Source organism: Octopus bimaculoides, chromosome 1 (genome assembly GCF_046866305.1).
Source record: "Octopus bimaculoides isolate indiv1 chromosome 1, ASM4686630v1, whole genome shotgun sequence".
Lineage (NCBI taxonomy): Eukaryota > Metazoa > Mollusca > Cephalopoda > Octopoda > Octopodidae > Octopus > Octopus bimaculoides.
In genome coordinates, this window is record NC_142928.1 from 21,317,388 (window position 1) to 21,461,566 (window position 144,179).

The window sequence follows — 144,179 nt, forward strand, 5'->3', positions numbered from 1 at the left end:
GAAACTGTTCAGAGACATACAACCATGGCAGTTTTGCTTTGCCTGGTGGCTGTGGCAAAAGAGGTTGTTTGGTGGACAAGGCTGAAAGGCACAAGGACAGATATTTCCTCTTTGGTAGAGCTCTCACTGACTTTTTCAAGTGAAACTTGAAAAGAAAATTGAGAGTGGAGAGGTGCCATCCTTAAGTGAATTTATCGAAAGGTGGGTGAATGTTGTGGAAAAGGCAAGAGTATAGACCTGTGAGTCAGAGAGAAGGAATTGGAGAGGGTACTTGCTCACAGAATTTCAGGGAAATCTCCGACAGTGGGGTTCCTTAATTATCCCTAGAGGCGTTCCTGTATCAGGAGGGTCACATCTCTATTATCCTCCCCACCTTTTTTTTTTAAGCTTTGTATGCAATGCATGGCTTTTCCAGTGTTTACCGTGTATACTTAAAAAAAAAATTTGTATCCTTTTATTACTATATGTAAGCCCCCACATTTTATGTCTATCTCTGTATTGTCCCCCATTAATCTTCGCGCTTGTGGAAAATAAATGAAATCATTATTATAACGTCCTGGCTATCAGACCAATAAGAAATTCAGTGGAGGGGAGATAACAAATTGTACACCATGAATAATTACTACTTTTTCCCGGTGTAGAAAAATCACGTTTCCTCAGATTCTACTTCAGTAATCATTATTTAATTTCCATTTATTTTTAGTTGTTACCAATAGAAACCGTATATATATATATATGTATATATGTAAGTGTATGTGTGTGTCTTTGTCTCTGTGTTTCTCCCTTATCACTGCTTTACAACTGCTATTCTTTTATTTACATCCCCATAACTGACTGGTTTCACAAGAAGCAACTGATAGAATAAGTACCAGGCTTATCAAAATAAAAAAAAAGCACTAGGCAGTGTCTCATATTTTTCTTTGCCCACTCAGTTGTATCTATCAATCTATCTTTTTGTGCGTGCCCCTGGACTGGCTCTTGTGCGGGTGGCACATAAAATACACCATTTTGAGCGTGGCCGTTGCCAGTACCTCCTGACTGGCCTTCGTGCGGGTGACATGTAAAAGCACCCACTACACTCTCTGAGTGGTTGGCGTTAGGAAGGGCATCCAGCTGTAGAAACTCTGCCAAATCAGATTGGAGGCTGGTGTTGCCATCCGGTTTCACCAGTCTTCAGTCAAATCGTCCAACCCATTCTAGCATGGAAAGCGGACGTTAAACGATGATGATATATATATATATATATATATATATATATATATGGTCCCGGGTTCAGTCCCACTGCGCGGCGTCTTGGGAAAGTGTCTTCTACTATAGCCTCGGGCCGACCAAAGCCTTGTGAGTGGATTTGGTAGACGGAAACTGGAAGAAGCCCGTCGTATATATGTATATATATATATATATATATATATATATATATGTATGTGTGTGTGTATGTTTGTATGTGTGTGTTTGTTCCCCCAACATCGCTTGACAACCGATGCTGGTGTGTTTATGTCCCCGTAACTTAGCGGTTCGGCAAAAGAGATTGATAGAATAAGTACTAGGCTTCTAAAGAATAAGTCCTGGGGTTGATTTGCTCGACTAAAAGGCGGTGCTCCAGCATGGCCACAGTCAAAAGACTGAAACAAGAAAAAGAGTAAAAGAGTATATCATCATCGTTTAACGTCCGTTTTCCATGCTAGCATGGGTTGGACGATTTGACTGAGGACTGGCAAACCAGATGGCTGCACCAGGCTCCAATCTGATCTGGCAGTTCTTGAGATGTCCACGGTCAAACAAACAAACATGACTGAAAACAATACCTCTGCCTTCACTAAGGTGGAGGTAATGAGCATTACCTCTGACAGAATGTGAATGCTAAAGGGTTAAGTAGGAAAGGTATGTCTTACATTTTTGTGTTTATGTAATTTTTAAATGATTTTCAAGAAAGTCAGAGTTTATGTTAACATACTTGCTGCATGTACTAGTTGTTATTAGGATGTGTGATATGGTCTGACTGTCACTAATTTCTTTGTATAGGCTTTTATAACTGTTGTAGCCCATGTTAGCTAGTTTTTTTTTGTTTTTTTTTTCTTTTTCATGATAAGTTTCTCTAGTGTGTGGTATTGGTGAGTTGGGAATTTGGGGTTTTGCCTTGTTTTTATCAATTTGGCTACTTCAGTTCTGTAGTATCTCACCTTTTGAGATATGTTTTTGAAAGTACATAGAATTATTTTCTTGAATATATCACCACAGTCATGGCTGTGTAGTTAAGAAGTTCACATTTCACAACCACATGGTTATGGGTTTGATCCCACGACATGGCACCTTAGACAAATTTCTATTGTAGCCTCAAGAAGGAAATATTTGGCAGTCAGAAACTGTACAGAAGCCTTTCATATTTGTGTATGTGTGTCTGTATGCATGCACATGCTGTGTAAATACTTTGTGATGATTACAACCTGAAGGAAACAGACAAATTTCATCATCGTCGTTTAACGTCTGCTTTCCATGCTAGCATGGGTTGGATGATTTGACTGAGGACTGGTGAAACCAGATGGCTACACCAGGCTCCAATCTGATTTGGCAGAGTTTCTACAGCTGGATGCCCTTGCTAACGCCAACCACTCCGAGAGTGTAGTGGGTGCTTTTACGTGCCACCGGCATAAAGGCCAGTCAGGCGGTACTGGTGACGGCCACGCTCAAAATGGTGTATTTTACGTGCCACCCGCACCAGAGCCAGTCCAGCGGCACTGGTAACGATCTCGCTCGAAAGTCATAAATCGAGTCCCAAGCTAAGAATTGAAGTCAATGTAATTAATAAAATCCATTGAAGGTGCTGCAGATTAATGACTGAAGGTAGAAATGTTGAATTCTGTAAACTGTAAGTCTGACCCTAAATGGAAGTGGTTTCAGTGGGGTTTTTTTTCTTGAAATTTCATCTTTGTTCCTTGTTTAACACCAGGCCAGTACTGTTTAAGTACTTATGAGCAGAGTATTTCCACTGTGACCATCTGGTCTTCTTCGTGCCAAGATAATGTGATTATTGTAGCCAAGTGTGCTGAAAAGAAAGTTGTCTAGGAAGGAGTTGTAGTTGACTATATGGTGTTAGTGCAGGTTGTTTAAGATGTAAGAGGTCTGATCAAAAATGTATCATGACTATTGCTATGCTAATGGAGCTAAAGCACACAAGAGTGAAGTTGTTTGGCACAGACCGACTCTGAACTCCGGCATGCATGCACACTAAGTTATGTTCTCACTCACATCTGTTTATAGAAGTGTGTAGAGTGCGAACATCTCGAAAATACCAGATTTCAGCTGTACAGGATCTCCTTGATTGTGTGAAGGAAGATGAAAACTTTATTGAAATCAGCAGTCTGTGGTTATGACCCCAAAACCCAGTAAAAAAAAAAAAAAAAATCAAGCCTCACTTGAAAGGAACAAAATTTTAAGATGTCGAGGAAATCCAAGAAAATGCGATGAGGTAGCTGCTTGTTACCCACTCAAAAAGGAAAAGAAAAAAAAAGTTCCGAACATGCTTCCATTAATGGAAACAATACTAGATAAAAGTGGGTTGTTTTAGAAGGGGGACTACTTTGAAGGAGATTAAATGCTGAATTGATGATTTCTTTTCATAATACAAGTCCCGATACTTTTAGATCAGACCTCGTATTGGGACATCAGTTGTGATAGTATTGTTTTACTATGAGCACATTGGGAATGCATTGCGGGTGTGCATAGTATACATGGTGGTACAGCATACATAGATTTGTGTAAACACTGGAGCAAGAAATGGTCTTCTAATTCTTTGAATCCATCCAACCCATGTCAGCATAGAAAGTGGATACAAGATGGTATAGTTTACATATAAACATGTTTCATGTTTTTATTTTGAATGCTTACATTTTCAGTGTTTGATGGTCATTCTTAATGTCTGTTCAGTTGGCGAGCTGGCAGAATCGTTAGTACATGGGACAAAATGATTAGCAGTATTTTTTCTGGCTTCACATTCTGCTGAGGTTAACTGCCTTCTCATCCCTTTTGGGATCAATAAAATAAGTATCAGGCAAGCAGGGCCAATGTAATCAACTAGCTCTGATCTCCACAAAAACTGGCCTCGTGTCAAAACATGAAGTCATTTTTAATGCCTGTTACTGAAGATAAAACCTTTAGTGATTTGACTTATCCTGCCTTATGGTGTAATTAAAGATCTGAGGGGTCTTGTAGCATTGTCTCTCATATTATTCCTTTGTAAATGTTGTGCTGATATATTGCTTTTTTTCTTTTTTTCCAGTTCATCATATCATCATCATTTAACGTCTGCTTTCCATGCTAGTATGGGTTAGACGATTTGACTGAGGACTGGTGAACCAGATGGCTACACCAGTCTCCAATCTGATTTGGCAGAGTTTCTACAGCTGGATGCCCTTCCTAACACCAACCAAAGTTGTTTATCTACTGTATATAGAGTGTAGTGAGTGCTTTTATGTGCCACCGGCACAAAGGCCAATCAGGCGGTACTCATCATCATCATCATCGTTTAACGTCCGCTTTCCATGCTAGCATGGGTTGGACGATTTGACTGAGGACTGGTGAAACCGGATGGCAACACCAGGCTCCAGTCTGATTTGGCAGGAGCCTGGTGTTGCCATCCGGTTTCACCAGTCCTCAGTCAAATCGTCCAACCCATGCTAGCATGGAAAGCGGACGTTAAACGATGATGATGATGATGAGTACCGCCTGATTGGCCTTTGTGCCGGTGGCACATAAAAGCACTCACTACACTCTCCATAACATATTTAGGCTATTAGTGTTCTATTATGTTTAGATGTTTTGTGTTAGTCTTATGAGTGTAAAATGTTAGGATTTTAATTATATTGGTTGATTCCTTTGGTGTCTTAGTATCACATTCGACAAAACTCAACTTGGAATTAAGGATTTTAAAAATGAAAACATCTTCAGATTTTGCATTGTATTTGTTTAGATGGAGTGTTTTTACCCCATGTTATGTGTACTGGAATGTACCTTTTTAACATTCATATTGCCTGTTTTGTGTAAGGTTAATTTCACAGTTAATTTGTTTTTATTTTTCATTGACCTAACATATCAGATTTTTTTTTTTTTGCAAAATGCATCAAAGACTGCATTATCCAGTCATTTTTAAATTTCTAGGGTGTGGTTTGATAATTTGATGCTGTTTCTAGCAAGTGGTTCTCTTGTTAACTTTAAAAAAAAATCCTTTGTTACTAACAAAAGAGAAAGATCCTTGAAGTTCTATCATAACCAATATAACTCCAGAACAAAAGCTAATATCTAAATCATCAACTTTTCTTCTTCATTTAATGTCCGTTTTCCAGGTTGGATGATTTGACCAGAGCTGGGAAGCCGGCAGGCTGCACTAGGTTCCAGTCTGGTTTGCAATGGTTTCTACAGCTGGATGCCCTTCCTAACACCAACCACTTTACAGTGTTTGTTGAGTGCTTTTAACATGGCACCACACGAGCACTTTTACACGGTACTCATATCAAAGACAGATTTAGCATTCAATGGCTAATCTGACAAATAATTCACTTAGATAAAATGTAAATAAATACTATACCAACTTGATATTATTAAAGAATATTTTCTCATTGTTTTCAACTAGAAATTTAATAGCAAACATGTGCAATTTAGAGTAGAAAAGCCTATGTAAATTTACACACAAATAATTTTCAAATTTTCTTTTATTGAAGCTAGAAACACAATTACCTTTTAATTAAATATTAATGAAAATTAGAAATTAAGATAATGAGACTTATTAACAATCAATATTTCTTGCAAAGTTTTAACAAGAACAGTAATGACATCACGAAACAAAGAATGTACTTTAAACAGAAAAGAGGCTCTTTAAAAGATTTTAAATCAGGTAAGCAACATGCTTCTGCAAGAATACAAAAATTAGAAGAATGTACAATAACCCAATCAAATTAAACACCTGTTTATTTCCAGTTAATAAATAACTTTCAAATGGTGTAAAGTCACTAAATATCTTGTGAAGTTTGCCTAAGATGCCATGTAATTAATTTTTCCAACGTTCATTCTCATAATCATATTGAGAAGAAACACCTTCAACAGGGTTAACTCTTTGAGCTATCATTTTCTCCAACATAGCATCCTGCCACTCTTGAGTGAGACTGTGTGGAACTGGTGGATACACTGTAAGAGAACAGAAAAATTAAGTCAAAATAATAATAATAATAATAATAATAATAATAGCAATAATTTCAAAACTTCAAAGTGAAAAAGGAAACAGTAACTTTAGTACAAATAAAAGGGAAGATTGTTGTGGGGTAGGAACAAAAAACATTCTTGCAAAATAAGAATGAAACTAATAGAACTGAAAATGCAAAAGTGTCACAAATGAAAAGTAGAAATATCCCAATAGATATTTGTGACTTAAAAAAAAAAATCTTTGTATTATGTGACATTTAATTAATAGTATTATTTTTAAGGCAAGTAAACATTTAAATTAAATGTATCTTTTGTAAAATTGTAAACTTTTTAATCTTTTCAAATTCAGAATTATCACTAGATCAAATTAAAACAGAATTGGAGAATGTCCTACATTCCATTTATCTACGCAGCGACACTTTACCTATAAGAAGTACATTAGAAGATATTAAAAAAAAGTGCCAAAACATACCATACAGCTTCATCCATATTATAATCCAACCAGTTAAACTGCAGCTCATTAGAAATAAAGACAAGATTCTTTTCCAGTCTCCTGTTGGAGCATGCATTTCAGCATAAGTTTGACAGAAGCTGATGCGATATACTGAAACAGATTTATATCTTCTTTAGCATACATGTTAATATACACACAACTTCATAAATCACAGAAAGCAATGAATTTCATAATTAGAAATATTCAATTAAAGACTGGTATAAACCTTTAAATCTGTTTCATGCAAGAAAACTGACCAGAAAAATATTTAAACTGGCTAAAAGTAGCATTGTTCATATGGCAATGATCAATTTGGTAGCTCTTTAGTTCCAGCTAACTTCCTATCAGTGTAATACATCATCATCATCATCGTTTAACGTCCGCTTTCCATGCTGGCATGGGTTGGACGATTTGACTGAGGACTGGTGAACCAGATGGCTACACCAAGCTCCAATCTGATTTGGCAGAGTTTCTACAGCTGGATGCCCTTCCTAACACCAACCACTCAGAGAGTGTAGTGGGTGCTTTTACGTATCACCTACACGAAGACCAGTCTGGCGGTACTGGCAACGGCCACGCTCAAAATGGTGCATTTTATGTGCCACCCACACAAGAGCCAGTCCAGGGGCACTGGCAACAATCTCGCTCGAATATACAATAGTCAATATTTCAACAGCAACTTTGCCAACACTGCAGTAATTACTCTCCATTAAAATATCACTGCCCCATTTTTTATATTTTTCATTTCCAGATTTCTGTTTCCAGTTCTACCATCAGTAGTCAAGTATTTTATAACTCAAGAACTGAAGTCCTATTAGGCAGCAGCTTGGTATTGTAACCAGAGTATTAAAAGAAATTTTTGTTTAAATCCTTTCTTAGAGCTAGAGATAACTAGAACCTCTCTATCCCAGGCTTTCAAATCACACAACTTCCAATGAAAGGTTTTTTTTTTTACAGACAGTCATTTAAACTGAATATGGACATTCAACAATGAACAATCATTATGTCTTCTCTGTCTACAGTAAGTAAACACAGATATACTCTTTCAACCATAGTCTTCAATAGCTTGACAATTCAGACTGAAAACTCTTCAATAACATAAAAACCAGTTAGTTATTAAAAAATATATAGCTAGGAGTGTGAGAAAAGAGCAAGAAAAAAACCTGTATTTATTTTGAGATGCTCTATGTTTCTTTCAATTACTTTAAGTATAACAAAGAATTTAGTAAAATAACTTAGTTATCATTCAGCTAGTGTTAGGAACATAAATTGTGACTAAGGTTTGGTGGAAGATTTTAATTCTAAACTTATGAAAACAAGACATTTGTATTCAGAGTCAGAGCCAGTTTCAGCCAGGTTGGTAACAAAAGGATTAAAACTGGTCTAAAATTTTGACTTAGTTTTAACATATAATCTAACATGATTGTTACAGCTAACAGAATAGAAAATAATTTTATTTCAAAAAGAAGGTTTTTGATAAATCAACAATTCTCAATTAGTATTTACAGTTTAAATGCATGAATAAGACCCAGACATTTGGAATGGTGGAGAGATGATCTGATTCTAAGTAACTAATATCTCATAAAATTCACTTACACTCTTTCTTTTCTTGAAGGGTGAGGGTTTTCCAATCTGCCGTCTGTTTGTTCAGGAGAGCCAAATTTTCACCGGTGCTTTCTTTAAACCGAATTGCAGGGAAAGGAATTTCCGGGATATCGAAGTAGCTTGCACTGCCATTAATGCCAAAACCAACAATCTCTCTGTTGCCTGAAATCAAAACACCAGTATCAATACATTAATGTATTGACAAAACAACTCCAAATAACAATTTTACTATAGGTTCACCAAATCACAACATACATATTCCAGTGTGTGTGTATGTGAATATGTACACACACACATATATAAAACCAGTGAGTACAACTATCACTGACCTTTCCCTATACAGTAGATAAACAACTTTGTTGAAGTTATTACTGGTTATTACTCCCATTGTCACAAAGAGACCAACTGAAGATTTAAAGTGAGCCACTTGATTGTATAGAAAATTCAAAGTTATGTTTAGCAGATTAGCATCCTGTCCTCTACAACAAATGATTTGTGAAAAGATTAACAGAAATATTGAACCAAGAAACAAAGAAACACAAATTTGAACTAATGATCAATGAGTTAATTGCTTTACCCATACTGACATAAAACCCATTCAGCTAAACAGCATAAGTTTCAGACAACAGATATACTGCCTTGTGTCTGCTTTTTCTATCAAAGTTAAAGTGGCCTCTGTTTCTCACAAACAGCTGATTCCATGCCATCTCTACTCAAGCACACCCTCTATTCCTCTCATCACTCATTATTCCTTACCACTAAGACTTGCATTAACTACTATAACCATCCATCCAAAGAAAACCACCAGACCTCTAAAATTCCATCTGTGCACATGCTTACTACAGCTTTCATCTGCTCAAAATAAATTTAACCATGTTATTTCAGTTTCAGATGGCCTGTGAAGGACATAAAATACAATAAAATTTTTTAAAATTAAAAATAAATCTAAAATGCTACAAATTGTCAATACAGTGATTTATACAGATAATATATGTACCAATTCTGGGATGGATCTTATCTCGAGCCTCTTGACTAAGAACTGCACTCTGGTTTCCCAAAACAGCCGATGTAGAAATTTGACAACGAGAGAGACGGGCAGTCAGATTGCCAATTGACTTGACAAGCTGTCGGTTCATTGTTCACACACTGCAAAATAGAGGAAAGATATTAGCACAATTTAAAAAGAATGAGTTGAAAGACATTTCTATTAACAAACAATGATATATGTTGCATGTGTGTGTGTGAATAGTTCTAGAGATATTAAAATGCATTATTAGTTATAGAAAAAATATACTTCACACAGGAATCCCAGGAATCCAATGAAACAAGTCAATGTTAATAAACAAAACTTCTTTTCTTTTTAATAGCTTAGAGAAGGAAAAGATAAAATTTTCCTCAGATTGGCGGCCTGGCTTGAATGTTTGCAAAAGAGTGGACACTGGTAAAGCACAACTACCTATCAAGAGACAGGTGGTGGCGCTACACCATCAACAATTTAACATTAACATTGCTTAAATTATAGAATTGCATTTTTATTTTTTAGTTTGTCAAACATGAAATCAGTTATGTAACATTATATAAATTATACAGTATTCCCTTTTTTGTTTCAGTTTGTTTGCTGGTTTCCCTCTTTCTGTCACATAGATGTATAATGTTAGTATGCATAAGTGGTACAGATAAGCTGAGAGAAAAACTAAGTGTAAGAGAAATTGAACGTAGCATATAAAAGACAATTGATATGGACATGTGTATAGATGACTATTCTATCAGGAGATTTCAAGTAGAAGAAATTATGGTAGAAGGCCAAGGAAGAAAAGGACAGAAGTAGTGAAAATTGATCTCAAGATGCAGATCCTCAGCCAGAATATGAGAAAGGAACGCAACAAGTGGTGCGAAACTGTGTTAAAGAGGGCCCAGCCAACATTGCAAGCATGAAAAACAGAAACAAAAATGATGCTGATTGTGAGGTGAGAGACAGATTTGGATAGAAAGAGAGAAGTAGCCAGCAGGCAGCAGACAGACTGTGAAATATAAGAAATGGCAGAAAAGTGACACAGAGAGCACAAGAGAGGAGAGGTAAAAAAAAGGAGTTCCACAATAGAAAAGGAGAATTAGAGAGATAAAATAAAATACCAGAGGTATAGAGAGGGTTAGAAAAATGAGTATGAGACAACTGTGTGTGCATGTGGGTGGGGTTGGAAAATGAAGAAAGTGGCAATAGATTTAGATTGGGTGGGGAGTAAGAAAATAAGAGAGGAAATGAAGAAACAATGTAGTCAGTAATAATAATGAAAAATAAGGGAGTTAAAGTTAAGGAAGTGAAGAGATGACTCCTTAAATAGACAACAGGTAACATGCAAGTCAAACAGATGAAGACATTCTCAGTCATAAAGAAACTACATGACTATCACAAGATGATGTTCTACAGGCATTGGATTTGAACTACTGCAAAATGGTAACATGAAACGAGAGAAAACAAAAGATTCAAGATAAAAAAAAAGAATAGAAAGGAAAAAATGAAATAAGATGAAAACAGAACAAGGCTTGAGACAGCAAAATGAAATAAATCATTTTTAGTAGGCACTGTGATAATGTATACATACACACACACATTGTAGCATAGTTAGGGTAAGAGGCATTTTTCCCCACTTTGGAGATACTTCCAGATTAGTGAATTTAAAACAAGTGAAGCCCAGCATGAACATCTACAGGAAGAGAATCGAGAAAAGGGTTTAGTCTGAATGCTAGCAGAGTTAACACTGCTGTAGGCCCCAAAAGCCAGGTAGGTCCATCGTCACCATCCTTGCTTTTTTCTATGATTGCACGGGTCAGACAGAATTCATTGAAGTAGATTTTCTATAGTCAGTTGCCCTTCCTGTTTCAAAACAATGTAATATTTCCACATGGTTGGTTATATTTTCAAGCAAAACTAAAAGGCTTGTATGACAGTGACACTTATTTACAACTATTGTATGATATCCACATAAGGACATTGACACACAAGGCTGGGCTTCTTTCAGTTTCTGCCTACTAAATCCACTCACTAAGTTTTGGTTAGCTCAGAATTATAATAGACAGTTGACAAAAGTGCCAAGCAAACTTTTTAGCCACTCAGCCAATCCCGTACTTAATTATATGTACAGAGCATTTTTGTACATAGACCATTGAATAGATGTAATTAGTTTATAAACTGCTAGATGAGTGTATATGCACACCTATGAGAAGACATATGTGTGTGTGTGTGTGTGTGTGTGTGTGTGTGTGTGTGTGTGTGTGTGTGTATGTGTATATATATATATATATATATATATATAAAGTCTATATATCTTTAGGATTTTGCTTTGCAACCAAATATCTCTGGATTTGATGCTTAATGAATGACTTCCTTTGTCACTCAACATGAGAAACAATAAAACTGATTGGTTCATTAGTAACATTATTGATAATAATGTTATTCACAAATTGCAATATAAAATAAGTAAAATATGGATAATTAAGGCAAACTTCGTTTTTTAACTGACTAAAACTTTTGGACAAATGAAAAGAAATGGCTGTTAGCACTTCTGCAGAAGTCTTGCTGTACAAGGTTAAAAGACACCTCACCATAGAACACTGTCCCTCCTGACTCAGACTGCTACACTAATATAAACAAGTTAATCACTTCAATTATACACTGTTCCTATCATCTACCTTCAGTCTGTGCCACACTAACTTCTGTTCACCCATTTCCTTCGAGACTATTTCATCTGAACCTAGTTTGTCATCAATTTCCTGCTTCTCAGGATAATCTACAGTGCTATATACCGTTATTGATCCCACATTTAATTACAATGAAAAATTACACAAATCCATATCAAAAGGTCTCTGTTATTTGTCACTAAATGCATGCATGAACTCGCATACACACACAGCCTCTACGGTCAAACAGTATCCTCTTCTTGAGGATACATTACCAAGTAGTAGGCTAAAAATAAGCTATTTTTAGCTTACTACTACTGTGTGGCTTAACTGTATCAGTGGGTAACAGTGTAATTAGATAATGAAGTCCTACATAAAACAACTATGTGCTGATTGTATCTGTAATGCTGAGGGTGCTACACAAAAAAACATTCAAGACCACATCCAAAAGTCATCTTGCTGGTTGGCACTCACCAGCACACTCCAACCTCTAGCCTAAGGACACTGTTTCATTACTCAGCTTTAATTGCTACCACTCCAATAAACTTGGTCCCTCAAAATGAGCTAATTGCATATAAAGTCCACTTGGTACACCAGTTTCTCCTCCTAGGCTCAGTACTGATCACTATAACCAATCCTTCCTTCCAGAATGTCAACCTCTGAAGAAGACTCAGCCAATTACAGTTCCAATGGTAGACACCATATATGCAAGGATCAGAGATTAATTCACAATCCAAATCAGCCATACATAATCCACATTTCAGCAGTCTAGCTTAGCAGTTATACTGAAAACATAGATTGGTACACTTTTCATTTGCATACCCTCATGTATAGGTTAAAGAATATTTTCTTCTAACATTGAACATTACAAGGAGAATTAATGACTGTTCTGGTCAAAATTGTAGCCTAACTTTGCATCAAATTTAATACACTAAGTAAATCTCCTTTCCATTTCAACAAGCTCACCATCAAATGCCAAAGCACCTTTGGTCACATCAGACCAAAACCATTGCCCCTTCCATTATCCTTAATGTACTGTAGCGTTAGGCTCTATCCTTTGGAAACACACAAGTGTGTTTCCATTTGCAAAGAAGAGAAAACTCTGATCTTGCCAATTTATCATTCCATTGCACTCACTGCCAACATCTCGAAAAATGATGAAGATAGCCATTAACCTCTAAATCCCTTTCTCTTTCCTTGACAACCACCTGTATAGCTTTTGTAAAGTCAGATCTACTGGAGATATGTTCTCTTAAGACCCTTTAAAAATTGTGAAAATAGTGTCATTAAATTTGACTCAGCTAACTGTGGTATGTGAATCTCCTAGAAAAACATTCACACATGTGCTCCGTCCTTCTCTTGTCTCAATGGTTTCCTGTCAGTACCAATAAAGTGTGTTAGTGAAATTTTAACTCATTATCAACTCTGCCGAGTTCAGTTTTGACCCTCGCACTACTTATTATCACCAACCATAGCCACTCCTACCCAGGTGGTACCAAACTTCGTGCACCCAATCACCTACTTGCAATCTTGACATCACACTAAACCTGCACTGACCCCAACAGCGAAAAGAATCACTACATATATCAAAGAAACAATATTGTAGCCTTCTACAAAACATAACTAGTATGCAACTAGAACCCTCAAGGTTGCTACTAATGTTACACCTCGTCATCACTAAGGATCTCTTTGCAACTTAGCCAAGACAGGCTTTCTTTTCAGGGCCTGAAAATATTTTCAGACCATAAAAACTAACACTACAAATAGTTAAAGCAAGATTCACAGTAGATCCCACATCTGAGACATCCAAAAACAGGCTACCTGACTCATTGGTAGGTTCAGTTGTGAAATCACCTATCTACCTTCTCTACCACTACTTCAAGGGCCCTAACCCCTCAGAGATGGCTAGACTGAAGTACTTTCAATTCAATTCAGCAACAAAAATCTTGTCCAAACCACTGTCAAATCCTGCCTCTGGGATTCCCTCCCAGCCAATATTTTTCTTTCAGCTGTCAAGTTGCAGCACATCATCTTCCTCCAGTCTAGATTAAAAAAAAAACCCAGCAATGCTAAGCTTAAAAAAATATTGTATCTTGCAGTGAACAAACTGTCTGAATAAATGTGGAAAAGGATCAAGAGTTAAATAATATTCTAGCTACACAAATAATTGGACAGTGGAGTGAGTTCCTGTCCAGATAATAACACTATACCACATACAATAATCATTGCATGTCAAAGTGTGCAGTTTAATCCTCAACTAGTCAGAGGCATAGTATAATTGGAACAACAAAAAAGATCATATCTAGTCATTTGGCCATCTGCCTAGATACTGACCTGATACTATACAACACCACCTACCCTGCAAAGATTAAATTGCTTGAGTAACAGAGCTAATCTACAGTTAAATAGTGTTATCTACCTGTTAGTCTGCCTAAAACTGTATATGTACCAAAGCTATTTCTCTAACATTGTATAGCTCTGGAAGTTTCTGCAATGATAAGGTTATACTACCATAGGTATGCCCTTAATATGGTAACCAACAATAAATACAATCACTGGCATGTAAGTGAGACAAAGAAGAAAATATAGAAGGCTTAAATGGCCTGTATTTAGCTCTAGTTTCATACATTAAGCATTGAAAAATAAATTGCCCTCTGAATGGGTTGACAGTTTATTGCAGGTAATATTGCTCAGATGTTCAAAACAACTACATGAAATGAGGATACAATATTCTGCCCTGCAATACAATAAAATGCTTTCAGTAGAGTTGAATCACACATACAACCAAGTAAGCCTTTACAGTATCCATTCAGCCACCATACTCCTACTACATTTATAAGAAAAGATATTTCTGCTGATAATGCCTTCCAAAAGGTCATTTATGATAGTAGTGAAAGTTTTGGAAAGAATTTATCACTACACTATATTAATGTGATTTTTGTAAAAGTTTCTCACCAAGAATTTATTATAGAAAACATAACAGGAATTCTAAAAACACAGAATACCCATTATCATTATTTAATTTTAAAAAGGCAAAATAACTGAAAAACTTATAGGTGGGTAAAAATATACAGAAAAACTAACTCCAAAGAGCAAAGGTGACCTACACTTTCTTTTCAAAGAAAACAAACAGCAAGTAAATGGATACAAACAGATGTTAGATAAGAAAAGACTAAAGAAACAAAACTAGTTGGAAATATTTACAGTGAAAGAAAGGAGCTAGGCAACTTGAAAACTATTTCCTCGGTGTTGTTTAACCCCAAGTTACTTCCAGCTGAGCAGACCTATGATCAAAGATGCTCTAGCCTTGAGTATTGCTTTTGTTTCTTTCCTTTAAGACTGTGAAGTGAGATTTGGCTACTATTTCTAGTGGTTTGAGTGGCTACACTGAGGCTCCTTTAATGGATAAAAAACAGAAATGTTGACCCTTGGATATTCATTCACTATCTTAAATGTTGACTATCCCCCTCAGTTGAATGATAAAATAAATAAATTTAAAAAGTCCAAGATGAATGACTCACTCAGTTGGTGCCATAACTAGATTTGTGTTAAGAATTGTCAATGTTACTGAAGTGTGAGTTTTCACTAGAATCACTCTACAACAGGAAGTCATTAAGAATAACGAAGGACAGCCTTTTGTGATCGCTGAATTGTTAGAAATAGCAGCCAAATCTCCCTCACGCTACCTTTTTTTAATAAACGACACTGAATACTCTTGTTCTGGATGCATTCTGTGAGAAAAAGAGGTGAGATGACCAGGGTTGACATGGGTTCGAATAACAACGTCAGCATACCGAATTTTCCTTTTAAAAGGAAACTAGGAATGCAGATTTTGTCCAAAAGGTTGCATCATTATTCCAGTACTGGATCTGATTCACTGACATTCATAACAAATATCATATCCTTGAATTCAAAGAAATTTGTTTTTGCGTTTTTTTTTCCTTCTAAGACAAGGTTAAGTGTAAAAGACATTTTCAGAATTATAAATAGTAATTGTGTATAATCGTCTACAATTTGAACCTGTGCACATCAGTTTCGAAACATACTGAAATGTGCGAGTTGTGAGGAAAGTAATAGAGCACTTGAATGCACACGCACAAACATCTGGTTTAGAAAGACATTGTCAGACCACAAGTGTTTCTCATCTTCAAGGTGATACTGCACAAAATACATGGTCAATCCTTCCTCCCCAGAACTAATTCAATCTGAAAATTCCATCTCGCAGGCATTTTTTCTTCCGGCAGTTATCAAGTTGAAGAGTAACGGTATCAATCTTGGCAGTTTACAATATCCTGCGAAGGTCATTGTCTGCTACCTGCTCTTTTCACAAACACATACAACTGTCTGGCCTATTGTTTTTACCTGACTTTTTTTTTATTTTTGGTAAACTCCCACGCTATATGTAACTTGTTTTTGTAATATTCCTTTCATCCGACGTCCTTGTGACAAATAAAAGAAATTATTATTAAACTATATACAAGAGGAAGAGTCCTGCTATCAGTTTAAAAACAAAACAAAAAAAAATTCATTCAAATTTAAACTAACGCCGTGTATGAACGGTAAGTTGTTAATTACAAAAGAAAAAAATGAGATATCGTAGACGAAGCGGCGGAAGTAAAGGATACGTACACCACCCGTTATCGGCGTTACAAAAACCCTAACACTAAACACCAGGTGTATGTATTCTTTACTTTCGCCAACGAAGAAGATGCTGAGGTCAAATATTGTTGACAATGTAGAAAGCCACAATTATGTAATATTAACAGGAAGAATAAATGTAATAGTAACCCGTGTGTATTGACTACAACTGACTGTAGGACAAGAACGTATAAAGGTCAATTATAGACGGATATATCACGTAAGCCAATTGTAACAAACAGGTTTTTTGTGGGGGGTCACACCTACACCTGTGCAGCTGGACCCACAACAGGTGACATTTATCAGTCAATGATAATTAATATATTAACAGTGGTTGAAGAAAAGGGGCCTACTGTTAGATATGTTGGTTTTGTAGCATAATACTCGAACAAAATAATTCAACATTGAAATCATCCAGAATTTTACGGTCTCATTTTTGAAAATCTGAAATGCTAATTTAAATTTTTAAGGATTAAAAAAATGCATTTTTCAAGGAGAGGTGCGGAACTGCATTAGATCCCAAAATTTAATTATTATGAATGAAAACAATATAATTTATTGATTCAAGCAGGAGCTATATCAGTTCGATGCTCTACAGAGCGAGTTAACACATTGAGAGAGAGAAGAAGGAAGCGAGAAGACAAAGGAGTAAAATAATTAAATAAACATTTAGTTGGATTTACAAAACGGGAGATATTATTAGAGAATGAGAACATAACTATTAATATATTGAATAAATATCTATCAGTAAAACGGTAGAAGAATACAATGATTAAGATGACTTAAAACGGTTCGATGTGTAAATGGAGGAGGACGTTTGAGTCAGAATGACAGAAAATTTACAAAGAAAGAGTTAATTTTGGTATATTTTTCCTTCAAAAATGATTTCATACAAAAAGAAGTGTAGAAGTTGTGGCCGTTGCTATATTTCTTGAATAAAGATAAAAGCGACCTTACGTTAACCTTGAGGACACAACAACCTTCCCACATGTCCACTTTTTATAATGGACATTAAAATCCTTTAGTGGTAAAAATAAACCACAGGATGATGCGAAATAAATAGTTACCAAAACACAAGCATAAATAAATAAATACTAACCTGGTAACTAATGGACCGATGTAAAGGAGAAAAGATATTCAGAGAAATGTGCTTCTCCAGAGAGTTAGGTGGTGGACGAGACTTGACGAAGCCGACGAGACTTAATGAGATCAAGAAACTTAACTCTTTCCAAACTATGCGCTAAGGACGAGGTGGGAGGTTATGGTAGAGAACGGTTCTATCACTGCCGTCATTAGACTTTTTTTTTTTAATTAAAAAAAAATACAAAAGTATTTTCGAAATAATGAGTGGATAAAATGAGAAGGGAAATTTTTGAAAGTTTTGATTCTAACACATTCTTAGAGCAAATGTTCACTGCAGTGCATCATCATTATAACTCCTATACATCTAATATTTAATGACTAATTCATCTGCCTTTTCATTTTAAAGCGGTGAGCTGGCAGAATCGTTAGCACGCTTCCAAGAATCGTTGCATTTCGTTTGTCTTTATGTTTTGAGTTCAAATTCTGTTGTGGTTAGCTTTGTCTTTCATCCTTTTGAGGTTGATAAAATAAGTACGAGTTGAATACTGGGATTGATGTAATCGACTTATCCCTTCTCCTGAAATTGCTGGCCTTGTGCCAACATTTGGAAGCAATATTTAATGACAAATTTTCAAATCTTATGTTGGTAATAAATTTGATCGTAAATTGACTATGATAAAGTCACCAATACCCACAGGGATATGAACTAACTCTAGATACTATTTCAATTTACTACAGATAGCAGTCAAACATTCTTCAAATTACATTTTACAGTTTCAAATAACACCTGGACACGTTAGATAATGCAATTCTACCAAGCGTAACTTTGAAAAAAATGAAGTGATCTTTGATCTTATGCTTGCTTAATTAAGAATGAACATTGAAGCTAAGCAACAATAACAATATTTTTTAAAAAATACATCTCTGAGAAAGATTTAAGGTTCTAGATTAATGATTCTCAATCATTTTGACTTAGTTGCACACTGAAAGTCATATATAAAATTACTGATGCACTTTGGTACAGTATGTAAAACAACACTGGCACACTCTACATGGAAAGTTAAGAAAACTCTACTTATAATGGAAGGTTTTTTATGATACTTTTGGGGTATCTTCTTCTTCCATTATAATTATTCTGTTGATTCAAGGAGCTGGAAATACGAAGAATGAGGTTCTCAGGCAGAGTGAATTCAATAACCACTTATTCATAGGTGCTTTGTACAAGGGGGTTGCTTTCAGTAACCATCTTCACAGCAGTGCATAGTTAGCCTTCTCTCTCATACATGTGAGGTTCAATAACCTCTGGAGATAATGCATGTGGTATCACAGTGGGACAAAAGTTTGCTGTGAGTTCCTGGCTGTGAAGTCTTGCTCGGCATCAGCGTGAAAAGAATGAGAGGGAAAATGCTGTTGTCTTTTCCTTAAAAAATAGTTGCAGGTGAGATCTCATTTTTGTCTCATGTATGGCAATGGTTACAGGCAAGATCTCACTGTTTCAAAATGGCACTGGCTTCTTTGTGCCTTGCTACAGGGGCTCCCCCCCTGAGAATGCCAGTGTGAAAATAGAGAATAACTGGAGCAGGCACAAGAAAAGAGCAAAGATGGTAACCGATTGCAAACAACAAGATATGGTACAAAAATGTGACGAGTCAAAAAGAAAAATAATTGCAAGAAATATAAATTGGCATGCACAAAATGTACAATGGCAGAGTATTGGAATTGTTCAGTAACACAGGGGCCAATGCACAGTATGGCTTGTCCTGGTGACATGAGGTTTGTTTGTGTTAGGTTGTGGTGATGAAGGTGGAGGTGTAGGTGATGGTGTGGTCAAAGGTGCATGTGTGAGTGGATGTGTAGGTGGTTGTAAAGGATTAAAAGTGGGTGTGGCTAGAGTGTCATCGAAGGGTGTGGAAACCTCAAAATATGCTTTTTTAAGTCTCTCGACTAACATGGTCTCTGCCCGACCATTGATGTCGAGACTAAAAGTTTTGGGTGTGCGCAATAGCACATGAAACAGTCCTTTATAGGGAGAAACAAGTGATCCTCTGAGAAACAAGTGGTCATCCTGAACAAAAGCATGAGTCCACTTGTCAATGTCTGGTGGGACATGAGAGGGAATAGATTGGTCACGCTGATACATTGGTGAAAGACTTGAGAAATTCAAGCGAAGTCTGGTGACATACGACGTTGGATCAGGATGTGATGAACTGGCTGGTGCTAACATTGTACCAGGAAGTGCCAAGGTGGTACCGTAAAGGAGTTCAGCAGAAGAGAAACCTAAGTCTGTCTTAACGGCAGTGCGACAACCAAGAAGAACGATAGACAGGAATTCTGTCCAAGATTGCAGATCAGGAGTGGCACGTAGTGTGTCCATGTGACATGTTAATGCATCGACTCTCTCCAAAATGTTGTCATGTGACGAAGTAAGGTAATATTTTTCATAGCCACATGTTTTCATGGAAGATTGTGACAGAAGAACACCACTTGCATGACTCTAACACTTGCTTATAACCAATACACAATGTTAACACAAGGAGATAGTAACACACACACATGTACATACACACACACACACACACACATCTCATTATCATCATCATTTAACATCTGTCTTCTATGCTGGCATACGTTGGACAATATGTATTTGTGTGTGTGTGTGTGTGTTCATTTCTTAAGTGATAATACTTTTCTTAAATAAGCTGTCATTGATTTAACTTTCTCTACAAAGGTAACTGACTTTACCTTTTCACTTCAAAAACTGATATGGTCAGCCATTTGACATTGGTATATCATATATGATTAATATTTTGGGATTGAATTGATTCAATCAATTACGTTCCTTTATCTGCAAAACTGACATGATACTAACTCAAGTTCTGTCAAGAGCAACCTTACTTTTCATTTTTCCTGGATTAATAAATTACCAGCTGATTACTGCATTATTTAATCAACTTCATCACTTTTTAAAAAAATTATGACTGCAAGGCTTGTAAGAAACCCTGATCAATAAATAAGCAAAACATCAGAAAATTAGATAGAAACTAAATATTTGCAAGATAATAGTTCAAAGATAACTAAGTTATATATATATATAAACAATCAATTTAAAATAGAAAATGAAAAGAGAGCCACTGATATAACTCAAGCCTTCTTTTCAAATTAGGTACTAAGTTTCTGTTATTTTGTCTTCACAAGGATAATTTGCCAGGCACAAGTAATAACAGGTTCAAGTTCTGTCATTGGGTCCCTTGCTGTTTAATGTTTCTAATTTGTGTATATAAGGAAAATTCTCAGCCATCAACCAGGGATTCTCCCTGTGACCAGAGTTTGGTTTGCCAAGACCCTCCAGCTCCTTCTATATTGTGCTACATGCATTCAATCAGCCATGCTCTTGTTTCCAGTCCATGCTTTCATGTCATCAATTCATAGATGTCATTGATGCCCTCTTGCTCTCATCTCCTCTACACTGCCAGTCAAGATGGTCTTGGGTAATGGCTCATAGTGCATTGTATGTTCAAAATATGATAGATTTGTGGACTTTTTAGTTCTGCAGCATTTGTTACCCCATCTTTTCAGTTTATTCTGCCAAATCTGCAAAAGATCCACATCTCAAAGGCATCTGGCAGTCAAACATAAGTCAGTCAGTCAGTCCTAAGAAGTGGGTGAAAGCTTTTACGAAAGGTGCAGATTTTATCATTGAACAAAAATGATCATTAAAATATTAGTAGTTAATTAAAAACTCAACATTATTTTACATCTTTAATTACCTGTTATGGATTCTCTTCTAACAAGTGGTATTAATCTATGCCTCTTTATATACTGAGTTCAAATCCTGCTGAGTCAACTTTGCCTTCTGGGATCTATAAAATAAATATAGCAGTCAAGGACTGAGTTGATATAACCAACAACACTAATTTTCAAATATGATGACTTGTCTCTATGTTAGAAATCAATATATTACTGGTGCAATTTTACTAATGCCAGAAATTAGAAAAACAAATTTGACCAATGAATATTACTCAGAATGTTGGAGTATGAAATTAGACATTGGTAACCATTTCTGACAACTCACTTCCTTCATAAATGGTAAATACTGATAAATGATCCCTAAATAGACTGACTATCTCTTTTTGATCAATACATTATTGTTTGACTTCCCTCTTAGTATCTCTGTCATTCTCTCTCTCTATCTCTCTCTCTCTCTCTCTCTCTCTCTCCCTCCCTCTCTCTCTCTCTCTCTCTCTCTCTCTCTCTCTCTCTCTCACACACACACACACACACATCACATTCACCAGAGATGTTTTGTATGCAACTGAAGCTGTTCATCAAGGATTTGCGTACATAATCATCAAAAGACCCACAAAGATGATGATCATCAAATTTAATAATAAACAACCATAAGCAGGTGAGCAAGATTGTTCCTGTAAGTTCTGGAAATTAAATCACTTTGACAGGTTTTACCCCTCTCAGACCTGTGTCTCTGTGTCTAACTTTATCCTCCACCTGGACTTCTGAGCAAAAAGATAAATAAACAGTTGAATATAAAGCTCAAGAGTAATGATTGCAGGTAAACTAATGAACATAACTGACTGCATTTTTTTTTCTACTTATGTTTATCATTGCTGATTTACCAGGAATCCAGTGGAGATGACATTTAATCTATCACTACTAAAGCAGGAATACTGCGTGGCAGGGTTAATCTTTTATTGACATTCTATTCAAGGAAAGGTTCAGATCACTTTATTCAAAAGATAGGATAAATCTCAATGAATGCTTGAGTGGTTTCTTTGAATGACAATAACAGGAATACAATAACAACGACAGGTGAAGGTTGAGAGTAATGGATTTAAATTATTTATTGTCTTTTTAAGAGCTCAATTGCTTAGGGATTTTCTGAATTTAGATTTAACATTATCAGTAATGCTTCTACAACTTATAATTTTGAGAAGTTTAAATTTATGTTAGGGTAGGCTACAGTCTTTATTTCAATCATATAAGAATCAGAAAGAATATTTATTTGGTTAGATGATAATGAATTGATAGTTTGAACTCCTTTGCACAGACAAAAATTTAAACTAATCAGCTAATGAACCATAACTATTTTTAAACTGGTACTCTTAGCTAGGGTGTTGAACTATTTGATTTAAATATATAGTCCATCAGCTACTTTTATTAGTTAATATCCTCCACTACTTGTATCCTTGACCAGAACTCCAAGCACTCTTGATCTCTTTCTCATTCATAAACCCAACCATTACTGTGTCATTACTGACTCTTTCTCATTACTTAATAAAGTTGATTTCAAAACTGCCAATCATACAAGTCCTTTCTCCACAAATACCCAGGTACTTCAAGTTGGTTAACTATTTGGACCTCCACCAGTTTTATGTTAGCTGCTTATGACAGTGAATATACTTCACTTGTAATTCATTTGAAATGATTTAGTCCATGACAAATATTATCCTCCAAGGCATGTCACACAAACTTTGACAAAATCAGTGTTGTTACTCTTGACATCAGCAAAGGCTTTTGACCATGTCAAGCATGAAAACCATCTAAGATGCTCACCCATAGGTTTCATCCCTCTTTCAGCTTAGATAAGAGGTTTTCTGTTGGATGGTACAAACAGGGCTCTTCTTTTCCTACATTTTTCCTTCAGAAATTCAAACTGAGCATCAACCATGCTAAAGTCACTGGTCAGTGAAACCAAGACCTAGAATCAAGCCATAAATTCTCAGTAGCCAGGTTCATACCATACATAGATCATGCTCATATCACACAGTCTGTCCTGATTAGCAACCTATCAGCTCACAGTGATATCATGCCATATCATGAACATCATCTGCAATGTTCTCAAGGTTCCTGTGCTTTTCTTAGTATAAGGCAAAAACCTGTCAAGAACAACTCCTGAGGTTTGAGTGCCACCAGGGAACACACATCCTCACCTCTCACCACAAGCAATCAGAGAGCCGCTTAGTATACCAGAAACAACATCAAATTTTCCTTTGCTGAATCCAGCTAGAAATGAAAGGAATTCCTCTTCATAAATGTAAACCAACTCTTTCCTGCTTCTTGAGCCTTACTAATCATTACCAGGGGAGGACCCAAGGCACCCCTCAAAAAAAGAAGTGTGCCCTTCTAAATAATGTTATTACGCCCTTTTCTCATGGAATTGTATTCCTTTCTGACCTTGTGCCCACCCTTCTAAAAATCCCTGAGACCACGCCTGATTACTATGTATATTTGTTATACTGAAGCTCATTTCTAATCGCCTATGTCTCTACCAGTAGTCATTAGAAACTTATGTAATTATATACAATAAATCATCATCATCATCATCATCATCGTTTAACGTCCGCTTTCCATGCTAGCATGGGTTGGACGATTTGACTGAGGACTGGTGAAACCGGATGGCAACACCAGGCTCCAGTCTGATTTGGCAGAGTTTCTACAGCTGGATGCCCTTCCTAACGCCAACCACTCAGAGAGTGTAGTGGGTGCTTTTACGTGTCACCCGCACGAAAACGGCCACGCTCGAAATGGTGTCTTTTATGTGCCACCCGCACAAGCCAGTCCAGGGGCACTGGCAACGATCTCGCTCGAAAATCCTACAGGAGCCAGTCAGGCGGTACTGGCAACGGCCACGCTCAAAATGGTGCATCTCATGTGCCACCCGCACAAGAACCAGTCCAGGGGCACTGGCAACGATCTTACTTGGCTTGCCGGGTCTTCTCACGCACAGCCCATTTCCAAAGGTCTCGGTCCGTAGTCATCGCCTCGGTGAGGCCCAATGTACGAAGGTCTTGCCTCACCACCTCAGCCCAGGTCTTCCTGGGCCTACCTCTTCCACGGGTTCCCTCAACTGTTAGGGTGTGGCACTTTTTCACGCAGCTATCCTCCTCCATTCTCACCACATGTCCATACCAGCGCAATCGTCTCTCTTGCACGCCACAACTGATGCTTCTAATGTTCAGCTTTTCTCTCAAGATACTTACACTCTGACGGGTATTCACATTGACATTACACATCCAACGGAGCATACTGGCTTCATTCCTTGCGAGCTTACGTATGTCCTCAGCAGTTACAGCCCATGTTTCACTGCCATGTAGCATGGTTGTTCGTACGCATGCGTCATACAGTCTGCCTTTTACTCTGAGTGAGAGTCCCTTTGTCGCCAGCAGGGGTAAGAGCTCTCTAAACTTTGCCCAGGCTATTCTTATTCTAGCAGCTACACTTTCAGCGCACCCACCCCCACTACTAACTTGGTCGCCCAGATAGCGGAAGCTATCGACTACCTCTAGTTTTTCACCCTGGAATGAGATAGAAGTTGTTTCCTGTTTGTTTGCAGTCTTTATTGCACCTGAACATCTGCCACAAACAAAAACTAACTTGCTAGTTAACCTGCCTTTGATGTTGCTGCACCTCTTATGTGTCCATAGCTTGCACCGGGTACATCTTATAGAGTTACTACCTACTCCTTTTCTACATACTGAGCAGGGCCATCTACCTGAAGGGGTTTGTGTTTTATCTACCTTCCTACTTATTAGGATTTTGGTTTTAGCTAGGTTGACTCTAAGGCCCTTCAATTCTAGACCTTGCTTCCACACCTGAAACTTCTCCTCTAGTTCTGATAGTGACTCCGCAATTAGGGCAAGGTCATCAGCATAGAGGAGCTCCCAGGGGGGGGGGGGGGGATGAATATATTGTGTTATGTTCATATTGTTCATGTATGCATAACACACAGCCCAGTTTACACTAAGCAAATAACATACCAACGAAACATCCCACTGTGACACCTGTAAAGGTCATGGACTCAACCTTCCCCAAAAAGAAAGAATGTGTTGAGTAAGTTATTCATATTTTATAGGCATAGGTGTAGAGAAGCTTGCTTCCCAACTATGTGATCTTGGGCTCAGTTCCACTACATGGCATCGTGGGCAAGTGTCTACAGCTATGAGAAAATATTACTTTGCTTGGTAACAGGTAAAAGCAGGTGACATGAAGGGCATTCAGCCGTAGAAAATCTGCCTCAAGAAATTCTGTCTGACCCATGCAAGTTAAAAAATATGAACGGTAAATAATGATGTCAATGATGATATATGGTAAAAATCACTATACGCTAATTAGTCACAGTTACCTCACTGAATACAACCGTCGCAACTCTTTTAATGTAGACTTTTTTTTTCACGAAAAAATAAAGGGGTAGGTGGTATCTATCTCTGTAAATTTATTTATAGATAACAGCTAAATTACCACATATACCAAAAAAAAAATTTTTAGATGGAAGTGTAAATATACTACTATCAAGACTCAAACGTAGAGTATATCCACAACCTCTGCAGAATTAATGACGTTTATTTAAGTACTTATAATGAGTCCCTGAAAGATAATAAAAGCTTGCTGGTTAGTGTTTCGTGGTCTCTTAACATAGCTTCCGAGTTCCTTCGTAGACACAGGTACGTAAGCTATATACGATACAAAATGCCTATCAAATCGAAACTGCTGTCACTTCACATGCGATTGATGCAAAGCAATGTCATTAAAGAAAGTAATATAAATTTTGACGTGCGTATATACACAAGCAAACATTGAGGAATCCATCTACACATACGTACACACGTTCACGTGCACGTACCCCCCTCTCACATACATATACACACAGAGGAATGAGTGATCGGTTTCCGTCAGAGCACCCTGTATATATTGTGTTATGTTAACATACGGCAAGATCGAGAAATCATACATAATCGATAGAACAGGCTTTATGATGTCAGTAAAGTCAAGGTCCCGTCTTTTTTTGTCTTCGACTTCTCTAAGCCAGCAAGTACCCATTTACATCATTAATATAAATGGCTGTAGCATTAGAAAACTTCCTTTGGCTGCCACCGGGAGACTGAATTGATGGTAAGTTTCACTATTTCAACATGAATTCAGAACAAAAGCCTTTTAATTTCTGGTCAGTATGTCTTATACCTGTTATTTTAGTGCATCTTTATATTATCACTCTTCCCAAACTAAACACTTTTCTGAGTGATGTTTATATTTCTTTTTTTTTACATGTAAACAAGCTGCAGGAGTGTTATATATATATATATATATATATATATATATATATATATATATATATATATATATATATATATATATATATATATATATATATATATATATATATAAACAGTGACACCTGTTTAAGATATTACATGTGTTTGTTTATTAATCTCCTCGCATGTGTGTATATATATATCACTTATTTATAAACGTAATTTGACTCGTTCTCATCTGTCGTATTTTTCTCAGTCAAACTCTACTATTTTTCCACCTACGTATAGTAATGTTCAGAGTTGTGAATACTTTTTACAGTATTACAATATCGTAACGATCATTCATGTGTAAAGAAACTCAGTGTGCTGTAATACTCTTTCGGTTATTCTTCCTAGACAAGATATGTATATCGGATGGAGCACTATTATCCTTGTTAATTACATATTTTATGATTACAGAAAAAAAAAATTAAAATGCTGGGTAACTTAATTGTTGAAGCGTTATTATTTGTGTTAGAACAGTAATTGACGTTCGTCTTCGTGTTTCGGTTTCAGTATGTATTTTATTCAGTCGACCGTAAAGGTTCGCCCTCCTCATTAATTATAGATAATGAAAGTAGTCCAAAATCCAGCAGTCCTTTAATACAGTCGTTAGACAATGAACGGCAGCGCATATGACTCTTTTTCTGGACCTACGAGATTAGTTGTTAAAGAGGAAGATGTTTGTTTCAGGCCGGAGGCTTAGCGCGATTGAGTGAACTCTGCTAACGAGATCTGTGGGCCAATTGGTGATGTTAGACCTTAGGAAGTGTTGCCTAGCCTTTAGTCATCCTTGAATGAGCAGACCCCTGATTAAAAGAATTCCAGTCATGAACATGCATAGTTTTATTTCAGATATCGTAAATGGAGAGCTCCATTATCGAATGTGTCTTTTCCTTCTTTAAAACAACATGAAAACGATTTGAGGAATATTTATTTTGTCTGCTACATTACGTTTTGGTAGAGTTAAAGATGGCAGTTAAAATGTCCACTAATAATTTGGCTTCATACTTTTATTGTTGTGAACAATCAAAGATAACTCCGATTGTTTCTTTAAACCATCATTACTTTGATACTACCTACAAATAGCAGTTGTGTAGCACCAGGTAATCCTAGATGGAACAGTTCTATCATACGCAGATGGCCGAACGGCAAGGTGCGACATACAGGCCCATCTATCCAACTAGATCAGTGTTCCGCAACCTTTTTTCACTTGCTGTACACTTATATTCATTTCAAAATTCGGCGGCACGCCTGATCTAAAATTATAACTAAAAGCATATGGAAAAATTATATTCCGGTTACACTGCGGCACACCGAGCATCGTCTCGTGGCACACCAGTGTTACGCGGCATACCGGTTGCGGAGCACTGGACTAGATGATGGCCATAGAAGTACTGCTTCTATACTTTATTTATCAGCACAAAGGATGAAAGGTAGAATTAACCACTGTTGGGTTGAATATAGAGTGCAGAGTATTTGAGCAAATATTGCTAGATTAACCTACCCAAACCAGCTAATTCGTCTGTGTGTGTGTCTTATTTCAGTCATTAGACTGCGGCCTTGCTGAGGCACCACCTTGAATATGTATGTATAATATATATATATACGTTATACGTGTGTGTGTGTTGTATATCATCATTATTTAACATCTGTTTTCAATGCTGACTTTGGTTGAACAAGATTGTTTTGATCTGTATCAGCTTTTATTTGGAGTTAATGATCTCCTAGACGGATTGGAGGACCAAACTCACTCATACATTTCAATTTTGTCTTGGCTTTCTATGGCTAGATGTCCTTCCTGTCTCCACCACTTCACAAGATGTACTGGCTGCATTTTATGTTGCATCAACAATAGTGATGTTGCTTTGCATTCCATAAAACAAGAGTTTTTACTACTCTATGATGTGTTTATTCATTTAAAATAACCTGTCTGAAAAAGTAAGTAAAAGAGTGAGTGAAGATAAAAGAATCAAGATGGAGTTGGAGTGAAGGTTGTAAGATTATGAGGTAAAAATAGAGTGATTGTGGGAGAGTGGCAAAAGCAGAGAGAGTAATGGTTAGTAATAGAGGTGGACAATGGTAAGAATGAGTGATAGATACCAATAGCAAGTGGCTTGGGGGAAGAGGAGTAATGACTGGCAGTACAGAAAGGATGAACAGCTATTGTCTTTCTTAGTTGCACAGGCAGAATAAGACGGTAAATAGAAGAGAGGGCATGCTAATATTATACCTGCTTCATTTCTTTCTGCATTCAAAACCAAAGTCTATCATGCATTGCATTCGTATAAACACTATTCATGTTCCTTCACTATGAGGGAGAAGTATTTTGTTGCTAGGAGAAGTAGAAGCTTCTAGAACATTCTCCAACTCATTCTTAGTCTAGTTTCTGTGTTTGTGCTACATAAAAAGCACTAAGTCCACTCTGCTGAGCGGTTGATGTTAGGAAGGGCATTGAGCTGTAAAAATCCTGCCAAAACAGTCATAGAAGTCTGGTGCAGGCTTCGGCTTGGCTAAATCTTGTCAAACCATCCCACCCATGCTAGCATGGAATATGGACATTAAATGATGATGATTTGTTTCATTAGAAAGATGGCATCAACAGTACCTCTTCCTTGTACAAAACCAGACTGCATCTTACCTAGGTTATGTTATCAATTAAACTACAATTCTGGATCTTTCATTTTCTGGCTTAACAGTCTGACACCTCTGCAGTTTTCTACATCACTCCTTGTATATGACACCTGTGCTACCTGATTTGCTATGCAGATGAGTAGTCTATAACCTACTTCACTAGAAATTTTAAGCATCTTAGCATTGCTGTCAACTTAAATGGTTGATCTACCTTATTGGTTCATCTTAGGGAGACTGTCTTTCTCCCATGCATTTTCCTCATTCAACAAACTTGAAATAGCACTTCCTTGCCTCTTTCTTTTCTGTGTCAATACAAACAAGTGTACACACTTTTCTTCAGCACATCTCACTTTTCTTTCACACATTGCTCTGCACTCCAGAATATGTCTTATCTTACAATACTGGTGATCTTTTCACTTTCAGCTTCTCCTCTTGCTAGTGACTCTTCTTACCATTTGATATTACTCTTTGCTGCTCCCTTTCTTCCAATCTTTCCAAGCCTATCTCTTTATGGCTCTATCTTGAGAATTATCTCACTGCCATGTTACCCTTCTTTTGCTAGGACTTTGCACCGTCCACAAATCTGGTTTGTTGCCTCAGTCTTGTATGAATTCTTTGGTGTAATTTTCTATCTCCTCTTTCTGTCTTGTTATATATGTAAATATGTTTCTAAACTTCTGATTTACTATGTGGATAACTAGCCAGGAATTTTAAGCACCTCGGAGATAATTCCTATAGAATCAGGTGTCTTCGCTGCCCTCATATCCTTTCGTCATAAATTCTCCTTCTCCTGAATAACTTTTGATTTGTCTAACTCTTACTCCGAAATCACTAACCACTAGTCTATATTGAGTTGTACATTCCTCATTGGGAAGGACACACATAGCTGTTGATCTCTTGTCCTGGTGAGTTAGTAGTATATTTTAGCTTTTATGCTGTTTTTTTTTCTTGGTTCATTTGTTTCCTGTCATTCGTTCATATTTTGTACATTCAGCAGAGCATGTTCACTTAATTTTTTTTTCTAGTCTTTGCAAATCCTCTGTGTTTAAGGCCCATATCTCGATACCATGTAGCCTTGTGCATCATATACAGGCTTCATACAATCTGCTTTTCCTCTATTGTTGGCCAGCCAAGGTAATAGTTCTGTAAACTTTTTTCAATCTGTTCTAACTTTGGCAAGTATGCTTTAGAGCATTTACCCCACTGTGAATTAGGTCACCTTGATAACAGAAGCTATCAACTATGAGAGAGTCTATTTTGCATGTGCTTTTAGTACTTATTGACATTGTGCACCTACTATATGCAGAGTCTACTTCTTTGTTAACTTGCCTGTGATTCTACTTCACCTCTTGTGCATCAGTTTACACTGAATATGCCACTTAGGATTCCTACTTACTCCTTTTCTACACACCAAGCATGGCCCCTTCTTTCATGATTCAGAGTCCTGTCTTTTCTACTACTCACTAAAACTTTAATCTTTGTTCAGGTTATATTGAGGCACCTTGATTCTGGGTTTTGCTTTCATGCTTGGAATTTCATTTTTAATTGTGCTATCGATTCAGCTGGCTTGGAGAACAATAATGAACAGAAGGGAACTGAGCCCTGATACCCTTACCTTCTACTGTAGCTCTGGGTCGATCAAAGCCTTGTGAATGGTGTTAGACTGAAAGAAAACGTGTGTGTGTGTGTGTGTGTGTGTGTGTGTGTTTATATTTCGCTCATGGTAATGTGGTTGGTGTTAAAAAGAGCATCTACTCATAGAAACCAAGCTGATAGCGAAATTTAGGAGTAAGATGTGCACCAAATAGGAAAGTAGAAATGACCCATCTTACCCCTGCCAGAATGGAATGGAAAGTGGGTACATACACAGACTCAATGTCCCGTGTAATTCAAGAATATTGATATTAAGATCTTTATCTATTTTTTTGAGGTTTTTCGAGTGAACCAACATTCTCCGAGACTGATTTAAAGCAGAATGGCTATGCTTCATTAAATTACACTCAAATGAAATTTTTTTACACAGCACATAATAAAGCAGCTGTAAATTCTATGAGCCCTTCCCTTCACAATTTCGATACATAGTATTTTTGGCATTAGTCATGTAGTATTCTTGGCTGTAAGAATTGCCTTATTCTATCTTAGGTCATTATTGATTCTCGATATGCGCTTTATTATTGATTTTGTTCCCTTTTATCATCGATGTTGTTAATATAAGACACATCGTGTGCTTTGGCAACTACCTCGGTTTTTAGTAACTGATATTGTTGACATATCTTTTAATGTTGTGTGTATATATATATATATATATATATATATATATACTCTTTTACTTGTTTCAGTCATTTTGACAGCGGCCATGCTGGAGCACCGCCTTTAGTCGAGCAAATCGATCCCAGGACTTATTCTTTGTAAGTCTAGTACTTATTCTGTCGGTCCTTCAATGTAGACAATTTATAATCTGTGTAAATAACGCTAACAGCAGACTATTTACCATATAAGTATCAGTATTTAAAATTTCAATAAATGGTTAAATATCACAGTATTTTCCCTATCGTTATGGGAAGCAATTATATATTCAAAACAGTCCTAATTTCAATAGATTTCTCACTAAAACAACGGCAACGCCGTGGCCTGAAAAATAACGACACTAGCACTCCTCTTTCTCCCTTACACACACACCCATCTTCGATTTAATCATATCGGTTAATGTTTACATTAACTATCATAGCAGCGCCCTTATACATGTTTCCCATAAAAAAAAGAGTGGGTGGTAAAACAGAATAATGCAGAGTTAGAGAAAATTTTTTAAAAAGCACGAAAAAGTGAGTAGCCCTTAGCTATCTTCATCCTAAGTTTGCTCAATCAGAATTGGGTGGAGCTAAATGACAATATTTCTTCGAGAAATGTCAGGTAAAACATCATTTAATGACAGCATTATCCACACTTTGTTGTTGCGAATACTCGACCATCACTAGACTCTTAAGTGTAATTTACAGCAAATGAAAAATAGCTGGAAAAGTAACAGGTTTACTTCGTCCTTGACACACCGAATGCTAAGTATTGGCTGGCAAATATCAGAAAAAAAGTGAGAGCAAATAAATTACAGATAGAAGGTGCCCAGAGAGAGAGTATAACTAAAGATTGAAAAAATCAGTATGTTATACTGCGAGATCGTCAAATGATCTGATGCAAATGTATTTCTCTCCTTTATTCTTTCAAACATATATTTATATAAATACATATCATTTCAACGTTGTATCTGGCTCGAAACTTGGAAAAAAACTCCCCTGTAATTCCTAGTAAATATATCATCTATTGAGCACTTTCTTATGCATTTTAAAACTATAATAAACACATAAATATTCAGGTATTCGACAATAAAATCTTAAGTCTATTTGATAACAGTCACGTGTAAACATGACCAGAAAAATCGAGTAACTTCCGGCTGACTATCTACGGATGTCAATAAAGGTCATAACATTGAATACTAATACTGTAGGTGTCAGTAATAAGGCGACTCCCTCGACGTTTTCCGTTGTTAATTTAAAGTAGAAAGTTTATATATATCTTTCTTGTCTTTCGTCCTTTTCATATAGTTTACAGAATAAGATTTTAGATTGGATGCTTCCTGTTATATTGCCCCATTAGTGTGTATCAGTGTGTCTGTCTCTGAATGGAGCTCTTAATTCAGGTGTATCCCAGGGTTCAGATATGTCTTTCATATCCTTCCATATATGAATGACTTTATTGCAATACACGCCGCTTTACAAATTATTAAATACCCGGTGTTCTTCCTTAATCTTCAGACAGTATTCACATATAACTTAAACACCAGGCTAAACATTCACTACATCAATGTAACTTTGAGAATATCCTTCAGTAACGCCAAGACCACCTAATTTCTTCCAACAGCACAAACGTACAATCACTGACGTATAAAGCAACAATCTTGAATCTTGCCTTCTCTACTCATGAACTATATATAACTGAAACTCTGAAAGTCACTATAAATATAAATATAGGCTTCACAATCTCTGACAGTCTTTCATGGCAACCCCACATTACTAAAATTTCATCACAGAGACAAAACTTCTTCAAAGCCAGGAAATACTTCAGTCTTGATCAGTTTCCTAGCTCTTTGCAAAGTACATTGGAGTACTACTACACTTACAAACATTGTAAAACACAACCAAAAGAGAACCAATTGACTGATTGGTAGAAAGCCAGCTACCAAAATATTATAATCTCTAGCTCAGATCTACTCTATTTCTGACCACTACCATATTTATTGCAACCATTTTCTCTGCTCTTCTGGACTAGCTAGTTATACCCAAACCTACTCAACTTACCAGTCTCTCCTCTTCTGATCATGCTTACTGTGTCATGCCTCTCAAATCCCACACTAAAAACTTCATCCAATCTCTTTCATGAACATCAAGATGGTGGAACATCTTCCCTTCCCATTTTTTACTTGCAAACATTAACCTTCAGATGTTTGATATGGGCATCAGCTACACTAGTATCATCAGTCTGAGACGATCTACAAAGGGCATGAGCACTGCCCTACTATGTTTAACTAATAAAAATAGTGTACTTACAATTTTGTTACATAGCATTTGCTGGAGTTAGATGGGTCCAACGTGGCAATAAATGTTGCACTGATCTTGGTGTAGATGTAGTTTATATTTGTTTGGATCAGGTGAGAAATATAATTTTTTTTCTGTTGCTGTGTTGTAGTTTTGTAGTGTGTGTCTAGGTGTTCATAGGTTATTAAACAAGTGTTGTATGGGCTTGAGCAAACTTTAGTCATGAACTATGCTTATCAGTTGTCACTTCCTAAACAACTGATACCACAATCTAAATATTTAGTGACTTTTTATTATCTATTAAGTGTCCATATCCCTTCCAGCTTGGAGTTAGTAGAGGGAAGAGAGAGGAGATGCAGTTGTAGAGATGAATGAGAGAAAGAGAGAGGGCTGCAGTTATGGAGATGAAGATTTGAGCAAAGTATAGAATTCACAAGGTAACATAGTAGTGGAGGTAGTGGTGCATAGCTTAATAGTTCAGTAGAACTGGGACTGGATGTTTAGTTTCGGACTTTAGTTGTGTGAGGGATGTAGAGGGTAAAACATGTTAAAGGATAATTTCTCTCAGTTAGCTGTCTTGGTTGGATTGGGGATGGTCAGCATATAATTAACATTGTTGCATCATTTGAACTGATTTGAAGGGCATGAAGTTGTGTCATAAAGTCATATGTGAATTGCCTTGATAACATATCTACTTTTTCCATGAAAATGAGAAATTAATTTATGTGCATCAGTTTTAGCCATTTTTTAAAACTTCATTTTGGTGTTAGGAAAAGCATCCAGCTGTAGAAACTCTGCCAGATCAGCTTGGAGCCTGGTGCAGCCATCTGGTTCACCAGTCCCCAATCAAACCGTCCAACCCATGCCAGCATGGAAAGCAGACGTTAAACGATGATGATGATTTCTTTTCATGTAGAAAAATGTTCAGTTGTACATCTAAGAAAAAAATATATACTTGAGCCATGTATCCAATTTCTTGATTTTATTTTTTTCTATTTTCAGGAAGAAGAAAATATTCTATTGTTGCTCAAAGGAACAGTTTATTTAAACATCACTTAGCTATCTGAAGTGATATAAAGTAGTTTCTGTGAAAATGCCGTCTCTCCATTATATTTCACATGCTGTTGCTCTTGCATTGATTGCAATGCTGATCAGAAAATACATAGAACTGAAGATTTACCATGATGATGTCATGTCTTCATGTTACCTTTCTGAAACAAACCATGAAAATTCAGAAGTAGAAAATGAAATTGAACATGAAACACCTCCAAAAGCTCCTGTGCCAACTTCTGATGACCCTAGATTTCTAACACCAGAGTATTTGAATCAGAAACTATTTTCTGATGGCTCATCGGTAACCTGTAATCCTACAGACCATGCTGCTCAACGGACTTGCCATTTTGTCAACCTGTGTTATTTTGCTGAAAGAGACAGTTACTTGTTTTTTCACAGTGATAAAAGTATACTTGAAAATATTCCTGTTAATCGATACTCTCCAACTTTAGTTGAATTATCTTCAGTTACAAACCATACTTACAACCATTTTAATTATATTGACATGCCTGTAAGTGCTTCTAGATTGTTCCATATAAAATGGGTGACAACTTCCAGTTTGATTATAAGAAGATTTAAGCCTGACAATCTTATGCATGTCATTCATGATGATATTCTACCTCTCTTTCAGACTCTCAGACATTTTAATCTTGCTGCCAATACTTCAGACCGCTTTCATTATAGATTAATATTTGATGATGAGTGGGGAGAAGGTCCTTTCTTAAAACTCTATGATATTCTCTCAGTGTATCAACCGATTTTTAAGTCTATGCTTCGTGAAGCCCCAGGATTAACTTGTTTTCATCAAGCCTATGTTGGTTTAGTAAAATCTACTGCATGGTATGATTATGGCTTTTATAAGCCACAAGGTCCTCTTCCTGAAAGAAAGGTGAGCAGTGTTGAAATTAACAGCTTATTGGAGTATACACGGAGAGAATTAGGTCTAAGCATCAATACTGATAATTCAGATTATTTAGTTCTCATATCAAGGAAATCAACAAGGCTGATCTTGAATGAAATTGAATTAAGCTTAGCTTTGTCACGTGAGGTCCGTATTAAAGTGATTCATTTAAGTCAAGAACAGTATACAATTGAACAGATGATTGAAGTTGTGTCTAATTCTATAGGAATAATTGGAATGCATGGATCATTATTAACACTTGCTATGTACTTACCTGCTGGTAGTATTTTAATAGAGCTGTTCCCATATGCTGTAAATCCTGATCATTATACTCCATATAAAACACTGGTTTCTTTGCCTGGAATGAACATTCTGTACAGAGCATGGCGTAATATGGAACAAAAGAAATCATTTGGTCATTTAACTATGGGAAATATTGAATATCTTCCTCATGATGTACAACAAAGAATTATTTCTCAAATGGAAGTTCCAAGACATATTTGTTGTGATGATCCATCATGGCTTTACCATATTTACCAAGACACACAAGTTGATATTGAAACTATAATCTCCTTGACACAAGAAGCTATTTTGGCCACAAAAACTGAAAACAATCGGGCCTTGGATAAAATAGCTACAAACTTTGTCATACCTGATAAAGTTACACATGATAGTTGCAAAACTATGGTTGATGGCTCCAAGCAGATAATTATTTATTGGGAAATTCCTTGGAACTTACAGTTTTTCAACTATGAAACAGTTGAATATGAAGTGTTGTTGCAATACACCAAAAGTCCTGAAAAATCTACAATTTTTAGAGTTTCAGCCAACTCCATAACACTAGAACCATCAGACAGTTTTTACATTGTGTGGGTTCGCTGTAGCTTGGATGAGATTCATGTGGGACCATTTAAGCAAATTGCTTGTGTTGAATGATTTGTTATGCTTGGCAATAATTGATAATATTCAAATTATGCTGGGGTCAACTTTGCCTCTCATCCTTCCAGGGTAGATCAAAATATATCAGTCAAGTTCTGGTGTTGATATAATTGACTAAATCCTCCCCAAAATTTGAGGCCTTGTGCCTGTATAAGTAAAAAAAAAAAATCAGTGATTGATATTTGATGAAGTCAGTTCTCTATTTATTTTAGAAGAGTTATTTTCTTGAACTTAACTCTTATTCCAAAGTATTCATGTTGTAAATAATTTGTCAGACAAATAAATTCCAGTTTACAGTCATTATCTAAGTATAAAAGCCTCTTTCCCTCTGAAAAGAGGAACATACCACTTAAATACTTTTTTTGTTTCTAGTCTGAAAAATGTATTTTCTTGTATCAGCCAATATTTTAATGATTCATCCACTTCTCTCTCATTTCTGCCCCTCAATCACACACACACACACACACACACACACACACACACACACACACACACACACTATACATGCACATACATACATACTTATGACAGACAGATATGAACCAGAAGTCACTCAGTTAAATGACTCAAGACTGGATTGGACTTCAAGAATAATATTGTATATGTCATTAAATTAAAATGATTCATTACAGTTGGCCATATGTTTCACACTTTTATTTTCTAAGAAATGAAGCATTTAGTGAAGTTGATGAAATTTATACTCAAAATTGGGATTATTTGTTTGTAGGGATATTCTAAATATAGATGGAGAAACTCAAATTGAATAGAAGAGAGTATAAAGGTTAGAGGGAGTGTAGTGATGTAGATGAGGGTGGATAATGACAAATGTACTGGTAGATCTTCGAATTGGTACAGAGAGAAAAAAAATGTTAAATAGGGAAATATTTAAGAAAGTATATTAATGGAGGGGAATGAGTAGGAGAGTAACATAAGGATGTGGTGGTGGGGAAGTGAATAATAACTTACCTGTAAATAGTGAAAATATATAAAATATATAAACTTTACTTGTAAGGAATGAAGAAAGAATATGAATTTAAGATTGTATTTAGTATATATAGTAAAGAGTATTTAAATTGAGCAAAATATAACCATAATCAAAGTTTTTTTTAAAGTATGATAACAAAACAAGCTAAGAAGAATGTCTATATTTCTAGCTGTTGTAGATGTTTGAAGGAGGAGATATGATGAAGACAAACGAGATTAAGGGGGGGGGGGATAAAGAGATGAAGAAGAAAAAACTATAACCAATCCCACTGCATGTGTCTTTTACTGTAGTCCGTGGTTCAGTTGCCTTTTGAGTGAAACTGTGAGTGCCCATGTGTAAATAAAACTCGGTATATGCAATTGAAGCAGCATTAAATGAAAATTGCCATCTGTGTATCATAGTAAATGTATACACACTGTGAGAAGGCATGAAACTGGATTTGTTCAAGCTAAAATCTCTTCATAGACTTATCATCATTGTTTAACATCCACTTTCCATGCTAGTATGAGTTGGACAGTTTGACTGAAAACTGGTAAGCCAGGGAGCTGTACCAGGTTCCAATCTGTTTTGGCACGGTTTCTACAGCTGGATGCCCTTCCTAATGCCAACCACTCCAAGAGTGTAGTGGGTGCTTTTACGTGCCTTTGACGTGACACTGGCATTGGCCATGACTATGATCTCACTTGGCTTGACAGGTCTGCACAAGCACAGTGTACCACCAAAGGTCTCAGTCACTTGTCACTGCTTCCATGAGGTCCAACATTCGAACGGTGCTTTTTATGTGCCACCAACATGGGTGCCAGCCAGATGACACTAAATATATATTGGAGCGAGACAAACATTGTTGCTGCAGAGACTCATGAGAATGCAATGCCAGTGAATATTTTATTCACTGTTTCCTATATATATATACATATATATATCTATCAAAGAATGAATTTTGTTTAAGTTGGTAACAATCAAGTACTTAGCATTGACAAAGGCAAAATATGTTGTGAGTTACTATAGCAACAAAATTTGTTTCACTTGGATATATATACAGTAATACCTCGACTATCCTAGGTGTTATGTTTCAAAACCCCACCACAATAGGTGAAAATCTACTTAGTAGAAACAGTACTGTACTGTATATTTTTATAATTTATGATAATGAAATCATTGTATACAGTGCTCAGGTGCACTACAACTTGTCAAAAGTGCGTATAAAGCATATGCAGTATTGTACAGATGTCTGGAAAGTGAACAGTGTTTGAGTCAGATAGATGCTTGCATGTGTATGGAGGGGAGAAAATCAGGTGTAGTGTTGGCGAATCTCAGGAAGCATGGAAGTTTTGATGGATGTAGTGCTCTGACAACTAACAACTGATGCTGGCAGTTTGTTCCATACTTCAGCAACTTTGTATGTATTTATTTTATTACAAATGCAAACCAACACCATGGAGGAATCGACGTAAGCTTAAATAATAAACCACGATATGGCAAGGGATTACTATAGTTTTTTTCTTTTTAACACAAGTGTATGATCTCCAACAAAAACCGCTTCTTGCCTTATAACTGTGTATATATTTAGTGTGAAACACAGATGACAGTATATGTATGTATGTATGCATGTTTGCTTGCATATTTACATATATATGTATGTATGTATGTATGTATGTGCACATGTGAGTATATATATGTATATACACGTATTTATAGGTGTGTATATGTATTTGTAATTGCATTTGAATGTTAACCCTGGAGTTTACTCTATAAAGCTCATCCATGGGTCCAGGCTATCAGACAGATGGTAATCTGGAGATTGATTGTTATATCAAATACATACCTGAAAATCCACAAGAACCTGCAATATCTCTATAATTATAACCAGAGAATGGAGTGAACAAGTTCTATTTCATTAATTTACAATTGTTTCCTGGAAAATCCATCTTGTGAGCATTACTGTATTATGCAATAATATTGAAGGTCAGAATCATACAAGAAAGTTATTTGCTGTGAAAAATTGAGTTAAGGATAATTTATACCTCTATTGAGTAAGGCATGCTTAAATGATTACATTTACATATTACACGCCAAACAAAACAAACCCTGGTTTGAGTTGACTGGTCAAGGATGAATCAGAAAAAAAAAAAGCATAAAAGCTTTTAGTTTATGGCTGACTGCTATAAGGAGGCAGACAAAAAGACTACAGAGTACCTTTAAGATGGAAACTGTTGACAAGATTATAATTCATTATGTGATGTCTAAAAGCAAAATTTTTTCTTGTATGTATTTATTCTTTTTTTTTTTTTTGCTTTTCAATTCATCCTTCTTGACCAATCAAAGGTTTGTTTTGTTTGGTTTGTAATATATAAATGTAACCATTTAAACATGTCCAACTCGATATAGGTATAAATTATTGTTAGCTCAAGTTTCTTCAGCAAATAACTTTTATACATGATTTTGAAGGATCCATTCCACAGACATACATCTTCTTAGTAAGCACTGCCTACAAAGACTAGAACTTCATATATAAATTATTAAATATAAAACGTAAATTGTCAATTAATTATAAAAATGCTTTATTTGATGCATAAAATTCAATGTATAAATCAGTAACTGGCCAATATTTTTATGTGAAACAGGCACAATATTCATATGCTTTTCAACCTCACTATATATACATGTTTGATGTTAACAAGCTGCAAGTTCAGCTATGGAATACATTAAATGTCGTGCATTAAAGGCAGAAAAAATTTTCCTTTTGCTCATACTGATCATTATATAAAATAGCAATAATGTATGTATGTATATATGTGTGAATACAATGGTATGAAAAATTCTGTGTATCTACAGTGTTTACATGTAAATGAAGTTAGAGTTTACTCCCCCTCCCTTCACTGTATATCTACATCATTATAATTTTGGGGTTGGACAGATCACCAAGCATTTTATCTGCTGTTTCAGCTCTGAAATGTTATGCACACTACAGAAAATATTTTTTTTATAGTTGGAGGTCTTTCTTCTACACTAACCACTCTACAACTTGGAGTGGATGCATTTTATTGTGCCACTGGCACTAGAGAGGTTGTCTATTGTAGATTTAAAGAACACCTTTTACCAGTTCTTATTTGCAGATACTATTTTCCTAAACAGGTTACTTGCAGTGCAGACCAGCTACATTACAGCCTGAGTTAGATGCATTTTATCATGCCACTGACTAAAGTATATATCTTTAATGTATCTTTAGAGATTACTGATCTCTAGTGATAACTCAGCTACAATCACTTTTTTTCCTGGCAAAACATTTTGATCAATCATATTAGCAATAGTTTTACAAGGTAATTTTTTAAAAATATAGTTATCTTTATTCTCCAGTGAATTGACTATAGAAAGAACACATCTTAGTCCATCATTGATATTAATTCAATAGAAAAAATATAGCTGACAAATTACAATTCATAAGATACTATAGTAAAATAACTACTTTAGATTACGAGCTAATTGGTGTAAAAACTGCCCAGTCCAGTTTGTAAATCTTGTTTGAGCATGAATTTCTTGTCTGGATACAAAGCAACTTTTGTAATAGTTAAATAAATATTAATATATTTGAAGTAGTGACCATAAAAAAATCTAATTAGAAATACAAATGTGATGAAAGAATCACTAAGTAGATGTATAATAGATTGTTCACAAGCAGATGTGAAAATGACTGATTGAATTGTGTGTTACTAATGCTTCTTTTACAGGACACAAATGAATAAACTAGAAGATAGAGCATTTAATAGGCAACTACTTTTTTCTCTCCCTTAACTGCTGCAGGCATGGTCATGCTGTTAAGGCGTTTACTTTGCAACCATGTAGTTTCAAGTTAAGTCAACTTCAGAGTTTTCTACTATAGCCCTGAGCCAATCAATGCCATGTGAAGGGAATTTGATGGACAGAGACTGTAAGAAGCTTGTCATATATATGCATGAGTGTTTGTATACACTTACATTCCACACAATCCCCATTTTATCAAAGTGGTGCTCATGTTCACATTGATTGGTCACTCAAGGCTTTTGAAGTCTTGTGGAATAATTAAATCCCTTACTTGAAAAACAGGTAAGGTGTAAAAAGGGTTGGTGACAGGAACATTCGGCCCTTAAAATCCTTTTTCAATTCTCCATCCAAACCCATGCTAGCCTGGAAAAACAAATGTAAAATAAAAAAATAACTTTGTGCTAATTGATATTCACTAAGAAATTGTATGTGAAACAAAGGTTATAAATTCTATCCATAAATATAAGCAAGAAAATTATTTGTTAACAACAAATAAATAGGGCTTCAGTAGCTCCTAAGAGATATATTTGATCATGCACAGTATATATGAATATATTTTACAACTGGTTTGACTGTTTACTTTTGTATATCTGCAACATATGATGTGGGCTTCCTTTTCTGCCAGCTTATCATACAAAATTCCTATTAACTTATCAGTAATGTCCCATTTATCATGCTGGCATGGACTGGACAGGTTGACAGAGGACTGCACCAAGCCCCAATGCCTGTTTTGGCATGGTTTCTAAGGATGGATGCCCTTCCTACTGCTATTCATTTTATAGAGTATATTGGGTGCTTTTCATGTGACACCATCACTACTGAAGTCACCAAGTAACTTGCAAAACAAGACCCCCTCGACTGAAGGGGTTTAGTATTAAGACAGGTGCCTATTGAGACAAAGCATAAAGAATTTACAATAAAATTTTTTCCTTAAGTAATCAAGGTTAATATCAATTTCAATACATTATGGTGTTATTGTATCACCACCATTTATGGAAATAGCCACCCAATAGAGTTTTGTTTACATAATGATAAATCACGCATGAAAGTAGGGAACCTCTATAAAAAATACTGCCTTATGACATTACATGACCATTTGTTTGGTTACCAAAATATGAAGGGCAACCATAAAATAATGATCTAATCATTCACATAAAACATTTCACTTCCAAATTTAAATTTCTGTAGCTTAACCCTTTCATTACTAACCTGGCTCTGACTGAGTACAAATATCTTGTTTTCGTAACTTTTGAATTAAAATCTTCCACGAAACCTTAGTCACAATTTAGATTCCTAACACTAGCTGAACGATAACTGAGTTATTTTACTAAATTCTTTGTTATATTTAAATTGAAAGAAATATAGAGCATCTCAAAATAAATATAGTAACGAAAGGGTTAATTATATTTTATTAAATTTGAAAAAAAAACCCCCAATGTTTACTTGTAGTAACTCGCCAAAATATCAGATTAAATTGTGCAAACTAATCCAGTTTGTCTAGACAGGCAGATTACCAGCCTATCACAGATACACTTTCTTCAAAGATGTATCTAGTACTCTAAGATGCATTTTTCTAACTGATTTAACATTCTTTTTGTAACAATCATATGATTTATGTGAAAAGTCAAGTTAACAAACAAGCAATTTACATTATGAAAATATAGACAGGAAAACATCAATTCTGAGTGTATGCAATATTAGTTAAATATTAAAATTTATGTTTAAAGAATAGAACATAATCAAGGATAAGCCTTCATATAAGCTAAAAGAGAGATGCTTTTTGTACAGAAACAGCAAAAGACACTTTAAAGCCTACTGGCTAGCCTGTTTATTTACACATAGAAGTATGTGTGTGTACAACATATATGAGCACCAGTCTGTGAGAGCAGTGGCCCTCAATAAGAAAGACACAAACCATGACAATCTATCTAACCCATGCCAGCAAAGGAAGAGGATGTAAAATGATTACATATATACACATGTATACATACACACTCAGATGAGAAAACCTCTACATGGCTGCTTGACCTTGTAGAAATATTAACCAAATCAGGTTTAAGACAGTAGTGCAACATGTATAAGCAAATAAAATGGTGAAGACCTTCGGTCCGAAATGACCATGGGATTACACCTAAAAAGTTCCCCTCTGAAGCACAAGTCCAGGCAAGGTTGTTTATGGAAGACTAACAGTTGCCCATGTATACCAGCCTCCCCTCTTATAATGTATATATTTGTTGTTTATATAAGAAGAGAATTAGCTTGGACAAAATGCAGTCTTGATTTTTGTCAAAGTGAGGCAAAAATACAAAAGAATGTCTTCGATAAGAGCAATCAGCTCAGGGAAGAATTTAGAGTATAGGTAGGTATCTATGAAGGTTTGGTTCTCAGCCCTCTTGTAGTATTATAGTAACCAAAGTTATCACAGAAGAGTTTGAGACAGGCTGTCCATAGGAACTCTTATGCTGATGATTTAGTTCTCATAGTTGAATCCATCAAAGAATTAGAGAAGAAATTACAAATGGGGAAGCAAAGTGTCTAGATTAATAATAGTTTTATTTTACTTGTTTGTCATTTGACTGTGGATATACTGGGGCATTGTCTAGAAGGGTTTTAGTCAAAGAAATTGACCCCAGATCTTCTTTCTTTTTTAAGCCTAGTACTTATTCTATCTATGTCTTCTGCTGAACCGCTAAGTTACAGGGATGTAAATACACCAACACCAGTTGTCAAGTAGTATATATATATATATGATGGGCTTCTTTCAGTTTCTGTCTACCAAATCCACTTACAAGGCTTTGGTTGACCTGAGGCTATAGTAAAAGATAGCCTCAAGGTGCCATGCAGTGGGACTGAACATGGAATCATGTGGTTGGGAAGCAAGCCTTATCACACAGCCATGTCTGTTTCTAACTTAAGCACAAGGGCAGTAATTTTGAGGGGATGATGTTAATTGATTGCATCCCAATACTAGACAGGAACTATATTTTATCAACCCCAAAACAAAGCTGATCTCAGTAGCATTTGAAACCAGAATGCAAAGAGCTAGAAGAAATAATAATAATGTTTTCTTACATAAGTACAGGGCTATACCGTTTCATGAATGAGCAGTTTTGAGTGATTTAATTCAAGGATAGAGGGCTAGTGATGGTTGTCATCTTACAGATGTAGGGATAGGTATAGCAAATGTTGTCAGTGCATTTGAAGGTACTTGGTTGGGTGTGGCTTGGAAATTTCTACCTAAAAGGCTGCAGAGATTGAGTTGATCTCTGGTCAGTGAGTGGTGCCAATGCAGTTATCAATACAGAAACTGTCAAGCTCTGGGGTTCATCCAGTGAACTGTGCAAAACTCCTGGCCTTGACACAGTTGGCGTAAGAGATCAGTGTCAGTGCCTACTGTTGACCCGCTGATAAAATTCATCAGAGAAGAAACAATTCAAAGAGAGAATGTGTTTGACCAAAGGAGGAGGCTGGTATTGCTGGGTTTAAATAGGAGTTAACAGTCAAGAAAGAGTTTAAAGGTGAAAAATTATTGCTGCCAGGGAAGACTGTGTAGAATGATTTTTACATCCATGTGTGGCTGTGGGGTAGCAAGAAGTTTGCTTCCAAACCACATGGTTCCGAGTTCAGTTCCACTGTGTGGCACCTTGGGCAAGTGTCTTCTACTATAGCCTCAGGCTGACCAAAGCCTTGTGAGTGGATTTGGTGGACAGAAACTGAAAGAAGCCTGACGTGTATATATGTGTGTAATTGTCCCCCATCACCACTTGACTTGACTGGTGTTGGTGTGTTTACGATTTGGCAAAAGAGACTGATAGATTAAAGTAGAAGGCTTAAAAGAAAAGTCCTGAGGTCAATTTCTTTGACTAAAACCCTTCAAAGTGGTGTCCCACAATCAAATGGCTCAAACAAGTAAAAGATAAAATAAAAGATGTGTGTATTTCTTTGTCTTGACAGAGTATGCCAGTTGTAAACAAGCATCACTGTCATACAAAGGTGTCCTTTGCTTCCAATCTTTGATGAAAACATGTCCAACCAAGGAGAATGTTACTTTGCTTGGAAACAAAAGGCATCTAGCCATAGAAAATCTGCTTCAACAAATTCTCTGATGCATAAAGCATGGAAAAGTGGATGTTAAAACAACGACGATAATGATGGCAAAGGGAAGTTTGAAGGCTGAAAGTGAATGAGATCAACTTGAAGAGCTTTAGAGCATGATTGGTGTTCAAAATATGTGATGGTAAGATAGAGACGAGTGACAGTAGTTTGTTGAGGTACTCAGAGAAGAGTTTGGTGGAACAATTACAGGTGGAGATGATAGTGTGGCTGAGACTTGGAAACAATTGGTGGAAATTCAGAGTGCAGTTATGATAAGGTTAGTGACAGCTGGGAGAAGTAAACTGAGAGCTTGTGCATAGTTGCAGAGATTTATTTCTGGTTGTAGCTCATAGAATCCTTAGGCAATTGTTGTAGAAGTGAAAACTGTTGAGTTGAATGTGCTTCTTATTTGTAGAAGTCAGTTTTCTTGACTACCATGGCACCATCACATTGGTTGGCTTAACGATATCCTCAATGCCTTGGAGTTTCTAGAAAACATCAAATTCTGACAAGAAATATTTAACCACTTGTGCTGTTTCCTAAAATCAAAGATATTTAAATCATGCACTTCTTGACAAATATGTTGAACAAGCTGTGTAGACCCACCTTAAAAGACATTTAGAGGAATTCTGTTTTAGTTGGTGAAGTCATCCTCAGTTGGCAGGTTCCATCCCTCTATTAAAGAATGAAGTCTTTAGTTGCATATATATTGTATATATTATGTATGTTTGTGTTTGTAAATAAATATATGAGTGTATATGAGAGAGAGATACAGACAAAAGTTCTTTCCAAAGTCATTATTACTAGTTGATGTGGCAATATTCTTGTAGCTTGGTTGAATTCAAACTGATATTGATATTTACTGTACACAAAAGTTCTGGAAATTTAAAGCAATAAGGAAATGATAAACAACATCAAATAAAAATATATTGTGTAAGTTCAAGGTTGACTAACAATATCAAAATACTGCCATTTTTTGAACTAAAACATTTGTTTCAACAGACAAATAAAGATGTGCAGTGTTCTTATAAAATGTAGTCCTGAAATGTATTCCACCATAAAAGTGGTTTGGTCTCTGTCTTCAATAGTAATTTTTTTTTATTTTACTTGTAGAGGATATGAAGACTTCATGCAAAGAGGAAGCAACAATTGGAGAATAGCTTGAAACATTTAGCATATAACTGTGTTCTCTGTTTCAGCAGTGTAGATCATAAAAGTGTCTGAGATGCTTCCTTGAAATTAAATAAAATTCAATTCTTCCATTCTGTTGATGACTAAAAACTCGAAGGTTTCAATACAGAAATTATTTAATAAAATTTTGAAAGTAGTTGGATGAGTAAGAAACAAAACTAAATAGTGAAGTTGATATTTTAATAACTAAATATTTGGTGGAGAAATAAAAGAAAAAAAAAAAATGAAAAGATATGATTTTTGGTTAGTTTATTTCTATGAAAGCTGTTCAGTCAACATATGAATGTCATGATTCTATCCATGTGCACAGCTGCTGCTTTGTAAGAATTACAGACCAATTGTATAGGACCGTCCCTTTGGGTTATGGATTGGAAGAATCTGAGGTTCGCGAATACACCATTCATACCAAACTTTACGATCTGTAACAACTCGCCAGAAATCAACAACAACACGGCTGTCTTTCTTTAAGAATATTGGTTCCTGGAAGAAATAAAAAAACAAAACTAATTTATTTATTAGGTTTTAATTGAAAGAAACGGCAATATAAGCAAATGACTTAGAAGCTTAAGTTTTAAACAGAATTAATATATACCCAGGTATTGCAATCTGAATAACTTTATATATATATATATATATATATATATATATATATATATGTATAATCATCGTTTAATGTCTGCTTTCCATGCTAGCATGGGTTGGACGATTTGACTGAGGACTGGTGAAACCAGATGGCTACACCAGGCTCCAATCTGATTTGGTAGAGTTTCTACAGCTGGATGCCCTTCCTACCGCCAACCACTCAGAGAGTGTAGTGGGTGCTTTTATGTGTCACCCGCACGAAGGTCAGTCAGGCGGTACTGGCAACGGCCACGCTCAAAATGGTGTATTTTATGTGCCACCTGCTCAAGAGCCAGTCCAGGGGCACTGGCAACGATCTCGCTCAAAAATCCTTACACATGTCCGAAAATCCTTACGTATATATATATATATATATATATACACAGACATACACACACACACACCATTGATATTTGCATTTTTATGAAAATTGTTCCCACTATTTTACTGTATTTATTGCACAAGTCCAGTTGTTTCTTTATTAAATCTATATTTCACAATATAACAATGTAACTGGTAAGCACATTGCTAAAATAACTTCCATCACCAAATGAATTAGCTCAGTACAAATGATCTAATTGATAAAGTAAAAATTATATGATGTAGAAGTTTCCTAAAACTAATTGAAACTTTCTAGCATTATATAAAAAAGTGAATCAGCAATACCTTTATGGGGAAGAGTATAGGAAACCAACTAAACATTCCTGCAGAATGTGTTGAGGGGAGAATACCTGTGGAAAGAGAAGAGAGAGTGTGAGAATAAAATAGAGTTGCAAGTAAAAACTGGATAAATACAATTTCAAAACTAATTTTTAAGCAATATCAGATAAAATGTTAAATATTTAGGGAATATAGTGATTTGGAGAGGAAGATAACTTAGTAGAAAATGAATGTATGGAGTGTAATTGTTCTGATGAAACATGGAAATATATTTGAACATTGGATGGTAAATTAACTGACACAGTATTCCAGATACACTCAAGACTAGAGTCACCTAGCTCAGTGTATCACTGGTGCATATTTTAATAACTCTCAGAAAGACAATGATAAGATTTTGACCTAGAATGTGACTAAGCTGGATAATTATCATGTCTAATTTTAAATTCTATCATTAAGACTTGGAATAAGTTGTACTAACACTCCAGGGACTAAAGTTTGTTTAGGGGGAAAAATTAAGTGAAACATGAAGACATTCTTATATGACAAACAGGTGAGAAGTGTTCAGAAAAGGTGAAAATGTTTACAAGAGTATAGAGGCAGGTACAAGTTATAGAAGAGTAATTAATACAATCATTAGAAGGGAAGAGACATTAAAGAAAGAGAAATACATTTTAAAGTGGTGAAGACAAAAGTAAATTTGAGAGAAACATAGAAAGCTAATTGGATTGAGTAAAAGTTAAATGAAGTAAATAGTAAAGCGAAATCAAGAAACTTACTTAAAGTTACATTGCCATAAAGTACAGAATCAAAATATCCAGCAAAACCATGTAAGACGGCATCAGACTTAATATGAAACTGTATGCTCACATAACGAGAATTATCAATCACTTCACCTAGAAAACAGAATTCATGTCATCAAAGAATTTCACATGGATATTAAACAAATGTAGCTACACTACACCTTTCTATTATAGGCACAAGGTCTGAAATTTTAGGGGAGGGGGACCTGTCAATACATCAACCTCAGTACTTTCACAGTGCTGATTTAATTTTTGCAAACTAACATGCAGATACTGAATTAATTTCTTAAAATTGGTTGAAATTGATAAGTTATGTACACAAGCAATACTATGCCATATGAAATGTGGAGAATTCCAGAAAGTAAACTTGGTTCTAACACAGTTAAGGTTAAGCTTTGTTTATCACATCAATCTTGAGACAAGCTAGAAGTGAGATCACAAGGTTTGCTACATGATGAAGATAATGTTGCAAATTTAAGGAGGTCTAGTTTGCAAACTCTTTTAGTGGTTCCTCAGAAAAAGTTTCCTGTGTATTTTATACTGAATCAGTCTTCTTACTACAATCTTGGTCTTCATGGTTGTTGGGAAGATAGAGTATATATATATATATATATATATATGTGTGTGTGTGTGTGTGTGTGTGTATGTGTTTTTAAAATACATTCTTTGCAGAGAACAGTTATCATTTAGAGAAACTGAATATATGTCTAGTTCACGCTAGGTATGAAACCAATGGTATTTCTCTAAAACTGTTACTTATATATATATATATATCAATAACTCACAGATAGAGCAGCATCATTAGTAATATTATAATGACATTAATATGCTAATAAAATCATTTAATAGCAAATACCTCAATTTATTAATATTACATGTTATTTTCTTTACTTAATGTTAATATAAGTTAGATTTTAGTTGTTGTGCAGCTCCAGACCAGCCTTGGTTCAGCAGATATATGATCAAAGAAATTCTAGCAGTGACTATTCTTTCCATATTTTATTCATAATATATCTAGGACTACATTACCTAAAGTGTCCTTCCTATATTTAAGAACGTAGATGTGATTTGACTGCTATTTCTAGTTGGACAAGTGACCCCATATAAAGGCTCATTTGTTGACTCGGATAACATGTCAACGTATGTTACATTTATGAATTTGTGAGGGTTATTGCAGCAGATACCCTAAGAATGAAACAGAGAAATTACCACCAACAAGGTGGTAATCATTGGACAAGTTAGAACATTGTCATATTTTCTTCAGAATCCTCTTTGATTTTCATAAAGAGTACAATATAAGGGATGATGTGCACCCAACCATGTCTGGTAAGTTCACTGTCATCAATTTACCATTTTTTTCAATAAAATAGTTTTTAACTATTAATGGTGAGATAATATGGATATATTTTCTCAGTAAACTTTCCTTGCGGTGAACTTTCCTCATGTTGAACTTCCCCTGTGGTAAATTGCTTGCAGTGAACTTACCTGTAATTACACTCAACACTGGCCAATGCACTTTCATCTTATCTATAGCAAAGCCAGCAGATTTATTAAATTTAACATTATGTCTGACTAGATCCTCATTAATAACGATTGCTAACCTTTGGCATCTGGAGAAATTTCCAAAACCTTAGCAATGAAGAAATTTTATGGACACTTTTAGTAGACATCTCTTTTACTTGTTTCAGTCATTTGACTGCGGCCATGCTGGAGCACCGCCTTTAGTCGAGCAAATCGACCCCAGGACTTATTCTTTGTAAGCCTAGTACTTATTCTATCGGTCTGTTTTGCCGAACCACTAAGTTATGGGGATGTGAACACACCAGCATCAGTTGTCAAGCGATGGTGAGAGGACAAACACAGACACACATATATATATATACGACGGGCTTCTTTCAGTTTCCGTCTACCAAATCCACTCACAAGGCTTTGGTCGGCCCGAGGCTATAGTAGAAGACACTTGCCCAAGGTGCCACACAGTGAGACTGAACCCGGAACCATGTGGTTGGTAAGCAAGCTACTTACCACACAGCTACGCCTACTCTACTCTAGCTGTGAGGGAAAATAAAAGTTACTTTAGCCACCTTCAACTTAAGCTAACAAGGCAGTGCTTTTTTGCTCTTATGAGTCTCACCAACTTTAAAAACAATTGCTTTACAAAATTTTATTCAAATGCGTATATTTATTAATCTATCCTACCTACAGAAAAGAAAAATAGTTCAATAAACTGTTAAGGAAAATATGTAATAAATTTGGCAATAACCTTACCTCTATTTGGGTGCCTAAAATGAAAAACTTTCTTGGGTTCAGATAAAATCTGACAGTTGTGGAGCCGTACAACATAAGGCATCTCAAAAGGGGCCTGAAATATGAAATTATATTAAACAGACATGTGAAGTTGTTGTTTAGACTCGAGTTGGCTCTGATTGAGTATTCCTAAGATCAAAGGCATTACAGCTGTCACCACCCGGTTTACTTCCTATGTGCAGGGAGCCCAGACCCATATTATCTAAAGTAACCATTTTTTAAGGCAGTTTGGTATGATCTGAGCGAGATTTGGCTGCTGTTTCTAGCAGATTGAGTATCCATGCAGACACACCTTTATTGACTTGTATGAAGGAAGTAGTTTATGTTGGAAGTTGACAAAATAACTAATTCTTAATCTAATGACAGTATGCCATTTCTGAAAATGTCAAATAAAATTAGACATGATACAGAGCTTTGTGTGATGCCATTTATTCTTCCACTCAGAATTAGTATCAGCTGTTAAACATTTTGGTTACTCCCAAAAAGGAATTTACTAACTCATAAATATTCCTTTGTATTTCAATAACATTTTCATAAAAGTCCTTTTAAGATTTTTCTATGATTTAGCCACGAGTACCTATGATCATTTTACAAGACATCCATGACTGATGGGAAAAAATGGGGAAAAATCCATGACTTACAAATCACCATCCTTCTAAGAGAAAACCTGGTCCTTATATTTACAATAGAGTGGAGATAGCTAAGGCCACTTAAGGATCAGTTGTTATATTGCACCAGGCAATAGATTAAGTTTACCATGAAGTTTCTGTCTACCAATTTCACTAACAAGACTTGGCTTAGGTTTATTCAAAATCATGGTAGAAGAAACTTGACCAACGTGCTGCACAGAGTTATTAGAGCTGAAGCAACAAGATTGTGAAGCAAAATTATTAGATGAGAGTGTGAGTGGAAATATTTAGCACAGTCAGCATTTATTTTTAAATGTCTCAGATAAAAGTAAGTTCTGTGCAAATATGAAAGTGTATCATACACTATTCTGCTCTTCAGTGTGGTGAAGTGTCTTCACGAGGTTTAGACTGAATTCTAAAATGTTTTCTAAGTACATCAGGAACAGTCAAACACTGACAAAAATACAGACAAGAAAACTTCAAAAAAGTTTTAGACTTATCTATTTTATTTATTGTTAATCCCAAGTCAGCATACCTATAATTAGATATTTTAGCTATCCCAACTTTTTCAGGTATAGTGTTATGTCTACTCCACACTCTTATAACCTACTCAATCACATGTAATCGCTTCCTTGTTATTCTATTTTTTCATCACCTCTTTTTCCCCAGTCAGTCATCTCCCTTCCCCTACCCCACCAACACTACTTGATTTCTACAGTCATCACCTACTCTCCCCTACTTATAACCCTTCAACACTTATTCTTCGTTATATTCTCTCTCTCATCCCTTCCCTGCCCCTAACCATCACTTCACTCTCTTATTCACACTTTCAAATTCAACCCACCCACATCTGTTCTCCTACTTCCATTTATTTCCACTATTTTTATCTTTTTTCAGTCCCCACCAACCACTCCCACCCTCTCCTCTATGTGAGTAGACATGTAACTCTTCTACAGCAAGAAACCTGTTCTGTTTCTATTACCTCTTCTCACACTCTCATTCCTCGTCTAGCATAAAACCACCTCCCTGTTACTCTACTCCACTGTAACCCCACTCAGTTGAAAGAATTGTAGTCTTGCAGGCTGCATGGTGACCTCACTAGTGCTGGTGCCATTAAAAAAAGTAGCCAGTACATGCTATAAAGTGACTGGCATTAGGAAGGGCATCTAGCTATAAAAACCACGTCAAAGTAGACATTGGAGCATGAGGCAATCATTGGATTCATCAGATCCTATCAAACTGTCCAACACATACCAGTATGGAACATGGATGTAAATGACGACGATGATGATGATGATTACTGAATGTGTCATCCATCCAACTGACTCAGATCATTATAAAGGAATATTTCTGTATAAGTTGGATAATTAGATTAAATCTATTGTTGGTTAACATAAGATTAAACAATGAATATATCTTGATATTTTTAAATACAGCAAAATATGCTAATACAAAGAACAAAGAAATGGAAGAATATTCTCTAATTTTACAAATAACAAAGTCATGTATTGATTCAAACCAGAATGAAAAAGTATGAATTAACGAACCTCTGGGGATTTGTCTTTGTCTTTACTTAATCTGACTTCATTATACAGCTTAGCAGATTGCAAAGGAGCCAGGTATGAGGTATATTCTTTGGGGATACTGATTCCATCATCTAGAAATCAAAGACATAAAGTCATTAATCTGAGTAGTTAACCTACAAGAACATCCAACTCTGGAGGTTTACAGTTCTTCTTTAAAACTGTTGAAATAGAAAAGGTCGTTTACAGTAGTGTGGTTGAAGGCAAGATGCAAGTTCTTAAATAAAAAGAGTAAGGATTGTTTAAAATATAAATTAGGAAGTTTTACTGATGGGAGCATGATGAAAGGCATTCAGAGAAGTATTTCAAAACGTAAAGAGTATTCTCAGCAGGAATGAGCTATAGAAACATTACCCTTCTTTCCCAACTCATTCCCAATGCTCTTTACTACACAATATTATTCTAGGCCTGTAGCTCATTCCCAGTGTTCCTTAACGTCCTTGCTCAATCGCTGGCCAGCAAGAAAGAGATCGATCAAAGCGGGAAAGCTTGGATGTTTAATTCCACGCATGCGCACAGCATTACTACAATATCATTACTCCTGAGAATATAACATATAAGACTGTAGATTTAATACATATCCAATATACATGAATTATGATTTCATTAGTATATACTAATATTGCACCTCTTATAGAATAAAACAGTACTATTAGTAGAGCTTATGCAAGCATGGAAAAGTGGAAACAATGATGATGACATTTCACCTGCATTATAAGTATCTGGTATTTATATAGTGACACTGCTCTTCCATTAAATGTGCTTCTTTTTTTATACAGTGACACTGTACCATCACTATATGTATCTAGTATTTATACAATGATATATACTGCATCTCCACTGTTGTGGTATTTATAGAATGATATTGCATATAAAATCTAGTATGGACCATTAGAATTAAGTTTCATTTAAATGCCTGATATGAAACATAATTTAACCTTTTCACCTGGTTAGCACATAATATTGGCATTTGTAGCATTAAACTAACAAGAATCAACACCTCTCCCGGATAGTATGCCAAATACAGGAAATAATGTGATATATATGTGTATATATGTGTATATATATATATATATATATATATATATATATATATATGAGGGTATATAAAAATGACATAATGGATAATATATAGAAATGATGTGGTATAAAGTACTATACAAAAATGGAAGACTGTAAAATTGGCATGATATAAAGACCAAATGAAGACAAAACTCTAACAAAGGATTACCTTTGAGAAAACGTTGTGCGCCGTCCAAACACTCAGGTGACAACTCATTGTCACCAAATGAGCCCAAAAGTTCGCTAACAAGTATATCTGCTTTCTCTGGAGCTTCCCATTCTCTCATGTCTTGAAATACAACTTCTACTTGCTCTCCCCACATTTCATCTTTGTAATTTTCTAGTCTGGAGAAATACAAAAACATTTGTTAGCATTTGTGAGAAGATAAAAAACCCCAGAAAACAAACCACCATTATTCATGTAGTTGAACAGGAATTCATTAAGTTTAACGAGAGACTAAAATATACTTACGTGACTATAGCATTGGGATTTTTTTCCACAGCATACACTTTGATATTTCTGTCTGCCTTTTTACTTGCTGTTATTGCAGCTCTGACTAGTGGACCCCGTCCAGCGCCAACCACCATAATCACACTGCAACAACAAATGCAACACAGATTAAAACAGAAAGAGAAATGATTTTTAAAATATAAATTGTGAATATTTAGAATGTTTTTTTCTTCTTGAGAATGAAAAAAAAAAGAAAAGAAAAAGGAAGACATTCTTATCTGTACTGAGATTAATGAAGTTGTATTGTGTACTTACACCGTTTTCATGTCTTTTTCCTCTTCCTTTACTCGGTCTAATAGGGCAAAATAGATGGCCTATGAAAATAAAATGGCATAATTAGATTAGCACAAATATTTTCAAGGCTGTATGAGATACATTTTAGATATGTCTATCAAGAACTTTAGATTTAAAAAATTGAAATTTGGTGCTTTCTCTTAGAGCATCATCAGCATTTAACAACTATTTTTCCATGCTTAGATGGAATATGTTGCATTATTAGATGAAATTTGTTGAGGCAGATTTTCTATGGATGAATGCCTTTCCTGTCTCCTCTGTTTCCAAGCAAGGCAATATTTCCCCATTGCCAGATACATTTTACATGGAAGACTGGAAACGAACAACACTGCTTGTATGAAGGTGATGCTTGCTTACAACCATCACATAATGTCAAAACAAGGAAATACACAAACACATGTACATATCCACTCACAAGGCTTTAGCTGGCCTGGGGCTATAGTAAAAGACACTTGCCCAAGGTATCACACAGAGTGACTGAACCCAAGACCACATGTTTGGGAAGCAAACTCCTAAACCACAGTCATACCAGTAACTAAATGTACATCATTTAAGATAATCCAAGGTCAACGATAGAAATTTCCAGACAACATATCAACAGTCTAAAATTACAATAACAGCATTATTTTCCACCACTACTCACAAACAAAGATCAATTACTTTATGAACTACCTGTGTTACATGTTAAGATGTAGTAAAAAAGAAACATATCTTACCTCTTTATATTGGGTATATTTGACTGGATCTTTTTCAAACACCTCATAAGTCAGTGACTCCAGATTGTCCATTAACGGCTGAAAACAAGATACAAACATTAGACATTTATTTGAAAGAAGACAGTGGATGTTTGTTTGAGAGGGTTGATACCTTTTACTAGCAAGACTTTTCTGTTGATGGAAAAATGTTTTTTAACCTTACACATATGGCAAAAAGTCCCACTTATGGCTCAAGTGAAACAACACTGATAATAATTCTTTGCATTAGTATAAAGCCACAAATTTGTTGGAAACAAGTTTAGGTTGATTATATCAGTCACAGTATATAACTGGTATTTGGTATTTATCAACTTCAGAGGAAGAAATGGCAAACTTAAGTGTATTTGAACTTTGGACTTTTATGGTGTCACGTAGAAGTGCCTGTGCTAGTGCAATGTTAAAAGCATCCAGTACACTCTGTAAAGTGGTTAGCCTTAGGAAGGATATCTAGCCATAGAAACCATGCCAAAATAGACAAATGGAGACAGCTCCAGTTGGTCAACTCATGCTAACACAGAGAATGGATGTCAAATGATGATGATGATGATGATAATGAATTTAGTGAGTGAAAGCCATCCCACTCATTAATAAAAGTGAAAAGTACTACATCAGTAGTGTGAATGTAAATATAAAAGACATCCAGGAAAGAATGGAAAGTCAGTTCCCAGTTTGAACTGAAGCCATATCTTCTAGTTGACACTGCTTTGCTACCAGCATGTCATCAATTTTCAAACTGGTGCACAAATCTTGCCATATCAACATTCCTAAGATGGATATTGGTTTGATATTTTGTAATAGCTAATCTAATCAGAGAACACACAAGTTTAATATCAAAGCCATTTACATTGGTTGTTATGTTAAAGTTCAAAATCTGCTTTTTGCTTGTGTTGTACTCTGGAGCAAAACACGACCCTTTTTGCTCCAGTTTCACCTCTGTTTTATATATGAGGGATTAGCAGTAGGAAGGACACTATCCAAGAGGTCACTGTCAATCTCCCTTCTTCACACACATACATAGGAAAAAAGGGCTTCTGTAATTATCATTATCAATTAAGCTAACCCTAATCTGTAAAATTTGTTGGAATAAAACAATAAAACTAGAAATTTTAGCTAATGAAAGAATAACTTATTTTTTTTTTAGATATTAATTTTATAGTTGCTTTTTGGGGTCAGACTGCAGACTCTCTGAGATTGAGTTCAATTTCAACATTTGTAGGTCTCAAGAACTGCAGGGGAAAAAAGGGAGCAGGAAGGAGAGGATTTTAGAGGAATGTTGTTAAGGGAGGAAGGATTATGCTTACTTGAAGTGGGCATTGTAAATAATCTTCATATCCTTTGGCAAACTGGCTGAGAGCATCAGGCGTGGGACGGTTCTGTAAAAGAAAAAGTTTATTTATATCTCAATACATATTTCTCATTATCTATTAGTTATCCAAGAGAAACATTTTAAAATTGTGGTTAAAATTATATATTTGGATATTATTATTTGTTTCTTCAACCTAAAGTGATACATTTAATCATCAATATTCTATAAAAACAGTTAATCTCCAGTTCATCATCATCATCATCATCATCATCATCGTTTAACGTCTGCTTTCCATGCTAGCATGGGTTGGACGATTTGACTGAGGACTGGTGAAACCGGATGGCAACACCAGGCTCCAGTCTAATTTGGCAGAGTTTCTACAGCTGGATGCCCTTCCTAACGCCAACCACTCAGAGAGTGTAGTGGGTGCTTTTACGTGTCACCCGCACGAAAACGGCCACACTCGAAATGGTGTCTTTTATGTGCCACCCGCACAAGCCAGTCCAGGGGCACTGGCAACGATCTCGCTCGAAAATCCTACGGGAGCCAGTCAGGCGGTACTGGCAACGGCCACGCTCAAAATGGTGCATCTCATGTGCCACCCACACAAGAACCAGTCCAGGGGCACTGGCAACGATCTTACTTGGCTTGCCGGGTCTTCTCACGCACAGCACATTTCCAAAGGTCTCGGTCAGTAGTCATCGCCTCAGTGAGGCCCAATGTACGAAGGTCTTGCCTCACCACCTCAGCTCAGGTCTTCCTGGGCCTACCTCTTCCACGGGTTCCCTCAACTGTTAGGGTGTGGCACTTTTTCACGCAGATATCCTCATCCATTCTCACCACATGTCCATACCAGCGCCATACCATACATGTTCATAGCTTACTATTAAGCAACATCTCCTCTTATGACTACTATTAATGTTACATGAATGGTACTGAAATCATTCACTTATGATATAACAATGTTCCCCTTATACTTACTTATGCCTGTTATCTCAAAAAATATGAGTCTCTCACCACCCTGTCTCAATACAGTCCTTCTTGATACTCTAGCGTCTTTTGAAACTAATCTGTTCCCTCCATCATTTCAATATTAAGATCACATTTCTTTCTGATTAGACCACACCATCATTTTTCTGGCAGCTTTCTTGAATGAAAGGCAAGTGTTATTGTTCTCCATAGATTTTATTTAGATGTCCTGTTAGACTATTCTCAAACAGACAGCATAGAATTGCTCTAATTTGAACAATATTATTGTTCTCCAAAAATATACCAACATTTGGAAATATAAACTACAATCCTTTGTCTGAGGAGACTGAAGCTAGAATAACAAACACAAAATATACTTTGAAGACAGCAAATTACTACAGGAGTTGTCATATCTAAACAATCAAATATAAAGAGACACTCAAGGGCTACACTCTCTAGCTATGTCACTGGGTCTTCTATTTGGCTCTGGGTAAATTGAAGCCTTGCAACTGAAAGAAGCCTGATGTGTGTGAGTATGCATGCATAATGAGTGTATGTGTATGAATGTGTTTATGCATTTGTATACATTTTCACTCTATGGAAGTTATTTGCTTCATGTCTTCAAAGATGTGTGAAATAAGAAAATCTTTGCTTGATAAACAGGTAAGGGATAGTAACAAGAAGGGCATCCAGCTGTAAAACAATGCCTCAATAATATATACATCTGATCCATACTAGCATAAAAAAAACAGACTTAAAATAAATGAACAAATGAATATTCATATATTCTACATACCTGCCACAGATGATCCAGATATTGGACATATGATGTTATTCCTTTGTCTGTATGACGATTTGCACCAGTCAATATTAATTGCACATCCAACTGCAAATAAAAAATGAAGACATTAATAATTTCACAGAAGACAGACACTAGTATGTGATGTGTGTATACAACTAGCTGACATTTGTAAGTGTTTTGTAAACATAACTATGTGACATTTGTGATGTCTTGCAAACTACTCGCACATGCAAGTGCTACCAGTTGAGAACTCAGCATACTGGAAGCCAGCAAGTGTATGGAGTCATCAGGAGAAAATGCGCGCCGTTTCGGGGCCTACCTCTCGATGGTATCAATACGCACCGGCCCCCCCCATCACTGATATGAGGCCCTGCTTGCTAGATCAACTGGTTATTAAATAAAGCTCAATATTTTTCTATCCATCGCTCATCGTCACTTTTTAACCAAATCCAGTGGCTAGCCTTCTCCACTGTATTTTGGATATCAGTCATGGTGGTATTTACCTTACGATGAGTTAGGCCTAACGATAACAGTAGTCGTCTCACACTGTGTGCTACTAAATAATGTCTTATATACAATTAGATAACATTTACAACACTGGCACTTGGTAATATGAATATACAACTAGGATGCATTACTTTCAAAGTAATATAAAAAGACACAACACACAACTAGTTGATGTGTTGTATAAGTACTAGGTAAATGTAATGTATACACACCTATGTGATATTTCTCATATAAACACTATGTATTTTAGGTCTGTCATGAGCCCAAGGACTCACAAGGTGGGAACTTAAACAGGTTTCCATGGCATATAAATGATTGAGATTACAACAGACCAGCATCCAATGAATGGGATGCTGGTCTGTTGCAGGGTTAACTTTCCAGCTAATGCTAGAATTCATTTATAGCTGAATAGACTATAATGTGAAATAAATGTTTTGCTCAAAAACACAAGCCACCATCCTGTTGCCCAGGAATCAGAACTGTGATCTTGCAACTGTCAGTGTAACACTTTAATTACTAGGCAATGTACCTTCACTAAGTGATATGTACACAGAACATATTTCTGTAGATCTAACTCATTAACAATCTCTGGTATAATTTGTTATATTTAGCAATGACAATATAACATATAGTTCAAATCTATAGGAAAATAGGCGGAACTGGAGAGTTATGATGAAATTGTAAAACTAAAATAAACAGGCATGGCTGTGTGGTAAGAAGTTTGCTTCCCAACCACATGGTTCTGGGTTCAGTCCCACTTGTGGCACCTTGGGCAAGTGAAACTGAAAGAAGCCTGTCATATATGTGTGTGTGTGAGTGACTTTGTGTCTGTGTTTGTCTCCTGCCACCGATTGATCACTGGTGATGGTGTGTTTATGTCCCTGTAATTTAGTGGTTCAGCAAAAAAGGACCGATAGAATAAGTACCAGGCTTAAAAAAAAAGTACTGGGGTTGGCTGAAAACTGCTCAAGGCAGTGCCCCAGCATGGCTGCAGTCTAATGACTGAAACAAGTAAAAGAATAAAATGTATAAAAAGTAAAGGTAGTAAGTACCTTGAATAGTTTACGAAGGTAGGACTGATGAGCGCGGGATAAAACAGGGTATCCCTTTTTATTAGTTAAAAATAAACTAGTTGACAAAGAAATAGCTTTGATGGGCTCAGATAACCATCGTTCTAACACATCATCATCTGGTAGGTCAGCAGTTAATTCTAAGACAATGCCCAGTTTTTTGTTTGGTTCACATAATGTTCGGAATGTGTGCCACCTAAAAAAGGAAGATAAGAAACAAGAATAAGAAAATGATGCTTCAAGACATATTTTACTATTATCATCAACCACATCCCTCTTTACTATCATCATCATTGACATTATCCTCCACCACCACCATCATGAAACATTCAACCCTATCACTGCACCCACACTCTATCATCAGCATTACCAAAACTCTTGGATTATGTGTTGTGGATATAAAATAGATGAAGATATTAATAAATAGCATCAATAAATGCAAAATCATTACGTGACAGGGTGCAGAAAGGGTTGGAAGATCTCACTTTGAGGTGAAAATTTGTAGTTTACCAACCCTGAGTTGCATAAGGGAAAATTAGGAGTTGTACTTTTGAGTGAGACAGACTCTCACATAGTATTACTACTTCATGACTGAGTGTTTAGTGGTAAGAAAGACAATTTAATTGCTTTAACAATACACAATTCTTCACAATTACAACATCATCACCATCATCATCCGCTTTCCATGCTCCAATCTGATTTGGCAGAGTTTCTACAGCTGGATGCCCTTCCTAACATCTTACCCAAAATAACACAATACATGTTTTATGTCAAATGGATATAAAGAAAACTATCTGGAAGTCAACACATTTAATTCCAGTCATTGGACTGTTCCAATCATCATCATCAAACATTTTCCATGCTGGTATGGGTTAGACAATGAAGGATGGAAAATGGTTGGATGTTAAGAGAGATATTTATCAATGATACACAGAATTAACTGGTTTCTATATTTGATGGGAATGTTTGAACTTACATGGAATAAACATGACATTGGATAAGAGCAGAAACCAACAAAGTTCTGGTGAGAGATAGTCTATGAAAGTTACAGATGAACAGTATAGAAGCACTACTGCCGATTTGTTGTAACCATGACATTGAAAATAGGTAAGAAGGTATCCACTTACCAGTACCAGGTATTGTAGTCACGGTGATCTCTGTCAATTTCTTCATCTATTCCTTCAATAAGGTTTTCTGTTTGGAATTCAGGAGCGATGAGAGGTACTTGGATCCAGTATTGCTGGAAGAACACAAAACAAACATCAAAGTTATGTTACTAATGTTGGAAATATACTACCAAAATACAGTTGAGTTCTTGAATATTTAGAATTTTAGCTTTAGTTGTCATCATTATTATTAGGAAGGTGGTAAACGGGTAGAATTGATAGAACATTGGATAAAATGTCTTGGGGTATTCCTTCTGCCTCTTTACATTCCGAGTTCAGTTCCTGCTGGGATCAGCTTTACTGTTCATCTCTCTTGGTCAATAAAAGTACCAATCAAGTACTGGGATTGACAGTATCAACTAATGCCCTTTTCTCAAAACTGCTGGTCAAGTGCCCCAATCAGATACCATTATTACTACTATTATTACTTCACTGAAAGAGGAAATAAGATTTAATAATGGTTATATTTTTCCCCAAAACACTAGCTATGAAATAAAGAGAATTACTTTTAAGAAGCAATGGAAATTATTTACTTGCAAGTTACTTGAGCCTTGTTTTACTAGGTTCACAGCTGCCACCACCACCTTTATCATCATCATTTAGATAATGTAAGGGAAGAAATAACTAAACACCTAACAAGAATTAGTTTTGTTCATTCAGAGTTTAAATTTCACCTGGGGGAAATTTGTAGTTGAGAGCTGGTTTTGCAGATCCATCAAAACTGTCAAATGTATTTCAAAATAGGAAAACAGGCTTCAGAAAAACCTTAAGACGGAGTATTATATATAAATTGTATTTCATAATTCACAAATTATATATAAAATGTGTTTCATAATTCACAAATCCTCTGTTCTCTGTTTCAATTTACTCCGTCATGTTTTAAGGGCTGATAAATTAGTACCTATAACATTAAATTAAAATAGCCTTACTGTTTGTACAGAGGAAAGTGTCCCATACACTGTTGAAACAGGGGTAAGAGTATCTCCAGTCTTATAATTTAACTTGGTAAAGGTAACCACTAGCTATAGTGTAATTATTAAAATAAAAGACTATCATTGGTTAAATCATTCTAAAGTGGAATTGAAGCCATTCTTGTTACTTACTTGCTGCCAGTAAGAATGGATCATATGTGTATTGAGAATGCGGGTCATATTAGTTACTTTATTGTTCTGAAGCTCTATAATCATCACAGGTACACTCAAATACGTTGCCCATGTAAGTTCTTGTTTAAATGCCTGGAAAATAGAAAAAAAGAAAATGGTTTTACAAACTTTTCTTCAGCTGATATTTTATAATGTTCAGTTTTAGAAAACACTAAAGAGCAATCCAGTGGTTGTTACTGAGTAACCTAATCAACTGTAAGATGGAATGTGATCAAATGTCAGACAGAAAACTTCAAATTCAGCATAAACACTTTTACTTTTTGGTTGTTTGATGTACAGAATGACAGAAACAATGTGAGCTGGCAGAAACGTTAGCTCATCACAGGTCTTCCTGGGTCTACCTCTTCCACAGGTTCCCTCTACTGCTAGGACGTGACACTTTTTCACACAGCCGTCTTCATCCATTTGCAGCACATGACCAAAAATGTCATAATAAATACTGGTAGCAAAAACTAAACATTTTACTGAATACAAAATTTTTTTTCTGCTCTCACTAACCTGTTCTGAATTTCTACGTATTTCTTCATTAGTCGAATCAATTTGCAGCCAAGGGGAAATCTTTAAGCCAATGAACATACTCCAGTCTACAATAAAAGTATGAAAGAATAATTGGATAAAAATATCCAGGGGTATCTGTTGCATGAAAAACAAATAGTAAAATGGATGCTAACAAACTAGTGAGCAAAGAAATTTTAATTTGTTAAAAGTGCAACTAATTGAAGAGAAAAAAAAATCATTATCTTAATGATTGGTTCTTCATTCAATTTTAAATAAATTTAAATTCCACAGTTGTCTCTCCTGTCTTTTTTGATCAGAATTAATCATGAAACTAATGGGATTTTTCTCTCCAAGAGTAATTTCAACTAATTAAAATTTCTTGGCTCACTATACATTATGTATTATGTTAGCACTTACTTTACAATAAAACTAGCTGGACATGTGGTGAGTTCTGTTATACCTATGGATCAAACCCATGTTCTTGAAATTTGCTGTTATGTCGCTAACACTCACAAAGACCACCACTAAAGTAACAAGTCAAAACAATTTGTAAAAAAAGATGCTGTTACACTAGTTTTAATAAACAAACAGCCATTAAGTCATATCCAAGTTTTAATACATGAAACTGAATGAGATTAAGAACCACCTCTAACAATATTATTTCAAGAAGTCAGAAACTTACCAATTGTCATATCTTTGTTTTCCAAAGAAACAACAGAAGCAAGACTAAAAGATAGCCCTCTTCCTGATGTCATATTCTGTGTTGGTAAGAAATGAAATCAACAACCAATATTCTTTTCCAAACTAGGCACAAGGCTCGAAATTTTGGGGGAAGGGACCGGTTGATTAGATCAACCCCCAGTATGCAACTGATAATTAATTTACTGACCGTGAAAAGATGAAAGGCAAAGTTGACCTTGGCGGAATTTGAACTCAGAACGTAAAGACAGATGAAATACTGCTAAGCATTTTACCCGGCGTGCTAACGATTCTGCCAGCTTGCCACCTTAAATCAACAACCAATCAATTTTAATCAAATTAAAAATTAACCCACATGTTTGTGGCAGCAGTTGGAGACTATCATCTCAGTTCAACTCCCAATGCAGTTATTGCCAAGACTGATAAATACTTGTACTGTATTAGTTTCAAATTTTGGTAAAAGGCCAGTAATTTTTGAGGGATGAAGTTAGTGGATTACATCGATCCTAGTGCTCAACTGGCATTATTTTATTGAAGAATGAAAGCAAAGTTGATTTTAGCAGCATTTGAACTCAACATAAAAATGGATGAAGTGCCACTAAGCATTTTGCCAAGGATGCAAACGATTCCGCTGGCTATCCACTTTAATTACTTGTAATATATTAGAATTAACTTAAGTAACAATATCTATTCCTCTATTATCAGGCAATAATGGAAACAACTTTGTACTGTCAACCTGCCTTTTAAGATTATCAATAACTCTAAGACATATCATATAATGATATAAGTGATTAGAGAGCGAGGAGGATAAATGAATGGGAGATAAGAGGAAGAGGGGGAGAAACAGTTAATTAGCTTTTATAGATAATCATTATTTAATGTAGTTAAGATAGTGTTTGAAGATTACACTGCAAACAAAGAGAACAGAAGTTAAAAATTAAAAAGAAAAAATGGTTATACAAAGGTATGTTATAATTATACAAGAATTGCTTTGCTTACCATGGCTACTGAGTACAAGGTCTGATCTTGTTAAAGGGCCAGATCGCTTTTTACTGGGTCCACGAACAAATTCGCGTTTGTAGCGAGGATTCACAACAGGGATGCACAGAAAGTCAAAACTGGAAGATACAAATATGTAAAATGAGGGGAGCTATTTTGATTGTCAATTGTATTTTAAATGAAATTATTAAATAATATATCATCATCATCACCATCACCGTCATCCAGAATTTTTGACACTGTTTTGTATTTTTTCTAACATTTGTCTTCAACTTCCAGAAACATTTTGAAACCATGTAATGCTTTTAACAGAGATCTACTTGTTGTGCTAGTTGAGGTATTTCACTTTAGCATCAGAAATAAATGTTGCAATGTAGTCAGTTTTAACTTGCCTTTGTATTTTATTATTGATATTCATCCTGACTCATATTAATCAGAAGACATAACATTATCAGGGCTTTAAATATATATACATATTTATTGAAGCTGAAAGGACTTACAAGCTGTTAGAGTTTCTTGTAACAGATCATCACACAGTAATGCTTATTTACAATAATGCAATGGTTTATGAAGTATTTATAAGTATTCATGATTACCAACTTATTAAATAAGCATTTAAAGCTGATTGGGTAGGAAATTAATTTTCAAAATAATGAGAATCTGTAGGATCATCATCATTGTTTAATGTCCGTTTTCCATGCTGGCATGGGTTGGATGGTTCGACTGGGGTCTGGGAAGCCAGGAGGCTGCACCAGCCTCCAATCTGATCTGGTAGTGTTTCTATAGCTGGATGCCCTTCCTAACGCCAACCACTCCGAGAGTGTAGTGGGTGCTTTTTTACGTGCCACCAGCACAGGGCCAGAGGGGACTGGCATCGATCATGATTGGATGGTGCTTTTTACGTGCCATCGGCTCAGGAGCCAGTCAAGGTGGTGCTGGCATTGGTCACGTTTGGATGGTGCTTTTTATGTGCCACCGGCACAGGAGCCAGTCTGTAAAGGAAAAATATATAAACACTGAGACAAGTTGAATTAAAATTAAAAACTGGATAGTGTAAATCAACTATACTCATAGAAACTGGTATTAAAACAACTACAGAGAATGAGAAAGATTTTATCAGAAATAAGCAGTTACAAGTGATCAAACTGAGAAGGAAAATAAAGATTAAGATTAAAATTTATATAAGGGCAAATGAGTGTCACTGATACATAAAAAGAATAAAGACATCACAGAATGGATCCTTTAGTCTTGTCAGGGATAAGACAACCTTCTCAGTGCTATTGCAATCATAGTAATAACATGCACCCAGTGCACTCTGTAAAATGGTTGTCAAATGAAAGGAGACAATGTAGAGTAGAGAGGCCAAGGACATAACCTCTCCAGTGCTGGTGCTACAATAAAATGCACCCAATACACTTTGTAAAGTGGTTGACGTTAGGAAAGACATCCAGCAGTAGGAAACTGGTCAAAAATGAAATGAATGACTGAGATGTGGTCCCTGATTTATCTAGGGTAGCAGTAACTCGAAATAAGAACTGACAATCTGTGAAGATCTGTCGGTATGGAGAAGCAAATGTAAAATGATGATATGAAGGTGGATGGCACAGAAAAGAGTATTATGTTAAGAAAAAAAGGTCCAAGACAAAGGGGTGACCACACAATAAAGAGAACAGATGAGGTAGTAGCATTGATTGGGGTGATATCTCTGAATCAGCTCCATATGTGTGGGAGGAATAAGTAGGATCAGAGATGACATAACCATGAAATTGCAAGAAGTCAAACATAACACGAGAACCTATAGAAAGAACTAAATATAAAGAAACCCCAGGTTAAATATTCCTCTCAGCTTAGATGTTGAATATAACCAGATCAATTGCTTACATTCAGAGTTGCTACAATTCAAAATAAAATTGCTTATTTATCTTTATCCCATATTTACAGAGATATACCACAACCAGACTCGTGTATCTCAACAATAGCAACTAAAACTGAAGGCATAGCAATGAGTGAGCCATCTTTTATCAAATGCGTTCAAGCTTTAACTATTAACTTGTAGCTTTACAAGACTGTAATTAATTTAATTACAACTATTTAGGAGAGACACCTGAATATAACCTAGGTGTTCTAAGTAATTGTACATTCCTGTTATATTTCCCAGCTTGTCACCTGGTAAAGTAGAAATTGCTCTCATATTTAATAACTGCCCCACTGAAATTCACATTGAAACATCATGGTGATACCCCACCATATCCACAGAAACTACAGATGGCAGTTACTAAAAGACTTTTAAAAACTGTGTAAGTTATGTCTGAGGAGACTAAAAGTTGAGTAACTGATATTAGACAGACATTAAGAATAACAATTTGAAGCAAAAAAAAGAACAATGGCCCATTATAATTTCTCATGAGCCACTAATATTCAGATGATGTATAATGTTTCATATTTGAGGAGCAGGCATGGGGTATGTAGTTAAGAAGCTTAGTTCCCAACTATGTGGTCTTGGGTTTTTTGGTTTCAGTTCCACTGTATGACACTTTGGGCAAGTATCTTTTACAATAGCCCTATGCCAACCAAATCTTGCGAGTGGATTTGGTAGGTGGTAACTGAAAGAAGCTCATGTATATATGTGTGTGCATGCATGTATGCATACATGCATGTATGTATGCATGATTACATGTATGTATGTATGTATGTATGTATGTGTGATGATTGTAAATGAGCAGCATCATTATACAAGCAATATCATTTGTTTCCAGTCTTCTGTGAAAAACATGTCAGGGCATGGGAGATATTACCTTGCTTGGAAACAAGTGAGGGTTAGAGACAAGTAAGGGCATTTGACCAAAGGAAATCTGCCTTAACAAATTCCATCTAACCCATGCAAGTATAGAAAACCAAATGTTAAATGATGATGATGATGATGATTTATAAAAGTAGTTTAAGAATGGAATGTATAAGAGAAATATTGTTCAAGATAAGGAACTCTATTGCTATAGGAAATCAAACAAATTAGTAAAAGAACTGCTGTGATAGTAATGGTAGATCACAGTAATTCCAACAGTTGTATTACAACTAGAGAAATTATTATTGATACAGATGAGGCTCTTTATATTCATCATGAATGAGAGGAATAATAATCCTTTCTACTACAGGGCACAAGATCTGAAATTTGGGTGGGAGGGGTAGTCAATTTTATTGACCCCAGTATTTGACTGGTACTTATTTTATCACTCCCGAAAGGATGAAAAGCAAAGTCAACCTCAGTAGAATTTGAACTCTGAACATATAGACAGACGAAATGTCACTAAGCATTTTGTCCAGCATGCTAATGATTCTGCAAGCTCACTGCCTTAATGGTAGGAATAATAACAATAATAATAACCCTTTCTACTAAAGGCACAAGGCCTGAAGTTTTGGGGGAGGAGACTAGTCAATTACATTGACCCCAGTGTTTCACTGGTACTTAATTTATTGACCATGAAAAGATGAAAGGCAAAGTTGACCTCGGCAGAATTTGAACTCAGAACATCAAGGCAGATAAAATGCTCTTTAGAGCTGAAATTGACTTGCAAGCCTTTCACACACTACACATGTCAAATCACCAAGTTTAGGAGTAAAGATGTTGTATACAGTTGATCTTTTATATGAACAAAGATGGTTGACAGACCCAACTTTAAAATGGAGTACATGGTCACCTGTTTCACATCTCCAACACCTTGTGCACTTCACTTTGCACATACATTACATACATTGCTAAGATCACATTTGCAGGTGATGAAAAAGTCAATCATGTGAGCATTCTTAGATCTTGTTAAACTGTAGCATATTAAGCCAGCTATCAGATAAACTGGACACAATCTGAGTTAAGAAGTTGACTATCAGTGTTGTAGGAGCATGTACTTTGGGTGTGCCAGGTGAATACTTCACACTTACCGGAGGTAGTAAAATCATTATAAATATTAAGTTCACTCAATAGTCATGTATTACTAATTTTTCTATTATCACTTTTTCCATACATACAGGCTTGTCTTTCAGGTGCTGGTGCCACATAAAAAGTATCTGTGCTGATGCTGCATAAATGCACTTATGGGCGACCAAGTTAGTAGTGGGGGTGGGTGCGCTGAAAGTGTAGCTACTAGAATAAGAATAGCCTGGGCAAAGTTTAGAGAGCTCTTACCCCTGCTGGCGACAAAGGGACTCTCACTCAGAGTAAAAGGCAGACTGTATGACGCATGCGTACGAACAACCATGCTACATGGCAGTGAAACATGGGCTGTAACTGCTGAGGACATGCGTAAGCTCGCAAGGAATGAAGCCAGTATGCTCCGTTGGATGTGTAATGTCAATGTGAATACCCGTCAGAGTGTAAGTATCTTGAGAGAAAAGCTGAACATTAGAAGCATCAGTTGTGGCGTGCAAGAGAGACGATTGCGCTGGTATGGACATGTGGTGAGAATGGATGAGGATAGCTGCGTGAAAAAGTGCCACACCCTAACAGTTGAGGGAACCTGTGGAAGAGGTAGGCCCAGGAAGACCTGGGCTGAGGTGGTGAGGCAAGACCTTCGTACATTGGGCCTCACCGAGGCGATGACTACTGACCGAGACCTTTGGAAATGTGCTGTGCGTGAGAAGACCCGGCAAGCCATGTAAGATCGTTGCCAGTGCCCCTGGACTGGTTCTTGTGCGGGTGGCACATGAGATGCACCATTTTGAGCGTGGCCGTTGCCAGTACCGCCTGACTGGCTCCCGTAGGATTTTCGAGCGAGATCGTTGCCAGTGCCCCTGGACTGGCTTGTGCGGGTGGCACATAAAAGACACCATTTCGAGCGTGGCCGTTTTCGTGCGGATGACACGTAAAAGCACCCACTACACTCTCTGAGTGGTTGGCGTTAGGAAGGGCATCCAGCTGTAGAAACTCTGCCAAATCAGACTGGAGCCTGGTGTTGCCATCCGGTTTCACCAGTCCTCAGTCAAATCGTCCAACCCATGCTAGCATGGAAAGCGGACGTTAAACGATGATGATGATGATGACAGTGGCACATAAAAAACACCCAGCACACTGTTAAGTGGTTGGCTTAGGAAGGGCAACCAGCCATAGAAATCATGCCACAGCAGACAATTGGAGTCTGGACAGCTACCAGCAGCATGTCAAACTATCCAACCCATGCTAGAATGGAAAACAGACATTAAATGATGAAGATGATGATGATGAAATATTGTGACAGCTGTTCTGATACAACACTACACACCTCACAATTAGTTGTATCATGATATGTACTGGGCAGATAGCAAAATAATGGGAGAGTGACAAAAATGAGGACTGTAAGTGACATTTCACCAATTTTACCAGTACACATCCTCTTTATTATTTGCTTCTACACCTCTCCCTAAGAATTATGCACCCTCCTCAACTAACTAACATCTTAATTCACCTACTATTCTTATTCATTCTTCCCTCACCTCTCCAATTCTTTCAGTTTATATTAGTCTATTATATAAGACTCATATTTGCTTCCCCATTCCTCTTTAATAAATACTATGAAAGAAGTTGCATATATAATATCTGAAAACATTTCTTTTTGAATAATATATTATTCAAAAGTTTAGCATAGTAATATTGTGCACGCTGTGACTATAAACACCATTCACAACAAAATATGGCTAGGGCTGCCTTGCAATTTTCATAGGTATTTTAGTGATTAAGCATCCTTTAGCCATTATTTTACATCATTACTTCAAGGAAGAGTAATAATTTAAAGAAGACACATGTGATCTTCTGAATAAACCAGAAACTGGAACTTAAAGAAAGAGATTGGCATATTTACGGTGAGAGTTTGTGAAGATTATAATGTTAAAAAATAAAGTTTTAGACATACACAAGGTAAAAGACAAACTCATTACATTTTCCTTTAAATATAATGTTGATGCAAATTCTGAATCATCTGTTGGGACAAGGAAGTGTATGAATGTTACAAAGGATATCTTGGCGAGGCAATGATGTAATGAGTTATCCATCAATAATCCTGAGGTAACAATATCCATGATGGAGAAATTCAGTTCTACTGCCAAACTAACTAGACATATGGGTATTGAGAACGTCAAAGTAAGTGACAGGTGGTTATTATGATTTAGAAGTTGCTATGGAATGGGTAACAAAGTGACCTATGGTGAATCAGGAAGTGCATTGTTTAAGGAGATCAAACCATTCAGGAACATGCTAAACAACGTAATTAAATATGAAGGGTACTAATCTCTCAAAGTAGAAGTGTGATGAAACTGGATTATATTGAAGTTGGCTACCTTGGAATAACTAAGCTCTTAAGAATAAAGACTCCACACCTGAACATCAATGAAATAAGAAATGTTTTTGAGGAATGGTGTTGCGTGAATGCAGACAGTCTGTACTATCTATAATTAGTGGCAAGAAAGGGGTAAATCAGCATATCCACGTTATCATTCCAAAAATTGATGTTGAAGATGCAAATCTTTAATGACTGGTTTTTCTTGCACTTCCCTGCATGTGTAAATACCAGAAAGTTTTCCTCAAACTTTCTATTAATGAGATGAAGGCACTACTAATTTCAGGCATTGCACCTACTCAGCAGGTGGTCACCAAATTCTTTGTAAAGCTAGTGAAGTATAGTATATGTTCTTACCACCCAATGTTATTGTCACAATCCAGTCAATGAATCAAGGAATAATTGTAGCCTGTGATAGACAAAAATATTAAGATGAAGTTCTTGTTATCACCATTATTTAACATCAGTCTTCCATGCTGGTATGGGTTGAACTGTTTGACAGGGCTGCATCAAGCTCCAATATCAGCTGGATGCCCTTTCTAATACCAACCATTTTACAGTGTGTAGTGAATGTTTTTTTTTTTTGTGCTACTCACACTAGTGAGGTTGCCAACTAACTTGCAAGACAGAAGAAAAATATGAAAAACTCCCCTTGATTAAGTGGAGGGAGTATTTGAGAAGGGGAGGTAGCTTAATGTTAGGTGTTGAGAGGGTGAAGCATGATAGAGGGACAAGTACAGGTGTCTTGTTTAAAGGGGGTAAGATAATCTAATACACAAATTGCAACCTCACAACATTGGAAACTAATTTCGAAGGATTTGAAGCAAGGGTGGTGAAACAGTTGTCAGAGAAGATGACATCAGAAAACACAGAGTGACACTGAATTCCAAGTGTTAACGGAAGAGAACATAGTGAAATTCTTATTGGTGACAACAGAGATAGCGACAATGATGAAGACTTATGGCTCAAGAAACTCATACTCTGTTACACAAGAATCCTTTAAAAATATCATTTTGTACATAAACTTTTCAACAGAATCTGATGTTCAGTAATATTATAAACACCTTAGAGTATTAACCCTTTAACGTTCAGGTTACTCTGTTAAGTGTAATGTTTGTTCAATTGCTTTGAACTAATCATGATTTATCTCTTAGCTATACGATTTTGATGATTGCTTATTGCTTATTTTTAGATTGACATTGTAGAGTAGGTGTGAAAGGTTGGATATGGCCAGTGTGACCATAAAAAGGTAGACTATTTGGCCAGTTTAAATGCTAAAGGGTTAACGGGACTCATAAATCAGAAGCTGTATCAAATGGTTATCAAGAGAGATCTTGACACATTCTTCAGACCAATTCAGCCCAACGTTGCAGGTAATATTGATGATTTAGTTCCTCCTTGGTCACTTCAGACTTCTATAAATGGGAGGCAATGATATCAGGAACATCAGCACTCCATTAATTCATAAGTTATCACCTTTACCTTTATCAATCTCATTTGCCAACTACCATAGGTAAATGAAATTAGTAGTTAATGGTATAAATTTTCAAAATTTTTACTTATTGTAAAGCTAAATAATTTTATATACAATATATATTGATGTGTAAGGGTGACGAGCTGGCAGAATCGTTAGCACACCAGGCAAAAAGCTTAGCGTATTTCATCTGCCATTATGTCTTTCATCCTCAGGGTCAATTAAATAAGTACTAGTTATGCACTGAGGGGGGGGGGGTCGATGTAATTGACTTAATCCCATTGTCTGTCCTTGTTTGTCCCCTCTATGTTTAGCCTCCTGTGGACAATAAAGAAATAAATATATATTTATGTGTTTTGTACACTTATATGATGCATACAATATTTTCTCTAATTTTGTTACTGTTTATCATATTCAGCATACAGTGTATATATTTCCAATATATACACTATATCTTTTAGTTGTTTCAGTCATTGGACTGTGGCCAGCTGGGGCACCACATTGAAAGGTTGAACAAATTGACCCAATACTATTTTTTAAACCTGGTACTTTTAACAAACAGCTAAGTTATAGGAATGCAAACAATCAATCTTGTTGTCAAGCAGTAGTAGGGGACAAACACATACATAGATACACACAAACATGTATATATCTTTTATCCTTTACTTGTTTCAGCCATCAGACTGCAGCCATGCTGGGGCACTGCCTTGAATTTTTAGTCTAATGAATCAAGCTCAGTACTTAATTTTTAAGCCTGGTACTTATTCTATCGGTCTCTTTTGCCAAACTGCTAAGTTACAAGGACATAAACACACCAACACCAGTTCTCAAATGGTAATGGGGACACAAACACAAAGACACACACACACATAAATATATGATGAGTATCTTTCAGTTTCTGTCTACCAAATCCACTCACACAGTTTTGGTTGGCCTGAGGCTTGGTAGAAGACACTCACCCAAAGTGCAGTGGGACACACACATACATAGAAACCATGCCACAAGAGACCACTGGAGTCTGGACAGCTCCTGTCAAACAATCCAACCCACGCCAGCATGGAAAACGGACATTAAATGATGACGATGATGATACACATACACACACACAACAGGTTTCTTTCAGTTTCCATCTACCAAATCCACTCTCAAGCCTTTGGTTAGCCTGGGGCTATAGCTGAAGACACTTGCTCAAGGTGCCTCACAGTGGGACTGAACCTGGAACCATGCAGTAAGTAAACTTCTTACCACAGCCATGCACGCACCTAAAATGTATCAGATTCTACTCAGACTTGAACTCTGATTGCTGGATTTGTAATATACAAATATAATATATCAATTAACTCAGACAACTGGCTAAAATGAACACCCTTTCCCTTATCAGTATAGTTAGATGAGGGTTTACTGCATGTGTGTGAGTGTACCTTCCAGAATACCTTTCCTAGTTTTGGAACTTGAAAAATTTTTTTTCAATTACTCATTATTCTCAGCATTCATTGGTCTAGGGAGTGAAGTAGGAATTCCTAGAGAATCACTATATATATATATATATATATATATATAAAACAATATATGAGTATATGCATATATATGTACATGTATGTATATACATTCATCCACATGTACATATAGATACATAACTGGGTACATGATGTGGCAAAAGAACATGGACAAAATGGTAAACAAGGTGCAACAAACAAGCAGGCCATATAGAAACATGACAAAGATGATGACTTACTGCTCAAGAAAAAATTCTTTGCTAATATCATTTTGTATATTAACTTGTCAGTAGAAAGTGATGAAACAACAGTGGAAACTTCACATACACACATTCCAAAAAAGAAAAAAAAAAGTATTTTCTATTCCTAAAATAGTAAAATGAGCTATAGCAGAGTAGTGAAGGCACGGAACCAATAAAGATTAGAAAAAATAAAATATGCATGAAGCATTGGATGTGAGAAATATGAAAGATATGGTCATGTAGATAATAAGTTCACTTTGCAGCTACACGTTTTCAAGCTTGATCAGAGTGACACCTTGGCAGGTGCTTTCCACTAGAGCCTTGAGTGGATTAAAACCTTATGAAACCAGTTAAATCGAAACTGTGCAGAAGCCTGTCAGAGAGACTACAACTGTTCGTGGATGGTGGACTAAATCTTTCATCTGGTTTAACATCACAGCTTTGCCCTTTGATGATTCTAGTAGTGTACACACTATTACAAGCATTGAAACCAGGTCTCAGTCTGACATCTTCACACCAATCACAGAGAGTCTGAAAAGGAACATAGGCATTGCCTTTCCTCCTTTGGCTTATGCTATGGAAAAAACAAAGAGAAAGTATTTAAAATGAGTGAGAAGTAGAAACAGTTGTGCATTGATAGTGATGTGTATGGATGCTATTGTTGATCTCCAATCAGGCTTAACTGAACAGATCAATGACTGATTAAAGATGTTTTATGGTTGTTCTTGATTTTTATATATACAACACCCTACACTGCCCACCTTTTTTTTTTCTTCTTTCTTCTTTCACGTGGCAAGATAGAACTGAAGGAGTTTGGTTTTTATTTCTAGAAGTTCCATCATTGCTTCTGCTATTGTATGGAGAATAATTAGGTGGAGTAAGACGGTCGAATGAGGATTGGAAATTGAAAGAAATAAGAACCCGGTCCCACAAAAGAAAGAGGACAGCATCATTGGAAATAGAATGTGTCCATATCCGGCCTCACCGAGGCGATGACTACTGACCGAGACCTTTGGAAATGTGCTGTGCGTGAGAAGACCCGGCAAGCCAAGTAAGATCGTTGCCAGTGCCCCTGGACTGGCTCTTGTGCGGGTGGCACATAAGATGCACCATTTTGAGCGTAGCTGTTGCCAGTACCGCCTGACTGGCCTTCGTAGGATTTTCGAGCGAGATCGTTGCCAGTGCCCCTGGACTGGCTTGTGTGGGTGGCACATAAAAGACACCATTTTGAGCGTGGCCGTTGCCAGTACCGCCTGACTGGCCTTCGTGCAGGTGACACGTAAAAGCACCTACTACACTCTCTGAGTGGTTGGCGTTAGGAAGGGCATCCAGCTGTAGAAACTCTGCCAAATTTAGATTGGAGCCTGGTGTTGCCATCCGGTTTCACCAGTCCTCAGTCAAATCGTCCAACCCATGCTAGCATGGAAAGCGGACGTTAAACGATGATGATGATGATGATCAACAGGATGATAGATGAGTCATTTTCTGTGGAGCAATTACAGATGATACAATACTTGTTGATTGGCTACTTTACCATACATTTACTGTGGAGTGGCCACTAACAAATAATAAAATACTATGGGAATAGTCAGTTACAGTTGATAATTACACTTACTGTGGGGTGATCCTTATTTACAAGTGATAAATTACTGAACACTCACTGTAAAGTGGCCAGTTACAGACGATTAATTACCCAACACACTATCAAGAGCCCAGTTACAGAATATAAAAACTATACATTTATTGTGAGTTGGTCACTTACAGATAATAAATTACTAAAGACGTACTCTGCAGAGTGGCCACTTACAAGTAATAAATTTACATTATTTATATTTGACGGATATTTGTCCTCATCTTGTTTGTTGTTAACACAACGTTTCGGCTGATAAACCCTCCAGCCTTCGAACCTGGGTTCTCATTCCTAACATCGAAAAATACCTTAGGAATGAGAACCCAGGTTCGAAATTTCCCCAAGACACCTGATGAAGGCTGGAGGGTATATCAGCCGAAACGTTGTGTTAAACAATATGAGGACAAATATCCGTCAAATGTAAATAATGTATATAATTCCTCATCTCTTAAATATAGAACTGAATAAATTCTACACTCTTTTGTAGTGATCACGTTTATATATATGTGTGTGTGGAGAGAATGATATTGTTATATATATATATATATAGACTTAAGATAAAGTTAATCCTGTTGTGAAGTTGACTGTACAATATGACTATCAGTTTTTATAAATACAATGGATCAACAAATATTGAATTTCTATTTTAGTGAAAGATGAATCAAAGTTTCGGTTTTCTGAGATAAATTTCCAAAACCTGCTCAGTTATGTGATAGAAACCTGTTCTTTACGTTATAGACTGATAATGAAGAAGACAAATGAAGTTGAACGACAAAATCAAGCCGAAAGTTCTGGAGCTCCAAAACTACACGAAGAATGAGAAAATATCAAAGGAATTGAATTGAATTATTTATTTAAAAACAAATTTTTGAAAAATATCGTTGATTTCTAAAATATTAATATACAGAAATCAAGCTGCAATTAAAATAAAAAATTATTTAAACCTAACAGAGCAGACTATGATCAAAGACATTTCAGCCGTGACCACACCATCTCGTTTTCAGACTGTATCCCGGACCAAGTTATCTGAATGTGGGCGCCTTTTATCTTAATGCGGTGGAGTCGGTAACTTGGAAGGCTATTTTGTAATATCTACAAGGTTGAACGATCACAGAAAAGTCGGCTCGTTTAGTAAAGGTATTTAGAGATGATTAAATAAAGAAGAAAAAAAAAACATGCAACTATGAAGACAATTCTGAAACGATAATGTCACAGAAAAATGGACGAAACTAGGAAGAGGAAAGTAAGAGTTTAGGAATGCCAGGAAAATAACTGGGTACTTGTATCAATGGACTATTGAACTTACCCCGATTTGCAGGAGCTATCAAGAACAGTATTAATATCTGGACAACAATTAAAGTCCCGAGCACAAGAAACACGTGCAACCGAGTTGGCCATGATGAAGGTGGAACAAAAGTTGAGGAGGGACTAAATGTGTTAGTCAGTTAAGAGATCCGGGCACTTTGTCCTCAACCCCACCATATAGAGAGAGAGAGATAGACACGCGCTTGGTGCAGACCTTATTGGCGCTTAGTACTTTTAATATCTTGTAATTTTATTTAAGAGCCTCCTGATACATTATTCAATGCTAAATTTATCAGACATTATTAGCTATATTTCTATATCCTACATTATAGTGTCTATAATTCGTTTTCCTCGCTTCTGCCGTTTTTCCACATCACATTTAATATCGCAATTAAGAACAATTTACAGAACATTATATAACTTTAAATTTTAGTGTGTACTTCCTTATTAAAGTTTTAACCCTTTTGCTACCTAAAAGTCCGAAACTTATCTAGCTATTTATATTTGAATGGCAATATTAATGTAAATCTCGTTACTGCGTTCATAATAACACGTGAATTCAACAGATAAAACATTTTTACATGTTGAATATTGGTTGGAGTTTTAGGGTTTTTTCGAATTACCCAACATTTTTTCCCAATTATATAAGCTTCAAATTTAGTAATAACGACTCTGAACTTGAATGACTTCCAATATATTATGATTGAACATAATATCAACTTTTTGTCCGAACTTACTTGTATTTAATTGATATTTTCTAACCCTTTTTACTACTGTTGCTCTTGTCTTATTCAACTAAACTAAATTCCAGCGAAGATTTCTCTCAAAGATATGTCATTCTGTTGAGAAATTTGATACCAACTAAAGAAGCAGCCTGGAATCTTTGGCAAGGAATTTAGGCAGGAAGAGAATATTTATTATTTTCTTCCTGTAGCCCTAAATTTAGAAAAGTTCTAAAAGCAGTAAAAAAAAAGTAAAAAATTGAAAATTTATAGTAGAATTACTGCCAAGTTCTTAAAACTTTATATTACGATCCGAATTCACTAAAATTTTCTTACCGTAAAAATTTTTTTATAAGTATTTTATAGATTTTAAAAGATCTGGTTTCTGGAAATTATGATGATATAGTTTATCTTAATGCGGTGGAGTCGGTAACTTGGAAGGCTATTTTATAGTGCAATGTATTTTAAATTCAGAGGCTTATCTGGCTGTTCCCTCAAAAAAAAAACAAAAAAAACGGTGGCCTCATACCTATGCAAAAAAAATCCTCTCTTCTGTTATGTACCAAATATCATTGTCTTGCTTATTCCCATTTTATGGTTCTTGTACTTTGGTAGCTTTTCAACTTTCTGGTAGTGTTTTGATTAGAAGAGATTGAGATGTCTATCAAAGCACATAGTTTTTCCTTTTTGTTCTTGATTATATTTGGAAGATTTTTTTTTTTGGAAATGTCCATCTAGTTGGGGCTAGTAAGGGACTTGGATGGTATCTTAGATACATATTAGGATTGTATGGGAGCATCTATTTGAAGAGGGATGTAAAAGCCTTGTAAACCTGCTCAGGAGTTATCAATTGTCTGACAGGTACCCACTGGATTTTCTGAAAGTGCCAATGTAAACATAAATAAATCAGACTGGGTCATCCAGATTAAATCTGGATTAATAGTGTTTGTTAGGTAAGCAGCTAAAGATAGCATAAAATGTCTACAATTTTGGCAGGGTAAAATTTTGGTCATTAATGAGGACACACGAACAGCCTGTTCCAAGATTTTCAATTCTGAGCCTAAGGATAACCTTCAGAAATTCCAGGTCTGTGCAGCAATGGCTGTTCGCACAAGGTTTTATATAAATGCATTTGCAAAATCAATTGAGTAATTCATGTGTTGTAAAAAATGCTCATGAATTAAAACTGTGTTGAATGCCAGACTAGTTAAGATGAATAATGTCACTGTAGGGAAAAGGAGAAAAGATAAACATCCTTTTTATGAGAAATTAGTAGGAAATGAGACATTGCAAATTGACATTTCTGATATTTAAAAAAAAAACTCTAAAAAGGTAGCTCTGTACAAAAAGGCAAAGATTTAGTTGTTTCCTGTGGTCCTGACTTCTGTCAGAGAAAAGAGAGAGTGAAGTGAAACTGATTGAGAAAGACTTGGAAATTCTGATGGTGACTCACTTTATTATTGTTATGTGATTTCAGTCTATAGAAACATATTAATAGTGAATTTAATCTTTCTTTTATAGCATAATTAGTTGCTGTTCAAAATAGTTTTATTATTGGGTGAACTCATTTTGTGAATAAACATGAATTCCATCAAGGAATTCTGATTCATTCCGAACTATGAAGCCCAGTGGCAAGCAACATCCCAAAGGAATACATAAGCTTCCTATTGGTACACTCTTGGGAAACAATTTCCAAATGAATTCAGCAATTCACTGTCACTATAGTAGTGACAATTTTCCAAAAGAATACAAACACTTTCTGTCACTACACTAATGGCAAACCATTTTCAAAGAATTCAGTTATTTTCTGTCACTAAACTAGTTGCAAACAATTTCAAAGGAATGTTTACTGTGTAATAAAGTTCAATTTCCTTGAATACAGCCAAACTCATATATAAAGTGCTTGGGCTAATGCATACAGTGTCCTGTAGTTCATACAGTTACTGATGCATTCTGTATGCATATTGATCATGTAGTCCATATGGTTACTCAAGATGCTGAAGGAGACCTGACTTATCTCTCATTTCCATCCATCCTTTGTACTAAGAAAAGAAAGATAAAAGTGGGTTTTTTGTCAAGAAAGTCAACTTTCAGACCATCAGTATTAACAATCTGAACTAGAAATTCTTGAGTGTCTAACAGATGACATTATATGATGAGATATATGTTACCTGCAGTGGTTTGTGTTCTCTCAATTAAAAATAGTATTTCAATTCCTTTAACACAGTAAAACGTTTTGTTTTTAATATGGATTGGTTGACATATGTACTGCATGTAGTAGTGAAGTGTCTGATTAAAGCAACACCAACTGTACAGGTAGCTTCACATACTAACTCTGCTATGGGACAACCTGAACCAGCATTCAATGTTGTATAGATACTGAGTAGGTATCAGAGGCTTAATACATTGCAATCCATATTTGTTGATAGCCACAGAAGTTGGTCACTGAAGTAAAAAGTGCCAATTCTAATTGCTTGCTTTTAGCATGTGTGACAGCAGAGAGCCTAAATAATAGATAATTGGCTCTCTCACTTCAGTGAGATCTATTAATGCTTTCATTACTGTCTCTGCTATACCATCTGCAATTAGTATAGTCTTTGGTTGTGGAGTACAGAGATCTTACATGTCAAAAATTACCAGAAGGAAAAAGTGCCAAGTCAATATGTATGAGGTGTAACCTAGTGATCAGCATAGCAAAGGCGTTGACATGATAGCTTTGGCATGCTGACACCTCATGCAGTTCTAGGCTTGCAGATGTACATCTTGGTTAATTATGAGCCAGGTAAATCTTGAAGCAATCAATTTCTGAGTTGCCTGGACTGTTATTTGGTACATTTAGGATAGATGTGGCAATTCACATGATGTAGCATGCCAAATGTCCTGTTCACCTCTGGAGAGAAGAACTTTCTTGAAAACAAGTAAGGAAGTACCACTGAGCAGCAACTGAAGTTCCTCACCACCTTTTTGATCAGTGGCTATGCATGTGAGATCAATGGATGAGGTAATGTGTAGAGCTGACATTTCTTGCTATGAAAACATGTTGGCTGCAATATTGTTCCCATCTGAAATGTGTTTTATATCTTAAGTGAAGTGAAATATTCAAGCAAATATCTTAATTCCCTGGGAGAATATCAATCTGACTTTACTTACTGTGTAAATGGGGTTTATGGTATGTGTAGACAGTAAACTTCCTGCTTTCTAAATGTGTTGAAAATGTCTTACAGACATAACCAGTAACTCATGACCAAATACACTATCTTGTTTCAGTAGGTTTTAACTTTTGAAAAAGCAAAAAAACTCCATGTGTTCCTATATGTCTCTATGTAGGTCTTGCAACATTCCAGTGATAGTGGAGTCAGATGCATAGGCCATAAGACATATGTCAAAATCTTCAAACAGATGTGCTAACATCAAAGCTTCAGTGAAATCACACTTTTTATTCCATGCAAGGGATTATGTGTTAATACATGGGATACTACTGGAACCAGTCTGGTGATGAGTATGGTTGCTTCTCATGGAAGAAAATGTTGATAAAAGCTAATGCTACCTCAGAATCATCATAGTTGTTAAACAGTAGTTGGTGTGAAGTAGGTCAGTAACTAGTGACCTTCACTACCAATGGAGAAATGCCTTAAGCTATCATATGGTGCCTGAGAAAATTCAAACTTCTAACACCAAATCGTAACTTCAGTGCATTGATAACAACACTGTGCTTAGTTGAGTGTGTAAACAAGAGACATATGTGTTGTAATATATCAAAAAGTTACATGTTCAAATCACATCAGTGCTAGTTTGACAAGCATGTTGAACAAAATGATGTGCTGTTTAATCATGTAGGGATCTCCTAATGTAGAAAAAGAGATACTATGGATCAATTGGTCATTTAACTGTGATATGTCTAATATTTTAGACTAGCTGAAAACAAAGTTCTATACAAAGAAGATTCTGTTAGTTTCTGCAATTCTGACTTTAATCAAAGAAAAAAAGAGATAATGAACAAAGCGAAAACAACTTGCTTAAAGCTTGTAATTCTCACGGTGACTCACTGTATTAGTGTGAGACTACATCTAAAACTGGTCAGTAGAGAAAAGTTAATGAATTTACTCTTTCTTTTATAGTAGCATAATTAGTTTCTGCCCTGGGTAGTCCATTGTTGAGTCAGTTCATTTTATGAATAATCACAAATTGAGTTGAATGACGTTGTATCCAGGAATTCACTGGTTCAATTAGAATTAAGGTATCATGTGGAAAGAAATATTCTAAAGGGATACAGAAGCTAACAGTTGCCACACTAACAGCAAACCAATTTTCAAAGAAATGCAATAACTCACTCAGTCATTACACCAATAGCAAACAATTTTTCACAGAAATATGGAAGCTTGCCAAGGCTATGCCAGCAGCAAACATTTTCAAAATATGGAGAAATTCTTTCTTGTTTAAGTTATGGCATACAATTCTTAAAGAAATATTAAAGTTTGTTGCTGCTACACAAACATCTACTTTATAGTTTCATTATTATAATTATATTAAGACAGTGAGCTGGCGGAATTGTTAGCACACTGGGCAAAATGTTTAGTGCCATTTCATCTGTCTTTACGTTCTGAGTTCAAATTCTGCCGAGGTCAACTTTGCCTTTCATCCTTTCAGGGTCCATAAAATAAATACTAGTTGAGTAATGGGGTCAATGTAATCGATTATCATCATCCCCCAAATTTCAGGCCTTGTGCCTATAGTAGAAAGGATTGCTATAACTATATTAAATGCGGTGAGCTGACAGGATTGTTAGCATGCTGAGTGAAATGCTTAGCAGTATTTCATCCATTGCTACATTTTGAGTTCAAATTCCTCTGAGGTCAACTTTGCTTTTCATCCTTTCAGGGTTGATAAAATAAGTACCAATTGCACACTGGAGTCCATATCACCAACTTAATCCCTTCCCCAAAATTTCAAGTCTTGTGCCTAAAATAGAAAAGGTTATTACAATAACATTATTAGCAGTGAGCTGATAAAATCATTAGCATGCTGGACAAAACGCTTGGCTGCATTTCATCAGTCTTTACATTCTGAGTTCAAATTCTGCTGAGGCTGATTTTGTCTTTCAACCTTTTGGGGGTTGATAAATTAAGTACCAATCAAGCACTGGGACTGATGCAATCAACTAGCCCCTTCCCCCAAATTTCAGGTTTTGTGCCTATAATGGAAAGGGTTATTCTAACAACATTGAAGGTGGTGAGCTGGCAGAATAATTAGCAGCTGGACAAAATGCCTAGCAGTATTTTGTTCATCTCTACATTCTGGGTTCAAATTCTGCTGAGGCAGACCTTGCCTTTTATCCTTTTAGGGTCAAAATAAGCACCAGTTGAACATTGGGGTTGATGTAATCGACAGTTAATTTGCTCCTTTTAACAAAATTTCAGGCCTCACACTTATCGTAGAAAAACTTTTATAACAACATTAAAATGGTCAGGAAAATGGCTTTGTGATATTTGTTCTAGCTCTTAACATTCTGAATTCAAATCCCACTGAGTTCAACATTGCCTTTCATCCTTTTAAAGTCAAATACAAATAAGTACCAGTCTAGTGCTGGGGATGATAGTATTGACTTCCCCTCAAAATTTCTGGCCTTATGCCTAAACTAGAAACATAATTATAACATTATTTGAGGTGGTAAGCTTGCAGAATTGTCAGCACGCTGAGCAAAATGCTTAGTAGCATTTTGTTTGTCTTTACATTCCAAGGTCAACTTGTCTTTCATCCTTTTGGGTTAAAATAAAATACCAGCCAAGTACTGGAGGTAACAGTATCAACAAAGTACATCCTCACAAAATTGCTAGCCTTTTTACTCTTATTGCATCCTTTCATCCAATAAAATACCAGTCAATTACTGGAATCAATGTAATTGACTTTCTCCTCCTCTCAAAAACTGCTGGCCCTGTATCAAAATTTGAAACCATTATTATAACACTGTTTAAAAGGTTGTAAGCTGGAAGATGGTAAAATCATCAGAGTGCAGGGAAAAATTCTTTGCAGTATTTGTTTTGGCTCTTTATGTTTAGAATTCAAATCCTGCTGGGGCCATCTTTGCCTTTCATCCTTTTAGAGTTGATAGAATAAAGTACCAGTCAAATATTGACCAAAACCCTCCCCACAACATATCTCTAAATAAGAACTCTTTATAATAGCATAATTAAAAAGGTAATGAGCTGGCAGAATCATTAGTATTAGAAAAAATGCTTTGCAGTATTTGTACTGACTCTATGTTCTGAATTCAAATTCTGCCAGGTACAACTTTGTATTTCATCCTTTTGGGGTCAGTAAAATAAAGTACCAGTCAAGTATTGGGGGTAATGGTATCTACAAAGTACATCCTCACAAAATTCCCAGCCTTTTTTCTCTTATTGCATGTGTTTCATTTTTCAACACACTTTCAAATACATTAACTATAATTATGAACAATATTTTATTTCTTTTACTTTTGGTTATTTACATTTTGCATGTAAATTTCTTGCCATGTAACTGTATTGTTAACTAGTTTTCATTACAATTGTGTTATTTTCATTAATTTCTCCTTCAAGCTCTCTAGTGGAGGGCTGATGTAGTGAAGCCTAGAATTGAAACTTTACAGCTTTAGTGACTAGAATCAGACCACATTTAAATCAGGCAATAAGCTATAAATACTAACTAATCAACTTGCTGGAATATCATCCCATATTAGAGAATGTTCTATCATATTCCAGTAGTTATAGGGGTTATAAAGTGAAATCATGCCAGAATCAGTGCAGAGGTGATAGAGAACCTGATGTCCACAGTATACATTAGAGAAGATTCTACAGAAGATAGATGAACACAGGATTTTTGGTCCCTATGTGACCTGTATTTGAAAGAATTACTTCATCTTCAGTGCACTTCTTTCAGCATGTACCATGAACACAATATCCTCAACTCTTGCCACACAAATAAGCAGCCAATTAATCCTTAGGCCTAAACAAATCAGAGGCACAGTTCAGATGCACAGATAACAAGCTGTTCAAACAAACAAATTTCCTTAGTTGCAGCTTAGCCCTGGGTTAAGGAAATCTTTGACTATGATGGACAGAGGATTATTCCTGCCTCTCAGATGAAGCTAATCTTTTTTGTTATTAGTGTAACTAGGAACTACATTTACTTCTAGCACGCCATTATACACTACTGGCAAGCAATTATGTAAAAATTGTAATATGCTTCAGTAAAAATAAACGTTATTTAAACAACATTGGATTTAGGTTATTTATAGGACAACATACAGTCCATCGTCATACCAACATATAAAGACCCATATAACCAAAACCACAGTATAATAATTTTGTATTATTAATAAACATGACAGCTCTATGGTCATAGGTGTAATAATTAATGTAATATTAATAAATATAAATTCCTATATTATAATATTATAAGATATTATTATATTATGAATATCATTATTGTATAATTAAAATATAATTACTATATTCATCATCATCATCGTTTAACGTTCGCTATCCATGCTAAAATGGGTTGGACGATTTGACTGAGGACTGGTGAACCGGATGGCTGCACCAGGCTCCAATCTGATCTGGCAGAGTTTCTACAGCTGGATGCCCTTCCTAACACTAACCACTCAGAGAGTGTAGTGGGTGCTTTTACGTGCCACTGGCATGAGAGCCAGTCAGGCGGTACTGGCAACGGCCACGCTCAAAATGGTGTTTTTTACGTGCCACCTGCACAGGAGCCAGTCCAGCGGCATTGGCAACGATCTCGCTTGAATGTGTTTATACATGCCACCGGCACAAGTGCCAGGAAGGCGACGCTGGGCACAGGTGCCATCACGATTTCGCTTTCGCTTGCCCCAACAGGTCTTCGCAAGCCGAGTTTCGTGTCCAATGAAGGAGACCACGTTCATTATTGTATAATTAAAATATAATTACTATATTATTAATAAATATAATTATTGTTATTATAAGTAAATATACAAAACAGTGTAATCAATTAATATATTCACTGTGTGATCAATAATTATAATTACTGTTTTATGAGTGAATAATTACATGTCTATTAATTAACATAATTAAAAAATAACAATGAACTGATTACTATTTTATCAGTAAATATAATATTTCGGTTCTATCAATAAATATAATTACTATATCTGCAATAAATTTAATATTGCTGTAATATCAATAAATATATATTGAAAGGTAAGTGATATATATCATAAGTTGGAAAGAACGAGTGAGAGATGGTAGAAATGATATCCCGCAAAGCAAAATGCCATAAGCTACGTCTTTTTACATTTCGAGTTCAAATCCTGGCGCAGTAACCATTGCATTTCATTTGTCTAGGTGTCGATAAAATAAAGTACCAATCAAGTACTGGACTTTTATATTATCAATTACACCCGCCTCCAAAGTATCTCATTGCTATTAGAAATCAATTATAGGGTGTGAACATGCAATCACTGAATTGACAGGTGGAGTTACTTCCCTTACAATCTGTTGTCATTGTAATTAATGTTGACATCATGGAGATGATGTTCTTTGTAATTATTCCTATCTCCATCCTGATATTAACTATAGTCTTACATTTGATGTTCCGATCTAAGACTATACGAAACATCCATGGTTATCATATTGTCGTAAGTTTTTTTGTATTGTTTTCCTATTGTTTTTTAAAAATTTTTTACCGTTAATATTACACAGTCAGAAATAATAACGTACCTAAAGGGATGTCAGTACTTCAAAGTTTCATAGTTTAAACTTGGTCAAAGTTTTTTTGACCATGATATACTATCGTAGGATACTAGATTTTACTCATATACGCACCATAATATCACTGTGTTTTCTAGCAGGAATTCACTTTACTTCTGCTGCTTCATCTCTCCGCCGTCTTCTTTTGATGTTTATTTTCGTGGTCTTATTAATACAGTCAATAATTGTATGATGCTAATTAAATGTTCGTGCTTAAACTTACATAATTTAAAATAGTTAATTCCATGAAAGAGGAATATATTTTAAAAGGAAAGACAAAAAAAAAAAAAAAAAGGAGAAAGACAGAAAAAACATCAATGCAACACCAATGCCTCAATTGGTAGCACACTACAAGGTTTAACGGAACCTACGGAAGCAAACCAACACGCTCGCGGCATTACCACGGGCGATGGCGAGGCTAGGCGTTGGAAAAGCCAAGCACCTTCACGGACACCACCTGACACCTCGGTAAGGGAGTTGCTAATGATGACAAGAACTTTAGCAGCCCAATCCCTCCAAGCGTCTCAAGCAGACTGGAAGAGATAGTTCACTGTCAGGTTCCGATATTTTAAGGTTCTGTTCCGTTGAGCAGACTTTGATCGAAGGCATTCCAGCCGTGACTGTCTTATTGTTCCCCCTGACATTGTGTATAAGGAAGTATGTTATCTAACGTGTTATTTTTTAAAGGATAATCATGTTATCCAGTGTGTTAAGTCAATGGAGTGTGGTTCAAGGGACAGTGACTGCTATTTCTAGCAAGTTTGCGCGACGACGAATCGCGTGTTTGTTATAGATGCTTCGTTTGTCAATGTAACTTATATTTCGTAAACATATGCACCGGTAACGACTTTGGAGTAAGAAACAAAGTTGTTAAACTCTCATACTGTGCGTAAAAGAGGCAAACGCGATATTGTTGATTTAATCATTTTTACTCTCTGCAGTGCAATTAATCCTGTGTCTTGTCAAAATGAATTGTCATTATTATTGGTGTGACAGAAAAGGCAGAACATCAGGCAAAGTGCATTGTGGTATCTAGTTAACAGGCCTTCACGTTCTGTGTTCAAATCCTGACGAAGTCGATTTCACGTTTTCACTCCGATGTCAATAAAATAAATACCAGCAAGTACTGCAGTTGACTGTATCCTACCCGCCTCAAATATATGTCCATGTGCTGCTAGAGTAAGGTACAAAATGCCTTGCTGTACTTAATCCTTTTACACTGAGTTCAAATCCCGACATCTTTGACTTTACTTTTTATATTTCTTGTGTCAATAAAATAAGACCCTTTGTTAGAAATTAATCGTTTTATTGATATTATTTGAAGTTATTTCCACCAAGCTGTTGCACATAAAATGTCAGAACCATCAATGAATTATATCAGAGGCAACATCAGATATTTTGTGCAACAACCTAACAAGTAGGTGTGTCAGACACCTAGGTGGTAAAATAACATCCATCAGCATCAACAGAGTTTTAGTAATATTCTTTTTAATACTTAAGCTGGTCGGCAAGCTGGCTAGAATCATTAGTGTGTCAGAGAAAATGTTTAGCGGCATTTCTTTCGCTCTTTATATTCAATGTTCAAAGCTTGCTGTGGTCATCTTTATCTTTCATACTTTTAGGGTTGATAAACTAAAGTTCCAGTCAAGTATAGGCGTTGATATAATCAATTTTCCCCTTCCCTAAAATTGTTTGTCTTGTGCAGTTGCAGATTTATAGTGTTAAGAAGCTCCTTGTATACACTTCTACCTAATACACACTTCTACCTGTACAAAATTTGGTAATTTTTCAGATTAACACACGCGTGATCTTCACTAGAGTGTTAGGGTATTAGGGTTACGGTTACGGTTAGGGACGGAATTCCCTAACCCTAACCCCCTAACCCTAACCCCCTAACCCTAACCCCCTAACCCTAAAACCGTAACCGTAACCCCTAATCCTAACACCCTAGTGAAGATCGTGTGAGTGTTAATCTGAAAAATTACCCAACATTTTATCTGCATATACATCAAACTTTTTTATTCTTTTTTTATGGTTTTCAGTCATTGGCCTGTAGCCATGCCAGAGCACCACCTGATTCAATCCTAGAGCTTTGTCTGGTGCTTATTTCTTCATTCTTCTAAGTTACGAACAGTCAGAGCATTTCTATTTAAATGTACTGGTTTTTCTGATATAAACACACAAACACACACGCACATGATGGACTTCTATATAGTCTCCATGTACAAAATTTCACTCAAGAAGTTAAGTGTACTCAAGGCTATGATGGTGTGTGCTGGGATTGGATCCACAACTGTGTGGTTGCAATGTGAACTTTTTAATTATGCAAATATTCTTACATTCTATATACTGTTAACTAAACATAATTAGCTACACACACTGCCATCTATACATATCTCCAAACAAATTTACAGTAGGAATTGTTTAAAGTGAGTTAAGGGTGACAGAAGTGAGTATGATAATGTCAATCTAGTTGATGTTTGAGTTCATTTAACATCTTGTAAGTCCCTTATTTTAGGAACAATAATCCAAGAACCAGTGATATATACCTTAGTTCATTGAATTGTACTCTGTCCTTACAAAATCTGGTCTTGTACTTTGTCACAAGAAACCGTGACATAAGACTGATAATTATTGGCAGTGTCCCACTTTTTACACACACACACACACACACACACACATGCAGTGTTTACTTTTCACACATTGATGGGATGGTCTACTAGATGGTTGGTTAATCTGCTTGATTTTTATACAGTAATATACTTTGTCTTTTTTCTCTTCATACTTGTAGGACCCTATCATTTGTTTTATATACCTAAGTATAAAATAGACAGCATTCTTATTTTCAATTGAGTTTGAAGGAGATATATTTTACAATGAACTGCAATAATTGATAATCTAATAAAATGCTTGCTTTTAAATATCCAATCTCGGACTACATATAAATATATATAGCTGACAGATGATGTTGAAGCCACTATTGCATTAGCCCTCAGTGTTATTCATGTAACAGTTTACAAATACTACAAACTACCTAAGATGCCATCTTCTATGTGTAATGATAATTTACTTACTTCACAATTGGGTGAGAAAGATTGTTTCTCCCACTATGGTTACTGGTACTGACAAAAGATAAGATAGTTGCAACCGAAACATTTTTGATTATAGATTTGTTTGGTCTCAGTGCTGACCTGTAGTTTAACAGCACATTCAGTTACTATATATGCACAGATATGCATGTACAATAGTCACTTCTGACATACACCAGTCAATATTTACATACATCAGTCACTCTATACATTTATAACATTAACTAGATACATAAAAGTTAGTGTATACAGAAATTTGCCGATGTCATGAGGACCAGAGACTTGAAGGTTTCGTATTGCAAGACTGTGTGAGAGAGAATTGTGGTGTCATACGAGAGAAATGTGTCCACATGGATGACGGTTCACTTGCATTTAATGATGCTGCAAAGAGAGAGACTTGGAGACGCCACCATGAAAGGTTGCTAAATGAAGAGAATGAATGGGAGAGAGTCTGCCAAATGTCGACCCAACAGAGGGACCAGCTATTCAGATTGACAGTACCTTGGTAGATAAAGCAGTTAAGGGTATGAAGATAGGGAAAGCCTCTGGCCTATCAGGAATCACTACTGAGATGCTTAAAATATCTGGCGGTGTAGGCTATTGTCTAGTTACCCGTATAGTCAATCAGGTGATACATGAAGGAGTCATACCCAATGACTAGTGTAGTAGCACCATAGTCAACTGCTACAAAGGTAAAGGTGATGCATTAGATAGGAATAATTAAAGAGGTATCATTTTGTTGGATCAGGTGATGAAAGTCATACAGAAGGTCAAAGCTAGGGAGAGAGTTAGTTTAGATGAGATACAGTTTGGGTTTGTGCCAGGAAGAAGCATCACTGATGCTGTATTTCTGGTAAGACAGCTGCAGGAGAAATTCCTAGCCAAGGATAAACCTTTATTCTTGGCTTTCACTGACATGGAGAAAGCTTTTGACAGGGTCCCCCGATCCCTTATCTGGTAGTCAATGCGGAAACTAGGGATAGATGAGTGGTTGGTGAGAGCTGTACAAGCCATGTACATGGATGCTGTCAGTAAGGTGAGGGTTGGCAATGAGTATAGTGAAGAATTCTGGGTAGAAGTAGGGTTCACTAAGGATCAGTCCTCATCCCCCTCTTGTTCATCATACTCCTCCATGCAATAACAGAGGAATTCAAGACAGGCTGCCTCTGGGAGCTCCTCTATGCTGATGACCTTTCTCTAATAGCTGAGTCACTACCATAACTAGACACAAAGTTTCAGGTGTGGAAACAAGGTCTAGAATCAAAGGGCCTTAAAAATCAATCTACCAAAGACCAAAGTCTTAGTAAGTTGGAAGGCAGACAAATCATAAATCCCGTTAGGTCGATGGCCCTGCTTGGTCTGTAGAAAAGGCAAAGGTAGAAACTCCATAAGATGTACCCAGTGTAAGCTATGGAGACATAAAAGGTGCAGCAATATCAAAGGAAGGTTAACTGGGAAGATAGTTTTTGTGAGTGGCAGATGCATAGGGGCAATAAATACCAAAGATGTACGGAAAACAGATTCCATCACATGCCAAGGGGAAAAACTACAAGTAGTTGATAGCTTCCATTACCTAGGTAGTGGCAGGTGGATGCTCTGAGAGTGTAGCTGCTAGAATAAGAATAGCCTAGGCAGAGTTCAGAGAGCACCTACCTCTGTTGGTAACAAAGGGCCTCTCACTCAGAGTAATAGGTAGACTGTATGATGCTTGTGTGCGAACAGTCATGCTACATGGCAGTGAAACATGGGCTGTGATTACTGAGGACATGCGTAGGCTTGAAAGAAATGAAGCTAGTATGCTCCACTGGATGTGTAATGTCAGTGTGCATACATGACAGAGTGCAAGCGCCCTGAGAGAAAAGTTGGACTTAAGAAGCATCAGTTGTGGTGTGAGAAGAGAGACGACTGTGCTGGTATGGTCATGTGTTGCATATGGATGAGGACAGCTATGTGAAGAAGTGTCACACCCTAACAGTGGAAGGAACCTGTGGAAGAGGTAGACCCAGGAAGACATGGAATGAGGTGGTAAAGCACAACCTTCAAATGTTGTGTCTCACAGAGGCAATAATACGCGATCGAGACCTTTGGAGATATGCTGTGCTTGAGAATACCCGGCAAGCCAACTGGCCCATGCCAGTGTTGCATAACTGAACCATTTAAAAGTACCCTTCAGTCATCAGGCAATATGCTGTACTTGAGAAGACCTGTTGAGTCACGTGAAATTGTAGTCATGGTCGATGCTAGTGCTGCCTAACTGGCTCCCATGCTGGTGGCACATAAAAATCACCATTCATGTGTGGTCAATGCCAGTACTACTTGACTGGCCCCTGTGCTGCTGGTATGTGAAAAGCACCCACTACACCCATACATACTTGATAAGATCCTTTCTATAAAGTTAAATGAAGTTAGAAATGTTTTAAAATTTCAACAAAACAATGTGTGTCCACAGATTTGATATCCTTGAGATTAAATTCCACACAATTTAGTTCTTCATTCTGTCAATGATTCTGTTATATCTCACTAAATCTGAAGCTAGATTCTTCATGAAGCATTTTTCTATTTGTTTTGTTTCTTCAAGTCCAGTGTGGAATTCTCTGAAATGGCATTGTTGTGGGATCTGCCAATTCTGGAACAATAATTAGTGATAAAGATATAACTTGTTACAAAGTACTACAGTTACTTTATTGGAAAAATACTTCCATGTTTTTATTTATTTAATTATTTTTATTGTGCTCACCAGAAAAATGGAGAGAATTGCAAAATTTTCATATCATTTACCGATTTTATAGAATAAAATTTGTGAATCAATTAAAACAACATCAAACCATATTTTCTTCCCAGAAAGCTTAAAACTAATTAAAAATATAGTGTTAGTGATCAGAGTCTTAAATGTATGGCAAAAAACTGACAACTAAAAATATTTATTATTATTTTGCAATTAATAAATAAATATGACAGAATAGCATGTTCTTAATAACTACAATGATTCTATCAAGATGCAGCTGCTAATTAAAAATCACTCTTTATTAAAGCTTCATGATGTTCATAAATATATTTTCTATGGTATATTGTTTTTACATTGATGTATGTCTTATTTCTGTACTAAAATTTTCCATCAATCATTTTACTTTTTAAAACTCTTGAAGTTGTTTCTACACAGAATTAACATTGCTATACTGACAACTTTATCAGACAAATTCTATTGCTATAGTATTTACAGTGAATTGACACTTTTATGTTAATCACTTCATTGGCTCTAATTATTATCATAATGGTCTTCAAGGTGACAAGCTGGTAGAATCATTAGCATGCTGGATAAAATACTTAGTGTCATTTCTTCCAACACTTTATGTTCTGAGTTCAAATGTTACCAACATCAATTTTGCTTTTCATCCTTTTTGGGTTGATAAAATAAAGTACCAATGAAGTAGTAAAGTACTTGGGTTGATGTAATTAACTAACTCCCATACCCTAAATTACTGGCCTTGTGCCAAAATTTGAACTCATCAGTGTGGTCCGTACTCAAAATCAAGATGTGTAATCTTTCTTTAATGAATGATGATATCAAAGATAGAAAACATGAAATTATGTGCTAAAGTCTAATTAGTCTCATACTTTAGCGTGGCCGTTGCCAGTACCTCCTGACTGGCCTTCATGCCAGTGGCACATAAAAGCAGCCACTACACTCTCGGAGTGGTTGGTGTTAGGAAGGGCATCCAGCTGTAGAAACCCATGCCAAATCAGATTGGAGCCTGGTGTAGCCATCTGGTTCACCAGTCTTCAGTGAAATCGTCCAACCCATGCTAGCATGGAAAGCGGACATTAAACGATGATGGTGATGATGATGATTGGGCTGAAACTAAAGTGTATGCAATAACTTCACGATAACTAACTCTCTCTACATCCATTGTTTTCCTTCTCTATTGCATCACTCTTATCTTATCAAAACAAATATTTCCCAGTATTAGGCTTCTTACTGCTATTTCACATCTAATGACTTAAATCTTCATTTTTTTTTTTTCTTATATAGGTGACTGGTGGATCAAGTGGTATTGGTAAATCTGTGGCACTTTATGTTGCTTCCAAAGGTGCAAATGTCACATTATTAGCCCGCAATCAGGTTTGTATCAATTCATCTGTTAACACTTGAAACCTTTTTCTGTTAGATTTTGTTGTTGCTTAGTCTCATGTCAGCCCCGATCCAGATGGTAGGATATAATTATGTGGGTATTTGGCTGTTATTTGTAGAAGATCGAGTAGCTGCATAGAAACTCCTTCATTAGCTTGTGTGTATGTGTGTGTGTGTATATAATAATAATGAAATTATTGTGTATAGTGCTCAGGTGCACTACAACTCATCAAAGGTGCATGTACAGTTCATAGAATTATGTACAAAAGTCAGGAAAGTGAACAGTGTATGAGTCATGATATGGGAGGGGATATCAGGTGTAGTGTTGGCAAGTTTTCAGGAAACATGGAGGTTTTAAAGGATGAAATGTCTTGGCAACTAACAACTAATGCATATAGTTTGTTCCATGCTTCAGCAACTCTGAGTGTGAAAAAATGTTTCCAAAAGTTATGGGAGCTGTGCTGTTTTCTGACTCTGTAGGCATGCCCACGTGTGTTAGACACATGGAGCTAAAAAAGGTGCTCAAGGTGGTTGTTGGCATGATGGTTAATAATTTCGTGGGTGTTTACCAAGTCAGTTTCTAGACTTCGAAGCTTCAATGTATCTTGCTCAGGGAAGCAAGGCATGAAGAGTATGGTAGATGCTTGATGGAAGGTATTTGCTTGGTTGCACGTCTCTGAACAGTTTCCAGAAGGTCAATGTCCTGAGCAAGTTAGGGATTCCAGACTGGTGATGCAAATTCCAAGTGTGTGTGTGTGCACATATCATCATCACCGTTGCCATCATTTTAACTTCCACTTTTCCTGCTGCATGGGTTTGATGGAATTCATTGAGGCAAGTTTTCCATGACTAGATCTCCTTCCTGTTGCTAGACCTCATCTGTTTCCAAGTAAAATAATATTTCTTCAAAGCCAAGCATGTTTTTTTTTTTATGAAAGATAGCAAATGAAGGACACTACTTGTGTTATTGTGTCACTCATTTACAACTATTGTGAGACGTCAAGACAAGGAAACACAAGTACACACACACTCACACACACGCATACACATACACACAGTGTATGCACACATACTCTGCATCACTGCCACATGTTACTAGTCATACTGCTACCACATATTACCACCACATATTAACACCTCAAGTCATGAAATGAACCAGCAAACCTGCCTCTACTTGGTCAATTGACATACTAGCAATATCAACCAGATTTCATTCAAATTGCACGCTATCATCTTGATAGAAAGGAACACACTAGAAAATGTAGTCCTAGATATGTAATATATGAGATAAAGATGTGGCGGTCACACCTGGAACACCTTTAATTATAAGTCTGCTAGTCAGGACTGATCTGGGGGTTAAAAAATAATTATATATCACAACTAAACCTTACCACAATACACAACTACTTCATATTGCCAAACATTATTACTTCTATAAAACTATCACCATCAAGGTGGTGAGCTGGCAGAAACGTTAGCATGCCGGGCAAAATGCTTAGCAGTATTTCGTCTGTCTTTACATTCTGAGTTCAAATTCCGCCAAGGTCGACTTTGCCTTTCATCCTTTTAGGGTCGATAAATTAACTACCAGTTGCATACTGGGGTCGATCTAATTGACTGGACCCCCACCCCCCAAATTTCGGGCCTTGTGCCTAGAGTGGGAAAGTATATATCTATCACTACCACAATACATCACCACCCACTACTGCAATACACATATAACTACTGATATTGTATATTTAACCATTCACTTAGATGAGTGCCTGCGGGCTATATCACTACCACCACTACAAATCACCACCACCAGTACAAACCACTACAACCACTACCACTACCACCATCCCATCTCATCTCATCTCATGCTATAAACATGATATATTAATATCTGTTTTACTCTCCAGGAAAGACTCCAAACTGTAGCAGATGAAGTACAGAAATGTTTTATTGATGAGCAACAGGTCAGTCTTATTAAATTTTCTTAAGCTTTCTTTTTTCCACTATCTATATACACCATGTAGATATAATTCATATTTACCTTGTGCCTCGAGGGTAAGCTCTCACCATCTCCCTTTCTTTCTATTTCTTTTCAACTGAAGAAACTGTGTGCACACCTACTGTGTCCTTCTACCATACTTTCACATCTTTCAATACTGCTTTCCACTCAGCTGAGAGGTCTTGTCTTGCGAGTACTTAGTGACCTCACTAATGCTGGTACCCCCCACCCCCACCCCCCAAAAAACAGTATACTCTGTAAAGTGGTTGGTGTTAGGAAGAGCACCTCACTGTAGAAACTATGCCAGAGCAGACATTGGAGCTTGGTGCAGCCTTCTGACTTGTCAGTTCCTGTCAAACCATCCAACCCATGCCAGTATGGGAAAGAGATGTTGAATGATGAAGTTGTTTGTACACATGATGCAAAAAGATATTCACCAATTATTATATTTGGGTAGTGGGTAATGACTGCAGTCATACTGCTGTGTGTAATGACCCTGTCTTACATGAGTTGCAGACACAAGTGACTGCAGCCAACAGTACTTAGAGTGGGCTCCTGTCAAAGTTTATGGATGCTCTCACTCTTCAACTTTGAAATCCTGAGTTGGTATCTGACAGAGCCAATGTGTTGAGAAAGGAGGAGAGATGGGATACAAGGTTGTCAGCCTTTCCTTCAGTATTCAAACTGCTACAGAAACAATGGAGTCACCTAATGCTCTGTGAGAAGTGGGAGAAAATAAGACTACTTCCATATATGTGTGTGTGTGTGTGTGTGTGTGTGTGTGTATATCGTCCTCATCACCATTTAATGTCTGTTTTCCATGCTGGCATGGGTTGAATGGTTTGATGAGAACTAACGAGCTGTAGAGCAATGTGTGTGTGTGTGTGTTTGGTGCTGACTGTCAGAAGAGAGCATACTCAGTATGCCTGTAGGTGCACAGGGTTTTACATTATGCATATACCATGTTGACACAATGTACAGCTATAGTCACCCATAAACATATCACATATATACATTATACACACCCCATTAACTTACCACTGAGACACTATATACGTACAAATATGATGTAAATACCACATAGATATCATATTGACACTATATTAATACCATATAGACACATGTCAAATCTCTTCTGTGATGTATTTTTTATAGTTGTGTTACATCATTCTAATGTAACTGAAATGTTACAGAAGTCTTAGTGTGAGAACAGGTTGGTTGGTAGTTGCTCAAGTGACACATTTTTAGGGTTACTATGATGGGTTACATAATAGCTGTTATTTCTAGCAGGTTTAGCAACCATATAGAAATCCTATCATTAGTTCAAGTTCCTTCATTTGTTGATATTGTTGTTGAAAGACACTGGTAGTTAGGAATGATGAGAAAGACTAATAAATATAATGGAACTATCATCAATGTTACTATTTAATGAGACAGTATGCCCAGACTCATCATCATCATCATCATCGTCGTTTAACGTCCGCTTTCCATGCTAGCATGGGTTGGACGATTTGACTGAGGACTGGTGAAACCAGATGGCTACACCAGGCTCCAATCTGATTTGGTAGAGTTTCTACAGCTGGATGCCCTTCCTAACGCCAACCACTCCGAGAGTGTAGTGGGTGCTTTTACGTGTCACCCGCACGAAGGCCAGTCAGGCAGTACTGGCAATGGCCACGCTCAAAAGGGTGTATTTTATGTGCCACCCGCACAAGAGCCAGTCCAGGGGCACTGGCAATGATCTCACTTGAAAGTCCTTACACATGCCGCGGGCACAGATGCCATCACAATTTCGCTTTCGCTTGCCCCAATAAGTCTTCGCAAGCTGAGTTTCGTGTCCAATGAGGGAGACGACGTTGGCATGGGTGCCAGTCGTCAAATCTAACTCGATTTCGATTTCACTTGCCTCAACAGGTCTACCGGTTACAAAAGTGTTCTTGGCTCGAAAAATAATTTTTGAAGGAAAAACATCTTTTGAAGAAATGGAATTTATAAAGACAAGTTGGATAAATTGTAACAGATTAATACAGTGGCAGTTAATAATGTTCTAGAATAGGGCCAGTTGTATTTATATATCTGTAATAACACACACACACACACACTCACTCTCTCTCTCTCTCTCTCTCTCTCTCTCTCTCTCTCACACACACACACACACACATCTTTGCAGCCTGCTACGCTTGAGAAAGTCATCTTAATATATAAAACTGAGAATGTGTGTCTGTCTGTGTGTCTGTGTGAATCCCTAAAACTCGAGAACTACCCAACTGATTTCATTCTAATTATACACATGCCTTACTTAGGGATGTAGTGTCATGGGCCAAAAATAAATTTTCAGTTTCTTGCCTAATGCGAGCCTGGAGCAATCTCTTATCTCTTACACTATTTCAGTATTACGTGTCAAAAGTGAAACAACAACACCCCTATCGTCATGTGAGATACTTTCAGTTTAATAGTTTTACTTTTAATACTAAAACTTATATTTGTTCTTGGGTTGAAGATAGTTCTACATATCTGAATATATGGTGCTATTTTATATTTTTCTATTCCAGAAAGTAGTTACAGCCTCAATTGACTTATCCAAAAGTTACCAAGATGTAGAGAATACCATGAAGAAGGTAAGTCTTAAAGATTCTATTTTTTGTATTGGTTACATATAAAACATTTGACTTGGAAACAATTAGAAATCACTAAATGAAACAAATGACATTTTAAAACAAATGCTTTCAAATATCTTTAAAAAAATTATGAACTGGTATTGGGTACAAAAAATTTTTGATATTATTTCTGAATAACACCTGTTTAGTCTATATAATACTAAAATTCAGTCTGTTTTACTGTATGTATTTTCCTTATTTTTAGACTAAACTATACAATGTTGTGATAAAGGGTTTCTATTTTTGTTGTCTTTTCTCTAATTTTAAATGAAATTTTCACATCCTCTGGGTAGCTGACCTCTACAACAGTGCATCATATTTTATTCCTTGTCCCATAGAATAGTATCAAGCATATTACGCTTGCACTAGTTTGCTGTTTTTATTGTAATGTTCCATCAGATTTCCTTATTTTTAAAGGTGTGGATACAATTTGTTTCTACTGTGCCTTCATATAGCTAATAGAATAATCCTTCTTGTGGATAGCATCATAAATGGTTTTAGCAACAATATTACGTCTCGTAAGAAGCTAGTAACTCGCAAACACTTTCAGACAGCTGCTGATGCTGTGGAGGATATCTATCACATTATTATTTAACATCCGTTTTCCATGCAAGTATGGGTTAGATGGTTTGACAGGAGCTGGCAAGTCAAGAACTGCACCAGGCTCCATTGTCTACTCTGGCATAGTTTCTATGGCTAGATCCCCTTCCGAATATCAACCACTTTAAAGGTTGTACTGGATGGTTTTTATGTGAAACCAACACCAGCAGAGTCATCAAGTACTTGCAAGACAAAAACTTCTTGACGGGTAGAGGGAGTGGTATGGCATATCCCAGCTGAGGGGTCCTTGTCTTGCAAGTATTTAGTAATCCTTAAGTACTTGAATCTGAAAGCATCCTTATCTCTCATATAGATGATGTATTTAGTAGCTATCCTGTTCCTGGATTGCAAAGATATCATAGCTGTCTAGGTAAAATGTACTGTAGCTACCATATGTCTTGGTAAGGCTTCTCGTCCTGTCAAAATTGAGTGTATGAAGACCAAAGGTTTAGCTGTCGATCTGAATCAACCACATAATCACATGATTGAAACTCTAAACCTAAAAAACCAATATGTTAAAACATGCATTTATTTCCTAATTATACAATTTTCACAAACTTCTCTCCAAAATTGTTTTATTTTACAAAGGTTATTGAAGACCAAGGGAAAGACGTTGACATTTTAGTCAATTGTGCTGGAACATCCATGAGTGCTGACTTTGAAAAAACCAGTATTGATGATTTTAAGGTAAACAAACAGCTGTTGTTTCTGTTTGGTGTATAGTAAAGTATGTATAACAAAGAGTTGTGTTAAATGTTATTGTTTTTTTGTGATATTTTAAAATAAAAGTACTTTGTGTTCTAGATATATATGTGGTTAAGTTGAGCATATGTTTTGTTCAATCTCAACAATAACTTAAATGTAGTTTTATTCAGTTAAGATGTATTAAAACAGTGTTTTTAAGTAAAAATTTATAAATTTGGAATTTGGAAAAAGGATATAGAGTCAATTAATCTGATAATTAATATATATATGTATATCAATGCTCCCCGACTGACACCTGTGCCAGTGGCACATAAGAAACACTATTTGAGTGTGGTTGATGCTAGTGCCGCCTGACTGGCTCCCGTGCCAGTAGTATGTAAAAAACAACATTCAAGCGTGGTTGATGCCAGTGCCACCTGACTGGCCCCCATGTTGATGGCATGTAAAAAGCACCCACTACACTCTTGGAGTGGTTGGCATTAGGAAGGGCATCCAGCTGTAGAAACCTTGCCAGATCATATTGCAGCCTCCTGGCTTGCCAGTCCTCAGTCAAACTATCCAACCCATGCCAGCATGGAAAGCGGACTTTAAACGATGATGATGATGATGATATATATATTATTATTATTGAGTGAGAGAGCAGTGCATACCATCAAAGTGACACTGGGGTAAAACATATGAAGCCCAGTATACCCATCGTGACTACCTGTCTGATAAGGGTACACCAGGCATATGCATCACTACCATATGTGTGCGACGTAGTGATCTCATATCAAGATAAACAGTGCATAACCTTGCAGGTGGGGCCCAGTTAGAATTTTCTTCAGGTCGAGTAGCTCATCCCACTCAAAAGGTCCCTGATTAAGGGTTGTTTAAGGATGATGAACAAAACACCCATGTTTCCAAAGGTGAATTATCGAAACCCCAAAGAACTCCTCACAACACATGGCTATGATGCTCCCCCACTACTTCTGCTTGTGATCGGAGATGCACATATTGTCAGCCACCAAGGGACATGCTCAAGTGGTTAAGATCAAGCAACTGACAAGCAAATTTGTGGTTTTGAGCAGAATATTTACTGTAGCCCATCTTTTATACCAAGACAAAACAATATTCATCTGTTCAAATCTTTAGGGATAGTTTTTAATGCACCTATAATTACAGGGATACATTTTACTTGCACTTTCCTTAGCCTCTATAAGTCAATGGCTAGGTTCTGGAATTCTGCTGCTGCTGCTGCTGTTGTTGTTATTGTTATTGTTGTTGTTGTGTTGTTGTTGTTGTTATTATTATTATTATTATTATTATTCATTGTTTAACGTCCATTTTCCATGCTAGCATGGGTTGGACAATTTGACTGAGGACTGGCGAACCAGATGGCTGCACCATTATTATTGTACTTGTTGTTGCTGCTGCTGTTGCTGTTGTTGTTATTGTTGTTGTTGCTGTTGTTGCTGCTGCTGCAGCGAGCTGGCAGACTCATTAGCAAGCTGGACGGAATGATTAGTGGTATTTCACCCATCGCTATGTTCTAAGTTCAAATTCTGCCAAGGTCATCTTTGCCTTTCATCTTTTCGGGGTCGGTAAATTAAGTACCAGTGAAACACTGGGGTTGATGTAGTCGACTTAATCCCCTCCCACAAACTGCCCTTGTAGCAAAAATTTGAAATCATCATCATCGTCATCATCATCATCATCATCATTATTATTATTATGACAAGCTGGCAGAATTGTTAGCACACCAGGCAAAATGCATCCATCTGAATATTCTGAATTTTCAAATTCCACTGAGGTCAACTTTGCCTTTCATCCTTCCAGGGGTGATAAAATAAATACCAGTTCATCACTGGGGTTGATGTAAGTGACTTACTGTCTCCCCAGAATTGCTGGCCTGGTGCCTATAATAGAAAGGATTATTATTATAATCAATTATTATCCTTATTATTACTATTATTATTAAGGCGCGAGCTGGCAGAATTGTTAGCATGCTGGGCAGAATGCTTAACAGCATTTCATCTGTCTTTAAGTTCTGAGTTCAAATGCTGTTGGGGTTGACTTTGCTTTTCATCCTTCCGGGGTTGAGAAAATAAGTACCAGCTGAACACTGCGGTTGGTGTAATCAACTTACTCCCTTCCCTGAAACTGTTATCCTTGTGCCCAAACTCGAAACATCATCATCATCGTTTAACGTCCGCTTTCCATGCTAGCATAGGTTGGACGATTTGACTGAGGACTGGTGAAACCGGATGGCAACACCAGCCTCCAATCTGATTTGGCAGAGTTTCTACAGCTGGATGCCCTTCCTAACGCCAACCACTCCGAGAGTGTAGTGGGTGCTTTTACGTGTCACCCGCACGAAGGCCAGTCAGGCGGTACTGGCAACGGCCACGCTCAAAATGGTGTATTTTATGTGCCACCCGCACAAGAACCAGTCCAGGGGCACTGGCAACGATCTCACTCGAAAATCCTTACACATGTCACGAGCACAAGTGCCATTTTTTATTATTTACATTATCGTGCTGGCATTTTGAAAAGAGCACTCAGCATGCTTTGTAAAGTGGTTGGCATTAGGAAGGGCATCCAACAGTAGAAATCAAGCTGAAGTAGATAATGGTGCTTGATGTCCTCCAGCTCATCAGATCCTGTTAAATTGTTGAACTTATGGTAGCTAGACATTAAATGATGATGATGATGATGATGATGATATCGATCATGATGATAATGATGTTCGTAATGATCATGGTGATAATGATGGTAATGATAATGATGACAGTGGTGGCAGTGGCAGTGATAATAATGACAACAATGATGATGTTCACAGTGATGATGATGATGATGTTGAAATGATCTCAGAAGAGAGTATCAAATCTAAATTTCTTCTCTTTCAGTATATGATGGATGTCAACTATTTTGCCAGTGTTTATGCCACCAAATCTGTGGTTGGTAGCATGAAAGCCAGGAAAGAAGGTTCCATTGTCTTTATATCATCCCAAGCTGGTCAGCTTAGTTTTTATGGTTACACAGCCTATTCTAGTTCCAAATTTGCATTAAAAGGGTTATCTGAAGCCTTGCAGAGTGAAGTGAGTAAAATTGTTAGTCATTTTAAAGCAAGACTGATATTGAAATATCCTGCTGTTGAATGCTATTAGTTTTGTCATGCTACAGTATCTCTGTATAACATTTCTGTCTGAACTGTCAACTGCTTTTCTTCTCTAAGCTAAAACCTTACAATATTGGTATAACCCTTGCCTTCCCACCTGATACAGACACACCAGGTTTTGCAGAAGAACAGAAGTCAAAAGTAAGTCCTTAACTTTTTTGTTTTCATAAAAAATAGTTAAAAAGGGAGCAGTGACCATTGCCTGGGTCAATTATAGACCACTGTCATTTATAAACTTTTGGAATCAATTATAGGCCATGACCATTTATAAACCTAAAGGGCCAGTTATAAGTCTATGATCACTTGTAGGCCTACAGCCATTTATAGACTCATGGGGCTAATTATAGACCTACAGTTCATTTATAGTCTCCAGGGGTTACTTATAGGCCTTTGATAATTTATTGACTCATGAAGTGGTTATAAGCCTATGGCAATTTATAGGCCTATGGTTATTTATAGTTCTATGGTCTGTTATTGACCTATAGTCATTTATAGATCCATGGTTATTCTTAACCTCATGGTCATTTATAGGCCCAGCCAGACTAATAAAATTTGTTAATGTCCAGTTTGAATATCAGTTAGTCAATGTCTTTTGGAAAACATGGATGAGGAAGTAATTCTGGTGGGTTGCAATTCTGGAGATGAAGGTTTGGTTGAAGTATTTCATGTGAAATTTGTGGGGCAGGACAATAAGACTGATGAGGGTAATTAATTTAGAGAAGCAGGAACTATTGTAGAAGTGATTTAAAAAATAGAGAGAAAAGGAACAGCACATTTGTGGGTCTGAGGTTGCAGACTGTTTTTTCTTAATGTCCTGAGATATAAATGAACCTTGAAATATACCAGAGAATACTCCCAGCACATTTTACAATGAGTAGTCAAACAGAATAACTTATAGTCTGAGAGATTAGAGATAGATGGGGACCATTGACTGGCCACTTAGATAAGTGGTTCTTATGTCAGACATAGTCGAAGTCCTGGTTCATGTCAATGGCAATAACAAGTTCTTAATAAGGGACCATTGGTGAATGACAGAGAGAAGTATATACTTTATGTATGGTTCCATAGTAATGATCAGAGAAGAGAGAGCGAGAGCGAGAGAGAGGATTGCTTACATTCATTTTCATCACCTTGGAGATGTTGGAAATGTATATATGTGTATGCATGTGTTTGTGTCTCTTACACTTGACATCATGTGATATTTATAAATGACTATCACTGTGATACAAGCAGTATCATTCATTTCCAGTATTCTGTGAATATATATATATATCTCATGGAGGCAAAGTGGTCGAGTTACTTTCGAGTGTTGGGCCTCACGGAGGCAATGAGGTAAAGACCAAGACCTTTGGCATTATATTGTACTTGAGAAGAAGACCCATCAAACCAAGCAAAATTGCAGTCATAGCAGATAGCGGTGTCATGCAAATGGCACTCGTGCCAGTGGCACATAAAAGCACCATTACACTCTCAGAGTGGTTGGCGTTAGGAAGGGCATCCAGCCATAGAAAACCATGCCAAATCAGACTGGAGCCTGGTGTAGCCTTCCAGCGGGCCAACCTAGTCAAACCGTCTAACTCTGCCAACATGGACAACAGATGTTAAATGATGATGATGATATATCTATATGTACATACATATACTTATATATATATATATGTATGTATATATATATGTATATATATATATATATATATATATGTATACTCTTTTACTCTTTTACTTGTTTCAGTCTTTTGACTGTGGTCATGCTGGAGCACCGCCTTTAGTCGAGCAAATCGACCCCAGGACTTATTCTTTAGAAGCCTAGTACTTATTCTATCGATCTCTTTTGCCGAACCGCTAAGTTACGGGGACATAAACACACCAGCATCGGTTGTCAAGCGATGTTGGGGGGACAAACACACACATACAAACACATACACACACATACATACATATATATATATACATATATACGACGGGCTTCTTTCAGTTTCCGTCTACCAAATCCACTCACAAGGCTTTGGTCGGCCCGAGGCTATAGTAGAAGACTTGCCCAAGATGCCATGCAGTGGGACTGAACCCCGGACCATGTGGTTGGTAAGCTAGCTACTTACCACACAGCCACTCCTATGGCTGTATGTATATATATGTATAATTTAAAGGCAATCACTTCAAACCCAACCTCAGTCACCACACTTTACTCTGCAATCAGCTAATCGCTGCTTTCAATTTAAGGTTGAGTGAAAAAATTTTAATTTGTGAAACTGTCTGATCTATGTGAGCCAGAAAAATCACAAATATATATCTGTGAAAAATGTGTTTAAAAATACAAACATTGTTCTTTTTACAGCCAAAAGAGACTGAACTAATATCAGAAACTGGTGGCTTAATCTCATCTGAAACTGTGGCAAAAAAGATTGTTGATGATGCACTGGTAAGTTTTTATAAGATATTGTCAAATTATTGGGATTAGGATGTTGACATTGATTAGGAGGGGAACATTGATTACATCAACCGCAGTGCACCACACTGGTACTTATTTTATCGACCCCAATAGGATGAAAGGCAAAGTCAGCCTTGGTGACATTTGAACTAAGAATGTAAAGCTAGAAGAAATGCTGCTCACTAGATTCTGCCAACTTGCTGCCTTAATATCATTACAGCAGCATCGTTAGCAAACCAAATAATAATAATGAAATATTCATAGATAGTTATCATCAGTGTTATGGGTTTGTAATATGGTATGTCACTTATAATATCTGTCTTTTGTTGATTCTACTCTCAATCTAAAATATCCTCATCGCTCCTACTTATGTATTTCTCTCTTTTGTTTTCTTATTCATCAGCTGCCTTATTCATTTTCCTTTTATTTGAATATGTCAGCGTCTTCTTAAGAAGTCCCATTCAGTTCCACATACCTATGGCCCAGAAGTAGTTGATAAAATATTCACAGCACTTTAGATATACCATGCCACTTGTGTTAAAACTTATTGTCTGACCAGTGTTTGTTACAAAGTCATCTTTTCTTAATTGTGGGACATTCTTCACCCTATGAGATGTCATCTAGTGTACTGCAGGGATCTGTTCTTGGTTCCTTTTGTTTGTTACATACATTAATGACATAGATGCCAACTTAAAGAATGCTGGTGCTGAAATGTGCAGATGACATCAAGCTGTACCTTGAGATAGAAAGGACAGATCCTGAACACTATAGATCTTTCCTGCAATTGGACCTGGACACAATGCAACAATGGATCATGGACTGGTAACTCAAGCTGGCTGTTGACAAGTGTACCACCATGCATTTTGGGAGGAAAAACCCAGTGTCCACATACTCTCTCCACAACATTAATATCGTGACCTAGGCATTACTATCAGCAGCAATTTGCGCTGGACGGAGCACATCTCTAAAATTGTCAAGAAGGTTGAGGTTGTCTTGGCATCACTCAGAAAGACCTTTGTCAGCTGCTCTCCAGCTATCTATTTAAGGCTGTATATGGCTATGGTGCAGCTACACTTGGAATTTGCATCACCAGTCTGGAACCCCTATCTTGCTCAGGACATTGACTTCCTGGAAACTGTTCAGAGATGTGCAACCAAGCGAATACTCTCCATCAGGCATCTACCATACTCTGAACACCTTGCTTCTTTGGGCATTAATACATTGAAGCTCTGATGTCTGGCAACTGACAAAATTATTAACCATCGTGCCAACAACCACCTTGAGCACTTTTTTTTAGCTCCATGTGTCTAACACACGTGGACACATACCTACAAAGTCAGAAAACAGCACAGCTCCCATGACTTTAAGAAACATTTTTTCACACTCAGAGTTGCTAAAGCATGGAATAAACTACCTGCGTCAGTTGTTAGCTGCTGTGACATTGCATCCTCTAAAACCTCCATGCTTCCTGGAATTTGCCAACACTACACTTGCCCCCCCCCCCACTCCATTCACATGTATGACTCATACACTGTTCACTTTCCTGACATTTGTACATAATTCTATGAACTGTACATGCACCTTTGATGAGTTGTAGTGCACCTGAGCACTATACACAATAATTTCATTATTATTATTCTGCTATAAGAATTGATACTTAAAGCATTTAATCACCATTTTAGAAGACAGTAAAGAATTTATTGAGGGAGATTTACTTGCTGTATTCAGTATATTGTGTGGCTCTATAGAGAATCCCTTGCTGGTTCAAGTGTTTATCTGGATGTCTTTTTATGTGGAGATTTGATTAAAGGAATTGAGACAAGCTGGCCTGTTGTGAGTATTTTATGTAATTTTAGCTGTTTTATAAATTATAATTAAATCATTTAATTTAGTTTCTGATCTCTAATCAGTTTTGATAGATGCAGGGTAGCCATGTATCTTCTCTACAGCAAGACACCTGTACTTGTCTCTCTCTGATGATTAAGCTTTCAGGCCCTGACATAAAGCCACCCCCTTCTCTCTCAAATACACTCCCATTCAGTTGAGGGCACTTTTACTTTTCTTTTCTCTTGTGAGTTAGTTGGCGACCTCACCAGTTTTGGTGTCGCATAAAAACAAAACAAAACAAAAAGCAACAACAAAAAATACCTAGTACACTCTATTAAGTGGCAAGCATTAGAAGGGGCATCAAGGAATAGAAATCATGCCCAACACAGCCCTGCAGCTTGTTGGAACATGTCAGAGCATCCAATCTATGCCAGCATAAAAAAACAGATGTTAAATGAAGATGATGATGACAATGATGTTGTCAAGTCATGTAATTGTGATTTGACAACTTATTTTCATTTCAGGAATATTCAAGTGGTTAAAATACTGATCTCTTGGTTTATCAGTTGAGATATAAATCCTGTTGGATCTATCAACCAGGTATTCAGTAACAAAGTTTTCACCAGTTCTACTTGTGCTATTTGACAGATTAATAATAAAGATATCCAAAACAAGATTTCACTGAAGAGGCTTGAAAAAATATGCCTCTTCGATGCTTATCATTGTTGGTAGAGTGAGTGAGGTAGTTTCACATTAGATTTGTGCTGAAGACAGATCAAAGACAGCTTGGAAATTGTTATGTTGTGCTTCCAAAATTTTCATTGTTTTCAGTTAACTTTTTACGTCATTGTCTTTTGTTCTTAGAAGGGAAAATTCCAGTGCAGTTTTGGTGTTGATGGTTTTCTATTGGCAACAGTAAGTGCAGGAATGGCACCAGTGTCCTCAGGCTTGGAAGCTTTGTTGCAGGTATGTAAATTATTTTAAAGTTTCACATAACTAGGTGAAGGTCTTGAGAGTGGGTATATGTCAGATATACAGAAAAGTAAAAGCTGTAGTCCTTTCTGAATATTCAAACATCTTACTATAGAAAGCAGTTACTGAATGTGAAGAATATAAATTATGAATTGAGAAATTATTGTTGGTGAATAATATCCTGATTTGAGGTCCATCACTTTGGAGAATACAGGGGAATCATCACCAATGGTTAGACAAAATAAAAATGTTTTTTTACATACACCAATGTGAAGAATATAAATTATGAATTGAGAAATTATTGTTGGTAAATAATATCCTGATTTGAGGTCCATCACTTTGGAGAATACAGGGGAATCATCACCAATGGTTAGACAAGATAAAAATGTTTTTTTACATACACCAATGTGAAGAATATAAATTATGAATTGAGAAATTATTGTTGGTAAATAATATCCTGATTTGAGGTCCATCACTTTGGAGAATACAGGGGAATCATCACCAATGGTTAGACAAGATAAAAATGTTTTTTTACATACACCAATGTGAAGAATATAAATTATGAATTGAGAAATTATTGTTGGTGAATAATATCCTGATCTGAGGTCCATCACTTTGGAGAATACAGGGGAATCATCACCAATGGTTAGACAAAATAAAAATGTTTTTTACATACACCAATGTAAGTTGGTATTTAGAAATAAAATGAAACCAAGAACAAATCTGAAAATATGTTATTATTTTCCAAAAATGGAGGCCATGTCATGATTTTTAAAAATTAGTCTGAAGAGAGAAGGACATTATCTAATATCTGCTTCTGAAAGCTGTTGAGACTGATGAGGCGGAACTCGGCAATTACTTATTTAGTAATTCTAGAAATAAGTCTCCTTGAAGTAATGTTGGTTTCAAATTTTGGCACAGAGCCAGCAAATTTAAGGGTGTAAGGTGCTCAACTGATACTTATTTTATCAACCCTGAAAAAATGAAAGGCAAAGTCAACCTTGGTAGAATTTGAACTCAGAATGGCAGGATGGACGAAATGCTGCTAAGTATTTTGCCTGATGTGCTAACAATTCTGCTAGCTTGCTGCCTTTCCTTGAAGTAATATTAACATATAATAAGGATTATGATAAGAACATTAGTTGTAAGTAGGACTGAGTACAAGAATATGTAACTCCTTAAATATAAGGTATATTCCATTAAAAGGAATGACACAATTCTTTCTTTAAAAGCAAAATGGAATATTTGGTTTTTGATGATTAATTCTTGCTGAAGGATGAAAGATGACATTTCTGGAAGAGGTAAATCTTTGGCAGGAACTGTTGCCACTAGCAAAAGCTCTTGTGTTTAAAGGATAAAGTTAAATGGAGGTCATCTGCTTTGGAGATAGATACACCACTCAATCTAATACCACTTCTTGGCTAATTTGTATGTTTGACAAAATTTAGGTATGTTTACACAACCAAAATTCATACCTTCCAATCCTTAAAGTGGTTCACTTATAGCTGTTTTGCTGACTGACTGTAAGCATATTCCACAATAAGGTGTTTTGGCAAGAGGTTTCAATGTCATACTAATGTTAAGTGAAACAAAAGTGTTTCCATTATGATAAAAACAAGAGTCTGTAAGTATGTGAGAGGAAAGTAGGTTATCTGTGGATGTGGAACTAAGATTGTTGGTTTCTACAAGGGACCATTCTAAATAAAAACTAAACAAATTTAGAAAATTACTTTGATCCAATTGTTAGATAAAATATTTCAGCTGATATTATGTTTGGAAACTTAAAACATTGCATCTTTAAAAAAATAGATTCAGTCAATTATTAATTCTACAGTATTTAACAGTAATGAGGATAAGTAAACCTAATTAATTTATTAATGAGAGATATATGTGGAGAATAGTTTAAGTTCTTTACTCAGTCTAAATAAATGTAGGTTTGTAGAAAGTATTAAAAAAAAAAAAAATGAACAGGAGTGGCTGTGTGGTAAGTAGCTCGCTTACCAACCACATGGTTCCGGGTTCAGTCCCACAGCGTGACACCTTGGGCAAGTGTCTTCTACTATAGCCTCGGGCCAACCAAAGCCTTGTGAGTGGATTTGGTAGATGGAAACTGAAAGAAGCCCGTCGTATATATGTATATATATATGTCGTGTGTATATGTTTGTGTGTCTGTGTTTGTCCCCACAACATCGCTTGACAACCGATGCTGGTGTGTTTACGTCCCTGTAACTTAGCGGTTCGGCAAAAGAGACCGATAGAATAAGTACTAGGTTTCCAAAGAATAAGTCCTGGGGCCGATTTTCTTGACTAAAGGCGGTGCTCCAGCATGGCCACAGTCAAATGACTGAAACAAGTAAAAGAGTAAATAGAGTAAAAGAATATAGATTACATACATTTAATTAAACTGGTTTGATTACTTATTTTGCTGAGATCTTAAAATACATTAACAGAATATTTATGTTTGGTTTCTCTTTTGTTTTCAGGTTTTCTCCATGGGACTTTTCAGATTAATTGGTTTATTTTATTTGTATTCTTTCAATCAAATTATTCAAAAGTGTTATAATGAAAAGAAAGGTAACAAAAAGGCTTCTTGATCTGTTTTTTAAAAACGATGATCTATTTTTATATACAAAATACCAGTATATGCATTAAACATGGAATGATTATTTTATTTAATGAATTTTGTATGAATAATAAAGCAAACTTACATAATTCAAATGTTTTACTGTTTTGTGTATTTAGAAAATGGATGGGGTGGGAGAAATGATACCATTGTCTTTCAGTAAAATGTTTAAATATAAATTAATGTGAGATGTAGATATAAAGTGGTCCAGAAGGATTTACGACTGACACAATACACTAAATAATTCTTTCTACTGATTTTTATGGGAGAATCCTGAACACCCCCATGTGACTGAAGGTGGGCTAACTGATTACAATAAATAAGAACTGAGTGAACTGAGGGGGATAGTTGATGGTTTTAGTTTGACAGTGTTGGTTTACTGTGTTAGTTTAATAGTTGGTAGTTGAACAGTGAATATTGAGTATCGTACCTATATTCAAGTAGTATAGAGTGCATTCTGTGTTAAAATGTATTTCTGCATTAGGTTATTTTTTTAGATATCCCTAACTGACTATTTATTTGTGTAATACCAGTTTACACCAGATGTGTATTCCCACATCATAGCAATTGCCAATCCTGATATGGTAGCAGCATATAACATTAGCAAATCATCTCCAATCTTTGTAGAAACCTATAAAGGTATCCAGGGCTCTTGTCACAGCTTACTTCATCTTCAAAATGACAGCTCCTGAGATTCTCTTTCATCTTGAGGAACAACTAAAAGTCAGTCATAGGTAGCAAGGTTTACACTAGGGAAGGTGAAGGTCAGTTCTGATGTTCATCTTTGTCAAGTGGCTGGTTACCATGATGCTCATTACTGAGTACCTTGGGAAAAAGCTTTTCACAAATTTTGAGTATGTCCAGATCTTCATGAATAATTGTGTGTATAGTTGCCATACCAACTCTAAACTGTACACTTATTGTCTTTATAGACACACAATGGTCTTCATCCAGAAAATTGTGAATTTTCTCAACCAGCTCTGATGTTCTGACATCCCTCTCTCTCCCACACCTCTACAATCCTTGAACTTCTTCTAGCATAAAAGTTAATTCATAAGTAATTTGGAACATTTCATAAGTTTCTGTAGTGTTTTTGCTCATTTTAACACAAAACTTTATTGCATAGCAAGCTTCCAAATGTCCTGATTGCATTCCACAAACTAGTCAGTATTTAGAAGGGTGTTTTCAAAATGTTGTTACAACTGTCTCCTTCAATCTGGATTAACAAAAGTTGGCAGGTCAGCTTATTAGATGCATAGTAATGATATACAAAAATTACAATAATTTAGAAGAGTTACAACTGCCTCTCCTAAAAAAGACTCAAAACTTTTGGAATGCACCTTATATTCTCAAAATTACCTTCCACCATAAACCAAGTTATTCAATCTCACATTATTTATAGGTAATTACACTTGGAATTGGGTAACTAAATCCTTTTCCATCCCTAGAGGGAAAACTATTCAGTCTATTTCAAATTGCATGAAAACCATCACTGATGACCATATGCTATAATAATTAACCATACTGGTTCAATGACAAAAGTACACCAAGGAGAAGGTATAAAGTGTGAAGAAATCTCTTGGTGACTGTCACACCAACCTTCGACAGTAGCCTATCAAAGATTCCATTAGAGGATCCTAGTGATAGGGGAGGAAATGTGGAGTGGATAGTTTCTTAAAGTTAGAACAGAGGAAGTAAAATATAAAAGAGTGGGTGGTAGAGTGTAAATAGATCAAAATCAGTTGAAATGGGAAGAGGGTAATGAAGACCAGATGAAGTGAGAATGCAAAGCAAGATATGGACAGAAGGACACATACACAAGCGAAGTGGAAAAAGAAATAGAACAGCTAGCAGAGGAATAAGATATATATAAAGAGTGGCCAATTTGTGAAAAATATAGAGGTTGTAAAGAATAGGAATTACAACATAATTGTCTAGAGAAGTGATGAGCAAAAAAGTATAGTAGTCTGTGGTAAGTGTTAGGGAAGATAGGACAGAAATGAGGGCTAGAACATACAAACTTCACATCACAGACTGGGATCATTACAAACTCTACCACCCTCTTCTTTAAATTTTACTCTCTCCTCCATTATGGGTGATATATATATATATATATATATATATCATCATCATCGTTTAATGTCCATTTTCCATGCTAGCATGGGTTGGGCAATTTGACTGAGGACTGGCAGACCAGAAGGCTGCACCAGGCTCCAATCTGATCTGACAGAGTTTCTACAGCTGGATGCCCTTCCTAATGCCAACCACTCTGAGAGTGTAGTGGGTGCTTTTACGTGCCAGTCAGGCGGTACTGGCACTTCCTTCAGGTTGGGTAACCATGTATTTCCTTCGTGTTAGCGCACCTGTTACTGTCTTCATTCCTGATCTTTCTCTCTCTCTCTCCGGACAGGTAACCTTGTACATCCTCTACGACAAGACACCTATTTCTGTCTCTCTGTCTCACTATAACCTTTCATCAGCTGACACAAGATCACCTCCTCCAATGCCCACTCCCCTCTTGAGAGTTTTATTTTGTCATGCAAGTACTTGGTGACCCTGTCAGTGCATCCAGCTGTAAAAATCTTGCCAAAACTGACCTCGCCTGTGCTTGTGCCATGTAAAAAGCACTAAGCCCACTCTGCTGAGTGGTTGGTTTTAGGAAGGGCATCCAGCAGTAAAAATCCTGCCAAAACAGTCACAGAAGTTTGGTGCAGGCTCCTGCCTAGCTGGCTCTTGTCAAACTGTCCCACCCATGCTAGCATGGAAGGCAGACGATGATTGACATGCGTTGGATGGTTTGACAGATGTACCAGGCTCCAGTTGTCTGTTTTGGCATGGTTTCTACAGCTGGATGCCCTACTTAAAGTCAATCACTTTACAGAGTGTACTGGGTGCTTTTTACGTGGCACTGGCACGGGTTCTTTATATGTGGCTCCCGCATGAGTGCTTACTATGTGGCACCAGCACAGGTGCTGTTTACATAGCACCAGCATGAGTGTTTTTATGCGGCATCAGCATGGGTGCATTTTATATGGCACCAGAACGGATGCTTTTTATGTGGCACCAGTATCTGTGAGCTTGCAATACAAGGACCTATCAGTTGAGAGCATAGCAGTGAAGGACATACCAGTATGTATGGATGGCCATGATTTTACTTAGCTTGATGTGTCTTCTCAAACACAGCAAATCACCAGAAGTCACAGTCCCTTGTCATCTCAGTGAGGCCCAATGTATGAAGATCTTTTCTCATCACTTTGTCCCATGTTTTCCTGGGTCTATCCCTTCCATAGGTTCCTTCACAATTAGAGATGGGCACTTTATACAGCTGTCCTTAACCATATGCATCACATGACCATACCAGTGCAGTCTTCTCTTGTGCACACTACAACTAATGCCTCTTGCACCATCAGTGATGTTTCTGGGGTCTTAGGGAGTTTTTTTGGGTCTTTCAACATCAGACACCCTGGCCTAGTTGACCCAGCTGGGGTTGAAGTCTCAGCTTACATCCTAGCAGTAGCAAATCACTGGTCAGTCCTCTTTGTGCAAAGCTATCTAGTGGCCTTTACTGCATACACATTTATACAGTAGGAAGGAAGAGGTGAAAATAATGGTTATTTGGTCTGTAATTCAATCAAAATATGATGATGATTATCGTCTATGTTATGATGACATGAGTTGTACACTTAGCACTTTCAATGTAATATTTTTAATGACATTTGGTGAACCTTAACTTCAAGCCTTGTTTCCAGGATAATCTCTAATTAACATTTAATTAACATTTCTAAAGCACATTAAACTGTGTTAAGATTTATCTCTTGTAGTGAGTGACTTTATAAACAACGAAGTCAGTGGATTTACATATAAAATAGTTGAAGTACTGAATATAATTTGAGTGATAAGTTATTTCCTCTGTAATCCAGTGCACTTAGAAAAATTAGCAACAGTACTGTTTGATAGTTATTGATACTTCCAGCATGTTTGCAACAGATTCATTTGGCGTTGAGAACTTTGTTATCCCACATGTAAATAATGTTGGGATTTGTTTCATTATATATTTATCATAATTCTTTGTTCAAGAATACCCTATTAAATCATTTTCTTGTTGAAAAGTTTTGAAGATGAAATTCTGAAGAAATAAAACATTTTGATCTTTTATTAATAATAGTTATGACAGTAACAATTTCCATTCCATAACTACATAGTGTATTGAGATTTCAAATAAATGATATACAACACAATATTGAGTTAAAATGGCAGATAACACAAGTCTGTTATATTAAAACTCGTTGTAGTTTAATAGTAAGTGGAATATTCTCAATTAAGCATCACTAGGATCGTGGCAGTGTTTAGAATTAGAGTGACAATAATAGCAGACAATTATGGTCAAATAATAACACTACTCTTGTCTCACATACAATAACATATTAGAGATCTAACACAGTCACAAATAAACACTATTATTGTGGCAGGTTTTTAAGCTAACATTTAAGACCTAACACACACGTGATTGTTTTAATTAAATGCTACACAGCTACATATCTAACAGAATTAACAATTAACAATCAAGTCCATCTAAACTTGGAAATAACCTATTTTACTAATGTAATGACAATATTTGTTGGCTTATGCACTCTACAGTGACCAAAATGCAGGCTTATCAAATATAGAATGAATCTATGACACAAATGATGCTCTCTGTTAAAAGGAAAATATAATTATGAAGAGCATTTATTTGTCAAGGAGAAAGCCTTTGGCAGACTCCCTTACTTTGTGATATTATGGTCACTGAGTAGACGAATAGTTTGTGAGGGCCATACAAGCCATGTATAAAGATGAAGTCAGCAAAGTAAATCTACAATGAATACAGTGATGAATTTAGTTGCCAAGTCTAACAGAGCTCAGTTTTCAGTCCCTTTCCATTTATCATAGTCCTCTAGGCTATAACAGAAGATTTTAAGAGCAGTAGACCGTGGGAATTCCTATGTCCAGTGACCTAGTTCTTATACATTAATCTACAGTAGAATTACAGTAAAAAATCCAGATGCAGACGCAAAATATTGAATTGAGAGCTTTCAAAGTAAACTTAACAAAAACTAGAGTATCAGTAAGTATGAAAGAAAAATAGAATAGACAAGGATACCATATGGTGTAACTAGGGTAAACTATGAAATAAAGAGATGTGAAATTACAGGCAGGTGAACAGAGAAAGACTTTGTATGTGGCAAATATATGAAAGTAATAAAAACTAAAAACACAGGGAAAATAGATTCTCTCAAATGCTTAGAAGGTCTCCAAGAAGTACTCAATTGTTTCTGTTAGTTAGGTGAACTAATTAACAGCGGAGATGTCCTGAAAGTATAGCAACCAGAGTTAGAATGAGTCAGAGAAAGTCAAAGGAGCTACTACTTCTGTCAGTAACAAAGAGTTTTGTATGATGCATGTGTACGAAGTGTAATGTAGCATGGCTGTGAGATGTGGGGCTCTAAATGCAGAAGATTTGCAATGATTAGATTGAAATGAAATGAGCATGCTCTGCTGGATGTGTGACATCAATGTGCAAGAATGATACAGAACAAATGAGCTGAGAGAAAAAAATTGGACATGTGATGTGTAATGGAAGATGACAGATGTATGAAAAATGTAGGACACTCAAAGTGGATGGAACCCGTGGAAGAGGAAGACATGAAATGAAGCAGTGAAGACTGATTTCATGATGTTAAGCTTCATGGAGGAGATGACAAAGACTGGAGTGAATGGCGACATACAGTAATGGAGAAAACCTGCCCACCTGTGCAAACACAGTGAAATGGACATTAAAAATGGTGGTAGTGGTGAAGGGTGTGTAATTAAGAACTTTGCTATCCAGCCAAATAGTTTCAGGTTCAATTTCATTGCATGGCACATAGTGAGTTCTACTATAGCTCCAGAACAATTATAGCCCTCGAGTGAATTTGTTAGCTCATTAAAGATATGTGTGTGTGTCTTGCTTGTTTTTAATTTCCCATTAAAACATGTCTGGGCATGAGGAAATACTACCTTACTTGGAAACAGGTGAGAGTTGGTGACAGGAAGGGCATACAGCTATAGAAAATATGCCCCAAATTCCATGTGATATACGTAAACAGAGAAAAGTGAATCTTAAAACAACAAAGATATATATATATATATATATATAAAATCATCATCATCATCATCATTTAACGTCCATTTTCCATGCTGGCATGGTGGCATGGGTTGGACGGTTTGACTGGGGACTGGCAAGCCAGGAGGCCGCACCAGGCTCCAATCTGATCTGGCAATGTTTCTACAGCTGGATGCCCTTCCTAACACCAATCACTCCAGGAGTGTAGTGGGTATTTTTTATGTGCCACTGGCACGAGAGCCAGTTAGGCGGCTCTGGCATTGGCCACATTTGGATGGTGCTTATTACGTGCCACTGGCACAGGAACCACTCGGGGCAAGGGGGCTGGTATCGACCATGTTCGGATGGTGCTTTTTACGAGTCACTGGCATGGGGAGCCAGTCAGGCAGCACTGGCAACATCTCATGCATGAATGGTGCTTATTGCATGTCAAATGAGAATCAAATATTCTCCGTATAGAACATACTTAGCAGTGCTCAAGAGGTTTAAACTTGAGCAAGTAGAGAAGTAAATGTAAGGATAAGCAAGTTGGGCAGGTCAAAATACAAAGTATATTAAATACATGAAATGCCGAAAAATGTATGTATGTTTACATACAAAAAGGCCTGACCTACACAATAGAAATGATATCAAGAATTAAAGGGGCTGAAGGAAAGTATTTCTTCAACCCCTTTAATTCTTGATGATATATATATGTATATATATATATATTACGGAGATGCACTTGCATAGCAAGTGACCTGATCTGAGATCGTGTGCTGGAACGAAGACAATTGCAGTGTGGAAGGTGTTTATAAGCCATTTAAAATAACACATAAAATCCGTTAGATTCACTTCAACATTTAAATTTAATTTGTCAAAATATTTTCGTCGCTTTGAGACCGCGACCTGTTCACTGAGCACAGAATTTTGTCAGTGAACAGGTCGCGGTCTCAAAGCGACGAAAATATTTTGACAAATTAAATTTAAATGTTGAAGTGAATCTAACGGATTTTGTGTGTTATTTTAAATGGCTTATAAACACCTTCCACGCTGCAATTGTTATATATATATCATCATTTAGCACCCTGACATATGTTGGACCATACACACACATACCATCATGGGATAGGCAAAATCTTTGTGTATGTGCTTATATACATATAAATAAGTACACATATAATTGGGTTTCTTTATCCAAAATGCTATTGTCAAGTCTACATCTGCTACATCCCCTGCCATTTTGACACTTTCTCATCTCTCCACCAATTGTACTTCCTTCTCTTTACTGTATTAGTCTGCTGGTGTAACTAAGAATATCAGCCCCAATACCTCTTACCAACACCCTTTCAATACTGCCAGTCATCATTCCTTCTCCTGAAAGCCACTAGTCTCTCTTGCCTCAATAGCTCTGTTTCTACTATACTTTTGTAACCTTTGCCCCACCATATTTTTGCTCATCACTCACTCACTCTATTCAACTTCTCAGATATAGACATGTATAGGGTGAAAAGACAAATAATAGAGTCATTTGTGTGTCGCACAGAAAGCTTTGTGGTATTTGTTCTAATGATTTGAATTCCAAGCTAAAATCCCACTGAAATCAACTTTACCTTTCATATTTTAAGGGTAGACAAAAAGGTACCAATCCAAGACAGTGAAGTGGTGAAACTGTAAGAACATTGAACTGGGTGCCTTGTGGTATTTGTTTCAGTTTAATGCATTTTGAATTCAAATCCCATCATGGCTTATTTGGGTGGTAGATCTAACCTATCATCCATTTTAACACCACCACCTGGCATCTCTCTGTTGCAAGCATTCAAACCAGAAATCTGGTTTGAGAACACCTTTCTCCTTCCCACCAGTCTGGGAAGCCTTGTAATGGGTCATGGGCACTGCCTTCCTTCCTGGCAAAAAGAAAAAAGAACTTCACCATTGTTACAATAAAACTGACCCCCATATACTCTGTAAAGTGATTGACAAACAAGTATAGACAATGTAGGCTCAAGAGGATTCTTTCATTTTGCTAAGGACATACTGGTACTGGTGCTAAGGACATCTCTGGTACTGGTGCTGCAATAAAATGTAGCCATTCACTTGGTAAAGTGGTTTATAAGAACATCTAGCCATAGTAACCAAGTTAAAGATTAAATGTACAAGTGAGACATGGTTCTCTAACCCATCTGGGAGAACAGTAACTTTGAATAAGAACTACCTCAGCTCCTGATACTTGTCCAACTTATGCCAGTGTGGAAAGCAGACGAAATAATATGGAAGCTAAAAAAAGGAGTTCTAGAAGTTATAAAAATAAAGAACTGTCCTGAAAGTTAAGAACAGAAGAAAAAGTTGGAATTGCCATGGTTACCAGAAAGGTAGTTCAGTGTAAAACATCATCATCATCTTTAACGTCGGCTTTCCATGCTAGCATGGGTTGGACGATTTGACAGAGAACTGGTGAACCAGATGGCTACACCAGGCTCCAATCTGATTTGGCAGAGTTTCTACAGCTGGATGCCCTTCCTAACGCCAACCACTCAGAGAGTGTAGTGGGTGCTTTTACATACCACCGGCACAAAGGCCAGTCAGGCGGTACTGGCAACGGCCACGCTCAAAATGGTGTATTTTACGTGCCACCTGCACAAGAGTCAATCCAGCGGCACTGGCAACGATCTCGCTCGAATGTCTTACACGTGCCATCATGATTTTGCTTTCGCTTGCCCCACAATCTAATACTTTGTTACTTTCTGGAAGTTTCCTAAAAGTGGCAAAACTGTTCCAAACAGTCCACCTTAACAGCTGTTGATACTCCATATCACTGGAGTACTGTTCCCTTTCTTTTTGATGGGATGCTTCTTTTAATCATTGACATCAAAACTCAAATAACATCAAAACTCTTGGCTACCTAAGTTCTTCATCAGAAGGTATATTTTCTAAAAACACTAACCATAAGCATTTCAAACTTCCTATAACTGTCCCTAATTGTTAACTGAAACTGATCCAATTAACTCTTTCTCTATGTTATAAAAAAGTAAAAAAATGACTTCCCTTTGGGGCAGATAGATCTATGTGCATGTGCCAGTTTTCTGATTCAAGAGAAATTTACATGAAGAAATGTAATACAAGTTGAAATAAATGTATGACCACCTTTTTATTGAGAACATGAATTTGAAATCAAGAAACAATATTTTTAGGTTAAATATAATGGATAAACAATGAAGATAAGTAATGTTGGGATGTTGAAATTCTGTAGATGTTACACTGACGAAATATTTGCTGTTGATTAAAGAGAAGAAAGCAATGTTTTTTTCTTTTCTGAGAAAATGTAGTTGGTGAATGAGGTAACACTAAACATCTATATAACATTACACTGACGACGCTGGAGACTAATTCGAATGTTTTGATGAATGGAATTCAAATTTGTTTTGTTTCTAAAATTAAGAATTACTTCTAGATGAATTAAAGCAGTGAATAATTGAAAACAATGGGAATTGAAGTAAATGATGGTAGAGGAGACATTGTTAGAGAAGGGTTGTTTAAAGTCACCAATTGTTTATTGGAGTTTTATCAAGAATAACACCTCCCAAACTTTTATTCACTATAGAACAATAAAATTTAAGATTTGGAGGATACATCATTTGTGCTCCGACATCAAGTGTATTCTGTGAGATAATTTGATAACGATATATCAGAACTACTCAAAAGCTTTGTTAGACAAGACAGCAGAATAAAAACTGAATAAACCTGTAAACTCAAAAACTCCCAGTTTAGTGTTAACATCATACCTGAAATTGCAATCATGGTAAATTCATTGTGAAAGACTAATAAAAAACCCACAGCCACCTTTTGCTCTGCAGAAATGACAGGGGATAGTAATTCTAGAGTTATTGGAAGTGGTACTAGATTGATATCATATTTGATAACAGTAGTAATAGGATGTTGACAGTTTAATGTGATGAGATTTTCCAGGTTTTTTTTAAACAAAATACCACAGAAGATATGGATGGCTACATGAACAGTTGATATTCTCTCATTATCCTATTGATTTAGGTGTCTTTAAACTTTTCAGTAAAACCAATAAGTTGGACAGGAAACAGTTCTTACAACAAAAATGTCCTAAAGAGGTGATCAATACACAGAAATGACAGGAATCATCTAACAAAGATGTCTGGAAAATAAAAGAATTTTTTTCTTTATATATAATTATGAATGTTTCTGAAAATGATGTCACATGAGATGCTGGGTAAAGGTAGACATGGTTTCTCCATATCCTTCAGAATGGTTTTTCGTCAAATTTTGCAGTATCTCCTGCATCAAGTCAATGCCGTACATGAGTTCTTGCACTACATACGCATCCATCTGTTTTCTGAAACATAAAAGAAAATTAATTGTTAGTGAGATTCAATGGTGATTGTAACCAAAGTGAACAAGAAATAAATACGATTCTATAGATGAATTTTAATTAATGTACTGAATTACAACAAAATTTTAAAAAATGACTTTTAAAAATATTATATTAAATATGAAAGGTAACAAGTTAGCCACAATATAGAAATTTGTTTAAGAGTATATGATTCTTCATTAAGTCTAATAATACACAACTTTATCCCCATCAACTCAATTTTGGTTCTTATTACACTTCATAATTTAATCTTGCTAATTCTATCATTAATGCAGATGTGGATGCATCTGATAGCTGTCTGTACTGTAATCAAGAAGGCACTTAAGAACAGCCTTCCGGAAAAGGATCTAGATATAAAGAAGTGATAAGTTGGGTGGAAAAGTTATTAAGCTGTTAGCATATTATGACATATATATATATATATATATATATATACAGTAAATATGTTATTAGACTTTTGGGCATGACAATATTCTACATTACCTCAGTTCAACTAAAATAAGTAGTGACCTTTTCTGAGTAAACCCCCCACCCCACCTGTTACTAGCATGTTTTCCAGCTGAAAAATATGTCACCCAGAGATTTCGTAAAAAAAAATTACAAAAATACAGCCCATTTAACCAGGGGTGTCTACTGCTAACTCATAAAAGATGTATTTCCAGACAATAATTGGTTTTACAATAAACAACACCAAGTTATGAGAAAATACCAGAAAATTTCTCTTGATTGACTTATAAAAACCACACACACACACAGACATTCTCCTTGAAAGGGTATGGAAAAGGTAGTAGTCTGACCCCAAAAAGACTATAAAGAAACAACCTGCAAATAAAGTTGTTTCTATTTTCTATATTTATCTACTCAGTCATACATATAAATCTACTACTTAAATACTAGTTTTTAATAGTTAATTTCCAAACAAATGACATCACGCATATTAAACAAGTGTAAAGGATGGACCCGTACATAAATGCATAAATCTGAAACTGAAATTCTTTGATATGTTCAAATTTAAATTTCATTATTTTTCAAACATTTCGAATTGAATCTCAATTTCAAAAGAAAACTCTGAAATTCGAATCTGATTTGAGCTATTAAAGATTAGTGGTGGTGATATAGTAGAGTTGGTGAGAATTCAAGTGAAGAGAAGGAAGAAATTGAACAAAGTTCAAAGGAGTTAGGAATAACGAGGATATCAAGAAACAAGTGCACAAAGTGGATTTAGGTGAAGACATGAAATGCATTCAACAAGTTTACAAGAGCCAAAGGTCCCTAAGAGTAAACTTTTGAGCCTTGATTGCAAGTACCAGATGAGATTGGAGCCAATGTAGGTTTACCTCAGGAAGGATCAGTCATTCAAAAATACACAACTCAATTGAAGAAAGCTTTTGGTAAGATATCAAAGAAACCATCCTATGTTACTATAGTGAAAAGAGCTAGAGGTGGGTGAGAATAAGATGGATATCAGAATACAGAACTAACATGGAGTTCTCTGGCCAGGTTGTACTGTTGTCTAGAGAATAAAAACGCCCTTAAGTGCAGCCACCTGAAAAAGGAATAGATTTTGCATAAAAATAAATTTTTGTAGATCATAGTGGTATATTTATTCTAATGTTCTTAAATTGTTAAAAAAGTTTCATTTAACATCCACTATTCCATACTAGTATGGGTTAAAAGAATATGCATTGTGCATAGTATAGTAGACAAGATATTGCACTTCCTATCACTAATCCTTATTTGCTTTCCAATAAGTCTTTTTTCACTTTATTCACCTTTGAATGCTGAGCTACAGGATGATTTGTTAGTGTGGAAATGTCAATGTTATTTTTTTGCTCAATGCTTTTCATGTGAGGACATGGAAGATTTAGCATGCACACAGATATGAGCTTCCAAGGCAATGGTCGGCCCAAGAAACAGTAGAAGACACTTGCTCAAAATGCCACTGCATATCATCTGGAACAAGCGAGACCAAGTGGTAACACAGCAAACTCTGTATTCACGCAGCCATAGTTAGGCTTATATTGATGATTATAATAAACATTTTCTGTATATTTAATATAATTTTCTTTAATGTAGCCTTTAACTACAAAAAAGTTCCCCACTTATGGACAAAATTATTATTGTATATTATGAAAATTCTAAAAGTAGAGAAGATTACTAGGACATTGTAAATACAATCTTAAAATAATTTCCTGTACACTATCATGAGGAAAATCAGGCGCAAGAATGGCCAATAGACACAAGTGTGACGATGTGGTTAAGAAGCTTGCTTTCTAATCATATAGTTTCAGGATCAATCCCACTGAACATCACTTTAGGCAACTGTCTTCTACAACAGTCCTGGGCTGACCAGTCTTTTGAGTGGATTTGGTAGACAGGAACTGAAAGAAGCCTGCCATACCATTAACATCATTTGTTGCCCATGTTCCATGGTGGCTTGGGTTGGACTGTATGTATGTGTGTGTGTACTGTGTACCCTTGCCTTTACATCATGTGATGGTTGTCAACAAGCATCACTGTCATACAAATGATGTTTCCAGTCTTCCATGAAACATGTTTAGCCATGGAGAAATATTACTTTTCATGGAAACAGGAAGGTTGGTGAGAGGAAGGGCATCCAGCTGTAGAAAATCTGCCTCAACAAATTCTGCTTGATCTATGCAAACATTGGAAAAGTGGACATTAAGTGATGATGATGATGACGACGACTGCCATGAGTATCCTCATTTAATGTCCATTTTTCTAAGCTAGTATGATGGCTTTGTTGCAGTCTCTAATCATCTGATACACACAGAGAAGAGAAGATTGGTAATCTGTTACTGTTGATTTTGTCCTTTTTTGCCTTTAACTATTAATTTACAACTAAATGATATTTTACTGCCGGAACTGTTAAAACAGGAATTTAACTACAACAGTCTCAATGAAAGATCTACACATATAGGATGGTTTCTTTGATATCTTACAGAATAACAACACTGGCAATTTTCCACTGTTCTAGAGATGAATGAAAGCACTATGCAAATATTATTAGTAAGAGGCAGTTAAGGTCGAGTGTAAACATATATTATTATCAGCTATTGAAATAACAGTGTATACAGATTAGGCAAAAGCAAAACAAATGTAAACTGATGGTGACGATGAAGGTACTTATTTTACTGTCTAAAACTCATCAAATAAGTAATAGTAATGCTCTGGAGTTTACTTAAAAGTTTATAATTCTCCTCTTGGACAACCCTTTACAACACAATCTCTAGTTATCCTCTAAATGGTAGGAGACTAAAGGCCTTAAAGTATATAGGGTTTCCCTATTTTAATACTAATGAAAGGATTAATATAGAAGTGACAGATTATGTAGTAAGAGGAAAGTAACTTAAAGGATTTCTATCCTTCTCGAATACCATCAAAAACAGTTTGAAAGTGGTCATTATGGTAATAGTAAATATAATTGAATATTTTCCCAAATAGAAAATAATAACAATAACAACAACAAGCTTATTGTGTACAGGTGCACAAGTAGGAAATGGGTAAAATGGGGGACAGAAAGCAGTAACAATTCAAGTAAATAGGGACAGGATAAAACATAAGAAGACAGAAAGGTGATGAGTAAAAGAGGAAGGGGTGCACAGGTACATCAGGAGGGTGTAGGTGAATTTTGTGAAGCATGATATTTTTGAAGATACAATGTTCTGACAGCTGACAGTTGATGCTTCAACAATTCTGAATGTGAAAAAAAAAAAAAAGTGTCTTTGAGAGTCAAGGGTATTACAAATGGTAAAAGTACTGAATTAAAGTAAAATTGGGCAAGAATTTTGTTGGAAAATAGTGGATAATCTTATGGATTTCTAATGAGTAAGCTGTTGATGGTTCAAGATATGGTGACTGACAGAGGTTATTCATCTGCCTCTGGATAGCTTCCAGTAGATTGATATTCTGGACAAGATGAGTGTTCCAGACTAGAGATGCGAAAAAGTATGGATGTACCGTAGCCATATATAGCTGTGAGAAGCTGACAAAGGTCTTACTGAGTGATATATAGACACCTTCAGCCTTTTTCGTGATTTTAGAGATGGTTTGTCTCACATAGATCATTGTTGACAATAATGCCTAAATTACATTCACCAGTAGACTGATATTGATGTTGTGGAGTGAGTAGGTAAATTCTGGGTTCCTCTAAACATGTATTGTAGTACACTTGTCTACAGCCAACTTCAGTGTCCAGTCAGCAATCCATTGCTGTGTCCAGGTCAAATTGAAGGAGAGATTTATAGTGTATGGGTTCTATTCTAATATAGTAACATGCTTCAAGTTAGCATCTATTTTGCTAATATATGCAACAAACATCAGGGGACTAATATTCCTGCTGGACTCCAGACATCATCAAGTCGGATACAGAATATTGTCCTAGTACTGTGACTCCCTCTTTTTGACCAACAATGAAGGACTTCAACTTGTTATATAGATTAGCCCTCATGCCCAATGCAAAGGGCTTCACCTTAAATCATCTGTATGTGATAGAATTAAAGACTTTGGTGAATTTGAGACAGATAACATCCAGCCATGAGCCATTGTCTATAAATCAGGTGATGTCTTTAAGAAATTAGATGAGTTAGATCAAAACTGTGAGGGTCAAATAAAATTATGAAAGTTTCAGAGTGTCTCTCTGACATAGGAGTCTATCAATTTAGCAATACAGTTAGTGAGAATGACTGAATGCTAATTGATAGGTGACATGTGATTACCTTTTTTGAACAGAATAACAACACTGGCAATTTTCCACTGTTCTAGGGTAATGCAGTTATTAAAGCAGAATTGGAAGAGGCCATCACATCTGAGGAGCAGATAAGTAACATCATTAAGGTCAGAAGCATAGTTATATGCTTGCTGTAGTGTAACAGTATTGCAGAAGTAAAATAAAGACATGTTTGGGAATTTGGTGGATTTTCAACAGTAAAAATGCCAGCTTAGCATTCACCAATAAGCTCTGCACACTCCTTGGGTTCATCAGTAATCTGACCCATGTTAGAATTGCAGAGAGGGCTGACAGGAAGGTGAGGCCTGTTTTGAGCATGCATTTCCAGGACATTCTATTAATTGAGTTGGTTGTGATGCATTATTCAAATTTTAGTACTGTTCTTTTTAGTTACACGATTGATATGGTTGGATACTCTGTTTTACCTTCCATTATCCCCCTGTTCTATGTAATCTGTATTCATGTTCAGTATCTCGCTGTTCTTTACTGATAAAGCAAACAGCTGCAGTCTCCCAATCTGCATTTTTTAGGTTTCTAACAAATTTATGTGGTACTGATGCTTCAAATGTAGCCCAGATCCAATTGAACATGATTATTGGACATTGTTGCATTTTAGAACAGTGACCAATTTTGTCACATAGTTCACCCGTACATGAAACTATAGCAATTTTGTTCTGTTTGTCTATCCATACAAAAAACAAAAAAACTCTCTAAGTATAAGGCATTCATTAAACAGATTAAATATAATAAAGTGCTTTCATGACTGTTGGCTAGATACAAATATTTAAAAAGATGTGATATGTACTGGAAATAAAAGTATATTACTAAAATATATGCAGTTCAGAGAGTAAATGAATTGTGCTTTATCAGAGTTAAGATATATTTATCAATATGTGCATACAAATGTGCATGTAAATGCTTCTTTTTGAAGACAATAAACTTTAACATTAGAAAAAATAAGTAATAAGAGTTCAGATTCATAGCAGAAAATTCACCTCTATTTTACTAAAATGTTAAACAAACCTAAGAACATTTATTAATGTGATAGTAACACAAAATAAAAAAAAAAACTTTCAAATAGTATCAGGTTGGAGTAAAAATAATCACAGTTTTTAACCATAAACTTTAAGCAAGATATCTCAACTCAGAATAAATTTTGAGTAATCATTATTTTAAAGCTTCTTAATCAAAATAACCATTAGATTCTGCACATTTTTGCCAACAAAAAATAATCCTATCTCAGTAGCATTGAATTTTGTTTGTCTTGGAACAGATGAATTCTTTGAAGGCATTTTGAACAAATGCTTGGATGTTGAAGACCTTTTGTAGGTCTGGTGAGTCAGCTGGGTGAGTACTTTTGTAGTCTAGTCTATTTAATTTCTGCAGTCATTTATGAGACATGGTTAAGAGTAGTCATAGAGAAGAATTGGTACTTCTCACTTGACTAAAACTGAACATAAATGTTGCAATTCTTGGGGCATTTTGGTTTATTTCTAGGCATCTCTGCTGTGATGGTTTCATCAGGGTTTAAGAAATATGAGGGGATGATTCCATTTGCCCTGCAGGAATTGACCATAACCTTCCTTTGATGCTTCACTTCAGTCCAGCATGGAGGGCAATCAGTTGTCATATGAATCCGTTTTTTTTCCACATCACAAAGCAGTCAAGATATACATTGTTAGTGTTGCGCCAAAGAAGTACAGAGCAAACAACATAATGGTGTGTTTTTAAATTTTCGTTGAGTCCACATGGTACACATTTGTTGAAAGGTCAACATTTAGTTCTTCTGCAACACAGTTGTTTTGTGTGGGTCAGCTTAATTAATGGTAATCAATTGCATGTCTTCTGCAAATATTCCTCATTTTCACTATGAAAATTTTGGAACTAAATGTTTGTTGATGGTCCCCAGGCCAAATGCTTGGTTGATATTATTAGCAGTTTCCATTGCCTCGTCAATCCAATTTGAACACATGCAATGAAATCACTTGTGTTTTTTCACACCTTTAATTTAATAGTCTAAGAATAAACATCATCATTTTTTTCATGCCAGTATGGGTTGGACAGTAAAAATAAAACTATTGGCAAGAATCAATAGATGAAAACTGCCTCTTTAAAATGGTATATTGCATGTACACAATGAAATAAAAGAATCAAAGTTTAAAATAACAAAAACTGCCACATTTTTGCACCAACCTAATATTTCTTTTACTTCTGTTGGGATTTCTACTGTTTATATTAGAAAAAAAAAATCTCTATTTGGAGTTATAGTCAAAATGATTGACACTGAACATTAAGCTGCATCAGTGCTCATCAGCTGTTGAAAAAAAAACGAGATCTAAATACAAGATGCACCAGGTCACCAAGAATAACAAAAAAACACAAAGAGAAACAAGACATCAAACAAAAAATGGCACACATTGTTTAACCAGATATCAAAGAAACATGTCATTTAACAAAGCCATCCTCAGTCTCAATGATGACCTTGATGCAGCCATGGAAGTAACTGCATGCTCCAAGATTAGGTGTTCTCTGCTCATATTATCTACCACCTTTCTTCTTGACACCCCCCACCACTCAATGATACCTCAAATGCAGCAGTCCAGGGAACTCAAATCAGTATAGCTAAGAGGTCATATAATCACATGGTCCATCCAGCTCTTGCTTGATGAGAATTGTTCTCTCCTCATGTAAGACTTATTTGCAACCAATGTCTTCAGGCACCCCACATCGGATAACGGACTCCACCATCTTGAACTACTCAGCAATAACCATCATTGACCTACTGGGGTTGTTGTTGTTGATGATGATGTTCTGGTTCAACATGAACTGGTCTTCATGGCATCTGACTTCTGAGAATGTCTTACCTCTTGGCCATAGATGACACATTTGTATACAAAGGACTTGGTCATGATTTAGAAACTGATGATTTCTAAATTGCTGTGGTTGATGGATAGAGCCAAGAGCATGATATATTGTTTCCTTTTTTGTGTCAGATAGGAATTTGCTATGTTAATGGCATTTATACATCTGGAAGAGAAATGACAAAGTTAAAATTTGTCACATGCACTATAACATGTTAGGTTGCTTCCATTCACGGTCTGTTAAAGTTTGTTCAGAAATATTTAGCACACAGTGTATTAAACAGCTGACAGGAAATAATAAAGAAAAAAAGAATCCTTTAAATGATTAAATTGTCCCTTAAAGCCAAACCATGACATTCTTCATCTATAAACTTGATTCATTTCTTCACGGTTCAACTGATATTTAAAAAGTTATTTCCAATGATGATTGCTCCACAAGTTGCATTAGTAAGTTTTCTTCAATGACCTTTGGATATTAAACTCTTCATTTCTTGGATTAGTCTGTTGTGAATCATAAACAAAATTCTACTACTTTTTAACTGGTTTACTTTAGTATAGGTGAGGGATCCACATTTTCTACCATAGGAATCATCATCATATCCTCAATTATATTGGCAGCTTGTAAACATCTTATCAAACAATCTCTCAGAACAACTCATCTCTTTGTAGCTGGAGTTGCTATTAATAACAATCTCTCCAGTTACCATCTTCTAAAATCACAACAAGCTAAGTTTACACATTAATTTGCTTAGGGTAGCATAAACCAGATAGATTTTGAGATAAAAACTTAAGTCAATATTTTCCTTGATAGGGAAAACATGTCTTAAGGGTATTTTCTTTCCAGAGACAGTCACTTACCAGAACTTCAATTTTTCAAGGGCAGAAGTTAATTGGTAAATGAATATGAGATGAATATGACACTTGTTAGTAATATCAATTCCTGTATTCTAACAGCATTTCTCTGGATCAGCATTAGATTCTGTTCTACTGAACAAGCAACATGAATTATGTTTTTACAGGTATGGTGTAGAAAACGTATTGACATCAATCTGTGAAAGAGTAGCAAACTCACCCCTTTCTCCAGGAACCTGAAGTGGTACCTTAGGAAAGTGCTAACAAGCTCTCAGGCCAGAGTTACAATGGGTCCAGATATGTGCTCCCTACAGCTGTGATGGAAAATGATAGCAGCAGCAGTCTGACACTTCCAATTATCTTGGTGGCTTGGTCATTGGTTATTTCACTATCAAGATCCTGGGGATGATGTTAAACTGTACTCAAGTCCCCAACTAATGGGTGGTCCAGTTGAATGTCACTACATTGGCTGAGGCTGGAGTTCCAGCAGATTCTTTTCTGCATCCTTCAGAACAGGCCTGTTCACATCAGAATAGCATAGCTAAGAGTAGTGACTGCGTGATACTCTATTTCATTAAAGGAAGGATATCATGTAGCCCAAGTTGATGATGACCATGATAATATTTTTAAGAATTTCACAACCATGAAGTAGCATCACAGCAACCTAAGAAACAGTCTAAATTTTATTTAAATTCTCAATAAAAATGAGAAAATTATAAGTCAATGAGTTTATTCACTTAGTAATTTACAAAGAAACAAATTTAAAAACCATGAACAAATTATTTAGACAAACTTTTATTCAAATTAATTTGTCTAATACAGATTTGTAACATTTTATGCAAATTAGTAGCCTTGCAAGAGTAGTGAGTGTTGGTTTCGTTGACTTTTAAAACCAATCTCTCTCTAACAAGTTGACCAAATATCTGCATCACATTACACAAATAACAACAGACTCAATTAGGCTTTCAACTTTTTTTATTTTCTAAAATTGTAATTAAATGATCTGTAAATACAATATCTTCACAAGGTAAAAATCAAATATTGCAATACACATTTCAATAGCTACACCCTCTTGTAAAGTGTTTACACAAGATAGCTGGGAACTAACGGAAACTGAAGATGAGCATATTTTTTAGCCTGGCCTGACTATTTACAAGACTGATTCTTTGTCAAAATATCACAGACTAAAATTTTAGGTTAACCTTAAACTGTTTTGAGTAATCATTATTTTAAAGCTTCTTTATCAAACAATAAACGACAATAACTTAATACAGAGATTGAAATGACAAAAATGAAATAAAAATAAATTTTTCTTCATTCAGTGATGTCAGAATTATAAGACCTGAAGTCACTTTAAAACTAGCCAAATTTCTGCAGTACAACGTATGTGTATATACACACACACAATAGACAAGAACTTACATGCTTGCAGTTCTATATGCTGTGCATAAAGGATATGTACAACTGTTCATAGGATAGCTGGGAGGCCACACCAGTCATTAAAAAAGAGACACAGACTGAATGGTAATGAATCCAATGAGTTGGGATAAATAAATGAGACATTAAGTCAGAGCTCAAGAAGAACCTATACATTTTACACCAATAGCACCCATTTCAAAAAGTCTTTCTACAGATACAATGTTGCTAGCCACAGTTATTTCTGTTTCTTAGCAACAGCTCCAACTATCTTTACTATCACAATTGTACATGATATTGCTAAAGATTGAAGTAGGCAGTGAAACTATCATCTAATCTCTGTATTTAAACCAAATTAACATTGAAAAATGTGAAGTAGAAGATTCTAAGACAAAACAAAAGAAATCAGTGAAATAAAACAGAGTCATGCTTAAAACACCTAAGGGTTTGATTGAAAATACTGACAATGAAATCCATAAGTCAACACTTCAGTTTATTAGAAATGCTAAGCTGTTGGGTGAGCAATTGTTCTACTTCGCTGGAATCTCACACTTATTTCATTTAAGTCTTCAATTGGTCTCAGTTTTGTTACTGTGCTCTTAGAGTGAACTCTAAACCACTGAATATATCTCAGCTCAGTTTGCCAATGGAAAGAGTTACATAGTTGTTTCTGAAGAGCTAGACATTAGTGAGACAGTTAAGGTGAGAATTGCAGAGTAAGAAAGAACTGAGTATATTGTCAGGGCATGTTATACAGATGGAAAGACCAAAAGCATAGAGATAGGGGATACATCATACAGTAGTCTATTTCTTTTCTAGACTAGTACCAAGACATCAGTATAGTATTTATCAATAAGATTGTTTAATAATAAGCAATTTAGTTTTGTTCTTTCATAGCAATATGGCTATTTGGTACCATGGTCAGTTTATTCAACTTAGGTCTATTTCAAATGAGTCAGTATTAATTGGACAAAGCAGTGTTCTGTTTATTTACAAGTAATATCAAGAGTCTATTTACAAATAAAACCAATAGAATGAACAGATTCTATGAGCAATGTTACATATACAGTGCTTAACAGTGTATCTCCTGGTTTTGTATTAGCTCACTTGAGTGTTTATTGTTTTGACAAATTATATTAACTGACCATCATTATCAATTCATGTTAAACACACTTATAGCCAGTTATTCCAAATGTTCTGTTTGACAGCTGGATAAAACTTTATTAAATCTCTTCAAATTCTTTATTATGTAACAAACTAACTGACTGTTTAAGTTTTTGAGAGTAAATAATTCCTCACTTTTTTCTCTAAGATGTTTCTCCATGTTGTTAGTTACAGATAAGGTCATAAGCTTGAAACATATTTTTCACTCCTCACAACAAATGAACTTATTTTATGCATTCATTGTTGTCAACACAGTCCATCACAAGTTTCTTTAATTTGAATTTTACCTTATCTACGCTAATGCCAAGGTTAAATACCTTAAAGTCAAGTATTCAACTAAGAAATGAGAATATCTTCTATTTTTCACCTAAATAAATAAAGAGATCTGTAGTTTAATGTAACCGTATCTACTTTGTGTAGTATTTATAAAATGTTAGAGGGGACACTGTATCATCACACAAACTGCTATTAGTAATATGACTACTGTCTTAGTCTTAATCAGATTTTTTTTTAGAAAATATCTATTATGAAAGCAGCATATTTCTACAGATTTAAATTTTTCTAAAACAAAAATATCTAAAATGGAATAAAGTGATATTATACTTTGGTTGAAATGGCTGACATCTCACACTACTTGTTAAAAGAGAGGGCTATAAATTAATAAATGATGTTGTTGATAGGAATGTAGCATAAGAACATCCAAAGACGCAGTCATTAGCAAAATTATAATGATATTAATAATAATTTGTTTAGTGATTTAAATAACAAAGAGTTATGAGTTTAAGCCCAATGTGTGTGTATGTGTAACACAAAACCTAGTGATTTTGAGAGAAATGAAACATGGGGAAGGATCTATTAACAGTATACATAGATTATCTTGATGATTATGATGATTTGGAAAAATATACAAGAAACAGACTGTTCCTTCAGATATAGATGTTTACAATGGGCATCTTACATACAAAGTATAAAACCTGAGATTTCAGTTTGGATGTATAAAAGTGGGGTTGGAAATTGTGATGTTTATTCCTTTCTTAAAAGCAGTAGTAGCCAGACACTGAGATCAAGATGTAAATGATATATTTCAATAGCTGTTCAGATGACTCATAAGAAAATTGTGGTGAAATATTACAAGAGGTTTTATATTCTGGGTGAAAACATTGTGAATGGGAAAATGAATTTTGGAAAGAAAATGGATGGAGAAAGAGCATACCCAGTAGATGTCAAATAAGCATGTAAAATAGTCAAGCAAGTAACGAAATAGACTACCCAACTGCCATGTTCATTATATGCAATGCAGCATATTTGGAAATGGTTTCACCATTTTACATCTAGTTCTCTATGCTGGTTTGTTTGAGACCCTTTCTAATACTAAGCATCCAACTGTGAGGGAGGAGAAAAACCTGATTATTTACAATGATAATGATGAATTTTCTTAACATGGACAATTTTGTGAGAAGAATATATAAATTGATTATACCCAGTATATTTAATCTGACACTGGCAGGGTTTGAACATTAATAACATAAGTTACTACTACACTCTGGCAACTTTAAATATGATGATGATAAATTTATTGTCATTAGGCAAGAAAGACAATTGTTGTAAGGTGTTCACTGACTCAAAATAGCAAATAACAAGCAGTATTTTTAATTACTATTTGGGGGTTAAATCATCTGTTGTTGAAATTAAATATTGAATAACATTACTGTGTTGTCTTAACCAGCTCCTTTAGTAAATTCTCAAGATAATCGAATGGATACTCTACTAGCTATAATTTAAGTATCCCATTTTCTGAAGTTTAAAATTTTACCACAGTTGACTTTGTGCATTGTTAAAAGTAATCTACAGAACAAAATACCAAAGTTTCCCTCTTTGAACATTGACAAGAAAGTCTCTAATTCAGATTAAACAACCCTGAAAGGATGAAAGGCAAAGCTGAACTCGATGGTATATGAATTTGGTACGCAAAGAGATATAACTAAATATAGTATATTTAATGCATGTCTAATGCGTTATCCATTCCACTGTAAAAATAAAAATAACAAGAACTTCTAATATAGGTACAAGGACACGTATGTTTGGGGTGGGGTATAGTCAATTTAAATGACACAGTACTTAACTGGTACTTATTTTTATCAAATTCAGAAAGATGAAAGACAAAGTCAAGCCAGACGGGAATTAAACTCAGAATATAATTAAATGACACAAGGCATTGTTTCCTGCCACTCTATCAATTCTGTCAAACACAGCCTTCTATATACAACTATGAATACTTCTAATGATTATAACAATCCTTTCTGCTGGAGGTACAGGGCCTCAAATTTGGCAAGAGGGGGACTAGTTGATCACATCAACCCCATTGTTTCACTAGTACTTAATTTATCGACCCCAAACAGATGAAAGGCGAAGTTGACCTTGGTGCAATTTGAACTCAGAACATAGTGACGGGTGAAATACCGCTAAGCATTTCGTCCAGCATGCTAATGATTCTGCCAGCTCGCTGCCTTCTAATGATTATAATAATTACTGTCTAACCATGAAATGTACACTTTTAGTATTTTTATCTTAGAACAGTAGTGACTAACTGAAAGACACACAAAACAATTAAAAATACATAACAAGGGGAGTCATGATAGAATCTAATAAACTGATACCTCCAAAACTAGCTGCTTATAACAGTAATGAGATCCAATGCATTATGGTAGGCAAATGTACAGCCTCATGAAAAAAGTTCAGGTGTAAGGTTTTAAGTGAATGTTATGGTAAAATTGGGTGTCTGTTTAAAAAAATACTCTGTATGTATCTCATTCTATACTACTATCAATTATAAATTAACAACTGCTGCTCTAAAAGAGCTTGTTAAGCCAACTGAGAGCAAGCAATCTGCCTTTATCAAGGACACAATACGTTAGAGAATAAGCTGGACTATATACTTCATTATCAGGTGATAAATTGTACATATAAATTGATATACACCTTCTGTTTTCTCAAGAAAGATACAAAAGACAGATCTATCACCATTTTATAACAGATCTCATGAGATAAGGTAAACATTTGCAGTGGTGCAGAAAAAATTCAATCCATTGATTCTGCTGGCACCAATGTGTTAAATTCAAGACAATGTTATATAGTTATTTAACATTGTTCTCTGCAGTTTTTATTATAATGGATTTTATGGAATAAAACTTTGTGGTAAAATGCCTTCAGCAAGCACTATACCAGATAATATACAAGTTAAAACTGAAATAATTTACAACCAATAGTTTGCATGTGATATAAAAACAACAACGGAAACAAAACAATATTTCCCTTCATCAGTCACAATGAGAATGTCTGTCTGTTGAAAAAAAAAAAAGCAAAAAACAATTTGCTCACTGGAGGAAATTCTTCAATATACACAAATCAGGAAAGTATTTCATGAATGAGTGATCAATGCTAGTAAGATGATAGATTTGTGGAGATGATATAAGACAGTGAAGGAAAATGTCAGTTTTGAAGATCTATTTTTTTTTGAATATCTATTTTTTTCTGTCAAACATAACAAGTATATGTTATGTTTGGTTAAAATAATTCAGACTTTCAATGCAGTATTGCTTCATGTAATTCATAGTATAACAGGGAAATATGATCAAATTGAACAGAAAATAGTGTATCTCAGAATCAATAACGGTTACTGATCCCTACTGAAGATGGAGTAGGTCTGCTTGCCAAATTTTGGTTCATGCCCGTGTTAGGCATTTGTGAAGCCCGCTGTGGACCCCATTGTGGGATGTGTCGGTCCATAGAACTAGGTCCAGAATTATTGGTTGGAAAACGGGGATGATTTTTCACTCCATCAAATGGTAAATTATCACTTCTTTGAGGTAAAGATAGCCCTTTTGCTACAGCAGTAATATTTTCAAGGATATTAGGCCCACTCTGCATCAAATTGTCAAGAGCCCTTTTAACAGTAGGGTTTTCAAAGTTGATAAAAGCTTTCATGTTTGAAGGATTTCCAAAAAAATCAGGGGGAACATCTTCCATATTGCTCATTGCAGCATCAGATTTGGTACGAAGAAGAGGATTGAGCAGTGATGATGACTGTCCATCAGCAGAGTTATCTCCAGCGGTATTAGAAGTAATCATACTTAATATTTTAGATTGAAAATCTGTATCTTTCTGCTGGTTGGGATGCTGTAACAGCATTTTGCTATCAATTCTTCGCTTATCCTCTTCGGCTCTAAAGCCACCTGAACCTGAAGGACAAAAAGATAAACTGAACCACTATTTTACTAATATTGTTATCAATATACAGTATATGTCCATAATAACATTTGACAAAGATAAGGGAAATAATTGTTGTTCACTGATACCAACATATAGTTTGTACCTTCATCTTCCCAGCAATGTTTTCTTTTGGAATATATTTTAGATATGATCTTTTTATTCTCTATGGATATTTGATAACAACAAACATACACAGAGAAATAAAAGGAATATTTCTGACAAAGAAGAATGCAACAGTGAAGTAAAGAAATCATGAATTTAGTTGTAGCCTGATTGTAAGATAGAGAACTAGATGCACTAGAAAAGAAACAAAAATAATAATGAAGTCCCAGTTTCTTCTAAATATACTGCCTCTAAGTGTTTTCTACCAACATCGCTTTCGCCAAATTGCAGCTTTTTCTTTCTCTGCGGTCATCTATACAGTAATATCAGTAAAAATTGTAGTTAATATAAAATTCATAAAAAGGAGATAATAATGTTGTTAACGTTCCACTTACATTGAGACAAGGAAAAACATGAGTACGGCATTCTGAGGTGGAAGGGCTTGGTGTCTCTCAACACCCATGTTGGACACAATACAGGAAATAAGAGGAGGCAGAGAAAACACTGAGACAGAATGCAGCACATCTGTTGACCAAAAGCTTGAGTGGTCAGTGAGTGACTTTACACCAACCAGTTGAGTAGCTTTCCCTGTATGGGAAACAGCAACATTGTCCCTGATGTTAGAGCAATACTCCATTGTGGGCCTCACCTAAGCTTTGCAGAATGCCAGTAATTTTTGGGAACTGAAGTATTTTTTGGCCCCCAAAAGAATCAGTCCTTGAGATGCAGTTCCAGTTATGTTAACAACATGATTTTGCCATAGGAGATTCTTGGTGATACTGAAGTCTAAAATTTGGAGTGATCACGAGGGTTCTAGTTTCTCTTTAGGGTGAGATGCAATAATGTTTTCTTGATCTAAAAAGTAGTTTTGTTATTTTTTGCTATTGAAAGAGACAAGATCATATATCCCCACTGGAGGATACAGTCCAGGTCATTGTTCATGGAGTCAGTGCAGATTTGATGTATGGTGTCTAAGGTGCATGAAGATGATATTTGGTTAGGGAAGAATGACATGTAGTACCTTCTGCAAAGAGTGGACATTATTGGACATGACAGAAAGAGCTCTTTCGACACACCATGATAGTACAATCTAATGAGATTCACAAGCCAAACACTGTTGATTTCTTTACTTCACCATTGCTAATGCTGAGGATAACAACACTGCATTCACCAAATTTCTCTAGGATGAGACTCCATTAGTGAGTGATATAGGAGAGGTCTCCAGTAGTTGGATCAAGTTATATGCAAGCTGGAATTGAGAACACTATTGTATATGGTTGTCTCCATTACATATGTGATAATGAAAGTGAATGTGATAGGGTCAGAGTGGTGCTCTTCTTGAGAATGGGATGCATGCAAACTGTAGTGTGTTTCTAAAGATCTAGTTATACCTCTGTTACGAGGGAGAGTATGCAGAGTTAGGTTTGCTCCTATAAGGAGCAAACTTTCAGGTGCATTGTTTGATAGAAATGGAAAAGACATTGTCAGGGTAGATGGCCTTATTAGTTTGAAGTGACAGGAAGTATCTTTTTGAAGCTTGGAGATGGATGCAAAGCAGGTAGTTAAAGCAAAATCATTCTTGCAAATACTGCTCATAGAACTACCATGATTGAAAAGTAGAATTAAAAAAAGATTTTGTAAAATTGGTGGATATCATTAAGGCATGAGACTAGAAGGATTGGTTATACTTTGAGTGGTGGGAGAGCTCAAGAGTGGTGTGATGCATGGATGTATCCTTGATGATTCAGAGAGTGGTCTTGCAAGAGTTATTGTGCTAAGTAAATGCCATTTAGTTTTTTACTGAAGGATGAGTTTCTCTAGTCATTACTACACTGTTGTGTTTCTTGAACAGTTGCAATGCTGCTATGAGTGAACTAATCAGAGGACGCAGGGTGTCAGTTTTTGTTGTGGAGGGACATTCCTAAGAGAATAGTTTCAGTCACACACCAGTTTCTGATGCGGCAGGAGTGAAGCACATGTGTTGTTAGGGATAGTTAGAATAAATACAGAGGGGAGGGTTATGATATGGTAGAGGATAAATTTGGAAGCAAGAAAGAAGTTAAGGCTATCTGGAGTGTCTGTGTGTTGGTCAGGGAGCATGACGTAAAGGATGGAATAACTTGATGTAGAAAACTGAGGATTACAAAAGAATCCATTTCTCCACTAGTAGCATTGATGTGGCATATGTGAGAACCAAGAAGAATTGTAGTATTGAAATTACTGAAGATGATGACTTTGGAGAGGTAGTGAAGTGAAATGATGTGGCATAAAATGCAGGAGTAGACGTATTAGGAGTAGTGAAGGAAAGAAAGTTTAAGCCAGAGTAACTGGAAGTTGTCATCGCTGATATTTAAGTGAGAAAGATGAGTGACAGTGGAGTGGAAGTGGAGTCAACGTGTATGCAGATACGATCTTTTGGTGTGAAGTTTAAACAAAAAGTGTAGCTTGCACAGCTGAGATGTTGTCTGTAGGTAAGGGTTGAGAAATTTGTGCCTTGGCAAGAGGCAGCATGTTTTTCAGAAGTGATGAGAGGATCTGGGTTGGAACAAAGTCCATGAATGCTGTTCAGCAGATTTAGTTCTGGGAAAGTGTAAAAGACAATGCTGTGTTGATAAGTCATGAGAACCTCCAGCTGGAAATCTGGTTTGAATGCAAGCAACAGAAAAAATCCCACTAAACACATTTGTGGGCCAGGTAGTGTTAAACAGAGTGGCGTGACATGTTTTAACATGCCTATCACCCAGAAAAAAAGATGGATGCCCTATGCTATTTATAACAAGACTAAGAAGAATGGTGGCCAAAACAAGAGGCAAGCAAGATGTCTGTAGCCCCAATGTTTTTTTACAACAGTATTCATTTATTCATTCAGATGGCAGTTTGTAGATTGTGTTTTAAGGGCAGCACTAGCAGAAAGAGAGAGGTGAGAGAGAGAGAGAGAGAGAGAGAGAGAAAGAGAAAGAAAGGAACAGGCAGAGACAAAGAGAGAAATAGATCTTGTTAGCTGCCAGTAGTTGATACCACTTGTAAATAAGATCACAACTCTTCTAGATCCATTAGATACTCAAAGGAGAAAAAAAAAATTAAGGATGCTGTTGTCTCATTTCTGCAGAGCTTATGAGCTTATTTACATTCATTTCCCCATTAATCTGGTATCTGTAAATAATAGAATGACACTGTTATCTGTAAAGATTTGGTTGGAAGTATATTTCATTTATTTTCTTTTTGTCTTTGGATTTAATCCTTGTCTGTATATCCTGGTGAAATAGTCAAGATATTTTGCTAAGGTGTGGTTGTTCTGTTTCTATCTCAGAAAATATACTGGTTGAGTTGGATCAAGTATGAGACCTATGTGACAGGGCGGTACTGACAATGAAATGAACAGTTAAAATTCCCCACAGATAGTAATTAGCGGAGTTTATGTAACGACCTCTCACACTCATTTTTGATGTGAGAATTCTAAGAAGGGAGTGGAGAAAGGAGGAAGAACAATATAAGATAGAAAAAGAATCAAAAGTATTTTTTAAAAATGCTTTGCATAATCTGGTGTGCCAAAAGATTATATTCCACAGAAAAAGAAAAAAACAGAACTGACCTTCTGTGGCAGCAGATTGCATGTTCATCTCCATCATTTTCTTCTTTCGATTAGAGACATACAGCAATACTTTATCCAATTCTTCAATTGAGAGATGGCGGCTATCAGCTAATAGATCTAACAAATATCTGATCTCAAATGAAGGTGGATCAAATACTTGAGTTGGTGCAGGTTTTGAAGAATTGTTTTCCTCTTTCATTTGTTGGAGATAACGTTCAAAGTTGCGTGCCACAAGATTCATAGCATCAGCTAATGGCATATTTCTATGCTCTATTGAAAAATAAGAAAATTTTATGAGTTAGAAACGGTCTTCATTTAAGCTTACAAATATTAGCTACAATAATTAACATTAGTGTAAAATATGAAATGTCACAGGCACAAAGAATTGTTCCTGTTTTAATTACAATAGAAATGGAAAATATTAGCATAAAGGGCTAAAACTGAATTTTCTCACAGCAGAAAGAACGATTTATGTGAAAATTAAATATGCAATCTTTATCTGGACAAGGTGACTTATCAATACCAGTAAAATACTATATATATATATATATATATATATATTTATATAAGGGGCATTTCTATTCCCAAGAATATAATTATACGCTTATATATACATATATATATATATATATATATATATATATATATTAATATTTACACTCTATTGAATTTTAGCCCTCTCCATCCATCATAAAAATATCCTATCAAAAGCACACAGCTTAAAATTGGAAGTAAGACTATATTTATTGTTCCATCTAACATGAGTTGAATAGTTTTGTAAATTTAAATGACTCACCGGAACAAAGAAATGTGAAGTCACTACGCAAAATACGAACGGTTTTTAAAACTAACTTACCTTGAGGAGTACCTGGAAATATATGCAAGGTTAATGAATTATAAACTTCGTTTTGTGGACATATGATAATGACATATAACACTCCTTGTCGAGCTTTTTCTTCCACAAAATTCATTTGAGGAGAATCATCAGGAATTACACAGATCTCAGCACTCATGTTGAAATTTTCCAATCTTCTTTTTAAATGATCAGCATAGTCTCTACAACAGAAATGCAATGGTTTAAGTTAAGGAAATTTTTATGAGGTTCCTAACTAGCTATATATTATTACTCCAATTATATTATCAATATAGTTATCAACAGAATTATCTAAAACTTAATATGAAATAACTGAATATAATAATATCCAGCATCTCAATTTTTACTTTTCTGAATATAATGTAATTCTTGGTTTTACTGACAGACACAATATAACCTAGTGGTTAAGAAGTTCACTTCACAATCACAAGGTCTCAGGTTCAATCCTACTGCATGGCATAATGGGAAAGCTTCTTTTCCCACAGCATTGGGTTGACGAAAGCCTTCTTAGTGGAATTGCACTGAAGCCTGTCATATGTATATACCCGAGGTCTGTCCTGAGACCCTGAACTCATAAGGATAGAGCTTAACCTGGTTCCCATTGCATATAAATCAGTGAGATTACAACATTCTTCCTGCCTGAATGGCATGCTGATCTATCACAACAGGATTAACTTCCCAGCTATTGTTGGAACTCCTTTTACAGCTGAGTGGATTGGAGCAATGTGAAATGGGAGTGTTTTGCTCAAGAACACAATGTACTACCCAGCGTGGGAACTGAAACCACGAGGTCACGTGCCTTTACCATGTAGACAGCATCTGTAGTTTAAAGACCCAGCCTTTCACATTAATCCCATCTAAGAACAGCCAACTCAACTAATTCAAAAGAAACATTCAAACAATGCAGTTGAATGCTGAAGTTAACTCCTCCTACTTCCTAAACTTTCCATTAGCAGTTTGCATCACAGAGGACAAACTGAAAGTTTAAGATATTTCTTTAATATTTACATTGGTAAAACTTTAAGATCTGGGTTTAGTAATTCTATTTACCTCACACATAATGAACATACAGTAGACTCTACGCACTTGTAAAACAAAAAATCCACACAGATAAGCAGGTATGTATGTACTCATGAACATACACACATATACAGGTGATTAAGCAAAAATTCAAGTGCAAAAATTTACCTCAGCTGTGGACTTGTAATCAATAAAGAGGCATCAAATGCTGGTCTTTGTGGTGGAGCATTATTGGAATAAGGAGGATTGTCATTGAAAGGAGGACGGGTCCAGTTATTAGCTTCCCTGTCAAAAGAATCAGGTCTGTAAAAAAACAATTAACACAAAAACAAATTTTTAACCAATAGATCCACAAGGAAAATTTATAGTGATATCCTCCTGTATTTCATGACCAAAGATGGTCAATAATTCACCTCATTTTAAAGTAAAAATCTTGTGAAGATCTATAGTACATAAATGATGAGCAGATTTACTTAATCCAGCTTTGTTACCACACTAGCTTAAAATAATCATTGTTTAAATGGATGTGGTATTTACATGAAAATAATTAGCAATCAGCAGTAAAATGTCTTAAATATTAGCATAAGGATGGGGAGTTTGAAAGTTACAATGATCTTCTCTTAAGAAGAAAAAAAAAAAAAAAAAAAAATCTATGGCTTTTCGAAAGCATTTTTGAAAATATTCTATAGTAATAAAGGCTTATAATATCTTTTTCTACTTTAGGCACAAAGCCTGAAATTTTGGGGGAGGGGGCCTAGTCAATTAGATCGACCCCAGTACGCAACTGGTACTTAATTTATCGACCCTGAAAGGATGAAAGGCAAAGTCGACCTCGACAGAAATTGAACTCAGAATGTGAAGATAGATGAAATACCGCTAAGCATTTCGTCCTGCATGCTAACGTTTCTGCCAGCTTGTCGCCTTCAGAGACTTATAATATCACAAGATCATCATCATCGTTTAACGTCCGCTTTCCATGCTAGCATGGGTTGGACGATTTGACTGAGGACTGGTGAACCAGATGGCTACACCAGGTTCCAATCTGATTTGGGAGAGTTTCTACAGTTGGATGCCCTTCCTAAAGCCAACCACTCCGAGAGTTTAGTGGGTGCTTATTGATTTTATTACCAAAGCAGAATGAAATATGATAAAATTGTATTTACATTTGAAGCAAAGTTAAAATTAACTACCTTTGTTTCAATTAAATTTTATAACAAGGAATTTAGTAAAATTACAGTCATTATTAAAGTGCTGTTTGGAACATCACATGAAATTTTAATGAAAG

The 144,179-nt window shown here is 36.0% G+C and overlaps 5 protein-coding genes across 15 annotated transcripts in view; 2 read left to right on the forward strand and 3 right to left on the reverse strand.

Annotated features, from left to right (window-relative positions):
- Positions 1–5,943: 5,943 nt before the first annotated feature.
- On the reverse strand, positions 5,944–34,143 carry LOC106882297 (cytochrome c oxidase subunit 4 isoform 1, mitochondrial). 3 transcript variants are annotated; one of them, XM_014932932.3, is made up of 6 exons: positions 34,005–34,143; positions 21,457–21,549; positions 9,288–9,436; positions 8,282–8,452; positions 6,665–6,796; positions 5,944–6,177 (listed from the first exon to the last, which is right to left on the reverse strand). In XM_014932932.3, exons 3-6 carry the CDS (start codon positions 9,424–9,426, stop codon positions 6,041–6,043), a joined length of 579 nt encoding a protein of 192 aa, XP_014788418.1. In that variant the 5' UTR covers positions 9,427–9,436; positions 21,457–21,549; positions 34,005–34,143; the 3' UTR covers positions 5,944–6,040. The 3 variants fall into 3 exon arrangements, with proteins under 3 accessions (XP_014788418.1, XP_014788409.1, XP_089205335.1); XM_014932923.3 differs by lacking the exons at positions 21,457–21,549; positions 34,005–34,143 and adding an exon at positions 17,706–17,808; XM_089349209.1 differs by lacking the exons at positions 21,457–21,549; positions 34,005–34,143 and adding an exon at positions 16,331–16,402.
- LOC106882276 (protein O-linked-mannose beta-1,4-N-acetylglucosaminyltransferase 2) lies at positions 25,834–37,522 on the forward strand. 6 transcript variants are annotated; one of them, XM_089349169.1, is made up of 2 exons: positions 25,834–26,145; positions 34,995–37,522. In XM_089349169.1, exon 2 carries the CDS (start codon positions 35,086–35,088, stop codon positions 36,880–36,882), a length of 1,797 nt encoding a protein of 598 aa, XP_089205295.1. In that variant the 5' UTR covers positions 25,834–26,145; positions 34,995–35,085; the 3' UTR covers positions 36,883–37,522. The 6 variants fall into 6 exon arrangements, with proteins under 6 accessions (XP_089205295.1, XP_014788390.1, XP_014788384.1 ...); XM_014932904.3 differs by lacking the exon at positions 25,834–26,145 and adding an exon at positions 26,334–26,645; XM_014932898.3 differs by lacking the exon at positions 25,834–26,145 and adding an exon at positions 26,334–26,593.
- Positions 37,523–40,414: 2,892 nt separating this feature from the next.
- On the reverse strand, positions 40,415–88,558 carry LOC106882157 (protein arginine N-methyltransferase 5). 2 transcript variants are annotated; one of them, XM_089349124.1, is made up of 18 exons: positions 87,367–88,558; positions 65,359–65,477; positions 63,661–63,746; positions 63,103–63,234; positions 61,961–62,073; positions 60,816–61,029; positions 59,251–59,340; positions 57,481–57,552; positions 56,141–56,218; positions 55,386–55,444; positions 55,092–55,214; positions 54,789–54,964; positions 53,522–53,631; positions 51,307–51,400; positions 49,015–49,131; positions 48,245–48,309; positions 46,373–47,437; positions 40,415–42,034 (listed from the first exon to the last, which is right to left on the reverse strand). In XM_089349124.1, exons 3-17 carry the CDS (start codon positions 63,736–63,738, stop codon positions 47,285–47,287), a joined length of 1,674 nt encoding a protein of 557 aa, XP_089205250.1. In that variant the 5' UTR covers positions 63,739–63,746; positions 65,359–65,477; positions 87,367–88,558; the 3' UTR covers positions 40,415–42,034; positions 46,373–47,284. The 2 variants fall into 2 exon arrangements, with proteins under 2 accessions (XP_089205250.1, XP_089205246.1); XM_089349120.1 differs by lacking the exon at positions 87,367–88,558 and adding an exon at positions 77,806–77,911.
- On the forward strand, positions 86,754–111,569 carry LOC106882256 (3-dehydrosphinganine reductase). Of its 2 annotated transcripts, XM_014932871.3 has the most exons (10): positions 86,754–87,179; positions 94,411–94,500; positions 96,411–96,467; positions 99,055–99,120; positions 100,348–100,446; positions 103,353–103,544; positions 103,682–103,765; positions 105,960–106,043; positions 108,744–108,845; positions 111,335–111,569. In XM_014932871.3, exons 1-10 carry the CDS (start codon positions 87,066–87,068, stop codon positions 111,443–111,445), a joined length of 999 nt encoding a protein of 332 aa, XP_014788357.2. In that variant the 5' UTR covers positions 86,754–87,065; the 3' UTR covers positions 111,446–111,569. The 2 variants fall into 2 exon arrangements, with proteins under 2 accessions (XP_014788357.2, XP_014788366.2); XM_014932880.3 differs by lacking the exons at positions 108,744–108,845; positions 111,335–111,569 and adding an exon at positions 107,735–107,901.
- Positions 111,570–131,414: 19,845 nt separating this feature from the next.
- Positions 131,415–144,179, reverse strand: part of LOC106882203 (nuclear receptor coactivator 5) — an 80,904-nt gene continuing 68,139 nt past the window's right edge. Inside the window, exons 7-10 of one of the 2 annotated variants that reach the window (XM_014932809.3) lie at positions 143,063–143,179; positions 141,857–142,056; positions 141,001–141,270; positions 131,415–137,275 (exon numbers count right to left, since the gene is read on the reverse strand). In XM_014932809.3, the coding sequence (XP_014788295.1) occupies positions 136,701–137,275; positions 141,001–141,270; positions 141,857–142,056; positions 143,063–143,179 (1,162 nt within the window). In that variant the 3' untranslated portion in view covers positions 131,415–136,700. Of the gene's footprint in view, positions 137,276–141,000; positions 141,271–141,856; positions 142,057–143,062; positions 143,198–144,179 lie in introns of both variants that reach the window. The other variant, XM_014932800.3, reaches the window with a different exon arrangement.

Bases quoted from the DNA above. Each gene is read 5' to 3' on its own strand.
- LOC106882297 (XM_014932932.3), bottom strand. From the start codon at position 9,426: ATGAACCGACAGCTTGTCAAGTCAATTGGCAATCTGACTGCCCGTCTC. The intron at 6,797-8,281 runs GTAAGTGAATTT...AATCTGTTTCAG, and splicing joins CCTTCAAGAAAAGAAAGAGT to TATATCGCATCAGCTTCTGT. The intron at 6,178-6,664 runs GTATGTTTTGGC...GTTCTCTTACAG, and splicing joins AATATGGATGAAGCTGTATG to TGTATCCACCAGTTCCACAC.
- LOC106882256 (XM_014932871.3), top strand. From the start codon at position 87,066: ATGGAGATGATGTTCTTTGTAATTATTCCTATCTCCATCCTGATATTA. The intron at 103,766-105,959 runs GTAAGTCCTTAA...TTCTTTTTACAG, and splicing joins CAGAAGAACAGAAGTCAAAA to CCAAAAGAGACTGAACTAAT. The intron at 106,044-108,743 runs GTAAGTTTTTAT...TTTTGTTCTTAG, and splicing joins AGATTGTTGATGATGCACTG to AAGGGAAAATTCCAGTGCAG.
- LOC106882276 (XM_089349169.1), top strand. From the start codon at position 35,086: ATGCCGTCTCTCCATTATATTTCACATGCTGTTGCTCTTGCATTGATT.
- LOC106882157 (XM_089349120.1), bottom strand. From the start codon at position 77,897: ATGGCCAACTCGGTTGCACGTGTTTCTTGTGCTCGGGACTTTAATTGT. The intron at 63,747-65,358 runs GTAAGCAAAGCA...CTTTTATTGTAG, and splicing joins CCTTGTACTCAGTAGCCATG to ACTGGAGTATGTTCATTGGC. The intron at 54,965-55,091 runs GTAAGTATATTT...GTATTTCTCCAG, and splicing joins AATCCCAATGCTATAGTCAC to ACTAGAAAATTACAAAGATG.